At 32.9% G+C, this 144,179-nt stretch overlaps 3 protein-coding genes across 4 annotated transcripts; all 3 read right to left on the bottom strand.

The window, feature by feature from the left end:
* Nucleotides 1-11,444: 11,444 nt before the first annotated feature.
* Nucleotides 11,445-20,217, bottom strand: LOC129217804 (uncharacterized). Its single transcript, XM_054852148.1, has 4 exons — nt 20,152-20,217; nt 19,403-19,502; nt 12,493-13,863; nt 11,445-11,611 (listed from the first exon to the last, which is right to left on the bottom strand). Exons 1-4 carry the CDS (start codon nt 20,215-20,217, stop codon nt 11,445-11,447), a joined length of 1,704 nt encoding a protein of 567 aa, XP_054708123.1.
* An 18,750-nt stretch (nt 20,218-38,967) lies between these two features.
* Nucleotides 38,968-84,757, bottom strand: LOC129223890 (uncharacterized). 2 transcript variants are annotated; one of them, XM_054858268.1, is made up of 6 exons: nt 84,515-84,757; nt 50,034-50,220; nt 48,918-49,017; nt 46,916-48,292; nt 44,246-44,410; nt 38,968-39,192 (listed from the first exon to the last, which is right to left on the bottom strand). In XM_054858268.1, exons 2-6 carry the CDS (start codon nt 50,160-50,162, stop codon nt 39,098-39,100), a joined length of 1,866 nt encoding a protein of 621 aa, XP_054714243.1. In that variant the 5' UTR covers nt 50,163-50,220; nt 84,515-84,757; the 3' UTR covers nt 38,968-39,097. The 2 variants fall into 2 exon arrangements, with proteins under 2 accessions (XP_054714243.1, XP_054714250.1); XM_054858275.1 differs by lacking the exon at nt 84,515-84,757 and adding an exon at nt 55,789-56,006.
* A 576-nt stretch (nt 84,758-85,333) lies between these two features.
* On the bottom strand, nt 85,334-139,154 carry LOC129223881 (major facilitator superfamily domain-containing protein 6-A-like). The gene is made up of 5 exons (XM_054858256.1): nt 139,106-139,154; nt 107,681-107,765; nt 104,017-105,552; nt 100,439-100,597; nt 85,334-89,140 (listed from the first exon to the last, which is right to left on the bottom strand). Exons 2-5 carry the CDS (start codon nt 107,745-107,747, stop codon nt 89,004-89,006), a joined length of 1,899 nt encoding a protein of 632 aa, XP_054714231.1. The 5' UTR covers nt 107,748-107,765; nt 139,106-139,154; the 3' UTR covers nt 85,334-89,003.
* Nucleotides 139,155-144,179: the final 5,025 nt, after the last annotated feature.

Raw genomic sequence — 144,179 nt, 5'->3', positions numbered from 1 at the left:
AAAATTTACTCGACATTGTAAACAACAATCCTTTCTGCATGCTATACCAAAGCTCGACTGATGCTCAAAAACTTGTGAGGATATTTGCTAGGGAGCAGAATCAATCTTTTATGACTGTTGGCTCTCCAGTTATAATTCGGTTTGAAAAAAGGGCACTGCGTAAACGAGCCCGCTCTACCTATATTGTATAAATGAAAATAATACACTTATTATTAGTTAAAATACTCGGTACAACAGTTTGCTTCAGTAAGCGTTACAATATTCCCCTTCGGGGTAATTTGCTACAAATTACGGGAATATATAAAACTTTTCAGAATAAATTTCCGTGATTAAAACCCTTTATTTAAAAAAAAATAATGTTACAGATATACAATATTTATGGCCGACATTAACAGTATTGTTTCATAATAACACTCGCAGTAGTTATTTCTAGAAAAATAGTGTAGAAAGTTTAAACAGCTAACCCCTGTTCTCTCTTACTGCTCATTTATATTATTTCTAATGTAAACCTATGATTGCATTATTTTGCATTTAACTCAAGTTAAATTGAAAATCATTAAATGTAAGCACTTGAGTTACTCAAGATTATGCAATAGAAAAAGGAAGAAGAAAAACAGATCCAAAAGCATACGATAGCATTTATTCAGTAGCTTTCACGGGTCTATATTTCTCTAAACAAGTGTTGTTTACTTTGGAAGTTGAATTCGCGGAATCCAACAGAGATATTAAATTGCTATTCGGCATAAACAGCTTCGTTTTACTGTGTTTAACTTTTTAAAGATGCGTTGCTAAAATGTTTGTGTTCAAAATTCTCTTTCTGTACGCGTATCAGAGTGTATGGCTCAGGAAAAATAGATTAAAAATACTTATTCCGTGAAACCAGGACTGTGGATTCGGAATCGTGGAGTCGGAGACTAAATTTGTAAGTTTCGAGAGTCGGAGGCAGTCATTTTTCCCCCGAATCCACAGCCCTGTATTTAACTTTCATCCAGCCTCTACTGAATTAAGGACGTTCAAGTGACAGATCAGAATTGTTTACAGTTGAGGCCATATTAACCTGCTTCAGAAAAAAACATTTTCACTCTAATTCCTTTAACAGCCCGTAAAACAAACATAGTAAGAACTCCCTATGCGTGAGTAAATACGTAGATGCTATACTCAAAAAAAAAAAAAAAAAAAAAAAAAATCATCACAAAACATTAACATGTAGGTAGAAAACATTAACATATAGACGTTATATTTTATGGAATAAGGGAATGTTACTGTCAATGGGCCACATAACTGTTTTCGATTTTTTAGAAGGAAAATTTTACGTTAGTTATAGGAACAATTACTCAGTATATTTCTTCTTATAATAAGAATATTCACTTTTATGATAAAATGTACACAATAAAGAGTAAGCATTAAAAATAAATATTTTTGCTTGTGGTCTTTGATAACCGGTTGCTATGGATGGACAATAGAGTTTCCATAGATGAACCACATTCTCAAATTAGAAAATCAATGCGTAACTTACAAATATTTATTACATGTGATCAGCAATCACTCCAAATAACAACAAGTTATAGAAAAAAAGAGTCTCCTTTTCTATCAAAAAAATTTCGGATAGGAAGAACATAAAAAACCCCAGCACTCACACAACACACATCTGTTGCCACCACACCTCGTTCACCACTTAATATTTTCCCAACCTGTGCAACACTATTCTTAACTAATATCTTTTTGGCCTCTTTTGAACTGTTCGGAGTTTTGTTCGACAGAAGATCGCACTTTTCGACAATGCTCTCTAAAATGTCAAAGAACTTATTCGCCACTTCCTTACTGAAACCAGAGGCTTAGGTTTTAGACTACCAGAGAATAGCAGTCCTAACAGACCATTGGTCTTAATTAAATCTGCGCGACATGTTATTTCTCTCAGCGTCTTGAAGGGTCGATCCCCCCAATTTTTGGAAGTGATTCCAAATAGGTCTCCTCCAGTTTCAAAATAAAATTCACTAATAATATTCCTGTTTTGAAGGGATTATCTCCTAAACTTTTAATAAGTGACATGACAAAAGTGACGGTAAACCGGTTTTTATCTTTATGCTGTCGGCAAGCACGTTCCATGCTCTCACTTGTGCCGTGGCCATATTTTACTAATATTGTCATTATTAATTAACAGCAAAAGTACTTAAAATTGTATTACTATTTTTAAAATATACAATGAATTTTATATAAAAAAATAAGTTGAAATTATAATATAGCGAGGCAGTTTTCATGAGATGTATTAGCAATGCTTAGATTATACAAAGAAATAAAATCTAAGAGTTTTCGGCCTATAGAAGCCTCGTTCCTGTAACCCCAGACTCGGCTGTGGGCGTTTAAGCCTGCGGCTATAATAATTGAAGTAAGAGCTACTTTCTGTAGGAGATCATTCAGAGGAGTAAGTAACAATGAAATATTTTCGTTTGGTGATGCGTAAGCAGAGATAATAGTAGTTGTCGTGTAATTAATGCTGAGTTTTATGGCTATTAAGTCCATGCGTACTTGTGTGACAAAGGAGGAAGGCAATAAGGAGGGGAACACAATTGCTGCTCTGGAGCTGTCTGACACGATTTGCGTTCAACTCCCTGGAATGCCTGCCACTGCTCCGTGTAATGCATACGGTTCTTGAACTGTTAAAACTTAATTTTAAAGTTGTTTACTACAAAAGAGCAAACATCATTGGCCTGAATAGATACAGAATACATAACTAAGCTGTAGAAAAATGATGTGAGGAGATGAAATGGGATATAGCCTATAAGATTTGCATTGGTTTATCCTTCGGATTTTTTCAATTTTTTGCTGATAAACTGAACAGTTTGTATCATTAGCTGAGTGATTGGCGGGAAAATTGGCTTTGTAGACGCTGTTTGCCTTATGATAATTGGTGCACATCAGTTGCTGACTTGCAGTCATTGCCGTGATTGTTTCTCGCACAGTTTGGGCTTGATGTTTTTTCCGTCTGACAGTTTTTTGCTATGTGACCAAATTTTTGGCACTCGAAGCATCTTGTCTCGCAGCAGATATTCTTTAGTGGGGTGCATTTTCCAACCAAGACTCAAAGAACGACTTGAGATGAGCTTGTGAAACGCTGAAGGTTGACATTGAACAATCCAATTTATCTTTCCTTTACGTCCTGTAAGACGAAACTTATTTTCAAAGTCTTCGTTTCCAAGGTCATATTCCGTTTGAATTGCTCCTGTTAATTCTTCTTTCCAAGCCTCTGTGTGCATCCCGTAGTATCTTGAGAAGTCTGCGACTTGGGATCCGAGTAATTATTTTTTCAGCGAGACGCTTGTTAAAGTTGAGGGAAGTTAAGAGCTTAGAAATTTGCTCTTTATTTGCAACGTCTACTGCTAGGCCTCTCTGCCTCATAAATCTGGTCCGTTGAACTCTAAGGCCATATACAGAAAAATCACGATTGGACGTCAATAAATTCATAAGATCATGTGAGCTGATTTTTTCCTCAGTTGTATACAAAAGAACTGTGTGCGTAGAATGGGCGGTATCAGGCGAACTCCTTTAAAGGTATTCTGCATAGCTTGGCTCCTTAGAAGAGACTTGGTGAGTATCGCATGGAGTAATGGAACAGTGTATGGAGTTTACTAATGTAGGTAGATCAGAAATTGACATATTTACGTCTTTGAGAGCAAGAATTTTGTCATTTGACAGTGGAAAGGTTTCTGTTGTCATTGTGGAGGCATCGGTATGCACTTGTGAAGGATGTGACTTGTCGTACTTATCATTCTATTGCATAGGACTTCTACAATGGAAGCAGGGCCGTCCGAAGAGGGGGGGCGAGCGTGGCAATCGCCCCGGGCGCCATGAAATGAGGGGGCGCGCCCCTCTTTCGACGACATTCACACGAAATGAGGATCGTATAAAATGCCCTGATTGCATAAAATTAGGGGCACCTTGCAGCGCCCCCTCATTTTGTGTATCATAGATACAATGTCATAGACACACAAAATGGAGAATCATTTCAATGATTCTCTACATTTTTCCTACTATACGAAAATGTTCCTCAAGTCTCCAAAACAATCGTTTCCTTTGTATAATTGAAGCAGATACAATTTCTGAGAATATAGCTGATTAGAATAAAACAAAAGGAACTTTGTCTAGTTCTCACCAAATTTGCTCGAATTTTGCGCCTGCGTGTAGTGACGTAACCAGAAAAGCGTTTTAAGGGGGCAACATTGAAAAAAAAAATTTTTTTTTTTTTGATCGGATAGGATAAAGATCGAAAGGTGTCCAGTCAAACTATTGAAACTTTTAGTTTTTAAAACGCAATTTTAGCCTTAAAAACGAGATTATTGGCCAAGTTTACTGACGTAAATGTAAGGGAGGGAGCTCAGGGATTGCTTCCGATCGATCATTTTTTTTAATAGATTTGAAATCAATTCTTCTCCCCCTGCAAGTTTTCGAATTGAAGTTTTAAAAATCCAACTTTAGACAAATTTTAAAGATTTTATGTATAGGAGGATCTGGAGCATTTCCCAGGAAAATTGTTCAAAATTATAGTCCAAAAAATGTAAGCAGCGTTTTACATTCAGGGGCTATTCCACTTAAATTTTTTGTAAGTGTCGTTTAAAAAACCCATTGCTTGTGAGATTAAAGAAAGGCAGCATGGGGACCCTTGCACGAATATTTTCTTAAACTCAAGTCTTAAAACGCAATTTGTAAGGCTATATTTTGTAATATTAGGGTCAGTGATTTTTCGAAATTAGAGCTCCAAAAACGCAATTCTGAACGATTTTCGATGTTGTTGAGTATTTGTGGGCTTCTCCCTAAAACTTACAAATATTTGATGCAAAAGAATAACATCCTTGTTTTTAACATATATGAAAGCTGGTATTAAGTCGGTACATGTAAAACCAAAAGAACTCTTTAAAAGAATCATTGGATGAGTCCAGATCGAAATTTAATTTTGATATAATTTTACTTCGATAAATACATTTTCTATTTTTATCAGCAAATTATTTATTCGTGCTCTTTTTTTGATCAATATGAATAACCAATTCAGTTTTAATTGTTTGTTTTTTATCTAGTAGGATGACATTTTGCTACATAAATATTTGGATTATTAACATTTTTGTTTTTTGAGAAGTTTTTGTGGCATTAACAAATATTAGAAACATATCTATTTTTTGTATTTTTATTTGTATAATGAATAGCCCTCTGATTGTTTTTTTCATTAATATATAAAAAAATCAAGTGTGATGCGTTCACGCCTATTATGCACTGATGTTATAACTAACTTGATTTTTCTGTGTGTATAGGGGGGAGCGCCAGGAAACTTTCGCCCCTAGAACCGTCAGCTCCTCGGGCGACCCTGAATGGAAGTAGCTATTTTTCTCAGATATTCGGAGAAAAAGTTCTCTGTTCTTCTGCCTGTAGGTGCCCCATCATCATCTGATGGAGACATTTAAGAAGTTGCACCCTACTAACAGTTTGAAATAGTCAACTTGATAATGCTTCCGTAGTACTGATAATTTTCTTTTTACTTAAAAAAGGTACACTATCCCTTAAACAGTTGTTTCTTAAATATTTAGCTAATGTGTATTTAGTAGTTTGGAATATGGTAAAGTAATAGAGATAAAGAGAGCTAATGTTACACATCAGAATCAGGTGTTAAGCAAGCGTAATCTTTTTTCGTATATCACTAAACCATACATTACGAACTAAATAAAATTTTTTAATGGAAAACAAAAGCAATATTTTATATTATAGTCGGCCTACAAATGCATGACGGTTTTGATTGACTGTGTTTTAAAAACATCTTCACAACAAATAATTTTCAGTAACTAATTATGAAACAAATGTTTATTTTAAAAAATACAGTGACGGATTTCATGCTAACCTTGCCGTTTAAGTTCGTTTACAGTAATTGGTACGCTCAGCGTTGCAAAAAAAAAAAAAAAATCAGTTCTTTTATGCACAAAATAAAGTGATAACTTTTGTTTTCTTGAAAAATAGTGAAAATAGTTTGATCGAAACATTGATTATCTTTCTACAACCCTTCATGTACTTATGGTCAGCACAAAAATGATAATACTTGTCATATATTCCGCTCACGTCATTTGGTTACCTAAAAATAGAAGAAAAAATGGAATCAGCTGTCAATTGTATGAGTAGTTATATAAGCTTGTTCAAAAATACTTTCTTAAGTACAAGGTGGGGTAGCATCCGTTTTTCAAAACTTAATAAAATCCATTGTATGAATCTGAAAATATTTATTAGTTTTTTATAATGTAGGCGCATATCTGAAGTTTTGTTTTATTTAGGTTTGAAGATCAAATCAGATAGGTGATGTCCTCCATTCTTCGTACACTAAGCCCATTTCTGGCGTTTTTCATGACTCTCGCTTGCATAGCAGGCGTTATGTCGGCAATTTCTCCCTGGGTGTTGGTTTTCAAATCTTGTAAGGTCCTTGGACGGTTCCCATAAACACGAGACTCGACAAGATTTGAAAACCAACATCCACGAAGAAATTGCCGACATAAAGCCTGCTATGCTAACGAGAGTCATGACAAACGTCAGAAATCGGTTTAATCAGTTTATGGAAAATGAGGGACGTCACCTACCTGATTTGATCTTCAAAACTAAGTAAAACAAAACTTTAGATAAGCGACCGCATTATAAAAAACAGGTAAAGATTTTCTGATTCATACAATGGTTTTTATTGAGTTGTTTAGAAAAAAAGTTATGCTGCCTCACACAGTGCAATGGAGAAATATAGCTGCATCTAATAATACAACACTCTTCTCGAATAAAATATTTTGCTCAAAGTGTTAATGAACATCTTTTGTTAACTTAGTACTTCCTAAATCTGGTAAATCTTTGGAGAAACCCGACGGAAAGCACCAGGAGGTTTATTGTTCACAATAAACCTAACAGTTTTGGTGTGAGTATGTAGTGTTTCTTTGTACTCCGGGGGAACATTTTTTGTGTGTTCGAATCGTCCATGAAACATATAACGTTGTTGAGTTTAAACAAAAAGAAACTGCAATCAGTATTTTCCTGAATAATTTTATTGTTTCATGTACAAAGGTATATTTGTATAATTATATTTTATTAAGTAACTATTTTTTGAAATTTGATTCGTTTAATAAATGAGAACTTTTTAAGCTAATTTGGAAATTCTGCATTTTTAACTTGCTTTTCCTGAAGTAAAACAAGTTGATTTGTGGATCACATGACTGACTTCCTTCTGTACTAATTTAATGATAATAGTACCTTAGAGTAAGCAAGGAAACACTTAAAACATTTTCACCCCTAGTTCGTCTAGAACCGATGCAAAAAAAGCGTTTTACAGCGATTAATTTTTCCAATATCGATAATTTTAACGGGATTCAATGGATGACTCTAACAATCGCCAATAGATTGAGATTGAAACCAAATTCTAAAAATAATGTTTTTCGCCACATTTGTCACCAACTTGGCGATAAATCACCAAGTTGGTGACAAAACTTGGCGATATAAGCCAAGTGTTTGTCAAATTATAACATCACTTGAGTTTGCATTAATATTAACGCTGTTTTTTCCCCAAAAAAAGCGTGAAAACCCTTTTTGCACATCCGAATACGACCAAAAAGGGAGGCGCACAACTAGATCCCACTAGATGTCTACAATCTACATATGAAATGTCAACTTTCTACGACAAAACGTTTTTGATTTATGCGAGATACTTATATACACACGTACATACATTCACACATACAGATTTCAAGAGAAAACTCGTGGTAATTCAGTCGGAGATGGTCAAAATGGACATTTCAGGTGTCCATACATTCTTACGCCCATAAGCACGAGTGTTAGGGTTGAAAAACTCACTTAACATTCATTCAGGGATGAATAAAATGAAAAATTAGGCCGAAATTTGAGGGAAATATTTTCTCGAATACAATACTTTCTTTACTATGTAAAAGGAAGTAAAAATTAAGAATAGAAAGAAAACAGGGAAAGAGTTGGGGCAGTCGGGGCTACCCCCTATTGTTGGAATAGGGGGCATGTTGAACCGGTCACAATAAGTTTAATGCAATTATTATTTTTTTTATTTAAATTTATGAACAACTAAAAGCACCTGTAGTCTTACAAATCATTTGTTACGAAATTGCATGGTGCAGTTACATTAAACAAATTTTATTGCTGAAATAAATTTTATAGTTTTTTTCCCCATTGCTAAGTAATTTTTCAAAAATTAGCACCTATATTTTTTAAAGTGGTTTTTATGAATAATGGAGTAATGAATTGTACTCCTCTCCTAAAGTAAGTTCTTTTAGTACAAAATTACAAGCGGGTTTTCTTATTTTTTAACGTAAAGAAAACAGCATTTTTTGAACCAAGAATCTAGGGTACGTTGGTCCACTTTTAGAAAACCCACAAAAAGTGAAAACTTTTAGAAGGATTACAGAAGCAAAATTCTAGTTCTAAGGGCATCAGTGAAGTTGATGAAGACCCTAGTTGTGCTGATTCTTGAGAAAATATAAGATGGTTCTGAACAAAAATAGCGCAAAAGCAGAAGTTGGTCAATTTAATGTTTTAATATGTTAACTTGATCTTTTTTCAATGTTAAACACGAAAGAACAAAAGTTAGTTGCAAACATTGGCTCATTTTATATTATTATACTATATATATAACTATTCATTATTAAAATTGTTACAGAAATTGTTTTCATAATTCGGACCAACATACCCGGCCCGAGGCACATTGGTCCACTTCATAAAGGTTTGTTAAAAAATTTATGTAAAAATTTAAATTTTCGAAAATATCTGGGATAATGAAAAATATTTCATGAAATTAATGACAAAAAATTAAATTGATCATTTACTGTTTTCATGAAATAAAAACGAAAAGTCGAAGTTTAGACTAACGTTCCTCAATTCCCCCTGTAATAAAAAAAATCCTTTAAACTACTCCACCAAAAAATAAAAATTAAAAAAAACGTTAGAAACGATAAAGGTCAGAACTTAAATACGTCAACAAATAATTGTAAAATAGTGAAAAAAAGGCTTAGAGGGAGAGGAAAAGCTAATGACTTTTACGACTTTTTTTTTTTTTTAAACTTTTGAAAGATCTCCATCAGATTTTGAATAGTTACTTCGATAAAAGAGTCAAGAAACTAGTTGAATAGTCTTTCCCGCAAAGCTTAAGCTTTGCGGGAAAATTGAACCCATTGTGATTCCAAATCAAAAAGCGGACTTAAGTTGCTGACAAATATCACCAAAAACCAACTTTTGGCGTAGAATAAAACTTACGGAAATGTATTTTTTGCATCTATAATTGTTTCTTTCATAGGCGAAAGATAGATAAAGAGACAAAACAATAAGTGCAGTTAGTAAGGTAACATGTGCATATGATTTGTTAAAATCAAATACTTTAACTCTGAAACCAAATATCGCGTACACTGTTAAAACTACAGGATGCATTCGGCACCTTTCAGGGGAGAAACGCTTGTTCACCAGCGGCACCCAATACGGAGCCGAAATCGCACCTCTAAATAGGGTGAAAAACAGGCACCTTTTAAAAACTAGACAGCCGGAGTGAAAAAAAGGATCCTTCGGAGAGAGAAATGGCACCCTTACTATAGATCCTCCTCCCCCCTCCCCCGTATTGTGTGCGTTTTTAAATACAGTTGTGTACCTTTTTTTTTTTTTAGTTTTGTTTTGGTTTATGATATTCTACGTTTTTGACATTTTTCACATTGAACTCGGTATTGGAAATGATTAAAACATGTAATTACAGCATTTGATCATATTTCAGAGTTTTCAACATAGTTAAGAAGTGCTCATAGCGTTAATTCATCTGATCGTGCTCTAACTCAGTGTTTCTCAACCTCTTTTGACCCACGGGCGCGGTAAAAACAAATGAAAAACATTTGCGGACCGGTGAAATCTTTATCGTTTTCTTAAAGAATCATAAAATAAATAATATGAATAATAACTCTGGGGTCGTTAAAAAACATGTGAAAAAATTCAGGGTTCTGATGTTTTTTTTTTTTTTTTTTTTTAACAAAAAGTAATGTTAAAAATTAATAAAACAATAAATATCTACCCCTTCACTTGTATCAAAGATCTGTCACAAATACGTTATAATTTAAAGACAAGTAATTATTTAAAACATGTGAGAAATTATACATTTACTAAAACTTGACGTATTCCGAAAATGAAGCATAGCTGTACTTATGGATTATTTAAATGATGAGCCAAAAATATTCAGGGATATTACAATTACGGAAAAACAAAATCGTTTCATAAACGTTAATCAAGAGTAACAAAAGAAACTGCACATAAAGTTTTTCAACAGTTAAATAAAAAACCAAAAGAAAGTTCTAACGCTTTCGAGGACTGCTAACAGGAAATGATTCTAACACTTGAATGAAAAAGCAAAAAAAAAGAAAAAAAGAGCTAGACTGAGAGAGATTTTTTTTTTCGCTATCTTTATGTTATAATCTACGAAGCACAAGAAACATTTTTATTAAGGTTCTTTTGGTGACTAATAAAAGCTGCTTATCGAGTATTCAAGAAAATAATGACAGATATTTTTAGTAGCGTTTTGAATGATGGAAATTTCACGATAGTAACAGTAAACGAGAACTAGAAGACTAACGGTTACTGTGAAAAGCAATAAATGCACTTTTAAACACTTAACTATGTTTGAAAGCCCTAAAAGCTACAAAGTGATCAAAAGCTGTACTTACTTGTAATTTCGGATAATTAATCCTAGAAAAGTTGGGTTTTAATCCAATAGTGTACTTCATTCAATGTGAAAGACACACAAACGCAATCATCATTTGTCCGCCATATTGAGGTGGTTGAATGTATGTCTAAGGCAAAAAGCGCATGCGCAATGAGTCTTTCTGCGATTGCATGATGTTCTGGCTCCTCTGCTCTATTTTCTAGCCTGTGATGCACCTTCAGGCACTATGCTTTCACCTTAGAGGGAATATTTTCACTCGTCTGGAACCCCTGCTTTTAACAGTGTACCATTAAACCATACTTTTTTAAAATGAATAAACTAAAGTTTTTGAAAATGACTTTTTTTCTTTAAGACATTACTACATAACGTACCCTCGGCGGAAGAATTCAGGTCGCATTACTTAGTACTGATAGGAACTAGATGTCTCTAATATGTTTGAAACTTTATTGAGTGAAAAAAAGAGCTTAATTTGAAAGAAATCAAGCATGATTTTAATAACTACAATTCAAACCCAATTAAAGTGGCTAGATAAATGTGTTTTAAAGAGTAAAAGTTTTTCATCTTTTTATGAAATCATATTATTTAGAATAGAATTCAAGACCTATCTTTATGCAACATAATTCACAATTTTTTAACGGAACCTAAAAGAAAAAATGTGATACATTTCCCAAAAAATGCAAAATAATTCTGGTAATTACAGAATGACTATTTAGTTTTCAATACCTTAGATGCCTTTGGAACTCTTGTTGTGTAGATATCTTCGCCTGACATACAGATATAAGCCATAAAACACAGAAGAAACCAAACATATGACTGCTACAACTCTGAAAGCATTTCTGCCTCCGTATGCGTTCATTATGAATGCACTAATCATACTTCCAGAAACTTTACCTGAAATATTGAATGTAAATAAAAGTATTAAAACTACATAAAAGTATACATTTTCTAACTTTTTGCAATCAGAGCCATCTCAAAGGTCGCTCGTCAGTTAAGCACCTTTCACGGGAGAACAGTTATTGCAAAATTGAATTGGTTAGTAACCACTCTAAAATGGTGTATCGGTAATGAACGAACAGGTTTTTAAAAAAAAGACTCCTTCAAGTGAACGATGCAGTACGCTATCCTAAAAAAATGAACCACCATTCATTTAATCTGTGAATGGTTTGGAATTCGGTAAATTGTGAATTCTAAATTAAATATTTTTCGATTAAATTTTCATTGGCATATTTTCTTACTTTTGGTAATTTTAATCGATTTTTCATAAAAGAATATTACTGATACAACGAAATATTTTCAATGCAGGTGAATAACTTTTGCAAAAAAAACTTTTGAAAATGAACGAGTTCAAAGTAAAAATGAGCGAGTAAAAAATGAATATTCCTCTGAGGAACGGATCATTTAAAGGACGACAATTCCTTTGCCTAATGACTATTTAGAACGCCCATAATAATCAAACCTGACCCAACGGAAAGCAAATATTATGTTCTGTTTGTGCAGCATTTTCGAATAATTGTAAAAAAAAAATGTTATAAACCAACTCTCACACGAAGTATCAACACTATTCGAGTCACTTAAAATCTGTTCTAAGTTACAGACGTTTTTAAGTGTTAGCTGCTTTCACAAAACACACGTATATGGTACGGAAATTGCCACTACCATACTACATTATACGGCCACTCCATATACTATAACGCATCTAACGAAAAATAGCGATATTGCCTAAATAAACTCTTCGAAAAGGAGCCTTGCAATTGAAAAGTTTTTCAACTTACCTATACTGTAGTGAATGCCTCCAGCTGTTGCAATTACTGTAGCTGTCATCCCTTCAGGGGCAATATCATGAGAATTCTGGATCACTGCCACCCATAACAGGTGATAAGTTAAAATGCATGTAGCTTCTAACAGTAAAGATAACCAAGGGTTATATAAAACTGAGTACCCAATTGCACTTATTACATATCCAATGAGTCCTAAAAGAAATATGTTCGTTGGTCCAATCTTCTCCACCCACCATTTGGAGGTCAACAGAAACGGCAGTCCATACAAACCAGCCACAGCTGGCAGCAAGCCCATTAAAACGCTTGAAGCTTTCAAGTCTTCTAAATACCAAAACATGTAAATCTTTGTAAATCCCCAAGAACTACCTAAAATGAAGACAACTATCGCAAATGAAACGATATCAGGATTTTTGGCCATGCCAAGTGTTTTCTTCCACATTTGTTCTCCCGGTGCTTTAATTACCACTTCAAGTTTGCAAGCCGCCATTAATGTGACTAGAAGCATTGTGAGAAATAAGTAAAACGCAGAATAATAATTCTTCTCTTCTCCAACGCTTGTTGTTGCTTTTACGATGTAACCACCAAGAGAAGAAAACACTAAGACACCAAAAATAGCGAAAAATCGTTCTCTTCCATAATGTGAGCCATGTTCTTTTACTAAAGTCATGGAAGTGACATCCAAGAATCTATAACAGTTAGAGAAAAATGTATAAAAGATAACGAGATTGATGTAATACACCACGAGAAGATTTGTCCGGTAACTGCGAATGTTGGAACACTCTTCAAAAGATAATACAGTGCAGTTAATTTCACAGTTAATTTTATCATGATCATTGCAACTAGTGTATGATATGTTATTAAATAAAACTGCGTTTAAATAATGGTAGCCGACACTTTCAGACTTTTGAGAAGCATTGACATTTGCCACTAAAGAGAAGTTCATGTAACTTGCACTTGATAGTAATTCACATATTAAGTTACTTCCTGTACACTTCTGAGTCACATTTTTCGAACACTGAGCATTGCAGAGATCTAGATGTAAATTGTTTGCAGTGAAACTTCTCGCAAAAGTTGTTTCCAGCCTGTAAAAAGATTCTGAACAGCTCATTTTGATGGAATGGGAATCATTGCAGTCTCCATTTAATCGTGGAAGTGTAATCAAGATTCCCACAGTTAATATTGCAAGGAGAATATTTCCAATAAGAACAGGTTTTGATCGTCCTATTTTATCTGCTATAATTCCGGCTACAACTGGTCCACAAGTTTGAACAAATGGAGTTATAATGTACAGTACTGAGACTTCTGATAGAGTCATTCCTCTTTGCTTCAAAAAGACTATGAGAAAAGAACCCATGACTGACCCACCTGAAAAAGGAATATATGATATAAACTGCAAAATAACACGAAAACTTTAATGAGTAAGAAATTCGTTTAAAAATAGTTTTTGAAAATTGGTCTGGCAGAATATTTTGAGTCATTTTATTACATTTTAAAATAACAATTTTGAAACTCTATCAGGTTAATAACGCACCGGATCACAAATTTGTTGCAGCAAGGGTATGTCCATAAATGATGTCATACATTTTTCCCTCCCAGTGAGGGATTGACGCTAAAGTGAGAGTATAATGCTATTTAAAAAATGTTTTATCTTTCAGGACCAATATTTTTTTCACTAAGCTTATATATCTATGTCTATGAAAAACAGTTTCATCTAATTCCATTCACTTTAGATTTTCTAAACTTAATAAACTCAAAATGACTGTTTTATGAGAATGCCCCTTATATTAACTTGTTACAATATGAAGGAATCAAGTTATAAGAAAAAAACATTTAATTGTAAGAAAATGTAATACTTTTTAAGTATATCACTTTGGTAAATTTACTTTTTGACCAATCTATACATTTTGTCTCATTGAGTTAAATTACTTTACTGAATGATTTTATCTTTTTTTTTTGTTGTTGTTGTTTGTCTGTGTGTAACCAGGGCTGTAGAGTCAGAGTCAGAGTCGAAGAATTGGAATCGAACTGATTTTGGAGTAAAGGAGTCGAAGTCGTTCGAAAACATGCCGACTCCGACTCCAGGTTTTTTTTTCTTTAATTTTCACTGACTCTTCTTGCCTTTTTTAAGAAACTGGCTACCAATTAATTTGATTACATCTATAAAGGCCTACTAATAATTTAATATTGAAATTAAATGAAGTTTATTGTTTTTTTGTCCATAACTTTTCTCTAAAGAAAAAATATGGTTCAGCAAAGGTTTGGGACCTAAGTTAGATCACTCCAATCATTTAAACGAAAAAAAAAAACATAAAAATCGTTTCACCAAGTGAGACGCTATGAATTTACAAACAACAAAGCGCGAGTATGAAAGTTGAAGAGTTCCCTCAATTTTTCCAAAATCCCTCATACCCTGACTTGAAGACCATTAAATAACCGGGAGAAGTATACCGTTTCAAACAGAAAATGAATTTTCCTAATCAGTTCAGGCGTCTTCTAATATAATTCGGGGAACATAGTACATAAAAAAATTCCAACGAGGTCTGTTAATTAGTATTGCCATAACTGTAAATGAAACTGACGGCTTCATGAAATATTAAATCTAGAAGCTAGAATACTTGTCAAACTTCAGTAATCGGACACCAGTTACGATATACAGTCAAACCTCGTTATCGCGACACCCGGATTTCACGACACTCCGGATGTCACGTCACTTTTTCAAAGTCCCGAACCTATGCCACATAATTTTAACGTTAAGTAGCTCCGGATTTTACGACAGTCTTTTTGGTGCACCTCCGGTTACGACGACACTTCGAACAGCGCCGACTGGATCAAATATTTCTTTGCAATTGTTAACTTTTCTGTAAAATAATGAAAACATCAGGAAATGTTTGTTGTAGGAACTTCGGACTCTGCAAGAGATTTGACCAGGCATGACACCTCAAGAATGGGGAGGGGGGGGGGGCAAGTAGATAAGTTCTGAAAGGTACAGGTTTCATACTTTGACAAGAGGGACAATAGAAAGGAATTCAAAGCAGGTGGAGAGTCTTGAATTAGTTTCTTTCTTGCTGATACTTTCGTGGAAAAGAGGAGTGTTAAAAATGCTATAGAAAAGTTATTTAGTTAGAAAAGTTTTTAGTTACACAAAAAATAATAATAATAAGTGAAGATTTCTTTAAGAAATAAATATTTTTTTTATATCTACCAATAATTCAAATTTACATTAGTTAAATCTAATTTAAAATGTATATATACATACTACTATTTTCTTCATTAAATCTAATTTTAATGTTAACAAATGTATAATTATGAATTTTTAAATATTCCGGTTATGACGTCGCTCCGGCTATGACGACACTTTGTTGACAGTCCCAAAGGTGTCGTGATAACGAGGTTCGACTGTATTTTTTAAAGAACATAAATTTAATCGTCGGAGAGGGCAAGGGGGATTTTTGTCTACAGTTCACCTTGAATTGAACACAAAATATATTTCAAAACTGAAATATTATAAAAAAAATTAATGACTAAATGAAGTTATTTATTAGCAAAAAATTTAATTTAATTCTGATGTTTATGCGTTATAACAATGTTATTGGTGAATTTAAGCATTTTACGCTTAGAAAGTTTCTTGTAAACCGAGAAATATTGAACATATAAGTGTTTTATGTTTGCAGTTATAACCTCCCCTGCCTCCCTGCAGCATTTTTGGGGGTAGCAACATCCAAATTCGTTTCAATCGTGCCAATACCTTTCTGAAAAACTAACTCTCATAATTATATGACAAAAATTGAATGGAAACCCACTTGCCCCCCAACGCAGTTATAACCGCCCCTCCCCCTGCACCTTTTTCGGGGTCGGCAACATCCAAATTCGGTTTTCTTGTACCAATAATTTTCAGAAAAACTAACTGCCATAATTGTATCACACAAATTGAACGGAACAGCACTCCCCCCCCCCAGCGCTTTTATCACTGCCCCCTTGCCCCCCTGCACCATTTTCGGGGTTGGCAACGTGCAAATTCGTTTTCCACGGACACCTAACTTTCTGAAAAACTAACTCCCATAATTGTATCACAAAAATTGAATGGAAAACCACTTGCCCCCCAGCAAACTTATAATTTTTCCCCCTTCTGCCCCCTGCAGCATTTTCAGGGGTAGCAGCATCCAAATTTGTTTTTCTCGCCCCAGTACCTTTCAGAAAAACTAACTCCCATAATTTTTATCACAAAAATTGAACGAAAATGCCACTTGCCCCCCAGCGCACTTATAACCGCCCCCTCTGCCTCCCTGCACCATTTTCGGGGGTGCCAACATCCAAATTCGTTTTCCTCGTGCCAATACCTTTCAGAAACACTAACTCCCATAATTGTGTCACAAAATGCGCACGGAAAACCATTTGCTCCCAGACTATGTGGACAGTTCGTGGATTCTGCTGATATATAAATGGGACAACCTGGTAGCATTGTGAAGGCTACGCAGAGCCTAATCACAGAATTCTGATGCTGCCAGGATGGATTTTCCCTATTTATAGACGTGTACTTTGCACTTAAGAAATAGGACTGTACTAGTCGACCCGTGCGGAACTCCGCACTGTGCTTCGAATCGTTTCATAAGTCATTTCGCTCTTTAGAAATTTCAAAGAAAGAACATAATGAAGAATAGCCGAAAAAAGTGAACGGGAAAAAGTAAGCGCACAAGAGAAGGCATGTAATTTGAAGTAATCAGTAACAAAACCTCGTTAAATATAACGTTGTGATAATTTGATCATCGCTCACCTTTTGGTTGTACGTATTTTCAATGCAAACATAAATATCATTAAAAGTGTGGCTGAGTGACAGTGAAAAAGCAGTAATTGTACATGTGAAAAAACAGGTTGTGGCAAATACAGTCCTGCTCAAGTGAGCATCTGACGGGAAAAAAAGAAACATTAAAGAAATATTTATTGGCGCGGATTCGAACTGGCGCCATTCTTTTTACAGCACGACACTCCAACAAAGCTAGCAATTGCGACTTCCTTTTCGAATACTATTCATTGAAGAAATGCGTAGTAAAAAACAGCAAAAAAAGCTTTTTGCCGAAAAGAAAATACGATTCATGCGTCTATGTTTTGTCATTAGCCAGCATGATACGATTTAAAATTATTCGTAAAGCATGGAATCTGATTAAGGAATGAGTAAGATCACATTTCTTACTAATGAAGTTAATAATAAATTTTAATGTTTTATATCGTATTCGAATAAAAAATTAAAGGTTCACTGGGTGAAACTCATAGTTTCAATTTGGGGTAGTATTTTTTCATTTGTACAAAAGGTCGAACAATGCTTTTAGAAAAATCTACATTTCAGCATACAATGAAAATGTTTTTCTGCACAAAAATATTCCCTTGAGGTAAATTTGATACTTTTTTTTATGCTAAAGGAGTGGAAACACCAAGTAGCATTTCCATTGCATTTATTTTACTACATGTGTTATCTGTTGTATGTTATGAGTACATGTAATGCGTAATATTAATCTAAATTTGCTATTATGTCGGAGAGCCCGAGCTTGCCCAAAGTTCAGTTAGTTTATAGCCGAACGCTCTACCGAAAAAAACTTATCAATTAAACCGAACAACTAAGTCCAGTGCTGTTAAGCTTTATTAAAATATAAACACACACACACAGGCTTTTTTTTTTTTTTTTTTTGCCGAAAGCGACGTAAAAAATGGAAAACTGCATTAGAACTTTCCTTTAAAAAATGCATAAGAACTACAGGCAGCATCAAGGTTTTGAAACAGCAAGAGGCGATTTCGAAAACTTGAATTTTCGACCGTAAGTCTTTTTTTCGTCATTGGCCAGCCTGATAAGTTTTAAAATGAGAGGGGATTAATATATAAGGTAAGATATTGAAGAAAAATGTTTTTATTTTTGAAAATTTTTACAATTTGTTATCGCAGGCTGCTTAAACCGTTATAACTTAGATGGCAGCACGTGTTCACCATTTAACAGCACGGTTAAAATACAAAATAAATTGAACTATGCTTTCGAATGTAGTAAAAATGTGATAAGCTATTTGTTTTTTAGCAAAAAGAAGAAAAAATATATATTTTACCCTTCAAATTGAGGTAGTATTTTATTTATTTGTACAAAGAGTCAAAAACTCATTAGAAGAATATATATTTCAATATACGATTTATTATTTTTTTTCTGAACAAAAAACAATTCTATTGTAGTCTGAAATCTTAAACCTGTTACTTATATTTTCGCTTACATTATGCTTTAATTTTCTTTCCAGAGCCAAAGCTTCAAAAAAAAAAAAAAAACACGTGCAATTTCGAACTAATTTAGCACAAAATCACTGAATGTTTTCAAATCAGCAAGAAGCATTTCCTTCTCATTTATTCTATTCCCTCATAGTTGTTATCCATTTAATTCAGTGTTCATGTAATGCGCGATGTTTCTCTAATTTTTTTGTTGCAGATTGTTCGAACGTGGACCCGAACACGTAATCTCCTGGTTACGAAGAGAACGCTCTGCCGATCAAGCTACTCAGCTCTGTCGGTCATAGCGCAAATTAAAGTTATAAGTTTGACCGAAAACCTTATTCTGGTTCTTTAAAACAGGTTTTTCGGCTAAAAGAAACAATTTTCAGACCTTGGGTCTATTTTTCGTCAGTAGCCAGCACCATAAGCTATAAAATAAGCCGTAAATCAAAGAAATTGATCAAGAATTGAGGGAAATTTGGCGTAGAAACCAAAAACAGGCTACAGAAATAATATATAAGGATTGTAGGGAAGTATTGAAGAGTTCGCTGCCTACTCACCTGATTCTCAATGGCCTGGCATTTGACAAATAATAAAACACAAAAATTTTCTTATTCAGAAATGCAACAACGATTTCAAATTGAAAACAAAGAAGAAGAATATTTACCTCCATAATAGATGAAAAGAGCCAATTTGAGGGAGATCAGTGGCTTGTAGATTCTTATTTTCCAATCCTTGTATATCTTGATTGTAACCGTTCGTTCATCCTGTAAAAATGCATTTTCAATGAGAAATTCATCAAAAAATTAAATTGGAATAAAATAACAATTTGTTTTTCTTTTCTGCCTCTAAAAATGCATTGAAATAAAAAGTGACTGATAGCAAACGAAAGCATTTGCTACTAAAACCCTTTTCCAAGGGATCATTTCCGTAAAAACCATATATATAAATTTTATGCTGTGATTCTAAAGAGGAAACCACATAAATTGTGTATCAAGAAAAAAAATTGACAGGTAGCAACCGAAAGAGCATAGTGCACCTTTTCTTTTCTTATAAATTGTTTTTTTTTCTGGCCGATATAAAGACATAAGGTCTTAATTTCTGCAGAAATTTTCGGAAGGAAACTTCGTTGGAATTTTTTTTATTACACGAAGAGGCCTGGTTAGGAAAATTATGTTTCTATTTGAAACGGTGCACTTCCTCGGTGGTCTAATGGTCATTAAGCTTTGGTCGGATAAGGGATCTTGGAGAAATGAAGGCCTTACACCTTACATTTTGAAAAACATTCTTATTTCGTCAGGAATTAGATTATTTTTAACCCCTTACGTGAAATTATCAATTTCTCCCATTTTATTAACATATCTATTTTCTAAAGAGCACCAATTTAAATTATAATGAAAATCAATTTGCACTTACCTTATTTTTCATAACTACATGATCAGAGGAAACGTTTTTCATTTCATGACTTGATAGAGAATTCATTGTCATACACTCATTTGATGTTTGTCCTTTTGCCTCTTCATTACTTTCGGAATTTTCAGAATTCATAATGATATCAGTGAATGGAATAACAAGCCAGAACTCGGCTTCTTTTACAGAACGAAGCAATCACTGAAAATAAAGAAGTGTTTTTGAGATGAATTTCGAATGCCCGTTTACATATCTTCAATCTAATTCAAGTACAGTAAAATTAGGCCAAAACATGGCCAAACCTAAACATCCAAAAAAAAAAAGTTTAAACCTGTTCCAAATTACTTCTTACCCTACCAGCAAGAAGGGGTAAAACGTCCCAGCATTTTGTGAGTCGGGTTTGGGGAAAGAGGGGAGGGGGAATAATCCTCTTTTTTTAAGAAAAATAATTTCTTGAAAAAATTTTCTCAAAAATCGCAGAAACCACTCTACAATTGTGAAACAAAAACTCAAAAAGGCTAATTAACAGGGATGCACAGGCGGAGGGGGGCTGGGGTTCCATGGCGCAGATTGCGTCATTAGAATTTTTAAGGCAGTTTTTTTCCAGGAGTATTTCTTTCTTTTTTGACGGCTTTTATTATGGAACAGTACTCCGTAACATTTGAAGGGTGCGCCATCGCTTTTTAGCGGAGGGTGTGGAGTGTGGAGGCTGTAATTTGCATTCGAAAATCAATGACTGCAGTGAAGCTCACGAAAAACATGCACTGATTTTTAACATTTCCGAAGTACAAAATGCCACACAATAATAAAGTAATGTCAGAAGGCTTATCCTAAAATGATTTAAGCGAGCTCAATAATCTAAAACTAGGGATATCTAAAACTAAATTCCAGTGCAGCCCAAAAAAAAAGTCAAAATTGACTAAAGTTTCACTCCTTCTTCTTAATTAATATACTTCAACTTTTTTACAATCTTTTGCCATCACCGTAAGGGGGGATAAACCGAAATCTCTTATATTGAGACGAACAATGCTGCGATTCTGCACCCTCTAAGTCGGTAGGGGTTCTCTTTTGCAAACACCAAGCTGCCTCTCTTTTTCGCAGTGGGTTATGTGAATTATGATTCGCATACATACTTGCAACTGTCTGAAACTTTTGAGTACATTTTGCGATAAAAAAATTTGATAAAGGTGTTACATCAGGCTAACCAACGATTTAACACAGTGACAAATTTTGGGGGTCCAGAACCTGTAGTGATTCAACGAGTAGAACAAGTCTAGATGAGAGCAATGAGCAATACAACAGTAGAATGCTAAATATGTACACGTTTTTGTCTCTCAGTTTGGAGATCACAATCCGTTTCTAAAGTCACCAGGAGTTTTTTTCCTCTCTACGGGTATTGACTCAAGTTGGTAGTGGTATTGCTCGCTAATAATAAAATGAGTTTTGATGAGGCCTTTAACGCTGAGGCAGTAACATAAAAGGATATTGAAGGCAAAACATGTAGTGGCATTTCTTTGTAAAGGAAATATGCAGTTAAGTCTCTAGCTTCTGTTACGAGAGTAGGATGTATTCCATCTGTAAGGATGTGTAAACACAAACCTTCTGATACATCGAATGGTATGTATAGTAAGGATGGAATACCAAATTCTAAAAACTTCCAATACTGAGTTATGCGCTGATCCTCCATCAGTATTTGAATATGTTTCATGAGGAAAGAAATCCTGAATCGTGTTATTTCCTGAAGCAAAAGATCCATCCACCGTCACAAAAAAAACAGCTGATGTCATATATGTTATAGGTGGAAAATACCTCGGTAATGATCTGCAAGCTTCAAGGAAATATGCCAGCAATGCAGTGTATATATGTTACTTGTAAGTATAAGAAAACTACTGTCATTTTTGATCGGTATGAAGAAGGAGAAAGCACCAAAGAATATCATCCGCGTCCTATTTGCAACAGCCAAGCCTTCTGCCTTCTGCTCTAGAAGACTTTCTGTGCCTCATATTTTATTCTTGCTCTGAGGGGTTCATTGGATTTAGTGAATGTTTGAAAAGTCTGAAAGTGGACTGAACTGCTCAACTATATGCACAAACTGTGTTCGACATAGCTTCAACAATAACGATTTTGCCGAGGATCTGGATCATAAAAAGATCTTGATGACGAAGACTTTTTGTTACAAGTTTAAGAGAGAAATCATTTGAAAACTCCAGTTCTGACGGAGAGTTTATCTCAATCTGACGACGTATTTGAGGCATGCATGTATATATAACGTAAATTAAAAATTTTGATTTTTCATTCTGCAAAAAAGTATTATAGTATTAGGGGAAAAAACAGTTCAGCGTAATTTTTCTGAACATTTAATCAAATGTTTCACCAGAGAGGGGGAAAGTGTAAACTTTAAGTGTATTATTTCGTTTTGGGTGCTGAGCTACTGTTCTTGTGGGATGGACATTCCTAATTTAATGCATTTTAAATTTGCATGAAATTATATTTCTACTTGAAATAGAAAAAATTAGGAGGTGGATTCGGGTATAATTTTATTTGGGGGGGGGGGGGGTGCTGTAGCTTTGGGAAGAGGAGCGCCATCGCTCTTGGAGGAGGGACACACTTGATTTCTAACTTTAACTTTGCATGAAATAATGTTTCCCCTCAAAATGTAAGTAGGGAGGATTCGAGGGTACAGCTTCGTTTTACGGTGAGAGCGGGGCTCTGTAGCATTAGCGGGTTGTGTCATCCCTCTTGGGAGGTAAACACCTTTAATTTAATGCTTTTAAATTTAGTAGGACATTTTTTCCCACTTGAAATGCACTCTAAACATTCCAAAAAAATATCAAAACAGCAATTTTTAGATGCCCCCCCCCCCCATTCCGAAATCCGACGCACAATGGGGTGGAACTTTTTACCTGTTCTTATTTGGAGGGTAATAACAATTTGCAACTGGGTTAAACTTGGTGGGTTGTGTCATCCCTCTTAAGGGGTAAACACCTTTAATTTAATGCTTTTAAATTCAGTAGGACATTTTTTTTTCCCACTTGAAATGCACTCTAAAAATTCCGAAAAAATACCCAAATAGCAATTTTTAGATACCCTCCATTCCGAAACCCGACGCACAATGGGGTGGGACGTTTTACCTGTTCTTATTGGGAGGGTAGTAAACAATTCGCAACTGATTTAAACTTCTTTTTTTTTTTTTTTTTTTTGCAAGTTTGGGTCCGACCCCTATTTTTATTGTATTAAATGTTCTGGTTCGAATCCTAAAATTTATAACGATAATTCATATTAAATCAATATTTATATTTTGTCTTTTAGCAACAAAAACGTATTAAATATTTCAATTTCTGGATTTAATTTGTTTATATAAACCATAGACATCGTTTAAACTATTTTTTTCATATCATTTACTCTTTAGTTTTTTGAGTAATCCGTTAGTTGTCTCATAAAATTTATGGCAGGCAACTGGAAAATGGAGTCGTTGTAATTATGGAAATGAAGTAGCCATTATTGAATATTGCAGTTTAAAAATTAAAAAAACGGTCTTGGAATACGCATCGCCATGGATACACAGCTAGGGATGCAAGCACACTGAAAAAAATGTGTAGGAGTTTAGATACCAAAAGATGGGCAGTTGAATTGCGTCCTTATAGAAACCTTTTGAAGAATTGTGGGTAAACGAAGCAACTTTGAATCACTTAAGAAATGAAATTCATAAATCAAAAGGAAAACATTTTCTCAGTTTTGTATTAGCCTAAGAAATTTTGTGTCAGCATGTTTATAAGCATAATGATATATATAATCATACCACCCTAGGGTATCCATACTCAGACATTGGTATCAGTGAATACTACAAAAAAAAAAAAAAAAAATAGGATTAGTTAAATTGGAACTTTGGAAAATTACTGCAAACGCACGTTTACAAGTATACAATGAAGGTTTGTGCACCTCCACGTTCTCTCTCTCTCTCTCTCTCTCTGTGTGTGTGTGTGAAATTTGTGTTTATTCTTCTTCTTTGTTCAGAAATCGCGAATTCCTCATAATCCTTACTTGACTAAAGTTGATGCTTCTATGATTTTTCAGTTAATCATGACAACAAGAATAAGTTTAGCTCGTTGTTTTATTTTTTTATTACGAGGACAAGTTTTCGTAACTCATGGTTACAAATCGTTTGCGTTCAATCAAGGCTGCTTTTTTTTAAGCGTAAAATTTAACTCAGCGAACTCCGCTATCCACTGGCCTCCGTGAACGGGACCACTCTTAGGCGGTGGCGTCTATGCCCCACATACACACATGCCTATGGGTGTGTACAGAAATTTGGGGCCCGCCACAAATGACTTTTCCGAGCCCCCCCCCCCCCATATTATTTACCCCAATATTTCACCCCTAGTCTTAAAAATAAATGGCCCCCTTCAGCCTCGGGTCCGGGCCAACAGGTGTCCCTCCCCCCCCCCCCCCTGTGCAAGCCCCTGCCCACCCACGCGCGCGTGCACACACAAATGCCTACACACATGCACATGCCTACACACACACGCGCGCGCGCGCGCGACTACATGCAGACACACACACTTGCACACACATGCGCACACACAACCACACATGATTACACACACACATGGTTACACGCACACACAAGCTTACACACACACTTTTGGGATCTACACACTTCTACACACACACGCCCACATAGACACGCCTACACACACGCGTTCGTGATTGCGGAAAACATAAATTGAATTTAAGTTGTAAAAATGCAAATTTTCTTTTTTGAACTAATGGAGGTTCTTTGGTAAATCGGATGACTTCGGACTAATTCAAATAATCAGAAAATACGTATTTTAAAATATTTAACTCAGCTTTACATAATTATTAATTGCTATCTTTTTTGGTTTTAACGGACTTCTATCTTTCGTAATGTTTTTAAAGAAGTTTTCAATTACTCAATGTTTTTCTTTCCAAAACGTTCTTGTCGATTGATTGAATCTAAAGATGGTGTTAACAAGCGATTGTATACAACCCGTACAGTATTACGTCAAATGCCGTCGAAAATCAACTGGACTCTTTCAAATCTAATCCTCCTTATTAAATTTACTCGCCCAGATGACAACGGAAGGTTCGTCATGTCAATGACTGCAAATATTTCCAGCAAAAATATCTTCCATATACCAGTGCCTATGGTACAGAATTACAGTAATCAATAACAGTGCTGCTTTTCAATGTTCAACGATAGAACAATATTACTAAAGTAGAGTAAATTTAGTAAAAAAATAAAGTTTTATTTTATTAAAGGTCAGGGGCGGCATTTCAGTATTTCATTTGGGGGGTCGAGTTTCTTAAATATGAATTATATCTCAGTATGGAACAAAACACATATTGGCTAACAGCAAATAATCATGAAATGGGTTTAGAATTAATAAAATTAGTGTTCAAAAACAATTTAAAATTTTATGTTAAAATTTGTAATTCATTTTATAATACAATGTTATGATGCCGAGTATCTTGATACTACAGTTTTCATCTTTTAATAAAATTTTAAAGCTTGATTCTTAAAATACAGACTAACTGGAAATCTTGTTCCTAATCCAACAATGCCCAGTCATGCTCTTTTTTCAGTAAGTTTTTTTTTCCCGCATTGAGCTTCGAAAATAATTCTCTAACCTCTTGAGACACGAAAATGAATTTTCTCTACTAGCTGAACTGATTGGAATAGTTGAAAAATAACTGAAATAACAAAGTTACGTATGAAAACACACCTTTCACATCTTGCGCTTCAAAATCATCCAGGTAACTTTAAAAATTGTGATGTTCTTTATTTTTCACCATTGAATAGTCCAGTCTCTAAACAATTCTTCTTTCCTCATGCTATAAATTTTACTCAAAATTGAAATACTTTATTCATTGTTTTCAATATCTAATCCAGATAATATAGAGCCAACAGTACAGAAATATAACAGAGATAACAATACAGGAAAATATTTATCCTCAAATCTTGTGTTAATTTCATCAGAAACTGAATCTATTCCTTTTTACAGTATGTTAAATCAATGTTTGACTTTACATAGTCATGTGCATTTTGGTCACCTCTTTTAAATTCATTTGAATATTCTTTGCACTTCTTTAAAATAGTCTTGGAGTAAGAATTTTTTTGAAAAGATCCACGCTTGGTTTAAATATATATCTAAGCGAAATTTATTAATAGTCTCAATTGCAGCTTGAACTAAAAAAGCTTGAACAGTCTAAAAATTAAGGTTAGCTGGTTGAAGAAAGCGTTGTTCAAAAATCGCTCCTCAATACAAACAAAGCGAATAAAAATTCAAACAAAGATATTTTAAAGGACATTAGCTTTTTAACTTTTGAAAGAGTCGTTTTCTAAAATCTCCGTTTTGAAATTATCGTGAAGTGATTTTATAGTTTAAAAGACCATCTTGTGGGGGGGGGGGGGTTGTCTCTTGAAGACCCTCTTGTGTCATTTCGGGATTGCGTAGTTAAAGTGAATAAGAAGATATTTGTTGATGTAAAATATTTTTTTCAAAAATAGTATGTATTTTTAAGAAGTATCTATGAAAGCATACTATGCATTGAGTAGTTGAAATGTGTTTCTAGCGGAAGAAAGTGATGAACACTAAATAATTAAACACACTTAAAATATGACCGTAACAATGAACGGCATTTTCTTGTGAAAATCATGCAGCTACACCACTGCACGGCCTCTCCTAAGCATCGATCTCATAACTATCGTTACGGAGCACACAAGAATGAAATATTTAGCCTATATGAGGAAATTACATCTTTGGTTAAAATTAACCGTGATTCTTCATTTTTTTTTTTTTTTTTTTATGTTCTGAAACAGCCAGTAAAGGGGCTTGATGAATTTCTAATATTTCATTCAAAAAACAACACTTGCTCATGTCTGGAATTGTGTCGAGTTTCAGTAACCATTACGGAGAACCAGCAAGATTACTTCTTCATAAGCATTGATTAGTGATTTGCGTAAATTGAATTTGCTCATTTTTTTATCATTCCTCTCAAACAATTTGGGGGTGTGATTGCCCCCTCTTGACCCCCCTATTTGCCGCCCCTGTTAAAGGTGATAAAACATTTTTTAGACTAGAGCAAAAAAATAACAATGTCTTGAACAAAAATTACATGCGTTGTTTTGCTTGTGAGGAACTTACAATCATCCGTAATAATAATTACTTTTAAAAATCAAAGTGTGGAAAAGAGTTCTAGAAATTTTAAACTTTAAAAATTAAAAAAATTCTACCCTCATTATCAATATCTATATACACTTTTAAATGTAAATACCGACTGAACTCATTGTTTTCATTTTTTAACAGATACAAATTAAATCATGTTTTTAAAGAAACAAAAAACTTTGTTTCTAATTGGTGAAATCGAATGCTACCTTTTACAAGAGTGTTCCTTTCAAGAAAAGCATGAGATTTTTTTTAAATGTTTCCATTTAAGTTTTATTAAATATGTAACTGGATTTACTGTAGGAAGAAGGAATTCTTTGTGCTCTGAAATAAGTTTCTCTGATCAAAATGATCACCCGACATTAAAACGTTAAGTGCCTATTAAAAACTGCATCTGATTATCATTTTCACTAATAAATGATGTTATTTAATTCTAAAAGAAATTCGGTTAAATCAATTGTTATTAATAAAAATGTTACGCCACGATGCTATGACATTATCATAAAATGCAGTCATCATATTAAACTAATGTTGCTTATTAACTTTGGAATGTCAACTTTCATAGCTGCTTTTAAAATTATGTTTTGGGGGGAAAAAAGTCTTCCTACTTTTTAAGTGTAGCTACACGTTTTTAGTCACATTCTCTAAATCCTCGTGTAAATTCATTTTGGTTTTTGTAAAAATTCGATTTTTTTTTTTTTTTTTTTTTTGTAATTACTTCACAGTTTTCTTAACAAATCGAGTAGTTTCAACTAAAATAACTTATGAATAAACTCTTTATATCTCTTTGATGTTCATGAACAAAAGTATAAACTAAAATTTCATATTTAAATTATCATACAATATTAATATTTAAATTATTATTATTGTTTTTAGGTATAAATAAGTTTAAATATTAGTGTAAGCAGCACTTTAGCATGATATGTTTTGTAATTAGTTTATACCCTGCATTCTAAAAGGTCTTTTATAAAGCACAGTGCACATGTTTTGTCACCCTAATAATGATGGAACGTCATTTTCTTTTGCGAAACTTTTTCCATCAATTGAATCGAACTTATATTTTTTTAGAAAAAAATCACAATCAATTCAAACATAAAACATTATTATTGTCATTAATTAATCTATTCAAAACACTAATTGGTAACTTCACTGTCAAAAGCAATCACAACATGTGTATTAGCACGGTTTTTTAACAAAAACTCTGAATGATTTTTCTTCATGCTTACCTAAGTATTGCACCCTCATCTTGCTCGAGCTTTACAAATCGGCAGTATTCTCAAAATTCATTGTAAGGTCACTTCACATTGTTTTATTAGAGAAATGATTCAGTTTTAGTAATTAACGTTGTTCTTGAACTATAGCTTCTAAAATAATTTCCACTAAAATGAAGCACAAATATGAATCTATATGCATGAATAACGATTACATCAAATTTCATTACTCCTATCTACTTATATTTTGCACACTTCTCTTATTCATTTAACCATCCATTTCTTCGTCGCAAGCTCTATTGGTACAGTTAGAAAACTGTTGTTTCACAAAATTTGCAGAGCTAAAAAAAACCCACGCACTGTCCACAAACCACAGAATAAACTTTATTCTTCATGTAACACTTCCTCGATTCTCAACAGCTACTCGTTTTCTTGAATTTGTTATTCTCGAATGTGATCAAAGTCAATTTCTTTAGAATCAGCCGACGTATAAACTGTCATAAGTGACCACTTCCAGCTGTTAGGAGCATTTATAGGAACATTTTCAATTTTCGGGGTTGGATGTGTTGCTCTTCACATGTTGCGCCGATCAACAACACCCTTTTGCGATGTGACATGCAGAGAAAAATTTAAGCATAAGTAAGAATAAGAACGTTTTGTTGAAAAACAATTAACCAACTTCAAAACCGGTTTTGACAAAAGAGATCTTATTACCACTAGCATAGTTTTAAATAGCGCTGAGAAATAAGATATGGAGAACTGAAGAGTTTCTTTCGGATACGAATAAAATTTCAAACTTAGAAAGAAAGGACATTGAAAATCAGCGAAAAAAAATGTTTACATGCTCTCTCGGTGGCACGCTCAACATTATTCCAGTGTTTACCTCGTATATATGAAAGTATTTTAGTCGAAACACTCTTTTAGCATTTTTTCATTCGAACAAGCGGCTTCAGACTAAAATTGATATATCTAAGTTTTTTTTTTTTTTTTTTACATTTATCTAGAGGTAAAATTTGCTATTGTAAATTTTTTTTCATAATGATATATAGGTGCAGGATTATATGCAGAAAACAAAACTAAATTACAATACTGAAAACATGTTTGATAGCTTTTAGACTTAATTCCTTAAAATTTTAGAAATTACGTCTTCAGCAGTTCGAAGAATTAACTGAAAAATAATGTTAGCAAGACAATGCTTTTTTTTTTTTTTTTTTTGGTTTACTTAAAATCTTGTATCCAAATGACAATATTCTTTATTCAAATCTGAAGTATGTCAACGGCACAAATTTATTTGAGTGCCAATGAAGGCTAAAGTTTTGCTACAAACATCAAATAAATGATTTAGATTGACAAAAATTGCTGCGTATTAAATTATCAAAGCGCTAATTCCTAGCATTTTCACCCACGTATTATAATAGAATGAATTCAATTCATTTACAGAAAAATCTGTAAAGAACTGTTGATAAAACGTATGATTTTTACGCACTCTTAATTGGCAGTCTGATATAAGGAAATGCGAAAATCTGAAACCTAGGTTGTTAAATTTTTTATATAAATAATGTAGAAAATCATGCGAGAAACCTATGTGCGAAATAATTTTAGAAACATAATAACATGAGATGCAGTGAGAGCAAAGGGATGCAAGTGTCAAAATTCAAAATCTGGAAATATCCGGTACAAATGGTAGGTGAAACTACTCCCTGTCTTGGAGCAAGAGATAGTACTAGTAGCCCTGGTGCGCGCTTCTATACAGCATGATTTAGAAAACAATATCAATGAAAGTCTACCTAAGACCGGAACTATAAAAGCGTTTTAGCCAAAACTTGATAATGTCCACTTACATCCCTTTGCTTCTCACTACCTCATGTAGCAAAAATATAACCACCTACCATTCCGACATCTAATCCGTAGAACCGTACAGTAATTTCACACTGTAACCATCCATAGAAGTTGCTGTAAAAGGAAGACTTGGTCTACCAAACGAACATGAGTCTTAATAAGGTTATTAAGTTACTTTGTTTACAGATCTTTTATTCTCAAAGATACGGAGGATCTTTAAAGCTGCAAGACATCGATAAGAATGTTTGGAACTCGGAACGAAAATATTCCATAATTGCAAAAAACAGATTAATACAAGATAGATTTCAGATTTTGTTGAGAGAAGAATTTTAGGGAAAAAAATCATTACATAAATAATAAATATGTAATCACTAGAAACATTTTAATGGTGAATCTGAATGGTTTTTGCTTTAACCAATCCATTTTTCTGTTTTGTTATTAAAAAAGGGGTTATTTTTTTAAATATATTTAATCTTTGGAATGTTATTTTTCTGTTTCTTTTAAATCGTGTATTTAAAAATAATCTTTTATTGAGCAGCTTTAATCACATTTGAACACTGGAAGCATTGCCACTATGTTACATTGCAAATCCATGAAAAAATATGGAAAGGTACACCTACATTTTCAAAAATTGACACTTCACTTTATTTCATATTTTGAGGCAAATGTAAAAGTCTGTTATTTTTTTACAGCACCGAGAAGGGAAATAAAATCAAATGCAATATTTTCCTTTTCTAGATCGAGGTGTCTCAACATGCTCCACGGAATCAATCTTGGGCAGTGATGAAAAGATTTTTTTTTTAAGGGGGGGGGGGGGGGTAGTTATGAGCCTTGGAAGAGAGGCTTCCGCTGCACTATTTCAAACCGGTGAAATTCTTCACTTGAAAGGAACACATGCCATGAAATTTAACAAAATCTACACTGCAAAAAAATTTCAGGAATGAAAACTAGTAAGCAACTTTTGTGCCTAATTTCTGTTAGTAAAATATCTGTATTAAACAGAAGTTTTTTTACAGAACAGAAGAGTCAGTAACTTTCCCGAAATTAACCCGGAGTCTTTCAGAAGAATTCGGAATCCTTCCCATTAATATGCTGTCACTTTTCTGTGATGAATCAGGAACTTTCCTTTAAAACTTAGCAAAGTTCATGAACGTATATGCCGGAGCCGAAGCTAAGGCAGATTTACATGCAAATGCCGAACCGCCTATTTACCTCAATTCTCACAAAGCTGCAGCATCCAGAGACTGCATTTCGCTCTCGTTTGGAAATCAGGCAATTAATAGAGAACATATCATAACTGTTGGCAAAACACCACCAAAACAAGAATCCCGCATTCATGAAACTGTTGCAATGCTGGAAACTTTTCACAAAAATACTTATTTTTCACTGGAAACTGGAGGAAACCCGTGAAACCTCTGAACAAGTTAAGTGACCTGGTTAGCCGTTACCTGGGAATTATCTGTGTCGTTTCAGAATATTCTTGCAGTGTATCACATATTTATAAACGACAAAAGTTATGCACCTTAAAAAACATACAGTGACTCTCAAAAGTGTTCGTACACTATGAAATTTTTTAGTAAAACCAAAATAACGTGAAACTGAATTCGAATATGAAGTCCAATATTTTTTCACATCATTCCTATGTCATTCTAAACAAAATCCAGTAGTTTTTTCAAAATATTGACGGATCTTTTTTTTTTTTTTTTTTTTTTTGAAAAGGGCCAAAACGAAGAGACAGAAAAAAAAAATACGCCACAAAAGTTATCGTACACTCAAATATTTTCGAATAAATTCATGATTTTAACTATCATATATCGTTTTTTTTTTATTATTTTTGCATTGTGTTGACCCTTAAAAGTCACTTGGCTTTAATTTTTTTTTATTTATTCCCTAATATTTTGCTTATTACTTTAAAATGGCCGATACTTGTAAAAAACAACAAACGCCATTCGAAATTTAAATTTTTTTCTTGTAGTAATGGTGAATTGGTTTGAAATGTCTTTAAACTAGTTAATTTATTCTATTTTGTAGTAAAGTGCTTGATAAAATGCTTTAAAGAAAAGAATCGTACCGAAGCAAGGTAAAAAAAGGTCAACTGGCAAAGTTAACAAAGCGTGATCGGATTTACAGTTGAAAAATTTATGAAAAATACACATTTGAGTACATGAAATTCACCACGAACTCAGTCATTCCAGAGGAGGGACCGCAGTTTCGTGCTTATTAGCACTCATCAGCCCGGCATAGGAAGAGACTGAGCTGGAGGTGGAAAACTTCTTAAGGAAGCCAAAAGTGCCAAACAAACTGGTAGCTAATACAAGAATTAACACTGCCCAGACAAGTGACCGAAGCAATGGTTCGTTTCAACTCGAAGATTGAAGGCAAGGCATGGTAATTTCAGTAAGTTACCGCCCTATAGCCAGGGCTAAGGCAGAAATACATGAAATACACCGCCAGCTCAGTCAACTCCAGCCGAGGACTAACATGAAATTCACCGTTAACTCAGACATTCCAGCCGAGGACTGCAGTTTCATGCTTATTAGCACTCATCAGCCCGGCATAGGAAGTGGCTGGGTTGGAGGTGGGAAACCTCTTAAGGAAGCCAAGAGTGCCAAACAAACTGGTAGCAAATACAGAATTAGCACTGCCCAGACAAGTGACTGAAGCAATGGTTCGGTTAAACTCGCAGATTGAAGGCAAAGCATATGCTGTTTATTTAAATATTTTAATAAACAATTTTAAACTCTTTGCCAAAAATTTGGCTATCGGAAACAACTTTATTTTTTTATCAAGATAGCGATAAGAAGCACACAGTTTTAAACGTTTACGTCTAGTACCTCGAAAGTTGTCCTAAAAAGTTTAGAAAATATCCACTCAATCTCCAGAGATTTGAAATTAATGTAACATTTTTAAAGGTAACTTTAGGTTAGATTACGAAAATACGGTTTTTGAACGAAAAGATAGCTAGAAACATTAAGGTTCAAAGGGTGGTTGAACATTTACTCAGAAATTAACCAAAAGAAGAAAGAAAAAACACTGAAATATATTCCCAGACGTTTAAAAGCTGTTGTTGATACTGTATGATATTCTACTAAATAATAACTTAATAAAAAGTTAGATTATTCAACAATATATAGACATTTTTTAGAGTGAAGATAAGTAGATAGTAAGATAAAATTTCCGTCACTTTTTTGGTTTTTGATTTAAAAAAAATTAAGTTTTAATATTTTATTAAAATTTTAATATAATTTTGTTGAAAATTGATCATAGATCTTGTAATTGAATATCTATTCCGAAATATTAATTCTAACCAATGGATAGGGACCTATTTCATTAAAAGTCTAAGTCGTAGGTGTACGAACACTTTTGGGAGCCATTGTACATATACGCACAAGGACATGCATTCACATTCCAAAGCATAATAATTTGCGTAAGCTAAATTGCAATACTTTAATGTTTTTCTTGATATTTTATAAAACACTAGCAGTATCCGCACAGTGATGCCCGTGCTAAAAATTTAAAGGAAGTTCCTTGAATAAAAAAGATTGACCCCCCCCCCCCCCCCGATGTAAAATGACCATTTTTCTTTAACTAAAATGCGTACACAGCTTTTCAAAATAACATATAATAGTAATTGAAATAGGAGATATGTTCCATGGGGCCTGTTAGCACTTACACAAAACATGTTGTCTCTAGGTGGCGCTATTACACAAAATATTTGTAATCTAAAAATTTAAGAAACCATTTTTCAACCATAATTTTACTGTTTTACTCATTTTTTCGTTGAAAAATATATTAATACGTTTTAAATTACTTACTTTTACTTAGTAATTTTGTAACAAAAAGAAAATCTAAAATTGTATCAATTCGCAACTCCAGAGCTCGAATACGCTACCTTGCGGTGATTCATAAAATTGCCGAAAAAGGTAAAACATTGCGTTCCACGTGTACCATTTTGGGCAAAACAAGCAGTTTGTTATGTGTAATTTTTTTATTTGCGTGATTCATCACTTGGAATCGTCAGCCGCAACAGCGTAACATCAAAAATATCTGCTAAAAAACTGTGAGTACACATTTAATTCATCTTGCTCTGAGTGGATTTGAATAAATATTAATTTTTCATTTCAAAGTGGACTCAATAACATTGGCTGGAAACTAGAGCCATGCTGAAAAATTACTGCTTTTTCCTTGACCTAAATCCAAATAATTGATTTAAATAACCTTTACTACAGCATCTAATTGAAATGGACAGTATGCAAGTAAATATTCTTGAAAATATTTATCACAGAACAAATTGAAAAATCCAAAAAGAACGTTTAGAATTTTAACAATAAAAATAAAAGCTTGGAATTTTTATTTCTAAAATATTGCGCTAAGTTTACTTCATTGTTAAGCAAAAGTTGCCATCGGTGGAAGAGTTTCGCCAAAAATTTGTTGGTTTATTGTTTTAGTATTGTGTGAAAGAATAATGTATCTGACAAGATTTCGCTTATCAGTTAAATCATTTCCATGACGAATGGATTAAATGCATGATGATTTAAAGCAGAGAGAACTGCCACTACACATATCTGAGAACATTTTTTAGATGATTTACACAGCATAGCATGACAGAATTTTATCACTTAGTTGAGAAATAGAAACATATGAACAAACAATAAGTAATTAAAATAAACCCGATTCGAAGAAATAACTCAATTACACAAATAAAACAATTTGCGCCAGCTAAACAAAACAATGAAATATCATCTTCCTCTTTTGATATTCAATCATATAGTCATAGTGCATTAAATATTACTCTTGACAGTCTTACGGTCACGTATGTGCACTATGTGACAAAAATGTAATCAAATGCCGGAAATATGTCACGAAACTGGACATAATAAAAGTACCAATGTATGGAAAACAACAGTACAAAATGAAAATGTTGTTCGAAGTGAACCAAAAATTTATGAATATCGAATTCAACATCGTAAAAATGGCTGTTTCAGAACAACTTACTGTACGCTTTGCATTAATTTCTTACTTTCGTAATACTTTTTGGTTTCTCATATATTTCTACATGGATCAGAATAACCAAAAGACTTTAAAAAATATTTTTAAAAGACTGAAGAACAAAAAAAAATCATACATACAAATAAAAATTTCTGTCATTTACTAAGAAGCAATTTATACGTTACGGCGTGCGTTTGTTTTACCTTTTTCATCCGCCATTAGACAATGGCTGCAGCGATCCCTATAGTTTGTTGGAGTTGCGAATCCGCATTTCTGCATGATCTTAAGATTTCGTTTATTACACTAGATCCAGCGCGGATACTACATTGTTAAGTACAAAAAATTAGAAAGCACTTTACTTCACAAAAAAGGTATTGATGGATCACCGGATAGCAATAATTGACCTACACAATCTTAAGACATATTAGCAGACGATAAATTAAAAATTAAAAAGCATATTTCACTTTCATATCACGATGTTTTATCTTTTCTTTTTTTAATAATAAATTGCGTTTTGATTACAGACGATATTTTGTTTTCATTTTTAGTCTACTCTCCCGTTAAAGTAAAATAAAACAAATAAAGACATGAAAGGTGGTTTAATGAGTTAAGGTTAATGTATCGTAAAAATATTGCTTAGTACAAAAAAAAGTCAAAAATAGATAAAATAATTAAATAAATATTAAAAAATTAACAATTCGAAAGTAGGGTATTGAGGTGGGGAAAATGTGTGTCTGTCGCTCGACCCCAGGGGTGCCAATAAAGAAGGATTATGGCGCAAGTTGCGCCATCAAAGTTTGGGGGGGGGGGATTTTTATTTCCCAGAAGTTTTTTTATTTTTTTTTAGAACATAAAATTTTCGATTTGTGGAAGGAAAAAAATATTTAAACTTATCAACAAGAAATACGTGCATAAATAACACCTTTTTGACGTATACTCATTCCAAAATTTATTAGCCGTGTCTCATCTTCTTTATCTTCTTTACTAGTAATAAAACTGAAAGTCTTTCTGTCCGGAGGATGTCTGGATGTCTGTAGGATGTCTGGATTTCTGTGACGCGCATAGCGCCTATACCGTTCGGCCGATTTTCATGAAATTTGGCACAAAGCTAGTTTGTAGCATGGGGGTGTGCACCTCGAAGCGATTTTTCGAAAATTCGATGTGGTTCTTTTTTTATTCTAATTTTAAGAACAAAAATATCATAAAATGGACGAAGGAATTTCGAAATTATCATAACGTGGAACTGTAACATGAGCCCAAGCCAATTGGCGAGATACGAAATTATCATAACGTGGAACCGTAACATGGGTACAAAACAATTGGCCTCACTTGACCTAAGTTGATGTTGCTCTGACTTTTCAGATTGCCATGACGGCGAGAATAAGCTAATTCGTTGTTTTAATATTTATTAAGAGGATAAAGTTTCGTCCCCCAAGTCACAAATCTTTTACGTTCATTCAAGGCTTAACTTATGCACGTTTTACTTTTAAAAAAAGAAAAAGAGGAGAATTTCCTAAATGATGTTTTTCCTGAAAAATTACGTTTTTTCAGGAAAAACATCAACATAGATGAACTTAAAAAGTAAAACTTTATACAAATACAAAATTTCAGATTACTAATTCTCATCATTTAAGATTGATAAGAAATAAAAATACAAAACGTCATACGCAATAAATAATATTTATAATAAGTGTACTGGTGAATATCCGCCATAGAATCTTTATCTTTACCACCGCATCCTAATCATCATTTATTTTTTATGGATATGGCTTGCATTACCTCTTCCAGAAAATCAGCAGTCATGATATGATGGGTGCGAGTTTCTTGGCCATTTCCATTTCATTTATAGAAACAAGAAACTCAAAGAAAAGCACGACAAAAGACTTACTGGCCGATAAAAACGTCACTTAAAGCAAGAATACAAAAAATAAAATGATTCGGGAACTAATTGGAAGTGAAACATTTCGAAACCGTATGTGAAATGAGGAATATAATCGCATATGCGTGATTCATAATATAAGATTCATCGTAGACATCCACAATAACTGACACCGTCATTCAGCGATATTTTTTTTACTTGAATAATTTGTTCGTTAGATTTTCAACAATTAAAAGAAACTTAACATTAACCTCTAGGGGGAGTGGGATTTTTTTTTTTTTTTTTTTTTGCTGTGGGGGAGGATTTGTATTTTTTTCCTAAATGTAAAAACGCTTTAATTTGATTATTTGTCTTCTGTTGGCGAGCGTCATTTTTGAGTAAAGAGTGCGAGGTTTTCATTTTACTCTTATCGCAATGCGTATTTTGATGAAATTCTGCTGTTGTTTTTTTTGTGTGTGGGGGGGGGGGAGAGCGGGTATTTACTACATTTTGTTCTAATTGTAATGAGTAAATTCATTTACTTTTTCGTTTTCTGTGTAAGGGGACTGAGATTTACACTTTATTCTAACAGTAAGGCACATTTTAGTCATTTTTTTTCCTATGGGGAGGAGCCTCTTTTTTTGTCCAAATTGTAGTGCTCTTCTATCTTTAACGCTTTTTTATTAGAGGCAGGCGACTTTAAGGAACAGGTGTCATTTATTTTTATTGCTTCATGGCATCACGATAGGAGCTGAAAGTAAAGGGTGGGACGCATTTTAGTTAAAAAAAGTTTGTTTCTTTTTTATTTAGTTATTTATTTTTAGCTTTAGAAAAGAGGGGAATTTCTATCAGCTCCGGAATTCTTTTGAATTTTTACCACTGGCCTTGCCGTGCGGGCTTTAAACTAAAATACACCTTGCAAAGTAAAAAAAATGAAAATCTCTATCTTCCACAGAGAAAGAAAAGAAGTAAATAATGTTACTAACAACAATATTAACTAAATGCAAATCCCGTTATCACCCCCCCCCCCCTTAAGAAAAGCACAATTGGACTGAAATGTGCATTGCATTATCAACAAAAAGAAAACCTTGCACGCTTTACATTAGAACATAATGAAAATTGCGCTTCCCCCATTCAGAAAAAAAAAATAATTAAAATGTATGTTGTGATTGCAAATATTTTTCTTTTTACTTCAAAGAGGTTTATTTTTGATTTGATATAAATGTTTTAAGTATTAAAATGGCATATTTGAACGAAATTAGAGGTAAGGCACATAAGAGAAAATATGAATATATGCATTTTGTTTTGTTTTTTCATTTGATATGACTCGACTAGTTAAAATATAACATTCTTATGAAGCATAGAACTTTATAATGGCTATTTTAATTGAACTGAAATTCGGTAATCATTTGTTTTAACTAGCTTGAGACTGTTTGAAGACTTTGTCGATGTGAAATAAATGCATAGACGAGTATCTTGATCCGTTATATCTACCTATATAACCTAAATAGTTTAATTTACGTAGACCACAATGTCAAGTTATGTGACATAATCCTGTTCTATTTATTTCTTTAACCTTTTTTTTTTTTTTTTTTTTTTGTAATTTGAAACCAACGATGGACACAAAAACAGCCTTTTATGTTTTCAACGTCCCTCATCTGCATTAAAATTCTACTTTACTTCTTTTCAAGAGCATAGTTTTCACAATAAATAATCTTCACTTTCTTGTGGAAAAAAAAGATACTTTTATTTCAACTAAAACACCAAAGGATTTCACGTCAGCATCGTAGTTAATGTTACATTACAAGAGTTACCATTTTTCTTTTCAGGTAAGACAAAGAAAACGTTTTGATTCAAACACATTTTCTTCACTTTTCCTTTCCTGATCCCTGATATGCGCTAGTAGTGATAATCCCAGCACTGACAACACTTGTCTCATCTTTCTCGGGTGTAGTGCGGAAATCTGAAAAGATAATAAGAAAATGTGTGAGCATAAAACGTAACTCAAGTCCATACTTATCACGAGCATTTTTGAAGTGAAAATGTTCATGCGAGAGCTTTGAAATTCTGATCGGCAAACTTTTGTGAGATGGAAGTGACAGCTGTTTTTTGTGTGAAGAAGAATCGCACATGCGTTCTTGTTGATTTCATTCTTTCTCGTTTCCCGTAGTTGCGTATACTGTGTTCAGTATAGCTGTTGGTTATCAACAGAGCATCCATTGAAATATATGTGTACTGTCCGCCTCTGAGAAGTTGAGCTATGGCCCTTGCTCAAGTCCATTTCTTTCAAGGGAGAGCAATCAGTAAGAAGAGGAATTGTTGGGCGCAGAGTTGAGCTACCATTAAGCCTTTTGAACTTCAGCCGTTTTACCTCATCCCTGTTTCAACAAATGGAGTCGTTTAACCGGCCGGCCAGGCGGACAGTTAACCAACGCATTTCGAGTATTGTTTAGCGTTCTTGTTGTTTAAAATATATTTTTCTTCATTAAAATACACAATTTTGTTCTGAATATGCTTGAAATATCTTAGCCGGAGCTCGATCCGATGAGTTCGAAGCTTAGCGCACTGCTGATTAAGCCACAATGATTGTAAGTCAGATTGCGCTGTGCGACAATACTACTATGTGTATAAAAACGATATTTTCTCTTTTCAAAAGCGAAGAAGATGATGCAAAGTGACATAATTTTATGTAAACAAATGAATGATAAGCCCAATTTCTGCAATTAAAAAGTTATTGATGAATAATTAAAATGTATCCTTGTAATACAAAAGTTTCACTTCTATCTAGTGTCTTTACGATACACCCTATTATTTAAGTTAATTTTTTCACTTAAAAGGGCTTAACATTTGAGTTTCCAAGAGCATGAATCCCAAATAGGCTTAATGCATCATTTTGATCACCAGCACAAAAAGTCCCAATAAACATATATCGTACTATCAAAAACCCCTTTCCACTTCTTAACATGGATAAAACCTCCCTGATCATAATTCAAGCTCTCGAACCTTTTCATTTGAATAACAAAAGTGTAAATTCCGACTTTTGAAAATGATCGTTACGTGTCTAATCTATCACTCTATTGTAGTCTTGGTAGGAATATTTCAATCATGTTACACAACACTGCTTATGTTCCAACTATCCATACTTGCAAATGAATTGCAAAAAGTTGTTTGGCAAAACCCTAAAATGGCTTAAATAAATGGATCTCAAATTCAATGAAAATTACAGTGTCTGATATTTTGTAAATTGCTAGAATTTCAAGAATTTTCTGAAGCATTAAATTCAAATTTTTCAAAACCTGGCTAAGGGCATGTGCATGTAAGTATTTAATACTGTTTACCATTCCTTATGATAATCTTTAAAAGTCAATTTTTCTAAAAAGATGCTATACCAGGGAGCTCCGCCCCTAACTCGCTTTGCTCATAAGTTCATCAACACCTTCTACTCTCTGCTTGCCGCCTACGGCGGCTCTCTCATCAACCTTTCATTCTGTGGTGTACTTCAGTGGCGTTTCCTCCTCCTTGCTACCTTCAGTGGCTATGACTTCGCAGTAAGTAACGAAAACTTAACGTTTCGTATCAACTTAAAATTCGTTGACAAAAAAAATGCCAATTGACATTTTAATTAATGTCTCAGCTAACTAAAGTTGTTCAAAGATGGGTAAAAGCGAAATATGTTCCTCGTAAAATTTAGAATATTTCGGTACTTTGTTCGTCTTTCAACAAGTTGGAGCTTCAGCCTTCAGGCAGGCAGACAGACGCGAAAAATATTTTAATAATATATACTAGCCGCTTGCGATGGCTTGGAGTAAACCGCCTTCGGTAATGTCTTAGGGACGATTCATTAATTACGTAAGGGCATAGATCTTTAAAAGGGATAGATAGGCCTTCCTCCTACAGCGCAGCGTATTTCGCCCGGAGAAAGTGGGATCATCATGATTCTGCCGAGAATCACGTGATCAAGGGACATCGTGTCTCCCTCTTCTCGGGCAGCAATGATATAACAATGCGAAGCGTCGTTAAAAGTCTAGGATTGTCTGAAGATTTTCATTATACTTATGTGAGAAATCTCTATATGTGTGAATCTGAGATTTTCTAGCGAAAGAGGGTTTGATGAATTTTATTAGAAAATAAAGACATAGTGAGTAACAGAAATCTTTCTTTTTGTTAAAGGCAAAAAAAGTCCCCATGCTGAGTCGAAATTAAGAATATTTTAAGCAATTTACTATAGATACCGAGCATTATATTAAATTACTAAAAACAAGCTATGGAAAATTAATTATGGTACGTCCACGAAAAACTGGATTTTTAGGTTTCCTAATTTCTATGAAAAGTGTGCTGGGAACATATGAAAAGTATGTAGGTGCCCGAATTCCAGTTATAAACTGCGTAATGACTTATAAGCTTACTCAGGATCACCTTGAAACTTTTTCCAGTAAGATCAGGTTGTGAGGGGGGATTCAACAATAATCGTCGGATAATTTCGAAGTGGAAAAAAAAAAATGATTCTTCATTCGTACGGAAATTAAAGAGTCCAGTTCTTCAAATTGCGCTCGCTGATTTTGACAATCTTCAAATGATAAGATTAAATTTTAAGCGTAACAAAAATGCTTTGAAAGAAATCCTTTTCTTCCGATTCCTTTGACGACGATTTGGAAAATTCAGAAATCATCTCAATTAACATGACGCAGTATATTAATGATGTTTCTGACTACGCTGGATTTTTTGTCCGGCAAGTGCTGCTGTCCGGAACTGCGACGACTGCAACGCAGACTTAACTACAAAAAATAAAAAAATAGACCTAATAAAATTTAAGAATTTTGGGACACATTCAAGTATGATAACTTATTGCAAGATTGCAGCCATTGACCACAAAAATATAATGTTACTCATGAGACCACAAGAGTTATGCGAAAAATTTTAAATTCCGTTTTTCTAAGTTTAAATAAGCATATGTTGGAAACAGAAGCAGCAGATTTTCTCGTTAAAAAGTTTATAAAATTAATCGTTACTAAATATTTAAGCGTTAGAATGTATCGCGCAGTCAATTCAAACAATGAAAATAATTCACAAAGACCAATAAGTAGGAAAGTAACAAAATTAATATTGTTAAGGGACAATAATCACTAGTTTTCTTCACCCTCGAGTTTAAATTGTCAAAATTATCATAGTCTGTGGGACGAAAAAAAAAGAAGAAAAGAAAAATTGGGGAGGGGCGGAAGTCAAATGACCATTCATGAGTTTATAATTGCAAATAATTTATTTTCTGAGTACTTAAGAAAAAACACTGAAGTTGCTTAAAAATTAGGAACAAACCAAAGTTATTGGTTTGGCTAATATAGTGTTGGTGCGAAATGCATGCGAATATTAGAATATTATTTAATTGAGTTGATATTCGATACTATTTACATTTGTATTTCTAATTGGTTCATGGTTTTAGATCGGGTTTTATGTTAAATTGTTGCACTGGCTTCAAAAGTTGTGGGGAAAGCACGCATTGAAACTATTTATCTGTATTTGAAAAATTTGATTGAAATAAAAGAAAATTTATATGGTCAATTTTTGTTTAAGATTTTTGAAGACGTCTTTTTCTACTCAGTATTTAAAGCACTTGAAAAACTGTTTAAATAGCTTGTGCGCCTGCTTCAAAAGTTATGATGCGAAAATATCTAATGGACCATTCCATGAAAAAGCTGTCATTTTGTCCCGCATTTCATTAAAAAGTAATAACTTAAAAAGGTAACAAAAAACATTTTTTGTAAAAGTACAACAAATACATTTGCGATTTCTTAATGAAAAAAAAATGTTACCTTTTTTAATTATTACTTTTAGTGAAAAATATGAGGTGTTACGTGAGGGACAGAGTGTTCCGTTTTTCTTTAATAATGGGTAAAATGCTTTAATTTAACCCATGCTTAAAGCATTCAACAAATGGGTTAAATGCTTTAATTTCCTTTAATTGTGCAAATGATCGCGGCGCAAAGTGATTATCTTCGATAAGGGAAACAGTTTCTTGTGAGGGGAGTCCCTTGATCACGCGATGTCCAACGGGGGATGTTGACGCGCGCTCTGAGGAGAAAAGTGGGGAGAATGCACATCTATTCTATTTTAAGATCTATGCGTAAGGGTCCCGAGAGGGAGTGGGTGGAAAAATCTTTACATACCCTTACTTGGGGGGGAGGGGTCAGACTCAGTCTTATGTAATATTTTCCGATATTTTATGTTAGAAATTGAGCGGTCAAGTGGTTTGATAGAAATCTTATTTCATTTGCTTGGTAAAAAACGTATTAGGATGAGCTGTTCTTTAATTGTTTCGCAAAGAATAACTAGTGTAAAATATATTAAAAGAATCGCACTATGTATGGCATGTCTTATTTTTAGTTAGTATCGCATCACATACGAAATATATTTGTTAAAAAACATTCAGTCTAGATTCCTTTTAGTAAATATTTATTTACACAAAAAGGTTTTTCAAGAAAATTTAATAATGGTAGTGAATTTAAACGCGATTCCAGTGATGTAAGATTCGTTATTTTACGAATTTGAAAAACGAAATGGAATCTTACGTAAGATTGGGGGGGGGGCGAAAAATCCTACTTACACTTACATGGGGGAGGGAGGTCAAAAATTGCCGAAATCATCTTTACGTAATTAATGAATGGCCCTTTAGGGACTCCTTTTCCTTCTCGCCGCGTTGCATAAAAGGTGCGCTTCGAATTTAACCCGCTTTCGTTCGAACCAGTGGAATCATTGGCAAGATAACAGCTGCTTAGTGAGATTTCGGAAGGGCAAAAAGGCCCGAGAATTGGAGATTTATTAACTTATCCGCTAAATAAAGTCGTAAGAAAAAGAGTCCAGGCGATTCAGGTACCCGGTTCCAGCCTCAATTTCAAGCCGTTCTAAAGGTTACAGACACACAGACATACTTCCCAGATTTTAATATTTCAGAGATTACCCTACAATAAAGGAATTCAGCAATTACAAAAAAAAAAAAACATTTAATTTGTGTTCTCAATTACCTGCGATGCTTTTGTCATTCTTCTTGAGAAATCTTTTCCTGGCACAAAGAAATAAACCATAGAACACAGACGAAACCAAACAAATAACTGCTAAAACCCTGAAAGCAACTCTGCCTCCATAAACATTCATGATGAGTCCACTAATAACACTTGCAGAAACTTTACCTACAGTATTGAATGAAAATAAACGTTAATAAGATACGACATTCACTTTCATAACTTGGCCCGTCATATCATAATTTTCGAGGGGGGGGGAGAAGGAAGGCAGGACAACGACTATATAATTAATGCATATTAGAACGGAAATGTAAATATATTAATTTAGCATAGCTTCCCCTATCCCTCGATCACCTCCGCTTATGATGGGCCTGTTATAACATATTAAGAATATAAATAAGCTTTTGTAACATTCTGTAATCAAAACCATTTCTTAGGTCACGCGTATTTTTTTCCGAGAGGAAGGAATAATTTGGATCGGGAAACTTTCGACAGACTAGATACCCGAGATAATCGGACCCTGTAAGTAAAATATTTTTCCTCGACGCAAAAACCTATATGCTCGCTTTCTGTATCCGTAATCGCGAGGGAAGCGTAATAAAAAATTCCAAGAAACAAAAAGCTTGGAGCCTCCGTGGCTCTGTTATAGAAGCTTCGTCTTCTAAGCCGGAGGTCGTTGGTTCGATATCCGCCTTTGCCCTGGGTCGTATTTCCTTCTCTTGTAAATCTTACCTGTGCGGGAACGGAGGAATTTAGCTTGGCACGAAGTCCTCTATGTATGTGTAGATGTTTAGCTTCTAAATAAATAAATAATAAAAAGCCTCCTCTGCGGAAGTAAGCTTTCTTATTACTAAGAACAGTTGAATACCCAACATACCAGCCCTTGCGTACCAGGCCGAATCAAAAAAAAAAAAAAAACTTATCTGGAAAATTCGAAATTTCACGTTGATATAACAACTTGCCTCTATATCCCTAAATGTACCACAAAAACATCTACTCAACAAAAAATATATAAGTATTTAGGTATCCAACACAAGGCTTATAATTTTCTTCAAAAAATTTGATTTTTTCTTCTATATATTTATTTATTTATTTATTATTACAGAAAACTAAGAAAATATCAACTTCAAAAATTATTGTTGAGCACATTTTCAAATCAACGGTTACAAACAAGCAATAAAAAAGTAATGCATTGAAAATGAAAAATTTAATCTAAACTTGAAGAAATTTATATGCTTGTAAACTATATGGGAGGCTTAAATATTGCATGAAAGCAAAAACTTCCATTTAACACTAATTACGAGTACATACTTTGCTGGGGACACGTAAATATTTTTTAATGCGAATAAATGATTTGAAGGTAAAATGGTACAATGAGAGACTATAAGAACATCGTTTTATCTACTTGAAATTCCGATTTCAAGGAATATATATATATATATATATATATATATATATATATATATATATATATATATATATATATATATATATATATATTCGGCTTAGTACACAAGTACTGGTGCACACTTTAAGACGCAAGCCGGCATGGGTTGCCGTTATTCAAATTTCATGAAAATTTGTTTTGATTTTTATATAGTACATAAAAAAACGAGCTAATGTGTCTATTACGTGACTTCCTTTTGCGCCAATTTAATGATATTAGTGCCTTGGAGTAAGCAAGGAAACACTAAATATTTTGACTCCTAGTTCGTTGCCAACCGAAGTAAAAAAATGCTTTTCAGAGATTTATTTCCCCATTAAGATGTTAATGTGATTTAATGAGCAACTCTCTAAATATCATCAATAGTAGCCGAATTAAAACCAGATTTTAACGAGCTGATATGTGCATCACATTGCTTCCTTTTATGCCAATGTAATGATAATAGTACCTTGGAGTGAGGAAAAAACACTTTAAATATTTTTACCTGAAGTTTGTTGCGAACTGAAGCAAAAAAAAAACGTATTATACCGATTAATTTTCCAAATATTGGACATTTTCATGTGATTCAATGGTTAACTCTCTAAATATCGCCAATAGAGGCCAAAATAAAACCAGATTTTTAAAAGAAACCGCCAAATTTGTAACCAAGTTGGCAAAAAAATTGGCGACCAAAAGCTTGGCGATATATTGCCAAGTGTTTGTCGAATTATAACACCACTTGAGTTTGCATTGAAATTAACAATGATCTCCCCCCAAAAAGGTGTAAAAGACCTCCTTTGGAACATCCGAAAGCGATATTTTGGGTGTCTATACGTTCTTAGGCAGATATCCACGTGTGGTCGGGTTGAAAAAAAAACTCAGTTTACGTTCGGGGGCGAGCGAAATGCAAATTAAGACCGATTTCTGGGTGAAAATTGTTTCGAGAATACAATACTTCCCTTACTACGTAAAAGGAAGTAAAAAGGGTACCGACATAAAAATTGACTCCCTCTGGTGAGGTATTAGGCGTCAAATTGCTCAAAGAGCAATAGCGAACAGTACCTGTAGTAGTGCCATTGGAAAGATAGGATGCCAAATCCTCAGTGCGCAATCTTATTCCAGACCGAAAATATACTATAACATTTAAGGCATCGCTTTAGGAGAAAATTATGTGAGATATATACCAAAGATGATTTCAAACTGATGCGACACGTGTAAGAAACATCAAATTTCAAAATGCTTATACTCACCTGCACCGTAGTGAATGCTACCGGCAGTTGAAATCACTGTAGCTGTCATACCTTCTGGTGCTATATCATAGCTATTCTGTAACACTGCTACCCATAGCAGGTGATAAGTTAAGATGCATGTAACTTCTAACAACAAAGATAACCACGGGTTATACAAAAAGGAGTACCCAATACCACTTATTACATATCCAATGAGTCCTAAAAGAAAAATATTCGTTGGTCCAATCTTCTCCACCCACCATTTGGAGGTCAACAAAAATGGTAATCCATACAAACCTCCCGCAGCGGGTAGCAAGCCCATCAAGACACTTGAGGCTTTCAAGTCTTCTAAATACCAGTACACGTAGGTCTTTGTAAACATAAAAGAACTACCTAAAACAAAGACAACAGTTGCAAATGAAGCGATATCAGGATTTTTAGCCATGCCAAGAGTTTTCTTCCACATGTGTTCTCCTGGCGATTTAATTTGAACTTCGAGTTTGTAAACCGCCATAAGAATGACTAAGAGCATAGCTAGGAAGAGGTAAAAAGCAGAGTCAAAATTCTTCTCTTCTCCGGCATTAGTTGTTGCTTTTACAATGAAGCCACCAAGAGGTGAAGTTACTAAAATACCAAAAATAGCGAAAAAACGTTCTCTTCCGTACTGTGAATCATGTTCTTTCGCTAACGTCATGGCAGTTACATCCAGAAATCTGTAGCAGTTAGAAATAAATGTGTAATACAGTATGAGATTTATGAAGTATACCACGAGAATCTTTTTCCGGTAACTCTGTTCAGAGAAACACTCTTCCGTAGATATTAAAGTGCAATTGAAGTCACAGTCAATTTTATCATAAATATTGCAACTAGTGTATGATACGTTGTTAAAAGATATTGTACTTAAATAATGGTAGGAATTACTTTCAGAATTGTGAGAAACATTCACATTTGCTACCACAGAGAAGTTCGTGTTGCTTGCACTCCCCCTCAACAGTAATTCACAGAATAAGTTACTTCCTGTGCACTTCTGAGTCCCATTTTCTGTGCACTGCGCATTGCAGTGATGAAGCTGCCATTTGTTCGTGGCAAAACTACTAGCAGAAGTTGTTTCCATCCTGTAAGAGGATTGTTCACAGCTCATTTTGATTCTATGATAATCACTACAGTTTCCTTTCAATTGTGGCAGTAGTGGCAAGATTCCCACTGTTATCATTACGCTTAAAATCGTCCCTGCGAGAACCGGCTTTGACCGTCCAGTTTTGTCCGCTATGATCCCTGACACAACTGATCCACAAGACTGAATCACTGGAGTGATGAGGAGGAGGATTGCCACTTCTGGCAGAGTCATTCCCCTTTGCTTCAAAAAGACTATGACAAAAGAGTGCATGAATGACCCGCCTGAAAGAGAAATAGAAATGAACCAGAAAGATGACCAAAAACTTGAGTTCTCAATTAATTAAATGTTTCTATTCAAATTGTTCTCAGATTGATTTTAATTAGCTTAAATTTTTGCATACAATTTGTGGTGATTAACGTAAAGTCAAACTAAGTTTGTAAGTCGCCAAAAAAGGGCTACTTCAGTGCAGATTGATAAAGTCCGGAATAAATTAAGTAGGTTGGCTCTAGTTTAGACAGATTAAATTTAGTCACAATAAATTTAATTATATTTAAATAAATATAGATTGATCAATCTATTATTTTTTCAGATTAAAATTGTTTTGAATTAATGAATGAATGAGTGGGTGAATGAGTAAATGAATGAATAAATGAATGCGTAATGTGTATAATAAATGAAGGAATGGATGAAATTACGAATTAATGAATGAATAAATAATGTAAAAATGAACGAAGAATCAAATAAATAAATCAACAAATAAAAGATTGGTTGTCCAACTAATTAAAGTTATTAATTGACTGATTGATTTATTGATTGAATATATAAATAAATGAAAAAAAGGACCTAATGAATTAGTGATTAAATGAATGAGTAAAACATTGGATTTTAAGTCAAAAGAATATTTACCCCCATAATAGAGAAAAAGAGCCAATTTGAGTGGAATTAAAGGCTTATAGATTCTTATATTCCAATTCCTGCATATCTTGATTTTGATTGTTCGTTTTTCCTGAAAAGATATATTTGCCATGATAAATTCCTGAAAAAAATTAAGTCTGGGAGAAAGTTAAGAAAAAAAAAACAATACCTGAAACAAAGTGATAACAACAGCATTAATAAAGCACAAATGTTGCAAAATTATTACATGCACTTGCTTTGAGGTTGCAAGAAACTCTTTTTCAAGCAGATGACATGAGCTTATGAATGAAAGAACATCCGACAAAATTAAAGAAAAGCAACAAAGAGAAGCATGTGTCGGATGTGAAGTTTGAACCCAACTAAGAACACTGAAATACTATAACCCAAGCAATACTCAAAACTGAAATACTACAGTGCTGGCCAAATTATTAGACTAAAAAGTTTTTTTTTTTTTTGTACACTATTTTTACTAAAATACTATTTATTTTATCGTTAAAGTACATTACATACTGTACACTGATTATTACGTTATTTTAACATAATTTAATATTTGCAGGTGGCAGCACTGTCTGCTTTGTTTGTATTCTTTGTCTATCTACCTACCAGGAACATAACCTCAATCAGCTTAAACAGTTCACCCGTTCTTTTTATTAGTGTGTTCTGTTATATTTAAAGTTAGTTTTAGGTAATTAATGAGTATGTGTATCTGAGTATATATAATAGTGAGCATAAACAATTCTTTACCTCTTTTTTTAAAGTTAAGAAATGGTGTAAACCTAGTGAAAAGTATGCCGAAAAGACTTAAAATGCTTATAAAGAACAAGGGAATGCATACTAAATATTAGATAATTATTTCACTGTTCGTTAATGTGTCTATAGTTATGTAATCAATAAAGAATTTGCTTTTAAAACAGACTTAGTCTAATAATTTGGCCAGCATTGTATAAATCCTGTAATTAACTTTTTGAAACATATACGACGTGTTTGGGTAAAAATTGAGTTTGGTATTTTTAACCCTAGAAATGAAATTCTATAGTTTCACTGTTCAATAACTATTTTAAAAACAGCAATGACTTATTCTCTTTTTTGAATTCATGTATTACATACCTTATCTTGAATGATTTTGTTATCAGCTGCGTGTGCTTTTATTTCATGCGTTGATAGAGAATTCATTGCGACAAACTGATTTGATGCTTGTACTTCCTTTTCTCCATTACTTCTGATTTCTGAATTCATTTTTAAAGCGATGAATGAAACAGGAGCCAAAAATCAGCAGCAAAGAGCGAAACAAACACTGAAAGTAAATTAAAAATATGCCTTAAAATGGTTTTTATACATTAATATAGCACTATTACTTTTACTTTTAAAATACATGTTCAGACGCAGTTCATAAGCAGTACTGTTACTATAAATGTAACTTATGTATGGAATCAAAGCTAAAATTCTGTAAAGGTCTGAATTTTTTATGCTGATTTTTGTGAAATAAATGCAAAGTTTACTTTGAAGTGGCTTGAAATATGGCAGGATAAACACAAAAATCATTAAAATTTCTGAATTTTAAAACCTGAATGAAGTGATTCTGTAATGACAAAATATTAAAAACTAACCTTTGCTAATAATTTTTAATGGATTATAGGAGCATTTACTTCAAAACTAGCTCAATCCATGTTTATTCAAAAAACGTTTTCCCTTTACTATAATTTGATACTTCTTTGTAGATACTATCACACCACAAACAGTTTGACACAAATACCCCTCGAAAACCGCTGCTGGAAACCCATTTCATTTTAAAACCAGCTCAATCCATGCTTCTACCGTATGGGGACTGTGGAAACGAACGGGTAAGGAAAACAACATTAGTAAAACTGCCCGAACCAACTTACACGTTTAATACCAACACACGTTACATTCGATTTTATATACAGGGGCGGACTGGCTGACTTTGGCCCAGTGGGCAAAAGAATGTTTTGGCCCACATCTGTAAATTAAAAAAGTTAAATTAACCAGTACCGGATCTCCATTTTTCCGAGTCGAGCAAAGACTCGGAAAACTACCACTAGTTTCTATTTTCCTTTAAGTTTCTAAATCAAGTTAAAAAGTTCTAAAAAAAGAAAATTGTGAAACGTAAAATAAAGCTACCATTGACACATTTTTTATGTGCCTTTAAAGAAGGATACTAATGGTTATAAGTTTAATAAGGCACATCTTTAGGTTTCTATACTGACAACATAAGAATTACACAAGGAAAGGGTAACACGATCAAGTTACACGATCAGGTAAATTCCCTCGGAAATTTTCCGAAATTCGTTGATCTATGTAAGCATAAGGAGAAAAGAATAGGGACGAGGGGTTCTAGTTCCCTTCAAAACGATATTTTCAAAGTTGATGTCAAAAACCGCATATTTACAATTTTCGGTAAAATTGAGGAGAGGTAAAAGAAGAGGTTCCCCACGATTTGTTTTCTTAACTTTTTTTTTCAACATAGAAGTCTATTTTTGTCTATCTTTGTTTACAATAGAATGTCGGGGGCTTTTCCCAAAAATTCTACGAAATGGGAAGTTTTAGAAATGCAGTTTTAGGTTACGCTTGGAAAAAATTAAAAGAACTGGGAAGCATCGGGAGCTCTCTACGAAACCGTTTCGACATTGAACTATTAAAAAACGCAAAACAATCATTGGTCACGTTTAAGAGAAGAGGAGGCTTAGTGATCTCATTTGGAAGCATTTAAAAACTGAAGTAAACTCTACCCAATTTCAAAACTACATTTAGTTTCTACAGAGAATCGGCGACTCTCCTTTGGAATTTTTCTTCACTGAAAATTTAAAAATATAATCTTATAATATGTTTGAAAACCTCAAAAGAAAAGGGGACAGGTTTCCCGAGTGTTTCCCCCAAGATTTTTTAGGAGGGCACCGTGCTCATCCGCTTTTAAGCTAATCTTTGACCCTTAACTTGGTCAACCACTCTTACCCCCTTAAAAGTTTAAACAAAACTTTCCAAAAGCGAAAGGTAAAGCTTCACACAAACCTGTCCCGGAAACGTCACTCTCTCGTTTCAATAACTTATCCACAAGAATCTGATTAGAATATATCAGAATCTTTTTCGTATCACCTTTAAAATTAAACATCAAAAGCTTTTCAATATTTTAAAAATGATTACTATCGAAAATGCTTAAACTTCGTATGTACCTAGAAAACCAAAAAGTAAAAGAAGCACATTTTGTGTTTTACAAAACTTCTCTTAAAAAGTACCCTTTTATCTGAAAGCACACTGCCCTTTTTTAGTCCGGGGGAAACACTGGTTCCTCCTGGGCATTATTTTCTGAAACTGAAACAAATTTTAGGTGCAGAAAAAAGGGTTACAGAGCTCTCTCACGAAAATTTCAAAAAGTGAAATTTTAAGCTATTTTTAGTGACTTTAAGGGAATGGCGAAGGTTCAATGGAGAAGGTTCATTTTTCGATATTTGAATCTGAAAATCACAATTGAGGGCTTTGATGCAAAAGTCCAGACTCACTCATTTTCGGTAAGACCATCAAATAACATCAGTGCCCGGCAGAAAGGCCATTAAATTAATATCTTTCCCACATTATTTACTAGAGAGCAGAGGTCTGATCTTACATTTGTGTCCCGTTGTTGCACCAGTAAGAACTTCTATATTCCCCACACGCAAAAATGAATTTAAAAAAAAGTTTGGGCTAAACTGGTTGCTTTCATTGAAGGCCTCAATTGAAGGCTTAAGATTATCGTTGGTGATTTTAGGACTACAAAGGGTCCTCATACCTGAAATACCTTACGAAATCTGGCCCTGATTACTAATAATATGTTGCTCAAAATAAATAAATAAAATAAACCTTGCCCCCCCCCCTTGGAATTCGATCCTAAATCCTCCTATGTTCAGGAGCTCTCTCTTCTAAGTCGAAATACTGTCCCGTTTCAGATTCAGTTTATCGTAATCCAGACTTACTTTCCCGTTCTGAAATGAAAATATTTGTATAGCGATAATTTACAACAGACCAATGAAATATATTGACAACTGACAGCATTTAGTTGAATCTATAACAACCAGTGAATACCAGGGGCGTGCACAGAAATTTTGGGGCCCGTCACAAATGACTTTTACGGGACCCCCTCTATTTTGTTTACCCCTACGGAACCGGGCCAACAGGTGTCCATTCTCCCTCCCCCATCTCCCCCTCGTGCATGCTCCTGCTCATGTATCAACACCCCAAAGCATGGCCCATGCATTTATAGCAGGGCTGGGGCAGTTTTGTCTAACGGTGCAAATCCCTTCAATTTTTGTTAACAGACGTAAAAATACAAGTTTTTAACGCTCTTTTTTCATCCCGGGCCCTTTTTCAGGCCTCGTCAGAACCCAATTTCTCTGGCCTTCTCCGGTTTCCTTAATATGGGAGCCATGGCCCCAAGGGTGTGCACAGAAATTTTCGGGCCCGTCACAAATGACTTTTACGCCCCCCCCCCATATTGTTTTACACTATGTCCCTACATGCATTTCACCCCTAATTCAAAAATCTTCGACCTCTTTCAGGCTCGGGCGCGGGCCAACAAGTGCTTATTCTCCCCTCCCCCCCCCCCTGTGCACGCCCCTGAATGGCCCCCAGAGCTCTAAAAACTAGAGAGAAAGTTGATAAGAGAGGAAAGCATTCGTACGTGTGAACTTCGGCTATTTACTTTGGTCTCTGCTTAGGATGGGGGGGGGGAGGGGGAGAGAAACCTGTTTCCAAACGCTGTTTTCACATAGAGTAAACGAATTACAAGTTTTTTTTTAATGACATTTTTAAAATGTTAGGTCTGAATTTAAATGTATTAAGTTCAATAAAAAAAAATTGCTTGAAGTGCCCACTCAGCGGTTGGCCCAGTCGGGGATCCCCGACTAGCCGACCTGGCCAGTCCGCTCCTGTATATATATATATATATATATATATATATATATATATATATATATATATATATATATATATATATATATATATATATATATATATATATATATATATATATATATATATATATATATATATATATATATATATATATATATATATATATATATATATATATATATATATATTCCAATATTTCCCTATTATTGGTATGAAATCCAAAACACGTTTCTTCAAACATTTTAAAAACGTTATTTTAACAAATACTGCGCGTTTGAATTCTTCAATTCACAAGTCGAACTGCATCATGCTGCCGACACTCGCTGGTGAGATATTTACTTTATCTACCAGTTTTTTGGCACTCTCAGCTTGAATGAGATTAGGTGCGGATGCAAAAGGAGGGTCATGGGCGTCATCTTATCTCCAGCTAGGTTATTCATTGTTCTAGGCTGGTGAATTCTAACAAGAATGAAACCGCAGTCTCTGGGTGTGATAACTAGGCTGTCTAGTAAATTTCACATAAAAATTTGCTTGTTGAATAGATTGTATCTTTTTTATTAATTTATTTTGTTTTGAAAGAAATTCAAAATTTTGTTTGATGTCCAAAAATAACTACGGAAGTAACTCTTGCTGACGTGATAAGTATTATGAATGATATGACTTACCTCAGTGCTATTCTTAAAGAGTGCTGTATATACAAATAAATCATCTAAATGTTTTATTACATATTAGTGATGTTCATAAAAGTTTGCAAACCAATAAAAAAAAAGTTAGTTAAGGGTAACTAAACAATCTATTTGGCATACTGCTTTTAGAAAAACGTTGCGCAATATGCATTTACGTAATACTACGCACCAGGAAAAAGCATTAAAATTTTGAAATCGAGTAGAAAAAACATTAAATCACAACCATATAATAAAATATTAAAAACCTTTATCATAATAAACATAATAAAACTTTTAAAATAAATATTTAAATTGTTTTACTTTCTTTAAATTAATTGAAAATTTCCGGAAATTATCAAGATTTCCTTCCCAAAAATTCCAGTTTATTCCTGGGAATAAACCAGGGTTATTTCCTTCCATTACAACAACTCACAGGCCAGAAGAATTGGACTTTTGCATTCGAATGTTTTGTAATGTTGATACTATATGGCTGCTTATGTGTATGCCGCTTTTAGTACTGTTTCAGTAGTATTTATATAAACAGTACAAAAATGATTTAAAACTTTCTTTCTTTAGTTTGTTAAATTTTGTGAAGTGCACAAGAAATGTAATGTTGCGTTTGCATACACCGCACCTCACCACTTGTCGTTGCAAAAAAAACATTTGCAAGTTAAGGGTCTAAAAAATAAAAATAAAAAAAAATAGCTAAGCATTCGAAACACACAATTTGAATTAATAAATAAAACATAAAATGTAGTGTATAAAATATACTTGAAACTTCACATATTTTAAAACTGGTGTTTTTGTAAAGCAAACAATACCAATTTTTAAAATGCATCTCTTATTTATTTATCAATTTTTTTACATTTTTGTAATCAGGTCCAGGAAATATCCTAATGATTTTTCTGACTGCCTAATCACATTACTTACTAAAAACAGTTCAAGAAGTTATTTCACTGGCGACATTTCAAGCATTAATGGGTCAAAACGTTTTACTAATGCTATTGAGTAGCCCGGAACGCTCCATATGCATTACAAATACTCGTATATTATTACAAATACTCGTATATTATTCATCATACTTTAAAATTACTTTAATAAATTAATAAATATGCAAATTACTTTTATGTCAATAATGAATTAAAGAAGCTCTCAATTTGTAATGTGTACCAATTATTTTGTTCAAAAATGTAAGCAAGGGTGCTTCAGTGCGTGAAAAACAGCAACTTTGACAATGACGGATATTGACATAGGAAGTCACTTTTTGGTAGAAGTTATTTACTGTGCATACTTACCTCGACTTACCTGAGTTCTCGCACAACAAATATCTCATCATCTTTGATATCCTTTGTAGATTAGGATCCGCAAAGCTTGTCATTTAAATTTCTGGTACGATTAATAAACTTAAAAGGAAACTAAATATACGAATCAACTATTTTCTACTAGCAATCCTTTGAATCACGTCAGATACCCAATTTTCTGCACAGCATGACGCAGAAACTGTAGCGGCTTAAGTTCATCCATTGACACTGTCCGAACCAGGAATATGTCTAAATTCTCTAGCAGGAAATTCCAGTTTTTCAGTCAGGAAATGTGAAAATCTCCACCAAGGAGAGAGTTCTCAATTATTTGATCCCCAATCCTCCGAAGATGAGGTCAACTGAATTAAGATTGGAAGGAACGTTTCCATTGGTATTCATGAGTTAAATACGGGATACGGGCGACCTTGCTTGATACGACCGCTTGAAAAGTGACATCCTGATTCAGTTTAGGAGCAAAATTAAATAATATGAATGCTATGAGGTGTATTATTTTTAAAAAGTACATAGTATTCCAACTCTGAAGATATTTCATCAGCTTACAAATCTGCTCCTTGAAAATATATCAAATAATATGACCGCTGTATATTACTATATTTGGTGCGGTACATTAAAAAAACATAGAACCTACTACGCTGAGTGATAAGTTTGCTTTGCTTTATTTTCACAGCAAAAAGTGCAATAATTTTAATCACGTGGCTCGTCCCTGAAAGTTTTTCAGTTTTACAAAGCAATTTTGAGTTGTATCTTTCATTAAATCCTGCATTACTTGTATATGGGACTTTGAATAGATAATTTATGTTATTAATCTTTTGATTGGAAATTTTTATGAACGAAATGGCATCAAAATGCAAAGAAGTAAGACAGATAGCGAGTGCAAAACTTTGCAAACTCAAAGAACAGAGTTCTATGTTACTGTATCTACATTTGAGTTCAGCAGTTCTGGTCTTAAATTCACATTTTTACTCATTAATTATGGGAATTATTGAATGTGATAAATGAGAAGCAGAAGCATAGTTGAGTTTTCTTTTTCCTTTTTTTTCTTTGAATTCTAAACAAAAACGTTTTTTTTTTTCTTAGCCTCCTCTTCAGGATTTAACTTGAATATAAACGGTTAACTTTTTACTTTATTCATTACTTCATAAAAATCGCAATACGCTGTTGCATGCATTGTTTTTGAGTGTATATGTTCATTATGAAAGAAATAGCTGTTGTTCATCCCTTCTGTATTCGTATGAAACAGCAGTTAGTTAACCTTCACACTTTGAGGTACGGTTGCATCGTTTGAAGCCATTTTCCTTTGTTACTAATATTTTTCAGCCAACTAACAGTTTCTTCGAGATTGGGGTTGTTTCCTTCAGTCAAAACTAGTACTTTTTGTCACTGAAATTGATAGAATAAGCAAAAAAATAACATGGACCCAGAAAATACTGTCTTTTTCCCAACAGTTATTTTGTAATTACTTTTTTAAAATGTCCGATTTTTCAATTAAGGCGTGGTCTTGATGATGTCACAAATGATGCTCTTAGGCGCATCTTTCTACCACGTTTCCACGTAATGATACTCAAGAAGCGAATTAAATATTGCGCTCTCCGCTTGCTATCAACCATATCGTTGCCAATACACGTGAGTAAAGATGCGAATTAAATATTTTGCTCCGTGAATGGCAACACTGAAGGGCATTTCATCATTCGTGAAGTCATCGGCAGAAGCGTTAAACAATAAAAGCGCACCGATTTAAGTAATTTTTCAAAAATATTAAACTTAAACAAATTATTTAAAAAATGGTCAGACCCTATGTTTTTAAGCATGCTCTTTCAGAAAAAAATACTTTTAAAATTTTGGAAACGACCCCATTGGTTGAAAAAAAATTACAGATTGGAGACCTCAAACGAAGCCGCGGTGCTTCAAAGTGTTAAAAAATCTAGCAAAGGGGGTTAAAAACTTTTGGATATTCTTTGTAGAACATGTGAAAGAAAATATTGTGCTTCAGAACGAAATTTTGAACGTTTAAATTCTGCGATATTTTTTTTCAATGGAAGAAATTTCAATATTAGTCTCACAACAGGCAACTAGCTGATTCTATTGATGTCCATTGTTCAGGTAATTTTTAATTCCATCCTTTTTTCCCTTAATTTTAGTAAGCCATTTTCCATTTAAAAAAATCATGAGTTTTTTTTTACAAATCAACTGGTTGATGAGAACCAATTCGAGTCAAGAATTTAATTTTAAAACATTATGGCAAATAATAGTAACGTAATATTTACCATAATTTCACTCTATCACAAGAGCACTAATAGCATTTCTTCATTCAAATTTATTCATTGCCTTTCGAAGGTTAGCACTTTTTGCTTTCCGTAGTTTGGAATTTATTACTTCCTGAAATTTACAAGGGTAAATTTGACCACAATTGAGAGCATTGTTTTAGGATTTCAGAAACAATCCTTTCAAACTGCCACGCAATATTTCATACTCAACAAAAAATAAAGAGAAATCTTCTTTGTCGAACCCAGCAAAAGAAAAAAGATAATAACTTTTTCCTTACAAGTCTACAAAGTCGATTCATATTCGCTTCAAAGATATGAAAAAAAAAAAACTGAAAATAAATAATGCAACCACTTGCCTGTGTTTTCGCCGACGGTATTAATATTCGCAGATTTCAACATGTGAATCGCACGTTTTGGGATTTTGAGGTGACCAACTTAAGAAAGAGTTGAAAAGCAAATAACTTTACCACTTCATTTGAATCTAGCTGTGCTTGAATTTCATTCATTTTAAGTCGCGTATAAAAATCCAGCGGATATCTAGAACAGATCTTAGTGCAAAAGAGACGTATGTGGAGCACACATAATGCTCAAAAGGTGGCTTTTCATTGTGATGTTTGTCAACAAGTGTCTATTCTCTATCGATTCCGTACCTGTCCCGGGAGAGAAAATGATGTCAGTACCAGTAGATCCCGAAGCTGCTTTCGACTCAGAGCCAGCGGATCCTTATATCTTTGGATACCATTCTGATGATGGCAAAGGCGGCACACAAGAACGACATGAAGAATCCAATGGAAGTGGTGTCATTACCGGCAGTTACAGTTATAAAGATGCGCTTGGAATATACAGGACTGTTAATTATACAGCAGATGACAGCGGATTTCGTGTTTTCGTCAAGTCCAACGAGCCTGGCTTAGTGACTCAAAGAACTGGTGACGCAGTTTTCGTCATAGAAGCTCCTCCACCTGGTGCTTTTGGTTCAACTTTAGCTGTGTCTGAAATGTCAAAGCCTTAATTTTTGAACAAAAATGTGAGAGAATGCGTGGAACGATGCCATTGCCAAGTTTTATCGGTTTATAATTTCACCAAAATCCTTTTAAAAATATTTTTGTGATGCTGCTACGCTATCGTTACAGATCTTCTATCTTCTGGTATTATCATTGGATCAATATAACTTCTTTTGAATCTTTCAAACTTCCTCTAATTCATTGATATGTTGGAGTTAAATAGCTTTCACATTTTAATCGTTTGCAATGTCACGAAACAAGTTTCTTCTACTTCTGGTGAAAGTTTTTCGTTGTACGTTTTTCACTTGTTGGTGGCTTCGGTTTCATTTTAGCTCCTACAACATTCTCTTTGTTAATACCAACTGGAAAAACTTGTTAGAACATTAAACAAGGTCAAATTTCAATGTGTTATAACTGTCCAAACCAATAACATATGTTTCATTTCTGCCAATTTTGTTATAAAATTGACATCACTTTGTTATTTTGAATCAACTTTATCCGTGACTAAACTATGAAAAATTGAAAAACTTGGGAATATTTAGAACCGCTAATGTTATTTTAATTACAATGAAACAAAAAACTTCATTCACTCATTCGGCAGTAAGCTTCAACTTTACAGTTGAGCTTTACAAAAATCTAGTTAGATGTAAAAACGCAACAGAATCAAGTTAAAGAAGCACTTTCAAAAATACATTGAGCTGTGCTAGTATGAAATAAGCGTTTTTGTTCAGATTTCTGAAGTTATATGAGCACGAATACCCTGTATTAATACTGTAACTGAATATGAGTGTGTGAGTTTAATTTTTATTTTTTCCAGTTCACACTATCAGGGAAAAACTGAACTTCTTTAGCTCCAAGCTAAGGTTTCCTATTTTACATTTGCAAATGAAATGTGAACTTTAATCAACTTATAAATAAATTTGAAAAGAGCAAAATGTTCAACATAGAAAGCTACACAGTGAGTTTTCTTCAACCAAAGACATTTTTACTAATACTATTTTCTATAAAAAAATTTACACCACGGAAAGCGTCACTCAATGTTTGAGAAAACTATTGGAAAAGAAACCTTTTCAAATTAGTAATTGCAATCATAATTTGAAGTTAGTAACGTTATTTATAATTATAAAAGTGCTATGTTACTATAGGTTTCATTAATAGTATGGCCGCAGATTTTCAATTCTGTTTTATTTATTTCTTTTCAATATTTTTGTCCTCGTTCTATGTTAAAAAAGGTGGTCTCAAAACTTAATATTTAAAGGAGGCATCTGAAATGCAAGTTATTAAAGCTCTGCTCTTAAATTGACTATACTTCAAGGTATAACGAATAATATGCGAGTATGGTTTTCTTAGACAGAGTAAAAGTGTCATAAAAAACAATTTCAAAAATTCTTATAGAGTTGTATAAAAATGTTAATACATTACATTAAAATTACGATATGCAAATGATTGAATATTATTTAATTCTTCTCGTGAAACTTGACCAAAACAACTTGTTATAATCTCATATTCATTACAGTTTTTATTAAGGGTTTATTTTTTTAATTAAAAACTTATACTTATTTTAAAACTTTAGCTTTGTACTTTGAAAATTTTTAAGAACTTATGCTGTCTTTTTACCTAACGTTTCGTAAAAAGAGCCACTTTTTTTTTCTACTAACATGCTAAATTGCTATCGCAATTCGGATTACGAAAACATCTTTTGAATGCAACTTGCCAGCATTCAAATTAAAAAGGGCCCGAAGGATCCATTGCCTGATGCAGATGTTTTTTTTTTTTTTATCGGCACTAAAAATGAATTTTACGTCACTATATTAATAAAAGTCTTATTTATAACTCAGCTTCATTTTCAAAATTTTGATGAGTTTGTTCTTCCATTTAATGACTATTTCGCTCGTTGTTTTAAGTGTTTTATTACCGTAATGTTTGCCATATTTATATTTTTACTTACATTTGTCGCAATTTATATTTCTTGCCTGGATTTCTCTTTTTCTCTTAGTGTGTTTTAAAAAGTCATAATTTGACGCTCATTTCTTATTCGCCGTAAATCAATTAATGAAAACAATTGCGTTACTTCGTTCATTTTGCTGCTTTAAAAAACAAGCATTTATTTACTTTTTTTCTAAATGATAAACTCTTAAAAAATCTTGAATTTGTAATGAAATAATGCAATTACATTTCTGTCTTTTTTTTTTCTTTTTCTTTTTTTTTTTTTTTTTGAAAGCAGTAGTGCATTTTTAAACTTTCTCTCAGAATATAAAGTCAAAGTTTACATGATTTTTTTTCTTTTTTGTTGATGTGTTTTATTGATATGGATTCTTGACGCAAGAAAAGATTTTTCAAATTTTATATTTGAGACAGTGAGAAGCAAAGAAATGTAAGTGGACATTTTTAAGTTTTGAGTAAAATGCGTTTAAAGTTCTGGTCCAAGATAGGCTTTCATTGAAAAGTTTTTCTAAATCATGCTCTATATCAGAACCTACCAGGGCTATTAGTGCTATCTTTTGCACCCAAACAGAGGAGAGGATCACCTACCATTTATGCTGGTTATCTCCAAATTTTCAATTTGGACTTTTACGTCTCTTTGCTTCTCACGGCCTCATTTGTTTTTGAAGGGCATTATTGTTATAATAGTTATTAAAATACAAATAAACCACTGTATTGAATTGAATATTTCGGAACCAGCACTTGAGTGCACATGAGAAATAACTAATTATTGTTTTTTATTAAGATGTTTATAAAAAAAGTACTTTCCAGCGATAAGGACATCATCTAAAGAGGTCCTGCAAATGTATTCTATATACAACTTAAGATACTATTGATTTAATTGCAGCACTTTAACCTATCTTTTTTTGTTGCATGAAATGAAACATTTTCACGATTGTTAAAGCAAAAGATAAATTTTTAAAAAAGTATGCCGCAATGAATGCTAAATAAATATTTAGAAAACTTCGAGGTTTTCAAAAATGAACCGTCTGTCAAGCTTACAAACTGGATTTAGACGCAGGAGATACGCTATTGTATAAAAGGTAAACTTTTGCCTATAATATCTTTTCGCCAAAAAAAAATGAATTCTGATTCCTCCCCATGCTTGAGGAGAAAACAATATTCCCTGAAAAAGTTAAATTACGCACACAAAAAACTTGAGGACTGTCCCGATGGGGTCGTTTCCAAAATTTTAAAAGTACGTATATTAATGTTCAGAAAAATAGTACAAAGTTAAAATGTCGTTCGAAATGAACCAAAAATTTATGAATATCGAATTTAACATCATGAAAATGGTTGCCTGAGAACATTTTACTATGTGCTTTGCATTTTCTTTTTTATTTCTCATCTCTTTCTGCATGGGTTAGAATAACTAAAAGATTTTAAAAAATTATTTCAAAAGAATGACGAACAAACAAATCATCCATGCGAACAAAAATTTCTGTCATTTACTAAAGCTTAGAAGCAATTTATACGTTACGGCGTGTGATTGTTTTACCTTTTTCATCCGCCATTGGACAGTGGTTGCAGTGCCCTCTATAATTTGTTGGAGTTGCGAATTAAAATCACGAGAAAAACGCAGATGATAGTCTATTACGATTTATCTTATTGTAGTATTAATAAAGCTATTTTTATTCGCAAATTAAAAAAAAAAAAATCAGCATCTCTTGGAGAGATTGGAGCGAAAATTGAACGAATGCTTGTTTGCATATAGGTCCCCATTTATTCCAAATTTTATCCAGAACGTAGCATTACTTTTTGAGATATAGCACTCGCAACGAAAAAGAAAGAACGTTCGATTGCACCAGCCCCTTTTCAGCTATTGACGCCAAAATAAAATCAGCTCTTGTACCCTCTAAGGGCTATTTTTCGATACATTTTTGTTTGATTCCGTTCATATTTCTTGAGACATAACAGTCACAAGTGACGACAAAAACGTTCTATAGCTCAGTCCCTGTTTGCGCTATTAACACCAAAATTGAATCAGCACCTGTATATGTTAAGGGCAACATATGGACCAAATTTTGTTTGATTCTGCCAGTTACTTCCTGGAAAATAGCAGGCACGCACAACTCAAGAAACGTTCCATTGCTCCACCCGCTTGGAGGAATTCGCGCCAAAAAGCAATGGGCAGAAGTTCACATAGGGGCACCAAATTTCGTTAGATTTCAAGCGGTAGGTTTTTCTGAAGAGCGGCCACAAAAAATCGATCACACACACACACAGACAGACATTTTCCAAAAATGATCGAAATGGACTCAGTACTCCTCAAAACGTTCGAATTCGTCAAAATTCGAAACTCGAAATTTGCACGAAACCAATACTTTCTTCTATATATTAGATATAGAAGAAAGTAAAAAACATCCAAGAACCAAGAATATATGACAATTCAAACAATTTGCAAAATTTCGATCTATCAACTTATCCCAGCTCCTCACTTTGTTCTGCAGTTTTTTAAAGAACTTTGATTTCTCAAAGTGCATCATTTTCTTCAACTTTGAACTTTTATCTTTATCTTTTCTTTACTAATAATAAAGCTGAAAGTATCTCTGTCAGGATCTCTGTGATGCGCATAGCGCCTCGACCGTTCTGCCGATTGTCATGAAATTTGGCACAAAGTTAGTTTGTAGCATGGAGGTGTGCACCTCGAAGCGATTTTTCAAAAATTCGATGTGGTTCTTTTTCTATTCCAATTTTAAGAACAAAATTATCATAAGATGGACGAGTAAATTACGAAATTATCATAACGTGGAACCGTAAATTGAGCACAAGCTAATTGGCGAGATACGAAATTATCATAACGTGGAACTGTAACATGGTAAAATTAAAGTATTGTGCATAGAGTAAAATTAGCATAATGGGAGGGAGGAAAGGCGACAAAACTAACATGGTGCACGCTTTGTCTTTCGGTGGCCCTGTTTATACAAAACTATGCTTTATGATTCTTCAGTTAGAAAAAAAACACACATAAATAAATAGGAGAGCTTTATTAGAACACCCCATAGGATAGGGTTCACCGAAACATTCCCATATGTATTTTTTTTTTTTTTTAATGAAAAATATTGTGCTGAAAATCATTGCTAAATGGAAAAAAATGTATGGGTCGCCGAAATAAATTTGAAATAGAGAGAAAAAAATAATAATAACAGTTAAATGCAAAGAGAGACTCAAAGTATTGTAATGAATACTCACATCAAAAGTTCAAAATTTTTTAATGTAAAAATCGTAAGTAAATCATAGCTTGATCAAGAGATGCAGGTTACATATCTTTACTAATAATAAAGCCGAAAGTCTCTCTGTCGGGATCTTTGTCTGTCAGGATCTCTGTGACGCGCATAGCGCCTAGACCGTTAGGCCGATTTTCATGAAATTTTGCACAAAGTTAGTTTGTAGCATGAGGGTGTGCACCTCGAAGCGATTTTTCGAAAATTCAATGTCGTTCTTTTTCTAGTCCAATTTTAAGAACAAAAATATCATAAGATGGACGAGTAAGTTACGAAATTATCATAACGTGGAACCGTAACATGGGTACAAGTCAATTGGCGAGAAAATTCACCACATTATTTGTAAATATACAGGCGAACCAAAAGACCTTTTAATTTATCTATTACGGGACGGGCAAAGCCGTGCGGGTACCACTAGTAATTAATGAAGTCTCACATTCATAAATTCATTTTCTTAAGAAAATACATCATGTATTTTCCTCTTTCTCTCGTCTTGTTTTAGCGAAATAATAAAGTCTGGTGTGAAAAAAATAAAAAAATACAAAAACTAACAAACTAAGATAAAAGTAAAAAGTGTTACATGCGTATTAAACAATATTCATATTCATTAGGACTCGACCGATGCATCGGCGCCGATGGTTCAAAAATTTAGCAATCGGCATCGGCATCGGCGGCCGATGCTAACTTGCAGGAAACATCGGCCCATCGGCCTTAAAAAGATCGAAAAGCCGATGGAATTGGCCGATGTTTTCGAACAAAAAAAAAGACCTTTGCTGTTTTACTTTTTAATGCAAAGTAAAGGGAGGTATTGTTTTCATATACAATTGTTTACTTAAACTTCAGTATGAATTTCTATTTTAGTCACCCCAGAGAGAGTTTTTAATACTACATTCAGGTACCATACAAGTTAATTATTGCGTTGTTTCTTGCGGCTGGATGTACGTATGTATATCTTATAAGTCATAACTCAAAAATTGTAAGCTGTAGAAGGTTAAAATTTAGCATGTGGGGAGTGCGTACGTTCCAGTTGTGCACTTCCCTTCTTGTTTTCGATCGGGTGTTCTAAAAAGCCTATGTACTCATTTTTTTTTTTTTTTTTTTTTTTTTTTTTTTGTGGCTCTTAATTACTTATTTCAATACAAAACTAATATAGCGTCCCAGAATGACGATCATTTGGTGATATATTGCCGAATTAGAGACCATGGAAACAAATATGAGATGGCGAAACCGTTTTTTGTGTAATTTTGTTAGATTAGCGTTGAACCGACGGTAATTTTTAGAACACTTGCGTGCCCCCCTCCCTGTATTTCTGAAATTAAACTCTAATTGCATTTCCGAGTTGTTTAAAACTAACACCATTCACAAAATTAGATTTTTTTTTTTTTTTAACTTAATCTATTGTTTAGGAAGAATTTAGAGCATTAATGTAAGAAATTGATTAAAGACGTTTTGAATGGTGACATAATTTGGAAATCGAAGGGACTTTTGAATTTTTTCTTCGGAAGTGCTGAAGTCGACTCAGAAACTCTTCCGAGGCGTTGACGGTAGCGGTTCTGTAGTATACAAATGAGGCCGAAGTTGGGAGCGAAGTTGAATGTTGTGAGTTACTCCAAAATCAGCGGTTGACCCCCCCCCCCCCCCCCCCCCCCGCCCCTTCCTCGTCAAGCATTTCTTAAATATTTAGCGATTATTTATTTTGCTCAAGAAATGTCATTTTGCGTATTTCTCATTCTTGTTTCACCTTGATTTCGTAAACGTAATGCGCCATCTTTTTTGCATCATTTATAGCAATCGATTTTTTTCTATTGTAAGTAACTATTTTTATCTATTTTTATAAAATCAATGAACAAGTTATTTTCGTTTTCATCATATTTTTAATTATATGTTATAGAAAAGTTTCAAGGATTTTCTATTAAGCAATTTTTTAAATTTCATCAAATTACTGTTAAATTGAAAAATTTAATTTGAACTTGTTTGTAGTGCTTCATAAAAGATTTTAAACAATCAAATTGTTCAATATTATGTGTGCAAACATCAGATCAAGTAGTGTATGTATTCAGTTATTATCAACTTGGAGTAAATATCGAGTTTGTTTATTGTAGCTGCGTTTTAAGAACCTCACTCTTTTCATGGCTATTTCTTTTTTCAGAAAAATTTGTGTCACTCTTATAGCTTTTATGAAAAATGCAAATTTTTCTATTCATAAATTTTAAATAAGTATAAAAATATTCCTATTATGATTAAATATTGTAATTTATCTGTTACCTTTTTTGTTTAATTTGATGACTAAAAAATGTCTACGTGCAATCTTTCCACTTTAATTGCGTAATTTGTTGACGGTGTCATATTTTTATTCTTAATTTTTTGTTTTTTTTTTTTTTTTTGAATGATTGAACAACATAATTTAAAGTTTTTTAACTATGTTAGTGTACATAATCCATACACTATTACAATATTGCTGAAATATGTTCAATTTAAAAAAGCAAATCAGTTGGTTATTAAACAGTGTCTTTGTTTTTCTGCCATTTTCTTTCTTTCTTTCTTTCTTTTTTTTTGTCTGTTGTTCTTTCTCTATCATTATACAACAGTCAAAACAGAGAAGCATAACTACATCCTATATAGTTTGTACATAGTACGATCCAAAATTTCGGGGACAAGCTGTATAAAACTTTACCCAGAATAGTTCACATTACCGAAGCAGATCCATCTTCAAAGGGTCACCTTGAGGGACTATGTACTTCTGCCAGTGTTCATATAACTTTTGGACACACTTCTGGAAGCTTTTTTCGCAACCTACTATGATGCTGCTTTATCTTCTCCTGACGGACGTAAGCGGCGTCCATGCAAATGTTTTTTTGCTGGGAACAGGTAAGAGCCACGCGGAGCTAAGTCCGACGAAACGTTATGTTATTTGTTTGTCATATCAGAGCATTGATCAATAAAACCGTACACCCTCAACATACAAGTCGCCTTCATCCCCACGATAAAGTTAAAGCAGCAGTGCAAGAGGCCTTACAGGAGGTTGCGAAAAATGGCTGCCAGGAGTGCTTCTAAAAGCTATACAAACGTTGGCAGAAGTGCGTAGTCGTTCAAGGTGATTATTTTGTAGATAGATGTGCTTTGGTAATGTGAACTATTCAGGGTAAGGTTTTATACTGCTTGTCCTCGAAGTTTTAGATCATACTACGTATGTATGAGTTTTCAACTTACTATTTCATAACGTTTCTGAGTGACGCAAGTTTACGCGGATGAAGACATCACAAGAGAACTTGCGATAATTAACTTAGGAGGTGTTCAAAATGGATATTTTAGTCATCTATATGTTCTTAGGTACATATGCGTGTACAGATGTCCCGAAAAAACTTGTGAAGTTCAAATTAGATGATCGTAAAATAGAAATTAGGTCGAAATTTAATTTTTTTTTTTTTTTTTGATTACAAGTCCTTATTTGTAGAAAGGAAGTAAAGTGAAATGAATAAATGATCCTTTAAATCCCTGACAATCTTATCAATTCATTTCCGATAGATTTTTTTTTTTTTTTTTTTTTTTTTTTGCCATCGGCCAACGGCACGGCCATTTGGAGAAAAACAATCGGCTATCGGCCATCGGCCATCTTTGAACAATCGGCCAACAATCGGCATCGGCCCATCGGCCAAAAAAATGCCATCGGTCGAGCCCTAATATTCATAGTCATCAAATACATCCTCCATGGAAATTGTTTTTTTTTTCTATCCTTCTCTTGTCTAGTTTTGTGTATCAAGTTTGATGTACATATTAGTATGACTATGTTCCAAAATTGCACTGAATAATCACCTTGATATTTGTTATTTCTTCCAACAATATTAAAATTTTCCCTTTATACTCAAATTTAGTTCTGCCGACAAGCGTTACTTTGCAATGTTCTCTTGAACAATGAACTTTCAATTGAAGGCTCACCTATAAATTTTAGCATGAAATTTGTTAAAAACAATTATAATTCATGTTCGATTTCCTTGGAACCTTGGAACAAATTTTATCTGATTCAGAAATGTCAGGCGTTTCTATGGATATTTTGTGCTAATTTGTGTGAGCATTGTTTCGTCCCCAGTTTAGAGGATTTATGCAAAAATGTTGATTTTTAAGGGTAAAATTTGAAAATAGAAAATTGCATTGTTATCGGCTCTGAGGTCGCACGTACCAAATTGCAGAGGAATCCGATCAGTTACATGTACCAAATTGCAAAAGAATCCAATCACAGCAAGCCCCCCCCCCCCCCCACCCTCTTCTCCCCTTCCCCTTGGAAAATTTCGAAATGATGGGCCTGCTTGTGCCAAAATTAAGAACAAAAGGGATCTATAGGAATGTCAGAGTTGCATCCTTGTAGGGTACGGTAGGAACGAGCTTGAAACTTTTCGTTAGCTGCTGCCATCTAACAAACATTTACGTAACGAAAGCAATAATATATGCTGCTGAAATAAATGCTCCAAAGCGCATATTGAAGTTTGAATAGTAAGAGTTGAATAATAATATTAAATAAAATGTAAAAAAAAAAAAAACATTTAATGCTAATGTAATTTAACAATAATAACCATAACATAAATTATAAGTAATAATATAATGCAATTTAATAATAATAACAATAACAATAATGATGTAATTTAATAATAATAATAAATGGTAATATAATTTTTAAAAAATAATAGTAGCAATTCAATTTGATATTAATGTGATTTGGCAATAATAATCAAAACAGTAGTAACATAAATCAATCATATTAACAGTAATAATAACAGTATAATTGAACAATGATAATCCCTATACTATCATAATTTTATAATGATAACGAAAATACAAATTAAATATAATAAAATTTAGCATTTGAAATAATATATTTAACAATAATAGCAATATAATATAAGAATAATAACAAAAAAAAATTAAAAATTAATTAAGTAATTTAACAATAATACTTATCAAACGAACAACATGTTTTGACAATAATAATAACAATATTATTTCACTAAAGTAATATAATTCATCAAAAATAATAATAAAGCCTCAAATTCAGTATCCTCGGAAGCGTCTGAATTTCGGAACGTTTCTGTATTTTGTGTCACATTCCCTTTTAAATGCTTACGAGGCAAAAGAAAACAATCGTAATTTTTGTGCATGAGCCGTAGACTAAGCTGATTCCTGACCTTCCAAAAAAAAACAATCAAATTTGCGAATAAAATGAGGAGAAATCAAAAAACGAAATTGTGTGCGAAAAACTGTGCACAAGCGAAATTTAATGGCGTTCATACTTTTTATTCCAAGTTCTATGTAGTTTTATTTACGGAAAATATTCTGCTTAAATTTTGAAAAATCATGTAGTGAATTTAATTATTGAATACTGATTTCTTAAACCGACAAAATGGTGAAAATAAATGGAAATAAAGGAATGGAAGAATGCTTAATTACTTTGCAAAATACGGTTAGTGCACCAAATAAGGACATAAGGTTCGTGGCCTATTCGGTCATTTATGATTTTACTGAATTCAGCTTTAGCACCAGGCTCGTATCTGCGTACCCGCAGACCCCTCAGTACGGAGGGGGGCACGTCCTTATTATGTGGCCCACCGACCCAAGAAATAGAAAGAAAAAAGAAAAAAACTAGCACAAAGACTTATGAACGTTGTAAATGTACACTGCTGGCCGCTGGGGAGAGGTCCTAAAGATTTTATTGCAGGGGGGCCCAAAATTTATAGATCCGACCCTGTTTAGTACATCCAACAGCTAATTTATAAAAAATAAGGAAACATCTTTCCAACTGACAGTACAAATTTCAGTAATATTTTACAGTATTTTAACGAAGAAAGGCGGTGTGGTCATTTTAGCAACTTAAGCATAGCTTGCATCCCTAATAAGGCCAAGTCTGTGCAAGGATTACCTCACGCAAGGTTAAAGACAAGGAATCCCAAAAAAATACTATCAAACAATGAAAAACTGAAAAAAAATAAATTAGTATCAATATAAAACATATTAAACTATTGAGAGTAAGTTAAAACCTTTGTGCTGAAAAGTAAAATAAGAAACAACAACGTCAAAAAGCCCAAATTGCAGATTACTGCAGACACATGTTTCGGCGTTACAAGGAACGCTTTTTTCAATGCAAAATAAATAAGCTTATGGATGAAAAGACATTCGACAAAAGGGTCAGATGCCTTTTCATTATTGGTATTTATTTATTGGTCTGTCTTTCCTAAATATTTTTTTATCAGCCTTCACGTTTCCATTTCTTGTTATATATATATTTTGCATCTTTTGCTGTTTCCCCAACATTTTTCTGTTTCTCTTGTATCATGTTTATTCAGCCTTTCGCTAAATCTAACAGCTGAAGCGTTACAAATTCTTTCTTACATGAAATTTATTGCTAATTTATTGATTAGCGGTTTCATTTTGACATATTGGGCTACAATCTAAATATTATTAAATTATTAACTAACAGGAAAACATGACAGTACACAACCACCATTTTTCTTTTGCGTTTCGTCAACTACATAAATTAGGCTTCAAGAACAATATGCAAGGTAGAATCCATATCAGTCCAGGTAGGGCAGAAGTTTTTGAATGTAAAAATGTTAAAATTCATGAAAAAGTAAAATAAGGCTAAAATTTGATTTTACCTCAAAAAATTGCTGGGCCGAGATAAAGCTTAAATTTTGAGATAATGGCGTCCTGGGTCGGGCATCATTTCTCACTTGTGATTTTCGACAAAAATGCTTAAGCTCTTTAAATGGAAAGGTGCAACATATTTTGTTGCGGTTTTGTTTTATTCAAAAGGTTTTTTCTTTCAAAAAGATGTGCACCATTTTAACATGCATGTTTAATTTTTCTTTAAACAGTATTTTGAAAAAAAAATTTTTTTTTTTTTTTTTGGATTTTTCTCAAAAATACCGATCGTATAATAAACTTTTTTTTTCTACTGATCCGTACCATCGAGCACGACATTCCGTGAAAAGGAGGGTTTCCACTTCTAAGTTTAACAGGTGTGACAGGCATTTGAAAAAAAATGAGAGTTTTTCAGGAACTATAAGTACAGTTAGACTTAAAAATTCAAAATTTTATGAACTAGCAAGTGGCCAGAGTACTAATTTATTTTAGATATATTGACTCATTTTCAATTTTAGTTGCCGCTTCATCCAGGAATTGTGTTTTGTATGAAAACAAGAACGCAGTCTTCCGCCAATGCGGAAACCATTCTCCGCACGCAACCTTTCAGCGTAGTGCCAAAAGATTAGTTTCACGTAGCTCCTACTTGCTTTCACTATTAAAAAAAAAAAATCCTAGATAAAGCGTCAATTAAAAATGTTTTAAAATAACTAAATTAAAAGTGTTCTTGGCACTAGCTGCAAAATAAAATTTTGACTTTTCAAATCTTCCTTTCAATATAAAGTTACTGAAAAATCCTCTAAAACCTTTAAGCAAAAATTAAATTTTTTTTAACACTTTGGAAGAAAAAATAAACACGTATTAAAATGATGCACATCTTTTTAAGCAGAAGGAAAAAACGTTTAAGTAAAATAAGCCGCAATAAGATATGTTGTATCGTTCCAAAGAAAAATAACTTTAAAGATCATGACGACGAGATCTTTAAAGTCGTCATAAAAATAAAGAAACAAATATACAGTAAAATAAGTTCAGGTAGTTTTGACATCATTTTCTGTAATAACGTTCGCTACAATGCAACATGGGGCGTAACAAACTGCTTGTTGATAATGCTTTACCATTAGTTAGGTTTTCTTGATGATGATGAGTCACGATCTTGCGAAAACAGCAAGATAAAAAAATCATCACCAAGTTGAAGATAAATTGCTCAGAATGGAGTCGCGAAACTTCTCCTATTCATTTTTGAAGACTTTTTGATGGGAAGTGTTTGGCGATTTTCTCTGATCATAGTAACCATTTGGAATAGTTTCTATTTTGATGAAAATTATCGACCGGGTAATATATGAGTTCTCTATTTCGATTTTATTTACATTTCGTTTTGCTTTTTACTGTTTTAACAATTCGTTATTTTAAAGCTAAGCATCTCCAAGACTAGGAGAAGAGTAAAACAACTTCTGTAGACTTATTTTGTTGAAAGTTTTAAAAGTAATAAATACAAATGTTTATATGATTTAATGTTGCGTCGCTTAAACATGTTTCAACAATTTAACAGTAAATAGTAATTATTATTTCTAGTACTTAGGGTGCAATATCTCCATTTTTGAAAATCATGCTGTTAGACAGTGGCTTTTATTGGACTTCCACCAACTGAATTGTTTTCTTTTAGCAATCAATGGTACCGAAAATAATTTTAAGCTGTAATTATAAGTCGAATGTCAAAGAAGATTATAATTCTAAACGCAGCACTTAAACGGTTTCCTATTAGACATTTCTTTATTCTAATTCAGCCATTTTTCGTCTCATTATGGTTTCATCCTTTTAGGAGAATTTTGTTTTTGACTATTTGTTATCAATGTTCGTCACATATCAATTCAAAAGTGGTATTTTTTTCTTTGACTAATTTTTCTTAAATTCTTAACTATAATACGTTGTTGAATAAATGATGGACATAATTGCATTTTAAAAGTGTACACCCCCATTTTTCAAATACCGTTTGAATAAAGATTGTTTTTTTTATATTATTATTTATTCATTTATTTAGTTTAAATTATTTGGCAGCACAAAAGCGTTTTAAAACTGCATAATGCAAGCATAACTTGCGTCAAAGGAACAACAGTTTTATAATAAATCTGATATTATTTGGGTTTGTACTGAAATGTTAACCAAAGGGGGGAAAAGGCAGTTATTTAGTGTTCGAGCACTTTTACAGCAGAGTTATGAAAACAATGTAGAACTAAATACAAGCGCTTTGTAACAGCTGCCAGCAAAAAGTGTAATATTGTAACTGAAATTCTGTTTCAAATTACAACGCAAAGAACTAGCGCACAGCATGTTTGATAGGCATGATGTTGCAGGATTTATGAATAACAATTTTGCGAAACAGAGATTATATGCTCACAAATATTGACATATTTTAAAGCTAGCTTAATGAATAAATGCATTATGAGTTTAAAATTGTAATTTTTCATTTTTTTTAACTTTAATGTAGAATTTTCGGCCTAATTTGCATTCAATACAAATCTTACAAAATAGTTTTCCACAGTTTATTAAAACGGTGTTTATTTTCTTACTTCACATTTCATTAAAATTTGCAAATGTGGTCTATTTTAAAAATATTAAAATTAAAAAGGTATATCGTCGCCTCAGAGCAACAGTAAGACATCTTCAAAGAAACAAAAATGAGTTTTTGGTCTTGTTAATATTACCAAATGTGCCTTAATTTAGTGGAGCGTTCGAAAAATTTCTATGTATTGAAATATTTTGTGTGCAACGCATAAATTTGTGCTCAGAAGTTCCAAAATTCATCTTAGTTTAGGGCAACACTAGGTTAAATCAGATATCCTTCTGTTTCAAAATATAAAATTTGCGAATGTTACTCTAACATATTATTGCACATGAACTTTAGTTTCTTTTTTTCATGGTTTAATAGTTTTTCTACACAGCAGGCAGGTGATCATTTTATTTTCAACTATAAAACGCTCTTAAAAGATGTCCTCCGAAGTTTTTCAGTGTTGTTCCTCTGCAAGGGCACCGATATGCAAAATTTTTAGGGGGGGGGGGTCGAAAATTTTTCCCATGGTTTAGCAGAATATTTCCCCCATGGAAACCGATTTCAGTACATATTACAGATATTAAAGTTTCACATTTTTAATGACTTATTCATTAATGGCTGGAAAATAAATTTTACACATTTTGCAAAGAAAAAAGCACTAAAAGCAAGGAAGTTCTCATTTCTAAGGGGGGGGGGGACTTGAGCCCCCTCTTGCCCCTTGTTCCTCTGTTAGGCATGGTAGTATGTTAATGCTGATCTGCAGTAGAAAAAATTATATTTCATTGAAATACTCTCGACCTTTAAAGCAAAGTATATTAAAGTTTATTTTCCATCTACAAATGATTGTTGCGTTCTAAAAATAGGAGTTTAGGGAAGGAAATAGAAGAAATTTAGTTCAATTATGGCATCATTATAGAGTTCTATACAGCCGTCGGAAGGCAAAGAACAGTATCTGCGAATTGCCATTGTTTTTTTTTTTTTTTTTTTGTTTTTTTGTCATCTATTGTACTTTAGCTTTATTGTACAAGCTTGCGAATTTGGTTCGCAATGCGAAATTTTGGTTGCGAATTCCACTAAAATCAAGCAGAGAAAAAAACGTCGAATTCTAACATTTCCCTGTTGCTAATATGAAATTCAAAACACGTTTCTGCTTTACCTTGCCACAGCAGTATAAAAATCTATATATTTTCTATGAGGAAGTTCTTTAGAAAAATTTTCTATAGTATTCTATGGACGGTTTTATAGAAGAAATTCTTTGGAAAAGTTTTCAACAGAATTCTATTTGCAATTTTATAGAAATGTACTAGCTGCGTCGCCCGGCTTTGCACGGTCTACCTCAAAAATAAAAGTTATGTCAAGTGACGCGTGTTCAACAATCAGGCTTCAATTACAGAAAAAAAAATACTGTAAAATGTCCCGTCAAAATAATCATTCTTAAAGAAAGAAAACGGAAAATCAAAAATTCCCAAATAAATTAAACGCAACACTCTATGAATACACCTAAAATCCTTAAAAAAAAAAAAAAAAAAAAAAAAAAAAAAAAAAAAAGAAGAAGAAGAAGAAGAAGCTAAATTGCCAAATGATAATCAAAAGGGGAAATTCTTACCTCGAAACAAAAACAAAATTTTATTTAATCACAGTCGAGAAAAAAAAAGTGGCAGCCTTCTGAATTGTTTTCACGCTAATTTAAAGTGAGAGCACGCAAACGATACATTTCCAACATAAAATTTCCGTTCATTAGGCTTAAAAATGCTTTTAAATTTTTTCCCAGTAATTTTACAGCCTCGGGGTTTTTTTTTTTTTTTTTCTTTAATTCAAAAGAAGTGAATGAACTTTATGGGTATTTTTCTCGGGCTTTCGAATGGCGCTAAATTTGAACTGATTGGATAACTATTTCGTGTAAAAAAAGCCATTCAATGCCATTTTCGGGCGCAAAAATTAACATTCGAACGGTTCGGTACTCTTTTGACTTTCGGAAAAACCCCCACATTCCCTCTCGGTTGCCCAAGTATCTTCCTGCCAAATTTGACCGAAATCCGACGTAAACTGCGGATTTGTATCGAGAACATACACACATATGTATATATACATACATATTCTTTGTTTTATTTATATAGATTCCTTTAATGATAGAAAAAAATATAAAGATTTTTATTTATTTTGTGTGTGTCTGTTTAGTAATACTGGTATCCCTCGTATAACGCAGTTAATTCGTTCCGTGTAGTATCGAAACCGTGTTATGCGAGACTTTTTTAAAAGTAACGTTTTTACTTATTTTCAATACTAATTGTGTATCTGCATGAGAAATATCAGGTTAAGATGTATCGTGTTATATCGAAACCGTGTTATACGAGATTTAGAAATAATGTAAATCAAGGGATGTGTACCGTGTTGAATCGAAACCAAATTTCATAAAAACAAAGTAAAGTATTAGAGTTATTATCAAAAATTAACGGAATGGGTTATTCCATAGAAATGTCAACCTCAACCTCAGAAATTTTTTTACCACAAAACCTTAATTGTGACCTATCATTTCATTCAGCATACTTTCTAGTACATAAATCCAGTAACAGTTCGCAAAAATTTCATTTGGTGTTTTACTTCGGGCTTTAAATGTGCGAGGTTGTAGAAAAGGCTTAGCATGTGCAAAAAACACCCGTCTACGTTTTCTTGTGTAATGTAAAATTTTTTGCAAATTTTTAAAAGAACTATGTTTATTCTAAATGATTAGATGTTGGCCCAATAAAATTGACAGTTCTTTTTGCATGCATTATAAGATAAGTATTTTAATTAGTTTGGTTATTTCACTGAAAATATTTACGTTACGTTAGTCACGAAAATGTACTATTTTCGGCTTAAAAACTAAACCAGATGATTGAACCAAACAGAACTTTTTATTTTCTTACATCTGTGTCATATCTACTTAAAAAGTGCAAAATATTTATTTTAGTATCAGTAGATATAAAGTAATTAGTGTGACTAACGTAACATTTGAGCTGTGACTAACGTAACAGTTTGCATGTGACTAACGTAACATTTTAAAAATGACTGCTAATATTTAAAACTTATTTAATTTAATGTACATTTTCATAAACAAATTTGAATATGTAGGCATTCTACATTGATTAAAAATATAACGGGTGAAAAATACCAGTAATATTACATTGTAGATCTTCTGTTTGCTTAGAAAATACTTTTTTTAAAGGTCTTTATGAAGATACTTCCAATTTAAAGAATTATTAAAAAAGAAAAAAGGTGAGTAAAGCAAAAGTAGTACTCTACTGAATGTGTATTTAACACAAGAATCCAAGCTTCAGAATTAAGATAATAGAAAAACAAAGTCTTAACAAAGAAGAACGTCTCTATATTTTAGAAAATACATCGCCACCTATTATTAAAATGAAGTAACTGCTGCTCATTGGAAAACATTTGAAGATGATACATTATACAGAGACAACAAGCACTGCTGCCATATATTTCAGAAAATGCAAGAATGATCATTTAGAAATTCAAACATTTGCGGTGATATCTGGAATTAAAATGCATTCTGCAAAAATGTTTGAATATTTTTTTTTTCAATATTACATTTTAATTCAAAAGGATGCACAACACTATTCGTTCGATGAATCAGTAAACCCTAAAAAATAATGTGCCATTGAAAAGTACTACGGAGTTTCTTATGACGATAACTAGTATATCAGCAGAATACTAGAATTCAGTGAAACTACCAACTTGCAAAAAGTTAATTTTTTAAAAGAGAGATATTTAGGATTTAATTAGCCCAAGAAGGATGTTATTCAGTTTGTAAAAGCAGTTTTTTTATTTGTTTATTTTTTTTTCGCACATTCAAATTGAGTTAATTGAACTGAATCCTTCTATTCAATTTCTTACACTAATATAGAAAAGAAGTAAAGAAAGAACCATAATACAACACAAAGAAGGTTCCTACAAAGTGTAAAAGTAATATAAGAGCAAGAAATTAATTATAAAAAGTTTTTTATATGCATTCATTACTTGTTATTCGATGGTTACGTTAGTCACGTTACGTTAGTCACATACAGTTTTTCGGAAAAGTACCATTTAGGGCCAAAAAAGATTCATCTGTAACAAATCTGTAGTACAATTTTAAAAATAGATTGTTTACCTCTTACAAATATATCGGCCAATTTTAAATGTCTGCGTAAGTTTCAGAAAAATTTGCCTCGTAACATAAGCATTGTTTCTCAGGGTTGCAAAAGTGTTACGTTAGTCACAATGAATTTTTTGGTGAAAAAACACCTGCCAGTGCTTATTTTGCTTCAAATTCTTGGTAGAAATGAAAAATAGTCACCTTGTACATTTTAAATATGCATATTAAACCAAAACACATTTATTTTTACTTTCGGTGTAAGTAAAAAGAGTTTGAAAATCAGCTGCGAATGTTACGTTAGTCACTATGGAATGACCCGAATGCATTAAACAAAAATGAAATTCCATCTTTTATAAATATAACATTCGTGTTGTATTAAAACCATGAAGCATTAAGTTCAAGTTTTGTACAGTGTAATATCGAAACCGTGTTGTAGAAGTACCGTGTTATACGAGGGACGCCTGTATCTAAGTTTGGGTGTACTTCCAATAAAAATGTTTAATAGCATTAGACTTTTTTAAATTTATAAACAACACCACAAAACAGCTTATTTTCAATCAACATTACTAATGAGTTGGAAGCAGCAAAACAACAGCTCTACATTTATCTTAGCCAGGGCTGCAGAGTCGGAGTCGGGCTGATTTTGTTATAAATGAGTGGAAGGTTTTTAAATTTAAAGACTCGGAGTCGCAGTTGGTCATTTTTTTCTCAAAGTCCGCAACTCTGCCTGTGCTGTCGGAGTCGGAGTCGAAGGATTTAAAATTTCGGAGTCGGAGTCCGTCATTTTCTCTCCGACTCCGCAATCCTTATCTTAACAGTGTCTTAAATGAAAATGATATTTGTCTTCAGAACCATTAAGAGCAACAATAGGACAAGTGAATTTAATTATTTTCCTGTAAGATTAATTAAATTTTTCTGTACATCCCTTAAAATGAACTAAAAAGCTAGGGGAGTTCCCAATTTTTTTTTAAAAAAATCAATGAAGTACAGCCTTAGATATTCAACATTGAAAAAAAAACATCATACATTCAAATGAATTTTACTAGAAACTCTCTTTTTGCACCTGTCCTACTCTTGCTCTGAGGCGACGATATATTTTATCGAAATTTAGAAAAACAGCCATTTTCTGTCCTCTCTTAAATCTTTTCGATTCAATTACATAATATTTTTCGAATAAATTTTTTTCGTGTTCATTAGCATACATTTTCTTACTGACTCATTAAGACTTTTTACCAAATGTATCGTTCATTGGGATAAAAGAACTCAGTAAGCATTTCAAAATCTCTTGCGTTAATTTGCGAGTTTTTTGCTTAATTTTCAGCGCGTTGTTGGGTTTAGAATCTCTCACTACGAAATATTGTTCTTCTATTTCATGATTTCCCAACCGGTGGTTCGCGAACCACTGGGGACTCGCGAGAAGTTTCAGGGGGTTCGCGAATAAAATATTGTAATGGCGGAGTTTTAACATGCCTGTTTCTGATGAAGTTCAAGTGGTTTCAAGCAAATTTTGCTCCTTTTTTATTTATTTGTCTCTCGCACATCCCACACTCTTATCATAAAATATTTGCATACTTTCTGACATATTTTACATTTAAATAATTTAGTCTGTCATTGCAAAGCGCCGGTTTTAGCGCATTCATTGAGAATGGTAGCCCTGAAGCCATGCCGAAAAGGCTCTACTTATGGGGGCCATCAGTGGCCAAACCGAAACCAGATTTAAAAATAAAAATTTAAAAAAAAATCGCCAAATTTGTCGTTAAGTTGGCTACAAAACTTGGCGACCAAAAGACTGGCGATATATCGCCAAGTGTCCGCCAAATTGTAACATCACTTGAGTTTACGTTGAAATTAACAATGATTTCAGATGAAATAATTTGAAAGCGTTCGTTTCCTCAGAAGCTTTTAATCAGAAAGATTGATTAAATTTGATGAAAACATTACATAGAGCTTATGCGAGCGTCTAAAATACTTTGATGTTTAGTTTCTTTACCATTAGTTTGAATCTGAGGAAGAGCTTTCGCTCTGCTCTTGTGTTGAGTCAAAAATGCATAGAAGTGAGATCACGCTGTTGTTTGTTGCTATAATTTTCTCACTACATATTCTACAATATACTTGGAGTTTTACTGTCGGAAAAGGAAAATAATAGCTAGCAACCCAAAAGTAAGACAGGAAGTATCAAAAATTAATTACAATAAAAAGTTTTCGTGTAATCAGTTTTGACAAAATTGTTTGATAATAACTCTTGCTACACGTTAGCCTGTTGATAAAAAATTGCTTATTGATAACGATATATCATCAGAAAGTCACGATCTAACGACTTCTTGCTACCCTACATAGAACGAGCTGATGTGTGCCTCACATGACTTTCTTTTACTCCAATTTAATGTCATTTTCCCATTATTAGTAATTTTAATGTGATTCAATAGTTTACTCTCTAAATATCACCAACAGTGGCCAAATCGAAACCAGATTTAAAAAAAAAAAAAATCGCCAAATTTGTCGTTAAGTTGGCTACAAAACTTAGCGACCAAAAGACTGGCGATATATCGCCAAGTGCTCGCCAAATTGTAACACCACTTGAGTTTACGTCGAAATTGACAATGATTTCCCCCCTAAAAAGGGGCAAAAGAGCCCCTTAAAAACACCCGAATGCAACAAAAGAGGAGGTGCACAACTAGTCCCCACTAGGAATCTACGTTTCTACGTACCAAATTTCAACTTTCTGGGACATACCGTTCTTGAGTTATGCGACATACATTACGCACATCCGCACATACATGCATACGTACATATAGACGTCACGAGAAAATTCGTTGTAACTAACTCGGGAATTGCCAAAATGGATATTTCGCGTGTCTATACGTTTTTAGGCATTTATCCACGTGTGGTCGAGTCGAAAAAAAACTACACATTCATTCGGGGGAGAGCAAAATGGAAATTAAGGTCGATTTTTGAGTGAAAATTTTTTCGCGAATACAATACTTCCTTTTTTGTAAAAGGAAGTAAAAATGGGGTTGACCTTAGTGTTCTGCATGGCCTCATTAGCTCACCCACGTTATTTGATTTTGAGATTCGGTGTGACGAACCAGAAAACGAAAATAACGAATCCGCTAAAGCACCTTCTCGTAACTTTGAGGTACGGTACAGTTAATCTTAAGTAAACTCTTATTAATCCACGTCCAAAAAAAAACGAACTTAACTTAATCCGACAGCCATTTAGATGTAGTGAAATGTGGGGCAAAGTGAAATAGGGAAATATTAACACTATTTTAAGCACCACCAAGTAGTTAGGAAAAAGTTACCTCTGAAGATCAAAGCATTTGTTAATACAAGCAATTTTTGAAAATTGACAATCATATTAAAATATTTTGTTTTAAGTCAAAAACGGTTTCCGTTATTTTAAAATGATAAAGTTTTCGTTATTAACATTTTTAACATTATTTGAGACCAACTAATATTCAGTGCAGTATTTATTTAATTAGTTTTTTTAATGCTTTGTCCAATTAGTCAAGTCAAGTGCATGTGGGGCAAAGTGAAATGGTTTATTTCGTATAATTATTGTATCATTTATTAAATAATTTACGAATTTATTTATTATTAATTAATTTTCCATCCCTTCATTTAATATTGCAAGCATTAATTCATTCATTATTTTATTCATTCATTTATGTTTTTATCATCTGTTTATTTATCCGTCTATATTTTCATTATCTCATTTACTTATTCATTATTTTAGTTACTCATTCATTTGATCAAAAGTATTTTTAATAACCAGATAAAAAATTATGTCATTCAAAAATGTTGTACTTACTTTTTACTTTGCCCCATTGGATAAAAAAGTAAGAATTTTCCTTTTTTTTTTTTTTTTTTTTTTGAATGTACAAATTGACTGCACCGCCCCCCCCCCAAAAAAAATAGCAATGATAATGTTTTAATGCAGGTGGTAAGTTTTCTTAACCATTGCCCTTTGCCCCATGTTCCCTGCTGGGCGACTCTCGAAAAAAATGTCCCGTGCGTGACGCTAAGTTTTTTTTTTTCTTCCAGCTAACCAAAGCCTTCAAAAAATAATGCTGTTGGGGAATAATACATGCTTTAATATACTATCAAAACATAACAGTTAATCCCATATTTAATTTTTAGTTACTTGAATAAAATAAAAAACTTAGCGTTACGCACGGGACGTTTTTTCGAGAATCGCCCCCATACATACAATAGATTTAATGCAATAATGTACTCGCATTTCTGTTGGCCGTATTTTGTATTTTTGTAATTTTCTCTTATGAAGTTTTATATTGCATTCTCTTGAATTCGAACTTTTACTGTGTATACTGTGTACAGTAAACAGAAGTTTGTTAAGCAATCACGATTGCTTATTGTTCTCATTTGACTGTTTTGATGTCCTCTCATTTTATTTTCCCACCGCCACCCTCCGCACCATCACCGTCGACCGGGTCCTCACGATGCTGCTCCTATAGCGAAAGCCGTCTCCAGGTTGTATCCGTGTCCTACACACACGCCCATACATACACAACTACACACACGCGCACATACACACAAACACACACATACACACAACTACCCACACATTCATGCCTGCACACAGACACAAGCACATATGCCTACACACATACACATACCTCCCCCCCCTACACACACATTCATATACACAACTACCCACACACTTATGCCAGCACACAGACACAAACACACATGCCTACACACACATACACATACGCCCTACGCACAAACACCCCCCCCCCCCACACACACAAACACACACGCCTACATACACACACTCGTGATTGCGAAAAACATAATTTGAATTCAAGATGTCAAAATTCAAATTAATTTTTTATGTACCTTGGCTCAATTTGTAGGTTCTTTTCGTTTAATCTGTAATCATGTTAACTCGGATGACCTGGATATCTTTATTACTCCTCATCCTTATTTTATTGAGGATTTGAGGTGTTTGCAGGCAATTGTATTTGAAAGCAGATATTTTGTTGAAAATTAAAAGTTCAGTATCAACGGAATTTTTTTCGGAATAAACAAAGCAAGTAAAGAAAATTGTGCTCATTTTAAAAACAAGAATTGGTTTGATCCCCACCCTTCAAATTTTTAAATCCCTAGCGTTCAAAATGTTCATTTCATTTTCTCATACTTTAATATGTCTCATTTTTTTTAATGATTTCTCCTTCTTCATTGAGCTTAAAAAAAAATTTCTTACAACAAAGAAAGAAAAGAAAGACAGTGACAACACTAAGAAAAATAAGAACTATGGTTTACTAAAAATCAAAGCACATTTCTTCAAATTCATGACACAACATCAAAATTTCCATCAGTTCAAAAACAAGCACTTTGTTGTAAAAAAAAAAGAATTCAGACATGAAACATTTTAAATCTACAATCACATTTAATGCACTACGACAATTAACATATTTTTATACAAACTGATTAATTTGCGTACAAAAATACAATGTATGAAAGTTTAAAAATATATTTACAAAAAATGTCCTTTTAGCAACTCAATTAGTTGTAAGCATAATTAGTTAATTATGATGATTATGATATTTTTTACAATGATAAATGATGTGATTGAAACCTTTTTTCGCCAAACAGTATTTACTCATGTAATTTGCATTTTTGTAAAATTCATCTTTTTATTTATTTATTTATTTATTTTATTTATTTATTTATTTTATTTATTTATTTATTTATTTTATTTAATTATTTATTTATTTTATTTATTTATTTATTTATTTTTATTTATTTATTTATTTTTTTTTTTTTGAGACATTTGTCTTATTTGGAAAGTTTTTATTATGTTTGATGAAACCGAAAATAAGGAAAAGGTAGAAAAGGACGTCATTGCACAGTTAACCAAAATTAAGAAATAATAATTTCGGAAATCATTCAAAATGAATTAATATTATTTTGGTTAAAGTTATCTTGCCACCTGTTATAACTTTAGAGCACGTGAGGAGTATGATGCAAAATAAATAACTTTAATTAAAAAATCAGAATCTGAAAAATAAAATTTCTGAATGTTTGAAAATCCATCTTCTTATTTCATAGTATCGCAAGATTTCTATAACTTATCAAATTGTATAGAATATTGCCATGTAGGGGATAAGTGATTTCAGCAACAACTTCAAATCAGCATTCAAAAGCAGCTTCCAAGAAATAGCTTCAGAATAATTGGATAATACAATTAGCTGTGTGCAGTGTTTCTAATTTGCTTTTCTAGCTGAAATGTAGAAAATTGATTTTTTAACTTTGTTAGTAAGATGCAACGATGGGACTTCTATAGCTTCTTTTGAAGTTAAATTCGCAAGTATGCTAAAAAATATATAGTTGCTCAAAGTTATCCCAAATATCTGTAGTTACAAAATAAGTAAATCAATTATTTATGTCTAACAAATCGGTCAAGAAATTAATTTTTTAAGTAATCTATTCATACAACATCTTTCATTTAAAAAAAAAAAAAGGAAACATCGTTCGGACAGCTACGCGCAGAAAAAAAAAATGCTGATTTTAAAAAATTCAAAACGATTTAAAAACATTAAAAATTTAATATTTCAAACGTTGTGAACTCATTTCAGTGAATTGATTCACATTTGATATCTATTCTAGAAACATAGTTGCACAGAGATTTTTCAGAGGATGGGATAAAATTCAGATTCAGTGGCAAAGTGATGCAACAGCAACTTGACTGTATTGTTACAAGTTATAACTACCAGGATTCGATTGTTTAGTTGCAAGCAATAACAATAAAAACTTTATTTTATTGGTATAAGTAATAACAATCAAAAATTGATTTTATTGTTACTAGTAAAAAAATATTGTTACACAGGAAAATATTGGTCACAAAAATGCATAGATGATAACATGTAGTTTTAAAGATAAACTTTACCTACCCTATTAATGTCTCCACGGGCTCTAAGGAATCACACTTTCTCTACTGGCCATGGACTGGGATTACTTTGACTCTCGAAAGAAACCAGAGAAGTAAGTCTACTTTTCTTTCATTCATTTGAAAACAAAATAAAGTTGCAATCTAATCATCAGTTGTTACGTAAACGTTGTAGTTTTTATGTGTATCAACAATTTCTCTTCCGACAGATAGCAACGACATCTAGTGTTAGATTTTTCGTATGCGTCTGCATTGGGTGATAGGTTTTAGATTTTTCTTTGTAATATATAAATATATATATATATATATATATATATATATATATATATATATATATATATATATATATATATATATATATACAGTAAACTCCAGATTGTCCGCGAGTCAATCAAATCATCAATCATTAACATGTATTTTCGCAGTAAAAAGTAAATAACAATAACTGTTTCTTGTTGAAAATTTGTAAATTTAAATCATATTTTGTTTTATTTATTAGTTTATTTTTTGAGCTTTCTTCATCGTATGTACACTTGTTCTTTATTGATGTTAAGTTCTGTTGTGCAAAAATACAAGCATTTTTCTGTACTGTATATATTTCCACTGTTTAAAAAAGGTATCATGCATCAATACAGCTAAGTTTTTGAGGAAGGACATTTTTTACCTTATTCCTCCCTCATTTTATCCTTTTTGGTGGTTTATCCGCGATTTTTATTATTAGCGACACATTCCATGGATAATCGGAAGTTTACTATATCTGATAAGAGATATTCGCGTCCCCCACGTTATAATAGCATTATTATAAATAAAGTTTGCGTAAAAATTATTTTAAGGACTAGAAAGTCGCCCGTCAAGGTATGACGGGTGAAAATTGCTTCTACATTGGAACGAAGCCATTGCCTGTTTGTTGATAATTTTGATAGTTGAGATTGTAACCCTAACTCCCTTGAATTAACCCTAAACTCCAGTAGGTAATGTTCATTAGTGACCATTTTTTCGTTTCTTCGTTCCCCTGAAATGACACAGTCTTATTGTAAAACAGTTAAGTTACCGGGTCGAGTTCAGCCTTTCCCTGCATGTTGAACATTACTAAAACATATTATCAAATCATCATGCGGTGGCGAGAATTTTATTGTTGAAACACGCGGGTTATACTCGATCATCGGACTTGGGAGGAGGAGAAAAGCTGGTAGAAATGTCAGCGGAAAAGTTTTTTAAAATCTTATTTTTATGTGGAATAATAAACAAAGAACAAAAACAAATAACAAGTAAAAATGGTGAAATTCACATAATTTTTTCTTCCACCATACCGGTATTAAATTTATTTGTAAACCTATTTTTGCAAAAAATAACATCAAACCTCTGCGGGATAGCAATTCTAGTTTTAGATGTGTATAATGTTTTCACTTTTTCAGGAAAAGTAGTTAAAATTTCCGTCGTGTAATCAACCAGAAGTCAATTTATCTGTGAAGACCAAAATAATGATAAAAAAAAAGCTCTCTAAATCAACGATTAATTCTAGTTACTTTTCTGAATACCATACTAGCTGCAGAAACACTTTTTGGGGAGAAATATGATGCTAATGGAGAGCTTTTGCCTTTAGTTCGAGCTACAAATGATTTGTAATCCCACGTAGTAAAGATGTGAAAAGTTTACCAAAGAACAGATCGTATAAAATATCATCTACTTTGACTTCATACATATTTAGCTTATGAAAAATATTAGTTTTCTATACAGTATGAGAAATGTATGTATGAGAAATATAGATATGTATAAGAAATAGTGTTGTACACACATTTCTCTATCGTACACCAAGCAAATGATCATATTTGGGTACAGTAGCTAATGCATACATTTCTAACGGTATTTCCAGGCACTGGACAGAAATTTCATTTTGTAGAAATACAGGCAGTGAAACTTATTAAAAAATTAAAATGCTCGCAGTTTTCATATTATCTGAAGTGCACCACGAACAGCAAAATACTATTTTTCTTTATGAAAAACCTGAAGGGAAACATGTCAGAGAACAGTTCATTGAATTTTTACACTTGAATTTTAAATACATAGTAAGATGTAAAATGTCAAGTATATGTGAGGCAGTGAGAAGCAAAGGGATGCAAGTGGACATTTTCAAGTTTTGAGTAAAACGCGTTTAAAGACAAGATCCTTGGTAGGCTTTCATTGAAATTTTTTTTATTAATCATGCTGTATAGCAGCAACTACCAGGGCTACTAGTACCATCTCTTGCTCCAAGACAAAGGAAAGGTTCACCTACCATGTGTACTGGTTATTTCCAAATTTACGATTTTGCCACTTACATCCCTTCGCTTCTCACTGCCTCATATATTTCGTCTCACTTCTAAATATTTAAAATACATTTGTTTAGGACAAAATATTGATGCTGTTCTGCTCAAAATTTCGTATTTTTTGTAGAGAGGTATTTTATTGAGCTACATTTACTTTTCATGAACTATACTAAAATAGTTTTACTATCACAATAGTTTAAATACTGTTCTGAGTATTTTATATAGAATACAATAAGCGATACATACTAATCACTTAATAATAGTTTGGTCACTAATCGCTTAATAATAATTGATTCATTTTCGTACTTGATGCTCAAAAATTGGTACAATGAAATATAAGAAATTTGAGGTCTTTAAAATCGCTGTTGATCATCAACTGCTTAAAATCGAAGGCTGGAGCTCCGAGCAGTATTATTAACAATACAAAATCCTTAGCGTTTATACTATTTTCCAAAATATCCCATGAGAGGATCAAATTTATCCGAGCTTTTTGAAACAGATATTTTAGTAATGTATGGAAATGATAGGAATGAAAATTCACAAACAAATATGATAAAACAATGAAGGAGAGAGTTGAGAAATTCAATGATACAGGTCTTTATGAAAATTTTTAGATTGAAAATGAATGAACAAACAAAAGTCATGAAATGAATAAATACCTTTGTGCAACAAAGTAACAACAGTGAAATACGTAATCAAGCACAAATCAGCAATTTCATTCTAAAGCTCACTCTTCGTTGCATTGGAAAAGGAGTTCTTGAAACTTCGAAACAAGTGTCAGCAATCAGTTTGGTATTATTTATGCTTCTTTACGTAATTTAATATTTTAATGAAAAGTCGTGAAATTCATTAGTAATAAACAAGTAACATATGAGCTTGTATTTCTGCTCATGTATTTAGAATTTCATGCAAAGTTTGTTTGTTTTTTTCAGCTACCTTTAATAAGTAAATAGCTTTTTAAGAAATCCATTTTAATAGATTTTTCATTCGTTTCACAAAACACCCTGCAAAATACAAAGACTTCATCTATGTTTGATTCCTGTTTTATTGCATGAACTTTATGAAGAATATGGACTCTTATATGTTAGCAGTTTTTCAGAAACAACATTTAAATAACGATTCTTTTGCTCAGTAACAGTAGTATTTTATGATGTATACTTCTGTTACTGACCAAAACGAATAAAATAAATATTTTTTCCGAAAATCTTCAAAATTTAATTGTATTTTTGTATGAATATAGTGTCCATGTTCTTCTTCAATTTCATGCTATGGAACAATAATCTAACTTATTAAGAATCTCTGTGGGGTATTTCGTGCAACAATGATAAGTATGTTACCATGGAATCACTCCTTTGTAGAATACGATTATGTATAATGGGCCGCAATATTTCGTGTAAAAGTAAAAAATATTTTGATCCAATATCGTTTGCAAGTGAAAGCTTGTTTATTAGTTTCACTGGAGAAATTTTCTGTAAGTTCACTATGTTGTGAACTAATCAAAAAGTTTAATTATAAGCTAAACAAAAATGATTGTTAATTGTATTTTCCAAAACATTGTTCTAACATTTTCGGAAATTTTATGCAGTTTATGAGCAGTTTCGTTTTTTGCTCACATCAAAAATAATTAAACAAAGCAACTTATTGCTATAGTCAGAACTGTATAGTTTCATTCAGTTGCAGTTTCATCAGACCCGGCTGTGAACAATGAAATCATTAGTTGACTACTCCTTTAAAGTCACAAATCACATAAATTGTGAAATTTTCTGTTTTCATTGTGTATTTACACAGAGAATAGTGTAAAGGTGCATTTCTTTTTTTAAAAAATGCAAATCCAAAGCGTTCTTATCCAACCATTCGCTTAATAAAAGTGAAAAGTACCACTAAATTTCAAAATACATAATTCCTTTTTTCTTATCACAAAAAAAAAAAAAAAAAAAAAAAAAAAAGAAATTAGTTAAAACTCTAAAATGAAAAAGGCTCGTAGAAAAGCATTTCTGAGAGAACTTTTCTTTCATCTTCTCTTTTTTGTTCTTTGAATAGCTCCCTCTTTTCGTCTCGCCGCATCAGTTAAAAGAAGCAGACTTTATATGGAGTAGAAAATAGCTCCATTTGATTTAAAGTGTGATAGCAACAACTAAGGAAGCGTTAATTCTCCAAATCTTAGACCTATTATCTTCGTTAAATTCTTCACTTAGCGGCGGACTGGTGGTTACTTGGCGAATTTTCAACGTCATCATCTTGATCAACTACAATTGGTTGGTGGGCTTTGGCGTCTCCATTGGGATAACGCTCACGAAGTGGGTACCACGAACCATTAAGTAAAGCTGAAAAAATGTAAAACAGTATATTAGAAAATGCACAAGGCACAGTACAAAACAAATTTATTTTCATATTTATTCCTCCAGTGAACAGAGCAAAAACGTAAATAGTATATTCGGAATGTTAAGGCAAGCAAGAATAGGCAAAATACAAACAATTTAAGAAAACACATTTTCATATTTGCATTCAGTGAACGGGGTATAAATGTATGTTAGGAAAATTAAGACGCGTAAGACTAGTTAAAGTACAAAACAAACTTTTACAAACAAGCATATTGAAGTAGTTCAAAAATACGTGCAAAAAAGAAAAAAAAAGTTTATCCTAGCTAGCGGACCACCCAACAACATTTTTAGACTGGTGGGATATGCAGTGAAACCTGTGTAAGTTGACCACTTGCGGTGCAGTACTTTGATGGTCAACTTAGGCAGGTGGTCAACTTATAAAGGGGGTAATGATTTTTTTTTTTTTTTTTTGTCATTTCTTGTACCATGTATTCATTTTTTGACTAATTGACACTTACTCTTTCCGTTCAACTCACTTTCATTGGTTAACATTACTTTGAAACAATAATTTAAAATGTTATTCAAATATTTTTAGAGATTATTTTCTCAGAATGACGTGTAATGTGTCATGTTAATTTAAAATTTCAGTGAATTGATCAAAAACAAATTTATTGTTTATAAAAAGTTATTTGATATTAATAGTCCCTAAAAATTCATAGCTAATCAAAAATAACAAATTTTTCGCTTTTTCTTCTCATACACATTTAATACATTTATAACCATGATGATCTATTTTTCAACAAAATAACTCCTTATTGAAGTTTGGCGCACTTATTGGACAGTAGTTTTGAAAATTCCATGTGTCAGCTATTTTTTTCTGGATTTCTCCCTTTTCAATTAAGTTTAATATTTCATACTTTTTATCAATCTCAAGTTCAACTAACTTTCTTTTTGAAGCCATTTGATGCAAAACTATAACACAAAGAGCAACAAGCTGGACTCTCATAGTTCTAAAAGGCAGTTGAAAATGAAAGTGTCCTATTTCTTAATCCCTTGCACCAGAAATACTGCAATGCAAGTAACTTTTACTCCAGCACAATTCCAGTGTTGCCACAAAATATTGCAACTGGAAAAAAAATACTTTGTACCTTTCTACTGACACATGTTTTCATTGAACAGAGAGTACAAAAGGTAATCTCAAATAGAACAACAAAAGAAAAACAAGCTTGGAGAATAAAAGTGTTCTTAGTAGTTTTCCCATGTGGTTAAACTTACAAGGAGGTTTAGTTATGCTGCTGTTTTATTTAGTTGGTAAAATGCTGGTCTGGCATCAAAAATATTCTTGGAAAGCTATAAAAATAATAATAATAAAATAAAATAATTTGCTAAATTAAGTTTTAAAAAATAAACCAAGTGGTCAACTTACAAAGGGTTTTTTACAATACTCCAAACCAAATTTGCTGTCATTAGTGGTCAAGAAAGACAGGTGGTCAAGATAGAAAGGTGGTCAAGTTACAGAGGTTTTCCTTCATTATACAAGATAGGACTAATTCCGTTCCTAACAAAAGCAGTCAACATAGACATAGACAGGTCGTCAACTTTACAGGTTTTACTGTATATGGAGAATGGGGAAGGAGGTTAAAAAATACATTGAACTAAAAAAACAATGTTACATATTAAAATATACTCTCGTAATATGCATACACATTGCAATAAAATAATTATTTACAAAAAACAGCTGGGAAGATGAAATATTTCTAAACTTGTGGTACTTTCTAAACTACGACTAATGTTAAAATATGGGGTCATTAAGCACTCTCTTGAAATTTTAGTAAGAAGCTAAACCTTTCACAGTATAATGCTATTAGTAAGTCTAAAAAAAATAGGGGATGGCCAGGACTCTAACTGAGAAAAAAGCATTTTTGAACTACCCAAAATTATATACATAAAAGCAAACAGTATGTTTAGAATATCAAGACATGCAATGTAAGACAAGGCGCAATATTTACAGAAATGGAGATATTGAAGAAACGCGTTTTAGATTTCATACTAACAATAGAAAAATGGAATTCGATGTTTTTCTGTTTTTAAATTTTTTTAGTATTATTTTCATCGGAAATTAAATAAGTAAGATTGTACAGTGAAGCTAAAGTACAACAGATGGTAAAAGTGCTTTAAGAAAAAGAAAATTTTGCAAAATTTTGCATATACTGCGCTTTACTTCCCCATTGCAGTACACTCTTCAATGCTTATTTTTACACCGAAATAATATGAATTCCATTTAATAAATAAAAATTGACATAAAATTTAAGGGAAAAAAAACAGTTCTGGAGCTAACTTCCATGATTTACCATGTAAATTTAGCCCTGGTCATATCATAAATGTACGAAAGTAACTTTCTTTGTTTCATTATGTGTTTTGTTTGCTATAAAATGCTAATTCAGTATTGTAGCATGGTTGCTACTCACTTGCAGAAATGAAATCCCCTGATTTTCCACGTTTTCTAGAAAACAATTTTGAAATTCCAGACTTTATTTTTAAATTTGCTGCTTTCTTTATGAAAGCAAAATTATGATTCTTTTTCAAACATACGCAAAAACAAACTATTGAGCATTTTTAAATTACAGGGCTGCCACTGAGTTATGGTCCTAAAAATAGTCATTTTAGTAGCCACTAAAGTAAAAAATAGTCTTCAAAATAGTCACCAAACAAGAAAAATAGTACCTAAAATAGTCTCTCATTATTTTTTAAATAGTATTGATATTAAATCATGCTACATACAAATGTAGACACACCTCAGCAACATGGCATGTAAGCGGGATCACCTGGACAAGCGGCGCTCTCTGCAGTTACAAACAAATGGTATTCCCGACATGATTTCATACCAATCTTATTCCTTTTATTATTTTGATAAAAATGTGAACGTTTTGTATATATGTTGGAACACAAGTCCGAAATCGGGCAATGTCCGAAAAAAAATCCACATATCGCGAATTAATCACGGACAAAAGCGCTAAGTCCGAAATAGTGAATTATTTCGGAGTCAGCACACTTGAATTTGATCAATTCCCGATGCGGCAAATCAGTAGTAATCCAAGTCCGATTTTATATGAAAAAAATGAACACGTCTTCAAACACAACTTTTCATTACCTATAAATGTGAAACAAGTTAGATATATTACCAATAGTAAGTAAGTGTTGATAACACATTGCAGCATTTCATATGGTACAGCAGGCGTTTAAATCACAAAAGACAAATGTTTAACACTGCTCTTAAATTCACTATCACTTTTTCAGGCAAGACAATCGTTAGCTTTTATTTACATTAACACAATTAAGTTTTATTTGCATTATAAAAAGTAAAAATAGTGATAATAAAAAAGCTGAATGCTCTATGTTCATTAGTATCGTCTGAATATTGCAGCTGCAGAACTCACTCAGTTGAAAAATGACAAAGTTGACAGAAGTTTATGATTCAGAGTAACTTTAAAAACCTAAAAAAGTCGCCTTTGCTCCCTTTAAACTTTGCTTCGCTATTTAATCAGCATTTTTTGAAATGAAATTAAGTGCATTTGTTTGTGAAAACAAAACTACTTTCTTCCGTATCAAGAAGTACAAGGTTAATTCCCAACTGCAAAAACCAAACCTTACAAAACTAATGTTCCCCTTTAAGAGGTTATTATTGTTATTCTTGTAGGCAAGAAATATGCATCTTGTTCCTAATAGTTCCAGAAAAACAAACAAGAAGTTCCGTCTAGAACTATACGAGCCTACTTTCCCGTATACCCATACTACTTTCTAGTACCTGATCAATATTCTCAAAAATAGATAAAATCGCAAATTGTTTCAATCATATTTTTTTAATATTTTAATCTAATTTCTAATATTCCTCACTCATCTAAAAAAGTTAGATGCGTAAAAAAAAAAAAAAAAAACACGAACAAATAAAATATTAGCACTTTTTAAACAAAGCAGCTAAAACACTTTTCTCCATTAAAAAAATTCTTTAACAGCTTTCAAAACGAAAAAACAATAATTAAAATTAGTAAGCTCATTAAAATAAATACATCATATCAAAAAAAAAAAATCGTTTCTTTTTCCCCAGTTGCCAAAAATATTTTTTTTAATGAATTAATGCACTTACCAAAGTAAATAAAAACAATAAAATGTCAACTTAAAGATTAATAATTATTAATCTTTAATAAATATTTCACAATTAAAACCATAGCTGCGGAGTCGGAGTCAATCTCATTTTGGGGGAAAGGCGTCGGAGACGAATATCCAAGAATCGGAGTCAGTCATTTGTCCTTCGTGTATAAATTCTTGCCAAAGCTACGAAGTCAGAGCCGAAGTCGGGGAGTCGGAGTCCGATTAATTGTCGGGCACAAGAGTCGGATTCGGAGTCCGGTGCCGTCAAGAGCTATTTCCAACAAAATTTCTTTGAAATAAATCCGCTTTCAAGTATATGGAATCTACATAAACTTTCAGTTTCCCCGTAGGCGCTAATGTTAAGGGATTTGAACTGTTCAAAATTGAACGGAAAATTGTTCAAATCAAAAAGATATTTTATATACAAGTTTTTCATCAAAAGCTTTTTCCTACAACGTTTGTTTGAAGCAAATTCGCCTCACAGTTCGGAATTGCCTTAAATTTCCCCGTAGGCGCTAATGTTAAATTTTTTTTTGAACTGTTCAGAATTGAACGAAAAATAGTTCAAATCAAAAAGTGAAATATGGGAATGAGGTGTCTTCGTCGAGATCTTTCGAACAAAAAAAGTTTGTTCGAATTGGACATTCAAAAGTTATTAGGGGGGGGGGGCTGACAGACAGACCGACAGACATTTTTTTCAAATCTCAATACCCTACTTTCCAATTTTTAATTTTTCGATATTTATTTAATTATTTTATTTATTTATTTATTTATTTATTTATTTTTGTTTTGTTTTGTTTTTTGTTTTTCGCGATATTTTTAAGATGTATTAAGCCTTCTTCAATGCTTTTTTCTTCTCTTTCTCACTGAGAAAGTAGGCTAAAAAGGGGTGTGTTACTTATCCTTGTCGATAAATAAGGCAAAACCCATTTGGCCAGTTTTCTATAATTTGGCAGACCTATGTTTGAAATTAGAAAATTTCGGCCGATGAAAGTTAGAGCTGAAGCAATTTTTTTTTTAATATTTTCCTTTTTTTTACATCTGTTGTGTCATATTTTTTTACATTTAGTCACTTTAAAGCTAAAATAGTAGCAGTTTTTTACAAAATAGTCGCTTTTGTTTTAATTTAAGCTAAAATAGTCGCTTTTGTCTTAATTTAAGCTAAAATAGTCGTCATAGTCTGCTGTTCTTCAAAATAGGCGCTTTTTTAGTCGCCAGTAGTAGACCTGAAACTAATTTTTTACTGCTTCTTTCTGCCGATATTGTAAGCCGGTTGGCAATCATTCATACATACCAATATCCACGTCCATTCTGGTTTCATGCATTGGCTAATGAACAAAACTTTGTACCCTGCAGAAGATAATGATGCAAAATATCAAGTTTTTCCAGCTCCATTTTCAAAATTTTTCCATTTTTTAGCCTACTTTCCCACTAAAAGTCAGAGAAAGAAGAAAAAATCATGAAAGAAGGCTTAATACTAGTGATGTTCCGGATATCCGTATCCGTATCCGCGGATATCCGAGGGAAAATAAAGATCTGTATCCATATCCGTTACTTTTCTGACGGATCTTAAACGGATCATTTCTATTCTAAAAATTTTCAAATATTTGAATAAAAGACTCTTAAATTCCGTTTGAATTAGGTTTTATTCCCTGTTTAAATTATAAGGTATCAGTTCGGAAGCCAGTTTGTATCCCCCCCCCCGTTGCAAAAGGAAGGGGAAATAAGTTTTAAAAGTGTGTATCAGTGTGTCTTTTTGTGGCATCGTAGCTCCTAAACAGATGAAACGATTTCGATAGTTCATTTTTCGTTAAAAAGAGGTGACTTGATCGAAAGTGTTCTTAGCTTGGCCTCGTTTTTGTAGAACTTTAATTACCGGAGATATTAATTAAAAACCGACTTAACGTTTTTCACAATTATGGTAGTAAAAATTTACCCGTACGCTAAAAATGTTGGCCCTAATTGAAAGAACGAAGTTTTCTGCGTTTGATATTTATTTGAAATTTCCAACTAATATACAGTAGGAGCTATAATCTTGTTAAGTACATTTTAAATGCAATTCTAAGCCTTTATACGCGTGATTAGTAGCGATTTCAGAGTCGGAAGATAAGGAGAAAAAGCTCAATGACTTAAAATTTTTACCTGCTGTCAGTTCATATTTGTTAAACAAATGTGTAATCTGACCCGTGAAATTCATCTTAATATGAGGTCGGCTCTCTGGGAAAAGTTTTGTTTTTTTAATTTTTAATTTAATATTAGTTTTTGTTATTGATTTGGGGTTTCTGTTATTTTTCATTTTTGTTTTTCTCGGCACCTTCAAAAAAAGTGAGACTAAATTCTCTATTTACTGTTTGTAAAGGTGTTCCCGTTTTTCGTCGGTCGGAGTAAGTTCGGTGGAATGGATCAGGGCTGCATTTATGCTGAAAAAAAATGCGAAAAATTATTTCTAGCCTGTCCAGTAGCAGCTTTACACTCTTGTTCCTGTATCCTAGATCTACCGAGCAAGCTAGTAATGATTTTTCACATTCCATCAAAGCATTAATGCAGCGCTGGCCCATTCCTTCCAACTCTCCCTCAATTTAAACGGAGATTTCTTCAAAGAGTAAATCATAATCTTGATCATATTTTTGCCACAGTTGACATTTTTTGAAGAAATTGCCATTATTCTGACGGGAATACCTTCCGTAACAAATTTTACACTCAGATAGTTGAATTGGGTGAAAAAAAATTTTGAGATCCGTATCCGTATCCGTATCCGCGGATCTTGACACTAATGATCCGTATCCGCGGATCTACTTTCTTAACGATCCGGCACATCACTACTTAATACATCTTAAAAATATCCCGAAAAAAAAAGTCAAAAATAAATAACATAGTTAGATAAATATTGAAAAATTAAAAATTGGAAAGTAGGGTATTGAGATGGGAAAAAATGTCTGTCTGTCTGTCCCCCCCCCTCTAATAACTTTTGAATGAATAGTCCAATACGAACAAATGTTTTTTTGTTAGAAAGATCTCGGCGAGGACATCTCATTCCCATAATTCATTTTTTGATTTGAACAATTTTGCGTTCTATTTTGAACAGTTCAAAAAAACTTAACATTAGCGCCTACGGAGAAATTCAAATCAAAAATAAATCTTGAACTTAGAAGCGAAGTGATTCCAAACAAACTTTGTAGGGAAAAACTTTTGATGAAAAACATGTATCAAAAATATCTTTTTGATTTGAACAAGTTTTCGTTCAATTTTGAACAGTTCAAATCTCTTAACATTAGCGCCTAAGGGGAAACTGAAAGTCAATATACATTCCAAACTTAAAGGCGGATTTACTTCAAACAAACTTTGTTGGAAATAGCTCTTAATGACCTACTCCCGACTCCGACTCCGATAATTTTGGCGCTCCTGACTCCGACTCCTGTACCCGAAAATTACTCGGACTACGACTTCCCGACTTTAAATCTGAATTTGTAGCTTTGGCAAAAATTTATGCACGGAGGAAAAATGGCTGACTCCGACTCTTGGATATTCGACTCTGACTCCTGTATCAAATAATAAGTCCTATTCCGTCTCTGCAAATATTGGCAGACTTGCGGATTTTTTGGGGAAATGACCGATTTTAACTCCGAATCTTTGAATTTAAAACTTTTGGCTCTCGAATCTAACTCTTTTGTCCCAAAATCAGATGGACTCCGACTCTGACTCCACAGCCATGGGTTTTACTGTGAAATAATTGTTTTAAATGTGTTTTGATTTTATTTTCAAGCTAAAGTTTTAATTTATGTATTCAGTTTTTGGCGGAAAATTCGGAGTCCTTTATACTTCTACTAAAGATATGCACAGACGATTTTTTTTTTGAGCAATCACGATTGCTTATTGCTTTTATTTGACTGTTTTCGGCGTCCTATTATTTTATTTTCCCACCGCCACCCTCCGTATCATCACCGTCGACCGTCGACCGGCTCCTCACGATGCTGCTCCTATAACGAAAGCCGTCACCGGGTTGCGTCCATGTCCTACACACACGCGCATACATTCACAACTACACACTCGCGCATACATTCACAACTACACACACGCGCATACATTCACAACTACACACACGCGCATACATACACACTACACAACCGGGCATACATACACAACTACACACACGCGCATACATACACAATTACACACACGCACGCATACATACACACACATACACCTGCACACACATACACATACCCCCTACACACAAACACACATACCCCCCCACACACAAACACAAACGCCTACATACACACACTCGTGATTGCGAAAAACATAATTTGGATTCAAGATGTCAAAATTCAAATTAATTTTTTTTTTTTTTTTTTGGCAATGAAAATTATTTCTTTAAGTTGACATTTTATTGTTTTTACTTATTTTTGAAAGTACATTAATTCATTCTTCAAATTTTTTTTGGCAACAGGGGAAAAACAAACGATTTTTTTTAATATGATTATTTTAATGAGCTTTTAATTTGAATTCTTTTTTTTTCCTTTTTGAAAGCGGTTGAAGATTTTTTGATGGAAAAAAATGTATTTAGCTGCTTTGTTTAAAAGGTGCTGCTATTTTATTTGTTCGTTTATTTATTTTTTACGTATCTACTTCTTTATATGAGTGAGGTATACTTTATTTTTCGAAATCAGCTTAAAATATTAAAAAAATATGTTTGAAATAATTTTTGATTTTAGCTAATTTTGAGAATACTGATCAGATACTAGAAAGTCGATATTGGTATACGGGAAAGTAGGCTCGTTTAGTTCTAGACAGAACTTCTTGTAATACTTTCCCGTGAATATTCCTTGAGTTTTTTGGTCAAACTTAAATTTCCTGACAACTAAATGTTTTTCGGGATCTCTCCGACCCGTGGGGACTGAGTTGTTATCTTCGTTTATAATCAACAACTTTAATTAAAATTTACAGCTTAGGTAAAAAGAAATTCATCGAAAGGGAAATATTTTTGACCGGCGGCGAACTGTGTACTGTTTTACCTCTGCTCGAAACATCCTGTGCAAGACAGTCTCACGCAATACCTTAGATATACAGATATTCAAGTTTATTCCCCCGGATATACGCTTGAATCAGATCTGGAAGTGGATGTGGGGGGGAAAACTCGAGCATCAAGATGCTAATTCCGACCTTAAAATTCCCCAATTTAATCAGCTGCGCAAACATGACGTGACCTGAATAATTTCCTGACGACTCGCAGCTAATATTTCGCAGGTTTTGCTTTCCATTTCTGGGCATATTACCATGAAACACGATATGGGGCACGATTTGCGCAGTTAGTTAATTCTCGTGTTAAACCGTTTCAACGTAAATCTCGTCATAATTGAAGTCGTTTTTTGAAAAAAAAAAATGAGTCGGCATGAAAAAAAAAAAAAGATTCTTCTAACCAGTCATAGATTTGCGATTTGAGCGGAAAAGTAAAGAATAAAATCTTTCTCTAAGCCAGCGATTCTCAGTTGATGGTACGACGGACGTACAGAGCCTGAATACCGCAGGGGCATGCGGGGCACAGGCCCCTGCTCGTAGATTTCAGGGGGACCCAAAATCTCCTTAATTTATCATGCTAATTTAAAATAAATAATGATTTCTTCCGAATCTAGAGTATAATGATGTCATTGATATTTTTGCAAAAGCAAAGACAAGGAAACAATCTCTTTATTTGTTGGTAAAAATTCCCCTTAAAAAATTGATCTCTTTGTGTTTAGTGCGAATATAAATAGACTTTGCGAAGTTTAATCTGTATTTACTATTAAAAGTTATATCATAAATACCTTTGATATTTACGGTACACTAGCAAAGTTTAACCCCATCTTATATAATTATAGTATACTGTATTTCTTCTAATTTTTAAACATTGATATGATATTACCACCAAATTTAGCATGTGTATATGTGCTGGTCTTTTTACGTTTAATTACTTTTTAAGCAAGCAACAGTAGAAAAAATCTCTCACTTCCAGATGACCATGTAAAATGCTTCATTACTGCATGCATTTTTAAAGTTTTTCCTTGAATTTACCCAATCAGAGATGGTTTTTAATTTAGGAATTGAAATTACGTTGTTTTCAGAACCCCAGATTCCATTCACGCCTTTGACCTGCTCCAGCCAGAACCTCATCATACGAGGCATAACTGATTTGATCTCACACTGATTCTTTAAATAATAACTCACTAAAGCGAAATTCTATAATAAAAGTACCAAGTCGATTTCTAGAAAGAATTTGGTCAATCTGCCAGTTACTTCAAACATTTGGCAGAAAATTGCTTTGCATCATTAACCAGTAGAGGTTTTTTTTTTTTTTTAATAATGTTGTTAGGTATCTTAAACTACCTAATCTTAAAGATGTGTACGTTTTGAATAACGATTTTCCTATCAAAAATGCTTGTGGGAAAAAAGGAGCAAAGGTTCATATGTGTAAAGTTACGAGTGAAAAAATAAAATGTCTTCGAATATACAAATGGTCATCAGAGAAAAGAAATAAACTTGAGTAAAACATGATGATTCAAAAAATGGTGGAGCTTCATAAAACTACCGATTTGGGAATATTGGACCTCAGCTCTCTGGTGGAACTTGAATGAAGGACCGAGTAGTAATTTTTCAATTAACTACCGCTACATGTCTCTACGTGTAATCGTATGTATCCTATTTATTATTTATGATTTTACTAGTCAAAATGGCAGAATGAAGGAGAGGTAATTTGGCACTTTATAATCCCCCCCCCCCGTAGGTCACCGGACCTAACGCCCTGTGATTTTGTCTTGTGGGGATATGTAGTAGAGGATTTCATGTTTCTTCAGCCCTTACCTGCTAGACTTGACGAACAGAAAAACTGAATCACTGTAGCAATTGTTTTTGTGACTGCTTACATACTAGAACGTGTATGGCAGGAGTTTGAGTATAGGTGGGGGGGGGGGAGATATCGTTCAAACGTCAGGGGGAAGCCACATATTACATCTTCAGAATGGTTTAAGTATAATCAGACATTTTCGTGTTTGCACCATTTTTACTCATCGAAATAATACACACGTTTGAAATACCAGCATTCTTTTTGAATCAACAATTATGACCCACCGAAAAAAAAAACTAATCACCAAAAAAAAAAATTACAACTTTTCTTACCTGGATACGTTGCTTTTCGTCGTTTTCTGAAAGACAGATGATAAATGGTGAGATAAATAAATGCGAACACAACAGAAAATACAGCAATCCCACAGAAGACTACGCGTTGTGTATAGATTGAGATCAGTGCTCCGCCTGCCAAACTTCCTATTCCACGACCTACGAACAAAAATAATTTTAAGCAAAAGTATAAACTAATAAAAACTGAAGACAGAGCTGAGTCCTACTTTTAAAAACAAATCAAGGTCTACGTCATTTCGCTACATAAGTTCAAGAGATAAAACCATCTATAGCAGGGTAAAACTTAAGAGAGAAAAGCTCAAGATCTTTCTTTTAATTTTTTTTTACAATACTTACAATAAAAAAAAAATTTCAAAGCTAAAAATAAATAAATGAAAATGTAGTAATTATTTAGATGAGGAAAGGATGATTTTCATCAACGTAAGAAACGAGTAAATTAAGTCTTTTAAGAGATGCTTTTTTTACGAGATTTTTAATAACGACATTACGATTTAAAACGACATTACTTACCAGCCGACCGGCACTCCTAATAGATTAAGATTTTATTAGCAAGAGCCACAAGTTCCCACTTATAAAAAGAGAAATCAGGGCGAATCGCACTGCTATATAATGAACTTCGTATATGTGCATGTATCACGGAATTGTATTATTATTTCCCATAACATTTTTATTACTATATGCAAGTTTACAATACAGTCGAACCCCACTTTAACGAACCTCTATTTAACGAATTCGCGATTTAGCGAATTTTTCTTTTTCTCCGTCTAAAATGAAGATAAAACCCCCTATTTACTGAATAATAAATGAATTGTTTTAACAGCCGATTTTTTTTTTTTTTTCGTTAATTTGAGTTAGGAAATATTTTATTGTTTTCCAAATGATATATCCATATTATACGAAGCAGAAAAAGGCTTTTCTTGGAATCTGCAATTTGTGCCTGCGAGGGGGCAACCAATGAAAAGCGATTCTGATGCAGAAAAGCGACAATAAAACTTGCATTAAACTTTTTCAAATGCTTTTTACATGGCCTGGAAACTAAAACAATATTTCGTGCAGAGGCTGTAAATGACACAGTATTTTCTTCCCTCTATAAAGTCGAAGACAACTATTTTGAGTCGTTATATCGAAAGTATCATGAAAATTTTCAAACATCTATTACTCAGTACTTTAAAATTGTTAACTTATGTGCAATAAAAAGTGTACACTTTCTAATCGTGGATATTTTTGCGCAGTTGCTTATTGAAGCTTTCAGGTAAGGTAAGTGCAATTTAAAAAAATAATAATAATAACACCCCGATATTACGAATAACCCCGATTTAACGTAGAAAAGTATCGGTCCCAATAAATTCGTTAAATCGGGGTCCGACTGTATTTTCTCAAATTTAAAGTTGTTATTAGATTTCCGTTTTACTAAATTTACTTCAGAACAGCGTTTATTTACTCTAAAGAAAGGTCTTTGTAGTAACAGCACACCAGTATGAAATTTCACTGCAATTTATGCAATGTTGATGTGTGAATCGTATTTTTTTTTTTCATTATTATATTAAAAAAAACGATGTATTTTATTTTCCCATCATTTTAGAGTCAGTAGAAAGAGTAGAGTCACATCTAAACACAAATGTTGGTATGATTACTTCACATTACAAAGATGGCATAAATGTTGCGGATAAACTCATCCTGTGTTTTCTTGGTGTCTGAGCAATTTAAATTTTTAAATACAGATCGAGAGAGACTTTGCGAACACCAAAAGCCTTCAGGAGTGTATTAACCATAATTGAGAATTACTGTTCCAGACGAAATAAGGAGTGCCCGATAGGAGGTCATGTGAAGGCACTGTGACCTCCAAAAATTTTCCTTATTCAGGAACTTTTATCTGACGATTCGGAAAATTTGGTGAGCGCACTGCAAAATTGCAATTTTTCAAAAAAAAAAAAGTATCATGACGCTGTACTCATATTTTATCAATCAGTAAAATTCGGAGTTTCATTCAGCAAATTGAAAATTTCCCCCTCTCACAATTTTTTGTTCGGGGTGCCTCAGAATAAAATATTGAAAAACAATTTGCTGCAATATATAATTTTAAAAGAAAGAAAAAGTGACTATTCTTTTATCATACGAGAATAATTTAATCCGAACTTAACGATATAGAAGTATAAACATTTGATTATGTTCAAAACGTTTTGGTTCACAAACTTTTTATTCCGTTTTCAGCATTCTTTTTTATATGAAAAAGATGAAAAGAACGCCGAAAGGAAAGTCATAAAGATAATAGCACTGCTCTAAGGATAAGAGTCTTCATAAAACCGATGGTCTTCAGGAATCTCGTAATGATAAAAAAACATCTTCAAAAATAAACCAAGCAATTAATAATTTATGAAGGTTCGCCATTTAGAACATAGACAAGAAAATGATGACCAAAATCAACACCATCCATCATATTCGCAAACAGGAAATGATTTAGTGAGATTTTATATTTGATCATGGATGGTTCTCTGGAAGGATGAAATGGTTTCTGTCAATTTTGCTTTAATTGATGAACACATATACTGAATATTTTCATACCAAGATTGTTCACATTTGTTGTAATTAACAGTTTGCAAAAGAGGATCACACCGAATTTGTCCGAGTGGTGAACATAGTAGTAATTTGGTATTTATTTAACATTTTTTGCTTTCCGTTGGCATTTTAAACCCAACAATGACTAGAGTGCACAATTTCAATTGTTCAAATTTTTAAACTAATTTACTGCCGGGATTCAAGTAGTTTATAGAACTTTCTTAGATGGTTATAGTCACCCTTTTACATGAATACTCAGTGCTGTAGCTGGAAAAAAATGTTTGGGTGGACTCACTTGAGATTTGGGAAACTCCAAAATAAAAGGTGGTTGAAGCCAATTTACATTTCATTTGCACTATTTTTATATTTTTATAGTAAAAAAAATTAAATAGTTCGGCGAGTGGCGTCCCCCCTCCCCCCCCCATCCCTGCACCACAAGCGCAGAAGTGTCTGTACTTATCTTATCACCCCTTAATTGTCGCCTTGCAGGCGTAAACTCAGAGTATCACAACGGATATCAATAAAATTTATGTTTCAGATAAGCAATAGTTAAACGAATTTGTAAATAGGCAAAATATATACTGCAAAAAGTAAGTTAACCTTTGCTCAAAATGAAGTTTAATGCAGCAAAACCACGTTGGAACAATTTGAGCTTGAAATGGAATATTTTTTCAATGCGCCGAGCTCCTTGCAACCTTAAAACAAACTTCTTCAACTGTCATTGTAAATTTGGATCCTTTCACATCTCTTCAATAAAGAAGACTAATAGCTTGCTTATAATTTTGTAGGTAGGTTGTATTTAATAAAAAAAAAATTGCAATTGTTATAAAATATATTTAAATTCACAAATTCAGCGTTAACGTAGAATCTTAAAGACCAATTTATGAAATTCATATTTGCTTCAGGAAATAACATTTTTTTTTAAAAGAAAACAATAATAAAATGAAATAAAAAACATTCAGAATACGTTTATCTGTTGCAAGATAAACTTTTCCACTTACCCAAACCAAAATGAAGAATGTTCAGAATGTACTGCATGATCAAACTGTATCCAGTCGGCGCCAGTGATTGTCCATATGCTACAGAAGCAATCCACATTATGCACAAAGTAAAGCTTCCCATAACGGCGAAAGGTAAAGTCCACCAGGGTGATGAAACATACGTTATGCCAGCATAACGGGTGAAATAGAACAAAAAGGCAAACACCAAGAGATTAACCTTTCCAATGTTGCGCACCATGTTCTTTGATATGATGAGGAATGGAATACTGAATCCGAACATGAGGGTGAATGATAAACCGATGATTCTTGAAGAACATCCAATATCCGTAGTTAGCCAAGGAAGGAAGGTGTAAAGTATGCTGCACTGCATGCCTAGAATGAGCACAACAGTCAAGAAAACAGCCATTTCTCCGGAGCAGAACTTGATTTCTTTAGATGGAGTCACCGCTTGTTGAAATGGAGCTGATTTTTGCCTGTGTATGGGTAAGACAATGAGTAATATACAAGTAATGACAGAAAAAGCTGCTGCTAGAAAACACGAAGGGGAAAAATCCATTCGTCCAGCCATATCTGTATAGTAATCAAATAATGTACCACTCAAAGGGGCCATAGCTGCAATACCAAGAGCAGCCCAGATATGAATTCGCCCATAAGCTCCTTCATAATCGATGGTGCTCCAAATAGTGATGGCATCCAGAAGGCATATAGTTGTCAACAAGCACAAATCTCCGATGCTTCTGAGCACTAAATAACTCCAAAATGTAGTTGTAGGATTTCCAAAAGCTTCTTCACAAGGCCTAGGAAGAACAGGTGCTTCACCCATTGAGAAGGAAACTCTACAGTGAATAGTGCAGTCATCCCTAGTTGGTCTGCAAGTTATTCCTTGGTAATGTTTATGTCCAAAACCAATGGGACCTATAGGTAGATAATTACACATAGCAACATGAGCCCGAGGTACGTCTTCTTCAATTTCACTGGCATTCGTTACAGTCACATTGGTGCGAGCAGGAATTTCCACATATGGCCATGTTTGTAAAAGACCTTCAAACTGTGTAAGGGAATTGTTCAAACTATCGGCATCGTACACGACACAAATGTTGCCGTTTTCTCCATGAAAACAAATATGAAGAGGATATGTAGACGTAAAGTGGCCGTGTTTCGGGCATTGATAATGACAGTCAGATAACTTGACTTTGGTTGCATTGCTAGTTGGCTCAAGTGCTTCGCCGCAAGTAACCCAGTTGACACACCGCTCGATTCGAAGGCCCGCACTGCAGTCAAAATCTACCAATGGCCTGTAGTTTAGTTTCTCATATCTTGGCACAAATGAAAGAGCTACAAACGCAAGAGATCCAACAAGAACGAAAAAGAAAGTGGTTGACTTGTATCGATTTCTTCGTTCGGCAAACGTTCCACCCAAAACAGGTCCGATCAAACTGAAAAAAGCAGACACGGCATTGATGAAGGCTATTTCACTCAGCGAAAAACCCAGATGTCGCATATGAGAAGTCAAAAACGGAGTTAAACATCCAATACCTATAGAAGAGAAAACTTGATGTGTAACCTTGGAAAATATTATTATGAAAACATTTAGTATAAAACAAAAAACTTTTAGTTGATCAGTTTGTTAAGGAATGTGAGGCAACGTAGAATGGTAAAAGATTTTACTATTTTCGGTGCCATCGGTCTGGCGGTATTTTAACTGTGTTGCTATTAAACATACTGTTGATTCCAGTCATAAAATAGTTACGTCTGAAGATCAAGGTGCCAGATAACACAAGTCATTTTCAAAATTTGAAACTGATATTGTAATATTTAGTGGTACATCCAAAATAATATTTATTTTTATAAAATGATAAAATTTTTGTAATTAACTTTTCAGTTATTGAGACCTATTGATGTTCAGTGCAACAGTTATTCAATTAATATCAGGCATGTTTAGATTTTATATCTGTAGTATCATTTGTCAAATGGATGCAGGTTGTAAAATGAATGGGCAAAGTAAAATAGATTATTTCACTTATTTGCTCATTTATTTGTTAATTCCTTTACAAATTCATAGATTTAGACAATCATTCATTAACTCTTATAGTCTTATTCATTCATTTCTTTTTTCATCATTTATTCTTTTATTTACATTTACTTAATTATTCATTAATTATTTATTTAATCAATCATTATTTCGAGTATTTAGTCTATTATTCGCTTATTCGTACTTTTTTCATTCATTCAAAGAAAAATATTTTTTTAATGACCAAATAGAAAACAAAACATTTCAAAAAGAAAATACTTTAATCATCACTTTGTCCTATAAAGGCAAAGTGGTAAATTTCCACTTTTATTTGAAGGTACAAATTTACTGCCAGAAATGAAAAATAACATTTCCCTACAAGTTCTATTATAAAATACATTATTTTCTCTTTATGCAGAGTCATTTAAAAAAAAAATAAGAGTTCGTTCATTTTGAAAGATTTAATTTATCTTTACAATTTTCCTTTGCCACGCATTCCGTTATATTTCAGAGCTTTAATGCAACACACTGAAAGATTCAACATTATTTAGCTTAAATTTACATTGAAAATCAATCACATGACTAAAAATACGAATTCAATTCTTTGGAGTAAAGTAGTGGAAATTATTAGAGACACAAGCGCTCTTGATTTTTTTCTTTAAACAGTTGTCCTTTTTCCTTTATTTGTTGAAACAACCACATTATATACCCCACCATACACATGCATGCGAGTATATAAAAAAGCTTTTATTAACGACAATAAATATGGAGCTTTAGCCCATCCGGAAATTATGCGGCTAAATTTTTTTAGTTGAAAATTGCATTCGTGTAGACAGAGTGAACAATAGACAGTTTAAACAGCAAAAATAGCAAACTGTCTACTGTTTTTCTAGTTGCTTTTACAGGATGTCTTTTCATCCAAAAACTCACTGTTTGCATTGAAAAATAGGTTCACCTCGAAACACATGTATGCAGTAATCTGCTAATTTTGTGAGTCAAAACGTTGTCGATTACCAGTTACATTTCCGCACAAAGGTATTGATTTATTAGTTACGAAAAAGTATATTAACGTTATAAAAACATTGAAAATTAAGATTTAAAAAAAGAGAGTTAAGTTTAAACCTGAAGTAGTACATTTTAATTAATTTCCTTTATCAGTGCAAAACTTTATAAACACCCTGTATACCTTAGAGTATTTTTTAAGTTATTTCTTGCCATTTGCCTTGTGAAGGTTTCCGTTAGTAGCAGATTTAACGGATAAACGTAAGGGGCCCCCAGATACTATTAAGACCTTGAATTTTCCAAGCATTCAATAGTTTAATTTAAGCGAAATTTCACTTTAACAGAAAATTACATAATATATGATATAGGTAAGAGAATAAACAGTAAATATAGTAACTGAGTAACAAAATGAGAGAGAGAGAGAGAGATAATTCTCTAAAACATTTGGGGGGAGAAAAAGAACTGACAGAAACCGATGTAAGTAACCATATCATAAGTCATAGCCTCCTACTTAAAATAAAATGTAGATTCAGTAATTCAAAACTGTATGATTTACTGTATTTTAATTTTAAATTACATATCCTTACTCAGTTTTATTCCATATTTTGCCTATGAACCAAAAATTAACCTATGTACGTATATAAAACTTACTTGCAAAATAAAAGAAGAGAAGGGCTGACAAGTACATCAATTGCCTGTTTCTGTATATGGTCGCCATTTTCTTCTGTATTGTCTCCTACGAAAATTGTAAGAAAAAGTTATTTTGAAATTTCGTAACAATACATTTCATTTAATACATTTTTGCATTTAAAAACATGACAAAGCCACATTTAATTTCAGGAAACATGTTGTTGCTACAGATTATGATTTCAGTAACAGTCGATAAGGCTTTATTTTACATCTGATGAATCAATTTTCAAATATATGCACCGCTCTCAAAAGTTTTGAGATGATTTGGCAAAATTCAATTTTTAGTACTTATGTTAAACTAGCAAAAATACCCGGCGTTGCCTGGGTCAGTGATAATTGTGAGAAACAATTGCTACTTTCATTCTTTTCTTTTAATAACTGAAAGAACCCAAAACACACCGCTTTGACGTGATTAAAAATCCAGCTTCTTCCTTACCCATAAAAGTAAAATAGCAATAAGTATGAATACCGAAATAGTATTCAGTTAGAAACGAAAGCACGACATTTAAGCATATAAAAACTTGAAGAACAAACAAAATATGAACTAACAAAAATAAAGATCACTAAAAAATACCGTGCGCTTTATTTATTTAATTAATAGTACTCACATACGAAAAAAAGTTCTCTAATTTGTTTCCCTAAGTGTACAAAAAGTAAAGCTTCCAAATATTTAAATGACTTTAAATTCATGTTTGCTTCCGGAGAAGCCTTGATTCAAAATTTTCATTATGATTACTATTAATATTGCTGTTGTAAGGCAACGAAATTTTGTAACGATGGGTTTTATTTGTAATCATTCAATGGGAAAATTACATGAAATTTACTGTTTTCCATCATAACTTTTTTAAACTAAGTTTTTTAGAAGTAAGTTATAGCCCATGTTGCTTCCAGATAATGTAGCTATCTGTGGTGAAAAAACGGTTAAAGTTCGTCCAGTAGTTTTGAAATTTACCCCGGACACCCTTACATGCAAATTTAGTCATTTATGTATATAAATATAAATACACTGTAAAAACGATTCAGAAACGCTCCTAGAAATTGATAGTCGGCTGATGTGCCCAATTTCTGCCAGTAACATATCTCGCAAAAACCAGGAACCCTTTCCGCTAAAATTCAGTAACCTTCCTGAAAAATCCAGAAATCTTTCCGTTTAAAGCCAGTCGCGTCTCTGGAATTTCAGTGTAATCTTTGGTAGGGATAATATAACAGCTGGGCACCTTCCTGAGTTATCAAGACAGGTCCAAAAGCAGCATAGCAAACATGGCCAAAACTAAGACAGAACTGCAAGTAAATATCTCACTTGATTGCAATTCTTGCAAAGATACGTAGTCCATACTGATTCGCCCCCTTTGGGAGTTTAATCGGCGTGGACGTGCCGTAACCGAACTGAAGCCGATAAGCCTTATAAATACTCTCAGTTAATCTTTAGTAGCTAAACATATTTTTTACAACATAGAGAAGTCTGCATTTGGACAACTTGTAGAAATTCAGGGAAACGTTTTGACAGTGACACTTGATATTTCCAAGAAGTGGATAAAAACCATTGAAATCGCGAAACGTGACACGGAAATACTCAGTAACGTTTCGGATTTTTTTTACAGTGTACATGTGATATTAACAGTAGTAAACAGCGTTGAGATAAAACACAAATTAGCAACTGATTACAGACACCTATTTCGGAGTTTCAAGCAGCTCCAAATGCAAAGACGTGTGAAATGTTGGATGTGAAGTCATCCGAAAAGTTTTTCTCGGACCCTTGTAGACCCTTGTATATATTAACAAACAAGATTGGAGCTAGATTGGTTGGTTCTATTGGTTTTAATGGCGCAAGAGCCTAAATAGGCTTTACTGCACCAAACGATAGTTTTGAAGATCTAAAGAACCAAAAGTAAAATTACAAAATTTTGGGAATTTAGAAGAAAATTTTCGAAAGAACGAAGTTTTTTGAATTTAAAAAAAAGAAGCTGAAAGAATCAATTGTTAAAGAATTTTGAAGATTGGAGATGAAGTTTAAATCTAAGGATTATGTAGGAGAGGGGGGGTTAAAACTCAGAACCAGGGGGTGCCCTGGAAGTCAAGGGAGGTCACTGTGACCTCCCAAATATGTTTTTATTCGGCAGATTTTGTCGAACGATTCGGCAAAATTATCATCATTCGACAGAATTTGGAATTCCATTCAGATAAATTATCATCATTAGGCGAAATTTGGAGTTCCATTCGGATAAATTATCGTTATTCAACGAAATTATGAGTTCTATTCGGCAAAACTATCATCATAAGGCCACATTTGTAGTTCCATTCTGCAAATTGAGACTTTCCGAGAGACTGTCCGGAACACGTCTTTTTTATATTAATGATTCATATAATGGGTATGCATGCATATCGTGTCCCTATAACTAATTTCCAAACCTTTACAAAGGCACATAGTGTAAATAATAAGACTACGTGAAATCATGGAAATAATCATAATTGATTCTGTTTGAGCCAATATAATCTCAAACAAGCTGTGAGGTCTAACTTCCTAAATTTTTGTTATTCTCCCTGGTTTTATCTATTTAATACGAAAAGATTGTCCTAACACTAGAGAAGCAAGAAATACCTTCTGGAGGGAGTTTTTTGATCAAATATACCTCTTGTACAGGGTTGGCCGGATCGGACCCAATTGGGTTGGACCCAATGGGTTTTTTTGAAAAAACACATTTAAAAAAAACCCATCATTTAACCCACTTTTGGGTTTTTTAAAATTTTCTGAGAAGTTTTTAAAAAAATTAATTAATTTAAATACTTTTACAATTCAAACTTCTATTTTATTTGTTCTTTGCCACAGACAATGGACATAAAAAATGAATTTTGAACTTTAATAGTATTTCTTAACTCTTAACGGCATTAAAAAATACTTCAAAGGTTTTACATAAATATACTTAACTTTTTTCTTTAACCGGTTAAATAAATAACTCAAATTATCTTGACTAAGTCCTGTCACCACTGATTTTATTAATATTTGTAGTTTGTACATAGGAAACTACTCTAGCTAAAAGGCTTTCATGTGAATTATTTTCTGCAACCCGACACGTCACAAATCTCCAATTAACAAGTTATATTTTTTTTAGAAATTAACAGGTTTTACAAATGGTCGGACAGAAAACAGAATAGGATGTACAGTATTGTCATTATCTTACCAAAAAGTTTAATATTTTTTACCCTGTACACAGAAATAGAAAAACAGGCAGCATAAAATTCAAAGAAATTTCTTGATTAAGCTGGAATTCAGTAAATAGGGATTTAAACTACTTGAGGTTCTACAGAAGTTTTGCATAACAAAATGAAATATGATAAAGTAAAATGCAAAAAAAAAAAAAATTAAAAACAGACAATAGATTTTATCACTCTAGAAGTAACTTTGCCTTAGCTGTTGGTAATCATGGAAACTAAAAAATCTGAAACTTCACCATTCTTGGGTTTCGTCGTCTTTCATACTTTTTTTCAGAAAACGTTGAATTTTAACTAGTTTTCCAGCTTTTTTTACCCCAAGACAATTTTTGCGCTTTGTCAATATACTTACGCTACAATATGCTACAAGTACCCTACATTTTCACTAAAAAAATACAAAAAAAACCCACATTTCTTTTAAAAAACCCACTTTTAGTTGGGTTTTTTTGGGTTTTATTTAAAAAAACCCAAAAAACCCTGGGTCCATGGGCTTCTTTAAAAAAACCCGGGTTTTTGCCAACCCTGCTCCTGTAGGGTTTTTTTTTAACAAAAATAACTTTCTGAAAGTTTCTTTTCAACAAAAATACCTTCTGAAATGTTTTTTTGTCAAAACAGCCCTTTCATATGCATAAACTACTGTAGTAGAATTCGCCATTATGTTAAAACCAATACCTCTGGGGGAAAGGGGGTTCCCCCCCCCCAAACCTCCCCCTCCCTTCGCTGCGCCACTGAGCACTATAAAAGACAATTTTTAAAATGTAAGGGCTAAAATTGAATGCATAGTGATGTTTTAACATAAATAAGCCTTGGATGGTATGCATTATTGTTACTATATAAACAGGCTAATAATAATAACAATAAATACATATATTTGCACATTTGAATAGAATAAATGAGCAAAAGCAAGAATAAATGGAAAAAGTTGGCATGTAACATTTTTAAAAATTATGATAAACAAATATTCTTGCATATGTGTGTGTACGTGTGCAGAGAGAGAAAGAAAGAGATTCAAAAGAACTTTTATTCTAGAACTAATGCCAAGACAGTACACAATATCAATGTTTTCATTTACGATCTTTCTCACTTAAAAAAAAAGTTCTAGAAACTGGCGAGTCATTTGCCCAAGATGTCATAAAACATTTAAAACATGAAAAAACTCTAATAGCCGATTATTGTTCTAAGTGTCGTCTAGATAAAAGTTATTTTAGCTACTAAGGTTTTAAAATAAAAAAAACTTTTGTCCTCGCATTTCTAAGTGGAAGATTGGGATCGGCTGGTACTGCTTTTCAGAAGATTGCCACTGACTTAATAGCTGTTCTGTGCTGCTCGGTGATTGGCTAGCAAGTAGAGAAATTCGTCGAGAGGGTGAAAGTTCACTCGAAAAAAAAAAAAAAGAATTTCGAGTTCCTTCGTACCCCATTTTTCCACTAACAAAGCATTGTGTGTTTTGTGCATTATTCTAGATTAAAAGAAACCTAAGTTTCAGAAGCAGCATAAGAAAAATGAAATACAACATTAAACGAAAGCACGAAAAATATATTAAAGTCTGGGTTAATCTTTTCATTGGTTAGTTTGAATGAAGAACTTGCAATGTTAGAAATAAATTTATACTGATGTGAAAATTTCATAACATCAAATAAGAATGCTAGCAATACAGTAAAATGTAAACTTATCAATTCTATTTTAACTGAATTGTATCAATTATTAAATATGAAATGCTTCAAATAAAATTCACATGCTTGTGAAAATAAAACAAATCAAATGAATATGCACTTCGTAGCGGATGAAAATCAAGACATTTATTGATCCTTCATAAAAATTTATGTATTCATGTATGTTCATTTTTTTGCTTTGTCTCACAAACTCTTATATGCGTCAAAAAAAAGAAAAAGAAGCAAGCTAAGTAATCCAAAAATGTGAAGCTGAATACGCAAGAACTATTTTTAAAAGAGTGTTTCGTGCCGTTATTTTATTTATAACTTTTGTAATCATAAAATAAATAATGTCGTAGGATAGTAAAGGGCAGAAACTGCAAATTCTTCATTTTGCTTTTTTTTTTTTTTTTTTTTGAATTTTTGTCATTTATTGTACTTGAGCTTTGCTGCACAAGATTGCTTACTTGGTTTCCGTTGAAAATAAAAAGCACCAAAAAAAAAAAAAGAAAAAATCAAAAGTTCTAATACTTCCCTCTAATTTGTATGGAATTCAAAACGCGTTTCATCAAATATCTCAAAAACTCATTTTTCGCAAATACTGCCCTTCCCACGGCAGAATACTTTGACAGTCTAAAGCAGCGGTTCCCAAACTTTTTAGTCCGCGGAACCCTTAGAGCTCTGCCTTTACTTCAAGGAACCCCGGTATATTGTTCATAACAAGACAAAATGTTTGCTACATGGAAGTCACTTGATAAAGACAAAAATTGTAATTATTCGCTGTCATTTTTACTATGTCTAATGTAAAAGATAATTAAAAAAAAAAAAAGTATCGGATTCGTGTAATTTTTCAAAATTTTTATGGATTTACACTCTTTATAGGTACGTTGAACAGGCCCATCATTTCAAAAATTTCCAAGGAGTCTTCTATATATTTTTTTTCAATACATTTTACATTTAAAAGGAACAAGTTATGTAATTACATTTTGTTTCTAAACTCTATGGTTGTGCTAAAAGTTAGGAGACTCATAGGGGTTTTCTCTCGTAAAATATAATTAAAACAACCTAAAACGATAGTTTTTCTAGGGCTTTCTTAACTTAATTTCCTGTGCAAACAGGAGTATCGGAGTCGCTCCTGTGAGCCTCATGCTCGAAAACGTTTTAACGTAGTAAAAAATAAAAAAAAAATTTCAAGGATCGCATGTTGCATAGGAGTCGCGCTTCAATAAAGAAACTTCCATATTGTTTATATTTGCTCAAGTGTCATTCACAGATATAATTAAGATTAAAAACGTAATTCAGTATGGAGGGGGGATGATAATGTAATATTTGTTTATTCTTATACTTCGGGGATGCACCGCCCCATTGTTGAATATAAGTCAAAATTGTTGGCCATTATTCCGACGGTCGGTTGGTTGTTGTTATGACGCAATGTAATGCAGCTATTGGCCGCAAACTTCAATAAATGCATTAAACCTATTTTAAAAACTAAAATGTTCTGTAATGTCATCTGTAATTATTAGTCCTGTTAATGTTGTCTTTGTGCTAAAAATTGACGACATGTTTTAAATTTGTCAATTTGTGACTTTTTGTGCAATTAGCGCGTCAGCATTATTTTTGCGACCCTATGTTTCGGTCTAATTCTTTCTTGTCATTACCCCCTCTCACCCCGTTCAAAATTTTGCCTGACATTTTCTGATCCCTCTCCTACATTTAATTCACGAGTTTACACAGATATTTACAAAGCTGTTTTTGAACCAAATATGTGTTTAACAACTTCTGCCGAAAACCTATCAAGATTTGAACATAGTTGCGACAAATTTTTGCTTGCTCTTAATATGCTTTATATTAGGGTGCGAAAGGAACACATCCGACAGGGTTTTGTTTCATAAATTCAATTACACAAAAGCTACTAGGGGAAAAATAAATGTATTAACTGACTAAATGATCGATTTTGTTTAAATCATATTTAAAAAAAAACATTTTTGTCCCTTGTTTTTAGTATAACTCGAACGATGGATTAATAGCACTAAAAAACTATATTTGAGCCATATTCTTAAACCATATTAATGACCAGTGTAGAATTTTTAAGAGGGCAGATTAAGCAGCAACCAAAAGCTTTAAAAAGCACTAAAAAGAATTTGGGAAACGCTAGTCTAAAGTAAAAACGTTAGAAGTAGCGTCACGAAACTTAAAATTATTTTCAGTCACTAATGCTCATTGTAGGTTTTAAAAAATGTATTGTGACTTGGTGATTACACCATCAAGATCGTGACATCACTGCATATGATATTGTTGCATGTTGCGTTTATGATTATTATTATTCAATGCAAATTTTCAAGAACACGGTATTATACTCATGGGCAGAGAAAAGTTTAACACACAGTTCTTAAATGTAATTAGAGCATCTTACCCATTGTTTGGATAAACTTACTGTAATATGAACATCTGAAGTAATAAATTTTAAACACGGCTCTCCTAATAAAATTTCTGAATTAAAAATATTTTTTAAGACCTAAATATTCAATTATTTTAATTAACTGATTGATGATGTTGAATTGTGTTCCCTTGAAAGGCAATGTAAACAAAACATGTCTGAAGGAACTTGAATCACTCATTCCCTTTGAATGAAAGGTTTTTTGTTTATCTTAATCAGAAGATAATGAACGGATGTCCCTCCCATTTTGTGTAAACATTAAACGCCGTTCGGTCACAAATTGATAAACATGCAGCAAATCAACCCCAGATCATTCAGCGGTCATTCTATCCATCAGCAGAGTGAGAGCTCAAAATTCCAATCCGTACCGTTTCTGCTCAAAATAAAGTTATGTCGGAATCAAAGTTTTAACGTCAGAAAAGGAAAAAAAAAAGGGGGGGAAATCCTTCTTACGAAGAAGCGGTTGTTGAAAGCATGAACGAAAACTAAATTTAGATGAATGTGAATTTCAAGCAGCCATGCGTTTAACCGACAATCAGATTACTAGGAACTAATATTCGATTTCCAAATAGAGTCTGTGTGAGAATGTTAATGGTATTGCACCAGATTATGTGAATGAGGGAGATCCATTAAATATTTCATTCTGATTACATAATTTTCTTGGATTCAGAAAAATATCAAATAAGATGTATGATGAAGTTAAATAAATTTTTCACCAATTTAATAAATATTGAATCGATGAAGGCTTATTCAAATGGTCTTTGAAAGCTTTACATTGTAAAAGAAAGCTAGTTGTCCCGAAAGTCGATTTTGCAGTTTTATAGGACTACATCTGCTTTCGTGAACCAACAATCGACAGAATCAAGATTTATTTTTCCTTTTGACAAATAACCAATAGCTTATAAAATCATATTAACGTCAGTGTCTACGATGCCTAAGAAAGTTAACAAACAACCTTGGAAGAACTCAGAAATAAGTTCACAGAAAATATCTGAAGTCTCTTATCAAATGTGTCAGAGTCAGGTATAACTAATAGTTTTCATTTTGAAAAGTTTGTACTGGCCAGCGTTTCTTAAATTGCGGATCACGATAAATAAATAATTTCGGAATCCTTCTGTTTTTCTTTCTAAGAAACAAAAATATGGCACTGAAACATCACAGAATTAAAACCAAACAGTTTATAAAAACTCCCATATAAAAGCAACTCATACGACTACACGTAATAGCTCGAAAGCATAGCAACTAAACCAAATGATTGTCTCCAAAAAGCAAGTGAAGCTTTTCAAGGCCTGCGGGCAAACGTATCTGTCTCAAGGACAGACTGGTAGATGGGGTTCTCGCGGAATCCAGAGTTAATATTTGTAAGGTAACAAATCAAAAAACGAAAAATCAAATCCACATTCGTATCAAATGCTGGAGAGAACTTATTTTAAAAAAATGGCAGGAAAGATAGATGGTTAAACAGAAAAAAAAAGTGCTTTCCTAAACTACCGAAACGAGTTTTCACTGGGAAAGTAATTACACGTTTCATGTGTTGGGATTCGACCGAAATCTACGCAACTATTGAATGGTCAGGTGCGTATAAACTCCAAGCCATTGAAGTGTAAATTAAACAAGCATACCCCCCCCCCCCACACACACACACACACTCGCAAAAGGCTGTTTTTATCTTGACTAAACAAGTGTCATTGAACGTCTGATCGTGAATCAAATTCAGTAGCAGCTTTTCTCGCCATATTATCTAGAAAACTATTTTAAAACATGATTGTTTTTGTTGAAAATAGCGAATTTAAACAATCCAAGCAATTATTTTTGCGAAATTTATGCGCTCAAAATCTGTTTTTGGCTTTTATTGTCATTAAGTTGCTTATTGTTTTCCTTGGGATGTTTGCTTTCAATGTGAAACGAAAAACAACGAAATATCAAAGATTGAAATTGTTGATTCTTTCGAAGAATTTTTATTTATTTATATTTTTACCTCGTACTTCAAAACGAAAAGCGTGGGTTCATCAAACTAGATATTTTGTAAATATGAATTCAGAACTCGCTTCTCCTGTCATTTAAGTTTTCAAACTGGTATTCGCATTCAAAACTAAACACTCTCCCGAGCACGAAAAGCGAACTATAAACAGCGTTACACTGAACACATTGAACGCTCATAAAAACCCTACGGCTGTAAATGAAAACAATGACAATTTATGAAACAGATAAGTTTGGCAAAGTACGTTACACAAGTTGTAAGCAAAATGTGTATATTCCATCGGTTGTACTGGCTAGTTCAGTTGAAACACAAAAAAGAATTAAATTAAGCATGGTTACGATTTAAAAAAACATTAAAAACCAGCTGAGGCAAAAAAAAAAGGTTTTAAAAGACGGATCAAAAACCAGTGGAGTTCCGAAACCAAAAAAGCCATCCAGAATCCATCTTTTCCAGAAAAGTTCCGAAACCAAAAAAGCCATCATGAGTTTTACTCAAATCAGCGGTTTGATAAAAATTTTCTACGTCAAGCGTTTAATTTTCAAATAAAACATTCAAAGACAGTGTGGGATGTATAAAATGTGAAAGCCGCTTTACTATAATTTGATTTACATGAATGTTTCATGTCCAAATTTTTGGGTAATTAACTTCTGAATCTTTACGAAGAATTAACTGAGTTTTCCTGCGCAAAAAATAGCAAATTTCATTGTTTCTAAATATTTTAAAATAATTTGGCAGTTAAGAAAACGGTAGTAATTTTGGCAGTAACTTTGGCAATGTTTTCCCCCTCATCTCTCTCTCTCTCTCTCTCTCTTTAAAAAAAGTTTTTTTTATTTACTTTTTTTTTAATATATGGGTATTTATAGAAATGAATCGAATGTGTCCCCATTTGTTAGACTTTTACAGAACAGTTGCAGCAGAAAAATAAAGCTAAGTTTTTCTAGCAACAGTTAACAAGTAACTATATCTTGAAGGAGCGCACGATGTTTTTAAAATATGTTCCTGAAACGACTAAGAAGTTTCATTTCTCAGTCAGGGCTTACTTTCAAAAAAGTAAGGGATCCCAACAGTCTTTGAAACTCATTTTAAAGCTCAAATAGTCTTCATTCGTTCTAATGTGAAACAAATAACATAAAATTGAAAAGAAGTGCAGAAGCTAAGCTCCCGTGAGCTCTTATGTAAATTAAAAGACCAGCTCTGAGTTCAAAAAAATAAATAAATAAGGGAACCGGTTCAGTATTTCTCCACTAAATTTCTCTTAGTGTTTAATCAGCCCAAAGTCATCAATTTAGTAGTGCTTTGAAAGTCATTAAGTCGCTTGAGAAGTACAGAGCAAGAGTCCACCCATTCGAACGATTAAAAGCTACTCCTAAGTTGCATAAATGCACACAGCTAAATTGCAGCTAATGATTTATTTTTTTTTAATGGGTGATAAATTTAGGTAAGATGTTATTAATCAATGCAGAACTATGAACTAGTTTAATAATTATAGGTTTCCAAAAGTGTGGTCGCAATCGCAGGAACCTGGATTCTGTTCCATGTAATCACTTTAAATTATATGGTGTAACATCATACACAGTGAGAATTGAATGAATATGATCTTTGTACCTACATGAAAAGTAAAATAAGATATAATAGCTTTAAACTTCACAAAAATTGCAGATTACTGCAGATACGTGTTTCGGTTTAACAAGGAACGCTCTTATCAATGAAATTAATTGAGCTTATATATGAAAAGACATCCGACAAAAGGGTCGGATATCTTTTCATTGTTGGTATTCTATGCAAATGGTCAAGTGTAGTAATCTGCAATATCTGCGCATTCAAAAGTTGTTATATCTTTTCTTCACTATTCTACACAGTTATTAAAGATTTGAAACGCCACTGAGAAAATCTGCGGGTGCGAAAGTCCTGTGATAAGTCCCTTGCTAGTAGTTACCTAGGGTGAAGGGTGTTGAAGATCCTCTCTCTCCATAACTTAACATCTGAGTTCCTGCACTTTTTTCTTAGGAATTAAGCCCGTCGCTAATTATGGGCTATAGCACTCTGAGACCAGCAGTATGTCCAAAAAAAAAAAACAAAAATGCGCAGATATATAACGAAGTAATAACGAAGTAATAAGTAATAACGAAGAAGAAAACTCTATGCATTTATGCTCTTTGAACAATGAAGAGAGAAATTCAAGTCTTATATGAACTTAGACGATAATGACAAGGATAATTCCGAACCCTAATATGCGCTAATGATGCAAATCACTTTGGGACCAAAGGTTTTGTAACTGCCTCGTTTTTTACACTATTTACTTCTTCGAAATCAGTTATGAGAAAATAGATATTTTCCCTCCCTCTAAAAAAGCTCTGCGCTTAAAAAGTACATTGGGAAAATCGTGTGGGAAGGCGTGGAAGATGTTTATCAGTATTCCACAGATATGGGAGCTAAAAATCTGGAAAAATTCCTTGCGTAACGCAACGTATGGAGGGTGTGACAGACATCCTATAACTTACAATTTTCTACTTGGGTCAAATGTCAACCAAAACATGTTCCCTGGCAGCAACCCATATAACCGTGCCATGAGGTAGACATTAGTGGCCGAACGTGTTTCTAGGTGTTTCGATCTATCATTATCTGTGCTAACGAACAACTGAGGAAGAAAAACGAAAGGAAAAAAGAAAACTCTCCAAGGGTAAGAGGGAAATTTGGGCTTTTTTCATCTTGAAATGCTCTGGCTGGTTTACTGGGTTCACTATGTTCAAGTCAAATAAAGTACTTTCTCTCCCACCTACACTAAGTTTCTTCTTCCTTTCTCGTCATTTTCTATTGTTTTAACGCATATAATTTACTAACGTCAGGTTGCTGAAATTTCATAACAGCAAGCGACGTAAGTTTTTCACAAGGACGCAAAAATATAGTAGACTGGATCTTATTTTCTTTTGCCTCATATTTTTCTTAATGAACACAACGCATGCCTCAACTCAAAATGATTTTTGATCTATAGAACTAAATTTGTCCAGGCACAACTCATATCGAAGTTAAAACAAAAATTAATGTTTTGATCATTTTTAAAACCTTTTAGCGTGTAACATATATCTACACATTTGTGTACTACACATTTGTGTATATCGTTAATAAATTAAATTGAATTTATTTTACCAAAAAGCAATGATGTTTGTATTTCTGTATATATTCGTGTGGCCGTGTATAAGCACTTATACCTATATGAAAAAAAAAAACCTTTCCAGCTGAAATGAAATTCATATACGAAATTTAGAACCGCAAAAAGAGTCAAACAAAACTTACGTTTTGAGTTTTGAACAAGAGAAATTAGGGCAGAGAAGTTATACACATCTGACTGTCTACTCTTTTAACCAAATGAGAAAAAACTCGACTTTTTCTGGTGATGATGCTGACAGCTAACGTTGCCACATTCCCAAAACAAAAATATTAATAACATGAACAAATATAATGATGGAAATGTTCACAAATACTAAAAACTTTTCTGCTGGAAAATTCTGGTTTAAGCTTAAAATATTAAAATAGGATCAATTTCTTTAATAATTTGCTTAACTACTGTGACCCAAACTCAGTCAGTGATGGTTAATATCAAAGCTGAAGTAATTGATTTTTAAATAGGATTGATAAAAACCAAAAGGGTTCAATTTGGTCCATTTTTCTTACTGCAAAATGAAAATCTCACAAAATTGAATTTGCTTTCCTAAAATAACAACCAGAAATCAAAAGCAAATTTCAAGTTTTCCTTGAAGGCAGCACAAAAACTTTATCTGGTGTTAAATAATGATATAAAAGTGAAATTGTAATAATAAATAAGTTTTCCTGGTATGACTACCAGGAAATAAAAATAAATTTCGTGTCTCCGGGGGCAGCCCAAGAACTTGATCCGGTTAACACTGACACAAAAGTGATTTTTTAGTAATAAATTAGCTTTCCTGAAATTACAACCAGAAAATAGAAACAGATTTCATGCTGTCTTTGAAGACAGCGCACGGAATTTGTCTGGTTTTAAGAACTGACACAAAAGGGAAATTGTAACAATAAATTAGTTTTCCTGAAATGATAACCAGAAAATAAAAACGAACTTCTTGTTATTTCTGAAGACAGCTAAGAACTACAGCTACAAAACTGGAATTATAATCATGAATTTGCTTTCCTGAAAAAACAACAGAAAGTAAAAACAAATGTCATATTGTCTCTGAGCACTGCCTCAGAACTTTATCTGTTTGTAAGTACTGCCAGGGATTTAAGTTTCAATATTTTTTTTTTCTATTCATTCAGTCTTTAGTTTGGACAAAATTTGAAGACAAAAAGAAAAGGGATGTAAACTCGCCATAACAAGGAGTTTTAAGAGTCGGTTTTTGCATCAGATTTCTAGAGAGCTCAAATCCCAAAGCAGTTAGATAAAGCTGCCATCTGCTTCCTGGTTAGTTTGAAATTCCAACGGAAAAGCAACTACACTATGTTGAGAACATTGAACAGTTTAAATTCTGGTTTCCCTCTTTGCTGACATAACTCCGGTTGCAGACAAAAGACGCTCCCTTTCCTCGCAATTATGAACAAGGGTCTGCGTGGGTGTGGAGCTCAGGAAGTAAAATAATTGAGGTGCTGTCACCTCTGTCCACGGACAAGCGACAGTGCGTGCATGCGATGAGAAAGGGAGCCGCAATAAATTTATGGATGACCTCTCTTTTTGCCAAGCTGCCGGCACCGGGATGAGATAAGCGCTCGCGAATGAGACTGACTTCTTCAATCTGCCTATAAACACGGATTTATCAGGAGAATGAACATGTAATTCTCGTTCATATATTTGTGAGAAAGACGGAGAACATTATGTTCCGGATTTATAATGTTTCCAGGATACAGCAAATGGACAGCAGGAAGACAGTGAATGAATCTTCCCTTTCAAGAACTGTATGAGTTGTCATTCTCTGCCTTACCAATCGTAAAATATTTGCCCTATGCGGACTTTATATTGAGTTATACCTTATATATATATAATTACTGCAAAACTCCAATTTTTATGACCTTAGAAAAGCCTATTGATGCCCCGAAAAATGTTTTCAAATTTCCTAAAAAATATTTTTTTTTTTTTTAAGTCCTTCAAAATGATTTTTTTGAAATGCGCAAATAATTAAATATAAATACTAAATACCAACCTAACATAGCAGTTCTTTCCCAAGTATGCATTGTTGTTAAAATTAATTCAAAAGAATTGATGCAACACATTTTCATAAAGATTTGGGTAAAATGTTAAAAGTTAAAACGGCAGAGAAAAAAAAGAAACAAAGAATTATTTTTGATATCTGACCCGTTAATGTTTTCACCTGCATTTTAATGTACTTCAAATCTGCTAAAACTATAGGAGGTAATTTTTTTTTTTTTTTTTTTTTTTTTTTTTTTTTTTTTTTTTTTTTTTTTTTTTTTTTTTTTTTTTTTTGAGATTTTCAAACAGAAAAGAGCGTATTTTGTCTGTTTTGTCTAAAAAAAAAATTTCAAGTCCGAATTACTTTCTTTCGATATCTACAGGCATGATTGGTGCATATTTGAAGAAATTGAACCGATTTCAGAGACAGTTCTTATATTTCAAAAGTCGCAGTTTCTCTTCCTAAGATGGGACAGGTTTTTTTAGTATTTGAAAACCAGAATTCTCCCACAAAACGTAACTTATATTTGTGACTAGTCTCTGATATTTTATGAGAAAGAGATTTTCTTTAAAAGACAATGCAAAAAGAAAAATCTTTAGAAAAGTTTTGTTTCATACTAAGAGATCGTAAAATGTAAAAAAAAAAATCCAAAAGCTCAAAAAATGCCGAGAATGATCTCAAAATAAATAAATAAATAAATAATCGCTGAAAGAGAAACAAGGTTTAATATTGCAAAAAAAAAAAAAAAAGCAAATGCTAACCGGACCAAGTTGACATTTGCATTCGGATTAAGAAATACAACAATTAAAAGATTAAGATATGGGTATGAAATATAGGTTGATATCTTTAGATAACAAACCAACCTTATGTGATGTTTAAATGGAAAATTGCTAGAATCATTCGCCACTCCGATTGCAGACATAAATAAAGAATACTTAGGTAATGAATTCCGTACATAACCTAAGAATACGACATTACTTCTAAGCACAATGTTGACTGTCGGGAGAAAAAAAAATCGTTTGCTTTGTTCAAGTGGAAATGTTTTAGCAGCAGATTTTAACAAAACAATATACAAGTGAAACTAGAAATGAGTCGTAAAAGTACTGTTAGTTTAACTAAGATAAGAGGCTATAGAGCAGCAGTTCCTTTTCCTATTATTTTTTATATCGAGTCAATTTTTGTGGCCAGTTATATACATTTTTACTGCGACTAACTTTTTTAACAGTGTGTGTAATTGGGGAATTTTTAAGCACCACTCCCATAAGTCTTGCTTTTTCTTTTTCCCGATTGATTACGATTCTATGTATTTTTAACGTAAAATAATTTCAACCGAAGGTAACAATAATTTCAGTTCTAATAAGTGAAAAAATAAAGTCCTCATGTTAAATGGTTTTAAAAAAATATTGTGCACTTTTAAAGTAACGAATCGCCTATAAGAAGCAGAATGGCGATTATGATTGTAATAGCAATGTTTTTAGTTTTGCAATTACTTATTAAAATGAGATTCTATGAACTTGAATCCATTTTTTAATTAATGAGAAAGGTAAAAGCGTATTTTGCTTTCTGATTATTTATTTCAGTATATTTCATTTAATAATGCTAATTATTTATTCAATAGTTTTTTTTTTTTTTTTGACTGTTTTTCGTTCACGGGAATCGATAAAATCAAGTCAATATGTTTGACGGCGTATTGGGGTATGATATGAGAATGAGGTTATCGATCCTAGACCTTCCCTAGCAAAATACCTGTGTGCGCCACTGTGTTTAAGTACTGGATAGTTATAGCAACAAATGAAGCTATCTGTGCAATGACTGTACAAATTTTAAAGCAGCACAAAAAATTGCAGCTTTAAAATTTTGTACAGTCATTCACGGCAACTTTGATTCATTCTGTTTAACTTTGCACCAGTTAACATTTTTCAGAATGTTAAAATTTAAAAGAAAACTAGAAGATCCAGGGTCTTACTCCGCTGGCAAGATTATTAGTTAAGCTTTCTCTTCTACAAACTGCGTCGCCGGCTTTGCACAGTCTCTCGAAAATAAAAGTTATGTCAAGTGACGCGTGTTCAACAATCAGGCTTGAACAAAAAAAAATTACCACAGATTGCAGAAAAATAACCAAAAAAGAAACATTTTAGATCCTCAAATTACAAGCAAAGCCTCAAACCAAAAGCCAGAATTTTAATTGCTTATATTTGAGAAAATAAATGAGAACAGACCTTTCTCTTCTCAGTGATTTTCTTCACGCTACAAATTTTAATAAAAGCATTGTTACGGACAGTTGAGATGAAGCACTGAATAATAGTTTGAATGGAGAAAAGCCTTCGAAAAATAGGGATACTACGTCAAAACCGAAGTATCGTAATTAATATATTTTTGATTTGTATCTCCGCTAATTATTCGGAACTCCAGCGCTCGAATACGCTACCTTGCGGTGATTTACAAAACTGCCGATGGAACTAAAACATTGTCACGTTTTAGTTCCATGTGTGTCTGTTGACGTAAACACAGGCAGTTTGTTCTGAGTATTTATTAACGCAATCGATGTGTCTTAGTTTGCTTTCAGCTACAGAAATTAATTCGTCCCCTAAGAGTATTCTCGAGCTTCTCAAAATAATGTTAGTTTTCCTTATTTCTTTCAAAAAAGTATTAAATGGTGGACGCGTAAACAAGAAAACTCTGGATTAACAAAATTGGATAACGTTATACCAGGTAAAAATTTTTATTGTATGAATTTGTAAGAATATGAGTTTTTTTTAATCTTAAATTAATTTAACTAATCATATTTTACAGCAGCATTTAGTTGGAATGGACAGTATGCAAAATATTTTCTTGGATTTATTATCGTAGAACAAAATGAAAAATGTTTAACCTAGAAAGAATTTACTTTATTCCTTTTATTCTCAGCTGAAAGGTTTCGCCAAATTTGTTTAGGGTTATAATTTTGGTATTGTGCGAGCAAAGTAGCCTTGGCGAGATTTCGCGTTTTTAGTTAAACCATTTTTAATTTTTATCATGAGTGGAATAAAATGGTAGTAAGATTACAGAATTCGATAAGTGAAAAGAAATAATGGTCAATCAACTGAAAAGAAAACTACCACCATATATCCGTGAGAATTTTGTTGATGATTTGCATAACATGACACAATTAAATCGTAACTCAGAAATTAGAAAAATCGAAACAGAAAATTTTTAAATGAACCGATTCGGGAATTCGAGAGAAATAACTCAGCTACAAATGGAAAAAAAAATAAGCGCTAGCCAAGCAAGGCAAAGAAGTATCATCTTCTTTCGATAATAATTTGTAATGTCATATTGAATTTTCTAGCATTAATTGTTGTTCTTGTCAGGCCACAATTATTATTTAGTTTTATCAAGAATTGATAAATATCGAATTCAACATCATGGAAATAGCTGCTTAGAACTACGAACTACGTAGTTTGCATTAATCTTTGACGTTTAGTAATGCTTCTTGAATTCTCATTTCTTTCTACGTGGGCCAGAATATCCACAAGACTTTGAAAATTAATTTAAAAAGAATAAAGCGAAAAAATCATACGTACGAACAAAAATCACTACACTTTTAGCATTTTCTTCGTTACCATGTGCGTTTGTTTTAGTTTTCAATTCCGCCATTAGACAGTGACTTCAGTGCCCCCTACAGTTCGTTGGAGTTGCGAATTATCGGAGGATAATGTTAAATGGCCAAACATAAAGACGGGAAAATTACGAATCTATCCATACCTGGTTCGATGGTCAGTTCACTGGCGTCCGGGAGAAGTAACTCAGATATAGATAGAAAGATAGATAGCTACATACGCTCAGTTTTTAATTATGTAAGATTAATCTTTTAAATTAAGTAATATTATACTCATTCATTTTATTTTTAAAATATGGTAAATTTCTCATAGCTTACGTTCGATGAGCTCAACCGGTAGCGACCTGTTGATTGATCACGTGACAGCTAGTGACGTCAGCCAATACTAAAGCATTGGAGGTGACATCATTATTTGCCGTCACTATTTTAACCGGTAAGCTACATGTCGCTCATCGAACGCAACCATAATGTCTAACACTTTTTTTAGTAATATCAAGTAAAATGACAAAAAATAAAACATTATAATCTTGCTTCATTTTTTAGTTTCTCCATTACTGTAGCTTTGAGCAATTTTCAATTTGGGCTTAGCTTAGTTGTTTAGTTTATAAAATATAGGAACATTCTATATAGAGACTAAAATGCTAATTTTATTTTTCAAGTGTGTATCTGAACAATGTACACATTAATTTATGGTCGTTTATAAAGTTCGTAACTAACAGGTCCATTTTTGAAATTCGTCTTTTCGTTCGCAATTCCGTCCTTAGTACTAATTGTTGGCAACCGTGCAGATTATGCTCCGCGTTCGAGTGATAAAGTTATTTTGACGTTTAAAACCGAAAAAAAAAAACTGACCATGGGTGTAAAAGCTGAATTATGAACACTTTGCGACGTTGAACATAATGTAATGATGATGATTTTATAAACTTTCAAAAAATAAATAAACTAACCAAGGATGTAAAATGACAATAGTTCTGTTTTTTTTTCCAACGTAAATATTTGATATTCCCCCCCCCCCTTTTTTTATCAATGGAAAGTTGCAAATGATTTTTGCAGCTGCGATTTAAGTATATGCTTCATTTCCTTCTATTGAATAAAAATGAAAACAAACTTCTGTTCAAACTCGAATTACGAAAGATTGAATTTCAAAAGACGTTTGTATTTAAATTTCTAGACATTTAAAACCTACTCATTTTTTCTCATTCAAAGTGTCCTTGAAACGATGACCCCTCCACACTAAATTAAATTCAAGACCGACTCTCGAAATTCCATATCATTCGTCAAAACAAACAATAATTGTAGCGGTTCTACTCCGAAAAGCAGCCTTCGAAGCAAAACGGAAAAAAGAAAAGTCCTACGCAAATATTTTATGCATACAAGCATCGACGTTCTCAGCAACATCCAGAAACACAATAGTACGGCGCAACGCAACCTGTTTGCCCTGCCATTTGAATAGTCATCCTGCCATTTATGATGCAGTTTGAACATTCTTTCCAGGTGCTACACGACGGCGGCCCACCAGGTGTTTGGCGATTGAAGGAGTATGCGACAGAGTTGGCGCGTTATCGTCTTCCGATGATATTTTTCCTCATGCGGATGCAGTCGCCTGCGAAGGAGGGGCTCCGCAAAGAGAGGGGAAAAAATCTGCCATGTATGTATTTACAAATCAGAAATATTTTGAAAGATCCAGAAATTACGGAAATAAAAACAAATAATATTTCAAACAATAGTGTATCTTGATTAAAATTAAAACAATAAGCATAAATCAAATTGGCCGGAAAATGCTGCCTGCATTTGTGCTTTATTCACATTGTTTTTCATTTTAATCATATTTTAAAAGTTGAAGCAAGACGGTTTGCACCATTCTCTACTCAAATTATTATTATTATTATTATTATTATTATTTTGATGTTTTCCTATGAAAATTAATGCACATATGTGTGTTTATTGAAATGAAAAATATTGAATGTATATTAAAATTTAGAATAATGTAGATTTACTTTAAAATTGTGTATTTATAACAGTTAATTCATTATTATTAACTATCAATATTTATAATATCTCAAATATTAAACAATGAATAATTGTTTTAATTTAATGATTAATAGCTTTTTTATTAGTATTCATTGATTTATTTGACAAATAATTACGCTTTTGCATAAGAAAGAACCAAATCTAGGTCATTCCCTAAAGTTTTTATACTCAACTATTTCGTCATGATTTGAATGATTTCATGTTTTAGCATGTTAATCATAGCAATTGAAAGAAATATGGATGTATAATAACAAATTGGAACAATAATCTCCACCCAGAACTAAACGAGCCTACTTTCTCATATCACAACAACATTTTTCTAGCATCAGCTCATAATTCTCTTGATTAGCTAAGATTGCAAATTACGTCAACAAACCTTTTTAACATTTGAAGCTTATTTCTAAGAACAAAATGTGCCTCTCCCCTTGAAAAAAAAATTAAACTATTTTATGACATGAATTTCATATCAAATTCAGTTTCTCAAATCAATACGTTTAATTTGTCAGTAACTATCAACCGCTAATGACCGTTCTGTTTTAACCAATTTAAATTCAATTATTTTTTCCGAATATTTAAACGCACTATTTCACGGGAGGTGAATTGAAGAACAAATTTGCAAAAGCATTTCTACCGTTTCTACTGAAGACTTAATAAGTAAAATTTTAAACGTTAATATTTTTGATCAAAAATAATTTCGTTTGCAACTATTTCTTTTGGTTAAGTTAAAGCGCATGCATCGGGTTTCTTATTTTTCTCTGTTGCCAAAAATTAAAATATACAAGTAAGCATTAGAAAACAGTTATAATAATAAAATCAATAAATAGTTTAAATAAATAAATGACGTTCATTAAAAATAAAATCGCTTGCGGCGCTTTTTTTCCGGTAAAAAACAAAGCACTTTATTTCTTTTCATTTTCTGGTGCCAAGAACAAAAATAATAATGAATATTTGAATGAAAATTTTAAGAAAATCATCTCAATAATCATTATTTCTCAATAAAATTGCTTGCACTTCACTTTGATTCATTCAACCAATCAATTCGCAATTCCAATAAACTATAGGGGGCGCTACAGCCAGTGTCTAATGGCGGATGAAAAAGGTAAAACAAACAAATATCGTAAATTATAACTTCATTTGAAGCTTAATGAGTGGCAGTAATTTTCCATCGTGTTTGAGAGAAACTTTCTTTTTTATTCTTCTGAAATTACATTACACCATAAGCTGTCTGAAGCCTGTAATTTATCCCAAAAAAAGCACGTGGAACGGTCTATTTTACCCTTTTCGGTAGTATTGCTAATCCCTGCAAGGTAGCGTATTCGAACTCTGGAGTTGCGAATAACTTTCGTCAACGCTTATCTATGCGAGAAACAGAACTTCGATTTTTATTAATAACTTTTTTACTATTTCTTAAAACCAGAAATGAAGAACACATTTATAATCTGCACAATATATTCAGTTTTAGTTACCAAAAAACACTTTTTAGTGTTGTTGGTTTCTTCGAAAAAAAAAAGGTTTGAAATTCTCCCTCAGATTATACTTGCTACAAAAAAAAATTTAATTTCTCAATACCTCTGACTGGCGCCGAGATTTTTTGAACAAAATAAAGTTTGTTCGAATCGAACTATTCACTGAAACGACAAGCAAACTTTCTCTCATTAAAAAATTTAAAAAAAAATGATTTGTCTTGTTTTAGTCATTTCAGTTTCTTTAATCTTCATTTAGTCTGTGCCATGGATTCCCTCTCTTCGTGGGGTGTGTGTCTGTGTGTGTGTTCAAACGTGCGCGAGAAAAGTGTGAGTTGTGTTCAAGACGCGAAGTTGAAGAGACGAACATAAGCTACAAAAATCAGCATAAATGTTACCAAAATCTCCAAATTTTTCAGTTAAAATGGTTTCATATTTGTTTCTGCTGTTTCCTCCCCCACCCATTAATCTTGCGTTCAATTCTAACCCCGGCTCCACTCTACTCTCAACGATACGAAGCGAGCATGTCCAAATCTGAATGTGATTTTGCAGAAAACACGGAACCTAGTTTTGCTCCAATCGCTTTAAACTTCATTTGGGCATCATGAAAACTGCTCAAGTGTTTGATCCAAACTAAAAGACTAACTTGAATATCGATTAATGATGACAATTCAGTGTTTAAAAGTACTCCAGGAACAGGGTTGCCAGACGTCCCGGATTTCAAGGGACAGTCCCGTATTTTGAAAAATTGTCCCGTGTCCCGGGGAACTTCCATACGTGACGGCCAAAGTCCCGTATTCTAGCCAATAACAATATTGTACAAAACGAGACATTATTTTAAGGGGAAAAAATTTAAAAAAAAAAAAAAAAATACAAAAATAAACAAAAATTGGCTAATAAAGAGTAATAAAAAAGCAAAAAGTTCCGAGACGGCCGACTCTATAGTAAACTGCTTGACTCTTACTAAAGCCTTGATTGAGTCAGACTTGGCTTTACGATCAGTTTCATCATTTTCTACCGACAGTACCAACGTTAATTTTGAAACAAAGTGGTCAGTATATACCCTATTTAGAGATGAAAAGAACAATTTACTTAAGTCTGGGTGTTTAGCTCATATAGTTAACACTGCATTTCGCCATGCTGTTGTTGCTTTAGAAATTGATGTCAAAACTATTGTTTTAAAAATTTATTAAAATTTTTCTAGATCTGCAACTAAGCGGAATGATCTGAAGGAGTTTTTTGAGTTTGCTAACCTAGAGTTTAAAGAGCTACTAAAACATATCCCGACACGATGGCTAAAGCTCCTGCTGTAGATCGACTCATTTAATCTTGGTCTTCTCTCATGAATTATTTTATAGGCGAGGGAGAACCCATTCCTAAGCCCCTCAGAAAAGTATTGCTTTCAAGTGAAGAAAGTGCAGCTCAAACGTGTGAAACCCAGTGGTTGGAAAAACTACATTTTTTTTTGTAGCGAACTACAACTACAACTACTTTGTTACAAATGTAGTTAACTACAACTACTTTTTTCAAAATGTAGCAACTACAAATTACTTTTGATACGTAGTCGCTACTTCGCTACTTTCCAAAAAATAAGTAAATAAAAAGCATACACAATAGGTTGTCCCTCAAAAAATGTAAGTCAATTTTTCAAGTCGCCTACACTCTTGTATTTTTCCTCTTGTGTCAAAACAATCGTGAGAAAAAGTTTCACATAATTTGCACAACGGCAACACGTGCCGACTTGCACCTGAATGTGTAAAACTACTTGTATGCTAAGCCTAGTCGAAAAAAAAAACTTTTTTTAGAAGCTCGAAATTTCTGTTAATAAAACATTTCCCCTGTACCCAACACCCCACATGTACCACAAGAACATGTATCAAATTAAAAAACATTTAGATATGCCACACTTGACCTAAAATTAATAATTTTATTTGATTTTTTTTCCAGTTATCTTTCAAAAAAATTACATATAAAATTAAATAGAATATCAAGTTCAAAAATTACTGGCGAACACATTTGCAGATCAACAAGTACAAACGAATAATTAAAAAAATATATTTTTTAAATGAAAAATTTAACTCAACCTGAAAAAAAACAAGATCTTTGAGTACTATGTGGGAGACTTAAAAAATTGGAAAACAAAAATTTCTATTTAACGCTAATTATCTACTTTTCTACTTTACTGTTTATTTTTTAGCTTGTTCATTTCGTAAAATCTTACATTTCTGAAAATATGTATCAAAAACTTTATTTTTTGAAGAAAATTATAAATGTTAGGCACGTGTGGGATATCTAAATGGTTTTTAATTTGAATAAATGTTTTTGTGGTGCATATGTGGGGTATAGGAGCAACGTTTTATCAACAGAAATTTTGAATTTCTAAAAAAACATTTTATTTAAATTTGGCCTAGCATTACACAAGTGCTGATTCACACTTTCAGACATAATCGGCACTTGCTGCCGTTGTTCAAATTATATGATTTTTTTTTTCCTTTTTGGATGTAAAAGGATAAAATATAAGAGAGTGTGCGACTTGAAATATCAACTTTCGATTTTTTTTTGGGGGGGGGGATCCTGATACACACTCACACCGTAAGAGAATTGAACAAAAAAGATTCATAAATTAGCTCATCAGAAGACATTAAGAAAAATGTCCGTTATCATACTCTCACACACTGTAATGCTCGTATTTATTGTAAGTCCTCCATAACAGTTCAATTTCATCCTTTTCTATAACATTTTAAGTAGCTTCTTTTTATTTGGTGAATACTGTCAAAAATTTAAGCCTCGCTGAAATATTTTTGTTTTTTAATCTTCGGTCAGTTCATATAAAATTCACCAAATTTTTAACTCCCGAAATCACCGATATCTTTATTTTCGCGAAAATAAGTGCTTTTTGAAATATGAATATTGGTGAAATATAAAAATTACAACGGCAAAAAAACTAATGGCGTCAAACAGATAGAACGTGTGGCGTCAAAATGAAATGCCTGAGGTCAGCTCGTATTTTTATGAGTCTTATTTCTCATTGCATCCGCTGATGTACGTGTGTAAAATTTGAGCCAATTAATTTCGTTTGAACCTTTCTCTTTTGTTTTCAGTTTATTTAAAAGTAGTTACCAGAAATCGCTACAAACTACTATTTTTTTGTAGTCAACTACTCACTACACTACTTTTTTAAAAAAGTAGTGCGCTACGCTACAAACTACTCAAAAATGTAGCTACTACAGTAGCGTCGATACTTGTAGCGCGCTACTTCCAACCACTGGTGAAACCAATAAGTTTGCATTAGTTTTCCATTTTCTTAGTAATGTGTCCCCCCTTTTTGAAGTTGCCCGTAAAAAACTTCAAAATGAATCTACAACTGCAGTTGATAACTTTATGATATTATGACACATTTGGTGAAACAGCTAGAGAGCCAGATTTGAAGATAAGTTTTATAAATCGTTCGTCACTAAAACCTTAAAACATCTAGATGGTAGAAAAATACAATGTCTGACTGAGGGATACCAGAGATTTTTTGAAACAGCTCTGAATTACACGAGTAAATGGTTTGATTTCATAGATAAAAATCCCCCTTTTATTTTAGGACCAATGGCTTTAATGGATAAAGTAGTTTTCTGACTTGTCAGCTATTGTAGAACAGTTACATATTGAAAATAAAGTATCAGTAGATGATCTATACGATGACTTTTCAACAATAAAGGAAGTGCTTAATAGCTTAGTTGCACAAAAAGATATGAATGAAAACGATAAGTGGCAAATGATGCATTCAAATTATTTTACTCATTCAGATTTCTCCATTGACTGGTATGGCATTAAAAAACAAGTTATACTGTACGATTAATTGCATTACTATTTGAGATAAAGTAGCCACATTTAACAAGAAAAATTTTCGATTGCATCGTTTAACTTATAGCAAACGCAAGTAAAAAACTAATTAGCACCTGTTCCTATTAACGTCGCTATGTTTACTGAACTTCGTTCTATTGCTTGCTTTATTCTTTGATAGAGTTCCTTCAAAAATGTGCTCACCCATAAATATACTGAGAGAAATCTATGGAAAGCTATTATAACATGGTTGTTTATCACTCCTTAAAAATACATAACCAATGATTGCCCTCAACCTCAAAAATATCTCCCCCCCCCTTCACTCCTCGAAGCCTGTCCCGTATTTACTGTTCTTAAATCTCGCAACCCTGTCCAGGAACTCATCAATCAATAAGACATGAGTATGCTGCATCCCTGCATACAAGGAATGCGAGGAAGATTTAATCAAACGCCGGAGTTTCAGAGTCAGTTTCGGAGAAATATGCACGAAAATCAGCATTCTCGTTATTTTATTACTCAGTAGATTACGAAAGAGCTGCATCATGTTACGGTCAAGACAAAAAATGGCTAAATTTTAATGCTTTATTTATTTAAGAGTTATCAACCAGGTCCATCTAAAGCAGTTATTTTTTATTAGCTCCTAAGTTATTCAGCATTCAAACAAAAGAAATAATGCTCTTTATTTTGAAAATAAATTTTAAATTTAAGTGTAAAAAATGTTATTTAAAATTTTTGAATGACGCTGAATGCATTATCTCTATCAAAGGATGATTGACACTTCGCATGATGTAATCCAAACGACCGACCACCTTGTGCACTTTTGAATGCAATCGCCGAGCAAAAGTGCGCATCCCTGAGGACCAGGGGCGTGCACAGAAAATTTGGGGCCTGTCACAAATGACTATTCCATGCTCCTCTCCATATTGTTTACCCCTATAATAGACCCCTAGTTTTAAAAATATTGAACCCCCTTCAGGCTCGGGCCCAGGCCAACTGATGTCCCTTCTCCTTCCCCCCTGTGCACACCCTGCTGAGGACGTAAACAGTTTGAAACTGGATAGGAAACACTAGGACGTGATCGGAAATGCTATCTACCGATCAATAAACAGTCCTTACTGTGATTCAAACGGGGCTTCGACATTAGCATTGGCACTCCAACGACCCCTGCATCAACCAATTACTTAGTTTTTGGGCGTTTGGCACGACAGCTTTCTGCTGCATTACCTGGACATAGTAAAGAGGATGGCTGAAATGTGGGACAAATTTAATTCCAATGCGTCAAATAGTGTAGCTTTGTATAGAGGTGTGCATTTGCTATTTATACAAAGCCACACGAACAAGCGCCTTTATAGCTGCTTTGTCTATATAATAAACTAGCTTACTACCCGGCGTTGCCCGGGTGCTTCTCAATGCAACATATCTTTTAGATAATGAAATGGATGAATTATACCTAAATGACAGAGAAAAACTGCATTCACATCACTCTAGGCTCAAATCTTCAAAAGACTGTAAATAGCACAGACAGTCGAGTATGTGCAGAAAAAATAGCATCAAGTAAAAATAAAAAAGCATGAGGCATGTTATCGGGGTTCTGTCAACGATATTCTTTGGTTCCGTCGTGTCCACAGGCCCGTTGTCTGCGGTTGAATCAAACGGGCGGTACATCCAATGTCTTAATACAGAGACAAATGATTGTCCTGCCCTGCACATCTTGTAGGACAACCTTTTACGTAATGCTTCGAATACGAAAACCGTTGTGCTGCCTTTGAAGGTTTTTTTTTATTTTTACCCCAAGATATTAAATCATGCTATTGTACTCTTCACATACATTTTATTCTGGAAAAAAAATCATGGAATGTCTTCCTAGAAAGAGTCGTGAGTAAAATTCAATGGCTTTTATCAGTTACAAATATGTGCAAGATATGACACCGTTAGAATATTTTCAGATATGAATGTCATCCTCAATGGCCCAAAAGCTAAGCAGATAGTCCACTGTACAGAAAATAAGGAATGCAGTCAATGTTATTAATAGCCATTAACATCCCGTTTTACGGATTTTCTGGCGGTGTTTTTACTTTCAAGGTTTCACGTATTAGGTGGACTCATTTTACAAAGCTTTTGTAAGCGTTCAGGTATGCAAGCACATTCCGTAGAAAACGTTCACTTAGTCTAAATAACTTCACAACATGTGTCTGTTTGCCATTTCCATGGCGATTTAGTGGCATGCCATGGAGTAAAATTGGATAAGTGTAAGTTGCATAAAGAGACGTGCGTCAGTCACATTTTATTTTCTTATATTTATGTCAAATTCCTATTTTCGTAGGTAAAAATGACCGTTAGACGTTAATATTGATGTCTTGCAACGATTTGAAATTTTTCTAGATTAAAGTTTTATTTCAATTTTTTAAAACCCCACACTTGCCGCAAATGTTGTACATGATAACTTAAGCTGATGTAGGTAGTAAGAGCACTTATTTAAGTTTGCTGCTCTAGAGTAATTTCTTTGAGAATATCGAAATTTTAATTGACAGAGGCACAGTCGTCATGAGGGATAGGAATGGTTCCACTAAATAATAGTTGCCATAGATATAATTACATTTATTATTTTAAGTTACATAAAGCATTAAAAATGGAGTACGTGGACGCGAACTTATGAATCGGACTATATAAAACCCGTCAATTGAACTGCCTTATAGAGAAAGTAATAGGCGTGCACATTGTAGTTACTATCCGCCGCGTCATTTTTTTTTTTTTTTTTTATAAATATTTTCAGGCCAAGAAATCAAAAGAAAGAAAAAAAACCGTCTTGTTCCTACTTACAACTGTATTATAGACAATTCTTTTGTTTATGTTTTACAAAAGCTTATTGCACATTCTGTTCCTCTTATCCGCAGCTTCAAAACGGAGAAAATGTATTTCCACGTTTAGAATCGTAATCCAAATGCTAAGAAATTCAATTATTCAAAATTTTCTAATTCGTAAACTTAACTCAAATCTTGCTCCTAAATACTGTTCTTAAGTCTCCCAACCTTAAGCATGCAATATAAAGCTATCTATAAGGGAAATAGGTAAATTCCACATGCAGTTAAAGTACTTAATAGCCTGAACTTCTGACTTATTGATCGTGATACAGAACTTAAGTCTCACTGGGGATTTGAATTTCTTGAAGTTTAAAGAATGACGTATTGCAATTAGTGGTTATACGTGAGATACAAATTGTTTCACCTTATCCCTCCACTGTGAACAGAGTTTCTTCTATTACACTAATACGTATCCATTTTTATCTTACAGCATTTTTTCAATGACAGTTGAATTGCTTAGTGGTAGTTACAAATTTCCAATAATTTTCGATTGTTTACAATAAAAGTTATCGAACTGAGATTCTTGTAACTGGGAATGGAGCTTTGCTCAACTAATTTCACGATGTATACTAAAAAGAAAAAACTTTATTATGTGGTGTAATATTTCATCATGCTATTTTCAGTAGCAATCTCTTCGTGTCATAAGTTGCCTCATATCCGCTAACTGGTTTAAAATTACTGCTAGTCAGCGAAGATGCTCTATCAGGTGTACTATTGCTTCAAGCGTTAAAGTAATATAAAATTTTAAACGATTAAGAAATTCGTTTACGTAAAAAATAGAGACATTTTATGCATTTTTAAAATTTTAATTTAAATTAATATTTCTTTGCATTTTATCAAACTTTAAACTTTTACCCTTCCAAAACAATATGAATTCCGCCGTATTAAAGTTCTGTGTGGTTTTGTGGGTCTAAAGGTGCACAGCCTTTTATTTTACCACACATTAGCAACCCTAGTATGGTAGTTTATATACATGTAATGAATCACATGACTATCCTCCTCCCCCTTGAAAGATAAATTCAATGCACAAAAATTATTATTATGCAATTCATTAGGCATATTAGTATTTTTAGACCCTGATCCTTGATAACCTGGAACGATTTCTGTTAAACTTAGGTGAACCAAATTAGGTAAATCCTGGAATAGTATAAATAACATATACATATTGATTTGTTTAAGGATAATACAATATTAAATTAAATTTCTGTTGCAAGAATGTCGTTTTAATATAAGTTTAGTATTCTAATGCTAAAACTGTTGAAGATTGTACTTCGATAATGAATGCAATTTTAATACCTATCTCATTTTAGGATTTTCCGTGCTGTTTATGAAGCAAATACGGATCAAAATATCGTTTATTGTTACGGTATTATCACTTGAAAACTTATTAGCAAAATGCGCAAGCACATTGAAGAAGAATCGACGGCGATTTCAACGCATCCCTGGTCTTTGCAGGGTGCGATTTAAGAACTACTGAAAGACAGCAAGTCTTTTTCGTTCGGCTTTCATTGCCAAACATGCTCTACGCTTGTCGCTAATCGACATTTACGGCCATCATTGAGGATACTTTTTGTGTTGATTGCATTTAAAATATCTCCTGGTTGTTATATGTTGCTAACCATTTTCATTTGCTTTGAACCAAGGTTCAAAAATTTAACGATTTCAGTTAAACTTCGAGGAAACTTCATTTCGATCATTTTTTACAGGCTTTTCATTCAGAACCAAATTTATAACTATACGATAATTCTTCGTGTCGAAAAGAGCAATTTTATGATTAAAAATATAAACTTAAACCTCTTAGGATCTTTTTTAAATTCCAAAAACCCGCCTATATAAATTCCAGAGCAACAATTTACCTTTGTACCAAATTTGGAAGAAATCCAACGAAAACTGTGGATTTGTATAAGGAACATACACACATACCCACAAACATACATCCATTTTTATGTATATAGATTTAGTGACCAGTAGAATAAAATGTATCAGGTAAGCAAACCTTAAGTGACTCAGGTTGTTAATGGAACTAGTGTTAACTAATGCACAGACGATTAAAAATGAAATACCCTAACGTGATGAAACGTCAAGAATCTTGGTTTATATATTTAAAAACGAAAATAAAAACGAAATAATACTTTTAATACTATAAATATTTTTATTTTAATTTATAACCAACAAATAGTACCTATAGTCCTACAATCCTGTAACAAAATCACATGGTAGAGATATATTGAACAAATCGTATTCCAGAAACAAATTTCATCGCTATATTTTCAGTACTGAGTAATTCTCATAAGTCAGCAACTTTTTTTTTTTTTTTTTCCGACTTTAGTGAGAATGGGGTAATAAAATGAACTCCTCTCTTAAAGTAAGCCTTTTAGTTCACAATTATCTGTAGTTTCTTTTCTTTTTGTCGAAGAGAACAAAATTATGACAGCATTTGTTCAGACCAAGAATGTGGAGTTAGTTGGTCCACTTTTAGCAAACCCACAAAAAACAAATACTTTTAGAAGATAGAAGAGTAAAATTCTAATAATAGCAACAGTGATATTGATGAAGACTTGAGTTGAGCGGATTCTTGAGAAAATGTAGATGGTTCTGGGATAAGTGTAAAAGTAGTGTTGGCTAATTTAATATTTTAATATGTTATATTGATCGAAGGACTTTTTTTCAAGTTAAACACATAAGGACAAAAGTTAGTTGCAATATCAGATAATATTTATCATCAAAATTGTTATAGAAGTTGTTTTCGTATTGCGGGCCAACGTACCCCGCGCTCGGGACACGTTGGTCTGCTCCACAGATTTCTGTTGCAAATTTTATAGAAAGATGAATTGAATATTTTCAAAAAAGTCTGAAATGGTGAGCAATGTTTAATGAACCTCACGGTGGAAAATCAAACTGCTAATTTAGTTTTTTGATATGATAAAAAAAATAGAAAGTAGAAAAGCGCGGACCGACGACGTGCCCCTTCTTTCCCAAAAGTGTATCAACAAAAGTCTTAAATATGACATATTTTTAACGCTGAAAAAAAAATAGTGACCGTTTCTTACAGATAAAAGCACCGAAACTATTCATCGTGTTGACTAGGTTCTGGTTTCACTTGGTTCAGGATTACGGGAGAAAAAAACAAATAAACAAAAACAGTAATGAAAAAGAAGCGATACTTTACCTACTTGGATAGATGAGTCCCTTCCCACATTTCACTTTTCTTCATCAGAGAGGGAAAACATATAGCTGAAAGACAAATGTTTTTCGGTTTATATTTAGAACGACGTAACGAAATTTTGAGATAAATCAAGAATCAATCAAATATGATTACAAGAAATAACTTCGACATTCGTAATACACCATAAATTTAATGCTAATGAAATCATAACGACCAAGCTTCAAAATAAATATGAATACATTATTTCGTCTAATATATTTACAAATTTTCAAAGTGGCTACCTTTAAGATTAATACAGAGCTTTAGACGTGTCACAAAATTTTCGGCTGTGAGCCGCCACTCACTGATATTTTATCCTATGCCTTGCATAAGGATTTCTTTAAGGATGCCAAAGTTTAATGAGCTTTATCACACACCCTTGTCTCCACGATGGATCAATCAGAATAACCCATTGTGTTCAAATCTGAGGAATACGGTGGCCATTATTGATCTCCAATGAAATCCGGAAAATGTGTCTTGCTTCTTGCATCAATCTTGAGTGCATTTAGCTCTATGTGCAGGTGTGGAATCCTGTTGGAAGGTTCATATTTTGTTTCCAAAGAACTTTTGCGACCAAGTAAGACAACATCTTCCAAAATGCGCTTGCGATATGTTTCTTGACTAATGTTATCCCCTAATCAACAAAATCAAGTGATATTTTCTCACTAGCACATATTCCACCCCAAACCATTAGATTGGGGTCGTTGACACCGTTCAACAGTGCAAGAAGGTCCTGGAGACAAAGTTGTGTGCTAAGCTTCCTAAAACTTTGGCATCCCTAAAGAAATCCTTATGCAAGGGATAAAATATCAGTATGTGAGTTGCGGCCCAGAACCGAAAATTTTGTGACACGTTGAAAGCTCTGTATTAATCCTAAAGGTAGTCACTTTGAAAATTTGTAAATATATTAGACGAAATAATGTATTCATGTTTATTTTGAAGTTTAATCGTAATATTTTCATTAGCATTAAAGTTATGGTGTATTATGTGTGTCTAAGTTATTTCTTGTCACCCTGTATTTAATTCTTGTTATCTAGTAGAAAGCTCTGTTAATAAAATTGAAACAGTTTTAATTACTTTTAATTGTATTCTATGTTTTAAGTTTCATTAATACTATTGACTGGCATTATTAGAAAACAAATTTAACAACACAAGGTAAACTCTGAAACTTTCTAATGTTTTATTTATTTTTTTCCCTATCCGATAAAACTTTTTCCAGTATTTCCCATCTCCTCTATACATAAATAAAAGCTCAGATCCTTTTTAAACTCTAAACAGAACCTAACTTAACAACATTTTTGAGTCAGCATCTTGAAAGAGGGATGATAAAACAAACACTTTTGCTCTTCGCTTTTGTCCGTAAGGTTATTCTTTTTATTTTTTGAATTCCGATTGAAACTAAGTTGGTTGTTTTCCCAGTCGTGCTGATTGCTCAGTGGTTAGCAGTGAAAATAGATTTAGATTAATTTTTACTCATAGTTGTGACTGATGGCTGAATATAGCTTTTTTTCCCATTCATTGATAAAAACTTATCAGCAAAAAAGTAAATATATGAGTGAATAAGAAGAAAAGCTAATGAAATCTTATGACCTAACGTTAATTGGGTAAATGCAAAAGATTTAGATCGCTCAAGACTTTTTTAAATATTTTTGACTTCACCATTAAAAAAAAAAGTCATAAACGGGTCTTTTCCACAAATGATCCACTATAATATTAAAATCTGTTCGCGTCTGTCTGTCTGCCTGTCTGAAGATCTATCTTCTCGAGAACCGCTGCGAATCGAGAGTCGAACGAGATACCGATCAATTCAAAATTTTCCAAACAAAACAATAGGACCAATCTCGTAATGTACGACTTTAATTAGCGGAGATATTAATTAAAACGTTAATTAACATTACGTTATTCAGGAATATTTATTTCTTTCCTGTTGCCCTTTTGAATCTGGGTGAGCAAATAAAATTCTAATAATTGTTTTAAAAGAGATTTTTTTGGCTGCTGTCCAAATCTTAAAACAACGTCTCCATTTAGAATTTTATTTTAAATTAGTTTAAAATTGGTTGCTCCTATTCGGACGTAGCCTTTATTTTATCGTCTGTCCTTCTATTTTTTACAGCCAACGTTCTTAACTCTTTTCAGCATATGAAAGTTGTTTCTTTAATTATGTTTATTTATTGTAGTGTAAGTTTATCATTGACCGGCCTCATATTTTGGTAAATTTAGGATGTACGACTAATTATGTTTATTTTGCTGGACTTTTTTCCGTCACATGGGTGAGTTTTCGAATTGTAGTAACTCTCTTTTTCCTTCCTGTTTTTACTTTTGAAATATACTTTGTACCGTTAAAAGAACACGTTAAATCAAGATTGTTTGGATTTTTTAAGTGAAACAGAGTTGAACAAAAAAAGTTGTTTTTATGGATTTTAACTAAAGCTTAGTTGGAATCTGATGACTTTCTTGGTATTAAATTAATGCTTATTGGTATTTATTAAGTCTTGGTGCTTTAGTTTCACGTATTCAACGAAACAGTATGTATCATTCTATGTAAAAGCTGATTGTAACTGTACATAATTATTTCAGATATAGTCCATCAGGTGTAATTCAGTTTAGCACAGATTATAGTTGCATTGATTATAGTTGATTATAGTTGCATAATGCATATATTTTCATCGTTTGTGCAAATTGAAAATACTCATAACTTGTATCATTGATAACTATGATTAACGTTAATGAGATTTTTGCCAAAAATATGCTCTACTGGTGTTTTGCAAATCTTGCATTACGCGGATTTATTTATTCCTTAACGCTTTGGAAACTGATGTCAGAGTAATACAAAAAAATCAACTGGACATCTCTTTATTTTTTAGGTAGCCCGTGCAACGCCGGGCACGCAGCTAGTAATAATATAAAACTCTTATTTTTCTACCTGTAGGCTACTATTTTTCTGTGTTTGGTTAGCCGAAATAAAACACGAAAACCTGAATTTTTATTTCTCTGTTTGAGATACTGCAATGAATTAGAGTTTACAGTTCGTTATTTCGTGATGCAAACCAATTTTACAGTTCAAAAGTTACATGAATAAACTTACGGTAAGAGTTAGGTACCTGTGTATTGATATTTTTCAGTTTTTCATAGCGATTTGAAAATTTAAATTGACAATGTCTCAAAACTGGAGTTTTTGTTATTTTGACTTTTGCTTGAACGCTGATGATATATAAATAGCATTCATGTACTGGTGGCCCCATTTTTGATCAAAATTTTAATGCACATTTTTGTTTTTGTGACCAATTCATCACATAAATTTAACCTCAGCATGAGGAAATATTTAAACACTCTCGTCAGTCTCTCTCTCTCTCTCTCTCTCTCTCTCTTTTTACGATGAGCTATTACTGTATTCCAGTACCACTTGGCTCAATTACATATTTTTGTTTGTTTGATGCTTTATTTTTAAAAGAATGATTCTTACAGCTGAATGGTTATTAATCAATATAACAGATTACTTCCATTCCTGTCATTATTCTGAACTAACAAAGCATAATTACATACAGTTGCGTAACTTGCAACCATTAATCATTTCACTACGTAAATGATCCGCCACAATAAATCTTTAGGATAAAAAAACGTTATCATTGAATGAATTATTATAGAAATCTTTAAATACTCAAAACTATCCTCACAGAAGACTGGATTGGAAGTGGAAGCCAAAAACTGTTCGAAAAGCTAAATACGCTCTTAAGTGAAGGAGATTCGAACGATTGCATAAATCAAATCCTCTACCATCAATATTCGACGGGATGTTTCCACATTAAAACCCCCCAAGAATGATGATTGTACCCCTCAGTCCGTTCGAAGGGTGCATGATACAGAATCACACAAACATTGCATGAGTCAGAGCTCTCCCTTCCCCCAGTGAGCAATAATTTCCTGCTCTTGATCTCCGGGCCTGAATTTCGATGAAAAGCACCACTTAAAGCTATCACAGTTAGCTAAAAAACCAGGCGGGAAAAAGGAGAGGAAATGATGTAGTTTATTGAAAAGAAATTGAACCATCTCTTTTCGCATTTTAAACAACTGAGATCAAAATATTTAATAGAACATGTTTGCTTTAATGGTGTTCTTTAGCGCATGACGTAACAGAGATTTATCGCTAAAATATTTCATGTAAAACTTTTCCTTTATTATATTGTTCTTAGTATCGGTACAATCATCAAAACTTGTTTTCTCAACCATTTGCATCGTTCAAAAAAGAGGCAAATTTGATCTACATTATTTTATTTTTATTTATTTGTTTATTTTTTATTTATTTATTTATTTATTTTAGGTACAAACATTGCAAAATGATTAAGAAACAAAAGCCAAAATGACGTAGGCAAAGAATTTATAATTTAATCTAGCTCAATACATTAAAAATAATTAGAAATTCAATCTAATAACTTTACACCGTACGATAGTTATTTGAAATGGTGACTGGTGAATATATAAAGCCAAGCAGCATCTTCTCTCTGTCTCCCCTCTTTGTAATAAACAAAATACACATCGTTCAAGAGTATTTCGTAATGAAATTGTTCCAATGGATTTTTGACAATGTTGGCCTATTTTGATGGTAATGTTAATAAATGAACATTTTCCTTTTTTATCAGATTTTCTTAGAACTTCTTTTACTAGGAAAAATACTTTAATCCGTTTGCAACTAGTTAACGTGCAGGCACGTGTATATGCTCTTTGTTGATAATCGCAAGGAAAATTCCGTGCATATAGTTCGCTTATGATGCAGAAGGGTTAAGAATAAAATAGCTAAAAACAGTGAAAATTGAACAAGTACACTTAATCAAACATACCTTTCTTGAAGCCGTAAAAACTCAAAATATAGTTTTGTTTTCAAGAAGGAGAGTTATACAAAGGTACGATACTTGTCACCCAAACTTCTCATCGGAAACACCTTTCTTAACCAGTGTTGTACGTTTCAGTAAAACCTTATAATGAAGTTTTGTCTTCAGAGAAAAAAAATTACCTGTAGCAGTAACACTCCAACAAGAATAGT

This window comes from Uloborus diversus, chromosome 1, assembly GCF_026930045.1.
Source record: "Uloborus diversus isolate 005 chromosome 1, Udiv.v.3.1, whole genome shotgun sequence".
NCBI classification, from domain to species: domain Eukaryota; kingdom Metazoa; phylum Arthropoda; class Arachnida; order Araneae; family Uloboridae; genus Uloborus; species Uloborus diversus.
The sequence above is the reverse complement of the archived record's forward strand: the minus strand, read 5'-3'. Positions and strand labels throughout refer to the sequence as shown.

Coding starts and splice junctions, on each gene's coding strand:
- LOC129217804 (XM_054852148.1), bottom strand. CDS start 20,217: ATGAATTCTCTATCAAGTCATGAAATGAAAAACGTTTCCTCTGATCAT. Junction 13,864..19,402: donor TCTTTTCATCTATTATGGAG/GTAAATATTCTT, acceptor TTCCTTTTTCAG/GTGGGTCAGTCATGGGTTCT. Junction 11,612..12,492: donor AGGCATTCACTACAGTATAG/GTAAGTTGAAAA, acceptor TCAATATTTCAG/GTAAAGTTTCTGGAAGTATG.
- LOC129223890 (XM_054858268.1), bottom strand. CDS start 50,162: ATGAATTCAGAAATCAGAAGTAATGGAGAAAAGGAAGTACAAGCATCA. Junction 49,018..50,033: donor ACAAAATCATTCAAGATAAG/GTATGTAATACA, acceptor ATATCTTTTCAG/GAAAAACGAACAATCAAAAT. Junction 39,193..44,245: donor GAATGACAAAAGCATCGCAG/GTAATTGAGAAC, acceptor TTATCTTTTCAG/ATTTCCGCACTACACCCGAG.
- LOC129223881 (XM_054858256.1), bottom strand. CDS start 107,747: ATGGCGACCATATACAGAAACAGGCAATTGATGTACTTGTCAGCCCTT. Junction 105,553..107,680: donor TCTCTTCTTTTATTTTGCAA/GTAAGTTTTATA, acceptor TCTCTTCTATAG/GTATTGGATGTTTAACTCCG. Junction 100,598..104,016: donor CATTCTTCATTTTGGTTTGG/GTAAGTGGAAAA, acceptor TTTTGTTCGTAG/GTCGTGGAATAGGAAGTTTG.